The sequence below is a fragment of the Monodelphis domestica genome, chromosome 6 (assembly GCF_027887165.1).
Source record: "Monodelphis domestica isolate mMonDom1 chromosome 6, mMonDom1.pri, whole genome shotgun sequence".
NCBI lineage: Eukaryota > Metazoa > Chordata > Mammalia > Didelphimorphia > Didelphidae > Monodelphis > Monodelphis domestica.
The window spans coordinates 7,936,639-8,074,699 of NC_077232.1; the positions used below are offsets into that span (position 1 = coordinate 7,936,639).

General features: G+C 51.6%; 6 protein-coding genes and 1 long non-coding RNA gene across 10 annotated transcripts; 2 read left to right on the forward strand and 5 right to left on the reverse strand.

The window, feature by feature from the left end:
* Positions 1 to 2,442: 2,442 nt before the first annotated feature.
* Positions 2,443 to 13,678, reverse strand: LOC130454938 (FERM domain-containing protein 8-like). The gene is made up of 11 exons (XM_056801359.1): positions 13,571 to 13,678; positions 12,776 to 12,857; positions 11,322 to 11,489; positions 8,838 to 8,939; positions 8,464 to 8,522; positions 8,210 to 8,376; positions 7,499 to 7,717; positions 7,300 to 7,423; positions 6,773 to 6,916; positions 5,767 to 5,974; positions 2,443 to 3,941 (listed from the first exon to the last, which is right to left on the reverse strand). The coding sequence occupies exons 1-11, from the start codon at positions 13,655 to 13,657 to the stop codon at positions 3,823 to 3,825; spliced, it is 1,479 nt and encodes a 492-aa protein (XP_056657337.1). The 5' UTR covers positions 13,658 to 13,678; the 3' UTR covers positions 2,443 to 3,822.
* Positions 13,679 to 21,509: 7,831 nt separating this feature from the next.
* Positions 21,510 to 32,753, forward strand: LOC100030215 (solute carrier family 25 member 45). 2 transcript variants are annotated; one of them, XM_056801361.1, is made up of 6 exons: positions 21,510 to 21,855; positions 23,652 to 23,695; positions 23,925 to 23,996; positions 24,413 to 24,598; positions 31,312 to 31,570; positions 31,811 to 32,753. In XM_056801361.1, exons 1-6 carry the CDS (start codon positions 21,819 to 21,821, stop codon positions 32,077 to 32,079), a joined length of 867 nt encoding a protein of 288 aa, XP_056657339.1. In that variant the 5' UTR covers positions 21,510 to 21,818; the 3' UTR covers positions 32,080 to 32,753. The 2 variants fall into 2 exon arrangements, with proteins under 2 accessions (XP_056657339.1, XP_056657340.1); XM_056801362.1 differs by lacking the exon at positions 21,510 to 21,855 and adding an exon at positions 23,518 to 23,553.
* A 396-nt stretch (positions 32,754 to 33,149) lies between these two features.
* On the reverse strand, positions 33,150 to 36,822 carry LOC130454939 (tigger transposable element-derived protein 3-like). Its single transcript, XM_056801360.1, has one exon. It carries the CDS (start codon positions 36,820 to 36,822, stop codon positions 35,398 to 35,400), a length of 1,425 nt encoding a protein of 474 aa, XP_056657338.1. The 3' UTR covers positions 33,150 to 35,397.
* Positions 36,823 to 43,139: 6,317 nt separating this feature from the next.
* LOC130454940 (zinc finger protein ubi-d4) lies at positions 43,140 to 54,449 on the reverse strand. Of its 3 annotated transcripts, none has more exons than XM_056801364.1 (12): positions 54,313 to 54,449; positions 50,646 to 50,806; positions 50,227 to 50,334; positions 49,836 to 49,999; positions 49,357 to 49,449; positions 49,043 to 49,121; positions 48,585 to 48,626; positions 47,430 to 47,567; positions 47,117 to 47,245; positions 46,828 to 46,940; positions 46,556 to 46,637; positions 43,140 to 44,326 (listed from the first exon to the last, which is right to left on the reverse strand). In XM_056801364.1, exons 1-12 carry the CDS (start codon positions 54,342 to 54,344, stop codon positions 44,250 to 44,252), a joined length of 1,218 nt encoding a protein of 405 aa, XP_056657342.1. In that variant the 5' UTR covers positions 54,345 to 54,449; the 3' UTR covers positions 43,140 to 44,249. The 3 variants fall into 3 exon arrangements, with proteins under 3 accessions (XP_056657342.1, XP_056657344.1, XP_056657343.1); XM_056801366.1 differs by lacking the exon at positions 54,313 to 54,449 and adding an exon at positions 53,864 to 54,073; XM_056801365.1 differs by lacking the exon at positions 48,585 to 48,626.
* Positions 54,450 to 54,465: 16 nt separating this feature from the next.
* LOC130454941 (uncharacterized) lies at positions 54,466 to 57,909 on the forward strand. The gene is made up of 2 exons (XR_008912690.1): positions 54,466 to 54,756; positions 56,076 to 57,909. It is a non-coding gene; the product is annotated as an uncharacterized LOC130454941 (long non-coding RNA).
* A 4,078-nt stretch (positions 57,910 to 61,987) lies between these two features.
* LOC100017206 (cdc42 effector protein 2) lies at positions 61,988 to 64,941 on the reverse strand. The gene is made up of 2 exons (XM_001365889.4): positions 64,797 to 64,941; positions 61,988 to 63,123 (listed from the first exon to the last, which is right to left on the reverse strand). The coding sequence occupies exon 2, from the start codon at positions 63,052 to 63,054 to the stop codon at positions 62,401 to 62,403; it is 654 nt and encodes a 217-aa protein (XP_001365926.1). The 5' UTR covers positions 63,055 to 63,123; positions 64,797 to 64,941; the 3' UTR covers positions 61,988 to 62,400.
* Positions 64,942 to 77,798: 12,857 nt separating this feature from the next.
* On the reverse strand, positions 77,799 to 98,759 carry LOC100030274 (DNA polymerase alpha 2, accessory subunit). Its single transcript, XM_056801363.1, has 18 exons — positions 98,456 to 98,759; positions 95,458 to 95,582; positions 91,714 to 91,808; positions 91,546 to 91,603; positions 90,060 to 90,172; positions 86,226 to 86,419; positions 85,519 to 85,607; positions 84,912 to 85,067; positions 84,585 to 84,647; positions 84,239 to 84,281; positions 83,761 to 83,885; positions 83,079 to 83,117; positions 82,712 to 82,785; positions 80,077 to 80,185; positions 79,426 to 79,532; positions 78,928 to 78,987; positions 78,576 to 78,702; positions 77,799 to 78,049 (listed from the first exon to the last, which is right to left on the reverse strand). Exons 1-18 carry the CDS (start codon positions 98,550 to 98,552, stop codon positions 77,900 to 77,902), a joined length of 1,824 nt encoding a protein of 607 aa, XP_056657341.1. The 5' UTR covers positions 98,553 to 98,759; the 3' UTR covers positions 77,799 to 77,899.
* Positions 98,760 to 138,061: the final 39,302 nt, after the last annotated feature.

Sequence of the window (138,061 nt, forward strand, 5' to 3'; positions counted from 1 at the left end):
TGGCACCCATGATTTGCCTGACCTTGTCCGGGTTCTGGCTGCCAGAAGAGGGAAGCTGCCCGGTGGGGAATGGAGACGACTTGTGGCTAATGCTTTCTGCACCCACCAACCAGGCACCCAGGGCACCCAGGACCTGGAATATTGCCTCGGCTGGTCTTTGGTGGCTATAAGAAAGGCTCCTGAGCTCTCATCCCGGCCAGGCCTTGGTTACGGAGGAGCCCTGGACCCCGCTTAGCGGCCACTGCTACCCTGACTGATGGGCAGCTAGATGGCTCCATGGGCTGGAGTCAGGAAAACCCGAGTTCAAATCCAGCCTCAAACACGCATTCGCTGAGGGACCCTGGGCGAGCCACCTAACCCCATGCCACTCTGCCTTAGATAAATCTTTGCCGTTGACCTCACTCCCAGCAGCTCCCAGCCCCGTCTGGCCTGGGCCCCCAGGAAAGCCCTCTTCTCTCCCCTTCCCGAGAAGGGCAGGTGGAGGCAGAGGCCTTGGAAATAAGAAGGCCAGTCTGCTGGGGCCTCAGTGGGGGGCAAGGGGGGGGGGTCAGGACAACCAGGACAGAAGGGGGCTCCTGGGGCAGACAGCAAAGGCCCAAATAGGAGGCTCCTATGTGCCAGGCACTGTGCTGAGGCTCCTTTGACTCTCACAACAGCCCTGGAGGGAGGGGCTGTTGTTATCTTCATTTTACAGACAAAGAAACTGAGGCAAATGGAGGTCAGACGGCTAATATTGGAGGCAGGATTTGAACTCGAGTCTCCCTGGCTCCAGCCCTGGCACTCTATCTACTCCATCTGTCATCCAGCTACCTTGATTATTGGACTCCCTGTAGATCCCATCACCCGCTCTGCCTCTGCAAACCCCACAGGGAGTCTAGTGTCAGCTGGCAGGCCAAGAGAAGGCATTGGGTCTTTAGTCTGGGGCCCTGGATTCGAATCTTGACTTCTCCCTGGGTGACTGGGGACAGGTCCCTTTGCCCGGGTGGATGGCCTCCGAAGGTCCTTCCAGTGGCAGATCTCTGGAGTCAGTGAAGGGCAGGGAGGCCCTCTGGTCCCTCCATCAGAGGCTTCCAGCCTTCACGGGTGGCTCAATTCAGGGTGTGGGTTCAAATTACACCTCTGATGCTTACCCCCCACCCCAGGTCAGCCCCCTGGCCTGAGTTTCCCTTTCTGTCAAATGAGGAGAGAGGCCCCTCCCAGCTCGAGTCCTCTTGGGGGTCCTTGTCCCCCACTTTGCTGGCAGCAGACACTGGGTGGCCTGGGAAGGCCAGTGGGTCTCCTGCGCCATCTGCTGGCCAGATACAGCGTAACAGGTCCTGCCCGCCCAGCCCGGCATTTCCTGTGGGAGGCCTGGGCGCCCCCAAACTGGCCGTCTGCCTCAGAGAATCAGGAAGGGGCTCCCTGGGCCAGGCCTAAAACCTTCTCTCTGCGGCGTCTCTGGGTCTTCCATTTTAAACATTTACATACACAACTGGGGGGCGGAGGAGGTGGAAGGTGCCCCCCTCGGGAAGCCCAGGGCAGCTGGAATCTTGGGGGAGGAGAGGGCAGTGGTCAGCGTGGGAGCCCGCAGGGAGGCGCGAGTCATCTCTGCCGCCCTGTGGGCCGTCAGTCCTCGGGTCCCTGGAGCTTGGGGCAAAGGACCATCGTGGCTGGCTGCCCCAACCAGGATTTCTGAGCTCGGCCCCTCCCTGTTACGGAGGCCCCCCTGGGAGTCCCCCCTCCCCCGCGGCTTCTCACAGCATATTCCAGATGGGTGGAAGCTGGCTGTGAGCAGGCCGCCGCTGGACGGAAATTGGACGTTCTCATCCGCAGAATGGGCTCAAGACCAGCCTGGCTGGTGGCTTGGTAGGAGGGCTGTGCTAGGATTGAAAGTGGGCTGGGACTAAAGACCCCTCAGCCCCCTGGCATTGCCCGAGGGCTCCCACAGACCATCCAGCTTACTAGGAAGGAATCCCCCAGAGGCGCCCCAATCAGGGTTCTGGAGGGGGTGGCCCAGATTTGAGATGAGCCCTTCTCTCCCCTCTTGGAATCCATAGATGTAGTGGTCTGGTTCCAGGGCAGAAGAGCAGTAAAGGCTCTTCACCCATGCGGGGGAAGTGATGTGTCCGAGTCACCCAGCCAGGAAGTATCTGAGGCCAGATTGGAACTCAGGACCTTGTTTCTAGACCTGCCTGTCTCCCTGAGCCCCCAGGCCTCCGAAGCTAGGGCAGCATGCCATTGAAGCGGGAGTATCACTGTGAATAGGAAGGGCTGTGGAGGCTCGGGCTCTCCCTTGGGAGGGCCCTGAGGGGCAGCCCGGACTCCCCCCAGGCCTGAGCCCTTGCTAGCCCCAGCCATAGCCAACACCCCGATTTCTCAGTGGTCCGAGCGCCCCAACATCCACGGACGGTGGATTCCTGTGTAACAGGAAGCTCGGCTGGTCCGGGCCAAACCACTCCAGGAGATGCTAAAACCACTTTATTGTTAGTCGGCGGTTATTTATGGAATACAAAAATGAGTACCAACGTTGTAAAGGCGTGACGGGCATTAGTAAAAGAAACACCAGCTGCTGCTGGGAACGGGGCGAGGAGGATGGACGCAGGAAAGGCAGCTGCCCAGCCGCCCTGGCTCCCTCGGCGTCTGGGAGACCAAACCCTTCCCTTCTTAGGGTCTAGACTGGACGGCTTCCAGGGCAGAAGAGTGCCCAGGCCGGGCAATGGGTGGTGGAGGGCCCAGCGACTGGCCCAGGGTCCCCCAGCTGCGAGGTGTCTGAGGACCTCCCATTTCTGAGCCTGGCTCTCAGTTCACTGAGCCTCCAGCTGCCTCCATTTTTAAAATGGACATTTCCATTCAAACTGGGCTTGAGAACATTCATTTGGGGGGTTTGGTGGTCCCACCCTCAGGGGCCATCCAGGCGAGGACATGGGGACAGCCTGGCTCACGAGCCAGACCGGCTCCCCAGGCCTTCTCTCCGGAGCTTTCCCTCCAACCCAAGGGATGGCACTGTGCCAAAGCAGGGCATCCTTTCAGCCAGGAGCTGCTGGCTCGGCCCCCTCGCTGACAGGCTCTGGGGAAAGGCTGGCCCCCGAGTTCCCAGAAGCCTTTGCGGCACATGGGCCAAGAGTGAGTGGGCGGCCCGGGCGCCCAAGGCAAGCTCCGCTGTGGGAGAACAAGGCATCTGGGAGGGGATGAAGAGAGGATTGTTTCTTGGTCAACAGGAACTCGACTCCCGCCTGCCCCTGCCCCGCGCCAGGCTCAGCCCACTCGTGCTGCCTCCTGTCAGCAGAAACACAGGCGAGGCCAGGCGTCGGCATTCGGGATGAGCTGGGGGAGCGTCTGAGGCTCGGTGCCCCCCCCTTTGGGCCAAGCCCAGGAGAGGAGAGTGACAACGTGGTCAGCAGAAGGAATGTAGAAGCCCGCCGGGTCCAGGGCGGGTCTCGAGCACATCCGGCTCTTCTGAGCCCCGGGGGCTGCCCACTGGGACAGCAGCAGGCACGAGTGGGGAGGGAAACGCAGCCCTCGTCCAGGGGGAGAGCCCAAAGGCTCCCCACATCCAGTGCTCAGAGCCAGGGCCCAGGAGAGCAGATGACATGGGGAAGGGGCCGGGGACCCCGAGTCTGCCCGAGCCCGATCCAAGGCATCGAATGCCAAACCTCCAGGCACCAGTCCCAGCTACACACCAAAGGGAAGCACACACATAAATTAGAGGAACAACAGCAGAGCAGAGTCTGTGCGGGGTCTCTGCCATTTCCCGGCCGAGGGTGGGACAGACGGGGTCGAGGCCCCGGTACGGTGCTGGCTCCGGCTCAGGCAGGTGCCGCTTCCCGCAGAGCCCTCCGGCCTTCAGCCCTGCTCCAGACCGTCTGCGGGCTGGACCGCGGTGTACGTGGCTGGGCCCAGGGACAGCTGGCGACTGAAGAAGGAAGTTGTCCGCTTGGGCTTCACTCTCTTGATCTCCTTGCCTGGAATCGAGAGGGGGAAAGTTCTGGCTCGGTGGGCCCAGGACCGAGTGCTCCGGGCCGGAGAGGACACAAGCGGAAGCAGCGAGAGGGCTCAGCAGGGCGGCCAGGGGCTGAGGCAGCCCCAAAGCTCCGCTCCCCCGTCCCGTCTCCCCTTGGGGAGGGAGTCCACAAAGACCGGGAGGCCTCGGACCTTCCAAAGGGCAGGAGTCGGGGCCATCCCTGGACTCTGGGGTAGTCTTATGCCACCCAGCCAGAGCAGCCCATCGAGCCTGGGGGAAATCAGGCAGAAGCGTCCCCGGGGGGCCGGGTCTCCACCCTCCCTCCGTGGGGCTCACGGACGCCCAGGGGACAGCAGGAGGGCTCTGAAAGAGAGCTGGGACTTGAGGCCCCATTTCAGGGCAGGAAGAAGCAGGCGGCGAGTCCTACAAAGCCAAACAGACGTTTAGCATGAAAAGAGAGGAGGAGATGGGCCGTGACCTAGCCTGGGCGCAGGAAAAGCCCCTTCCCCGACGTTCCTGCCCCATGACCCTCTCCAAGCCCACAGCTGTCGGAGGGTCCCGGATCTGCTAAGATCTGGCTGCCCCCCCCCCCCCCCCCGCGTAAGGAAGATGAGCGCCAGCGCAGCCTCAGACAGCGGCTGGGTGACCCTGGCCATGTCACCTAAGCCCGCACCTGGGCCAGACCACTCTCCTGCCTTGGAGAGAAAAGCGGGTCCGGAAGTGTCTTGGGGGGACGTGGGGAGCTGCTACGCGCTCAGGAAAGGGCAGGCTCTGGCCAAGGAGAGCCGGCAGGCGCCTCAGGAGCAGCCAGGGGGCCCCAAGACTCAAGGGAAGGACAGTCGCCCAAACCACGAGCAGGCGCCTCTCCAAGGGCCTGTAAGTGGCCTCCGGGACCCAGCTGGGGAACCACAGTCCGAGCGGAGTAAAGCAGCGCCCTAGAGCCAGAGCCAGCCCGAGCCCGCACACTTCCCTGGCAGCTTTCTACACGCGTGTGTCCAGCCTCCTCCCGGGCCTGGAGGTTCTGTAAACGGGGTCAGAGGGGCGAAGGCCCAGAGAGAAGGAAGCGGAGGGCATCAAAGCCCAGATTTCAGTGGAGTCCGAAGGGGCAAGAAGAGGCTCCGGCGCAGGGGACGGAGACGAGGCAGGCAGGGCGGCCGAAGGCTCAGCGCGCTGCCAAGAAGGATCAGCAGAACAAACGGGAGATGCCCAAGACGAGGACGGCGGCTCTCGAGCTCAGATCCAAAAGGACTGGCCGCCGGGATGGCCAAGCAAGTCTGACCTAGGAGAGGCCCCCTAGAGGGGAGGCTTCCGTTCTGGGCGAGATGCTGGAATGCCTCTGAGGTGGGCATCCAGGAAGCCAGAGCCATGAGGAGCTGGCACGGATGGCATCGAGCCTAGGGCAGGCTGGGCCGGCAGCAAGATCACTAGATTGGCAGCTAACGACAGTGCAACAGAGACTCTGACCTCCAAGTCTTGTAATCGGGGGGCGTGGGGGGACAGACGGGAGTGGGAAGGGGCCGCGGCGTGCTGGGCTCATCTGGCAGAGAGGCAGCCACAAGGAGCGGAGGCGCCACCTCTGCAGCGGGCGCAAAGCTGGGAGGATGCCAGGCGGAAATCGAGGGCCTCCGAAGGCCAGAACTTTGGGCAGAATGGACTCAAAGGAAATGAAACGGGGGCTCAGGAGGACGGGCTGGAGGCTTGGAACGGGGGGGGGGGCCTCCCTGAAGTGCCCAACAAGGCAAATCTCGTCTCTCCTCCCCGGGCCCGAGGCTGTGGCGCCCCCTCTCGCCCCCCTCGGGCCTCCCCTCCGGGCTGGGGCCACTCACCGTCGTCCACGTAGTCGATGGTGGCCAGGTGCTGAATCCGGCTGCACACCACGCTGCTCTGCCTTCGAAGCTTGTGGCGCTGGGAGGCGGCGGGAGGCGGCGGGCCGGGGGCGGCCGAGGGGCTCACCTTGGTCTCGGGGGGCGGCGGGGGCTCCTTGGCGAGGCCCAGCTCGATGCAGTACTCGATGAGGCCGCTCATGAGCTCCGCCTGGGACAGGAGGGGAGGGGAGGGCCGGGGCCGGGCTCAGAAGTGCCCGTCCCTGCCTGCTCGCCGCGCGAGCCTGGATGCGGGGCGGCTGCTTCCCAGTTATTTTGGTTTCTTAAACCGAGACCTTCCGTCTTGGAATCAATGCCGTGTGTGGTTCTAGGGCAGAAGAGCGCTCAGGGCTGGGCCTGGGCTGACGTGACCTGCCTGGGGCTGCCCAGCTAGGGAGGGTCTGAGGCCAGACTGGAGCCCAGGACCCCCGTCTCCCCATTCCGAGCTGCCCCGCTGCCCCCTGCTTCCTGCTTTGTGACAGCAGCCAAGTCATCTCGCATCCCTGGGTCTTGGTTTACTTTTATGTAAAATGGGCACAATCCTCTTTTCGCTGCCGGGGGCGCAGGGCTAAAAGCTACGCCATCTTGACTGTCAAGTCAAGCGTGAACAAGTCTGATCACCACTTTTACAGGGAGGGCAACTGAGGACAAACAGGGCCACAAAAGGATGGAAAAACAAACACATCCCGCCACCCCCCCCCCCACCCCCCGGCTTCCTTCCCATCCCAGTGGAGGAGCCACTGAGAGGCTGGAGGAAGCCCCGAGCATCGGAAGCCCAGGGGGGCCAGCAGGGGGGCCCCAGAGCACCTTTCGTTCCCAGGGAGGCTGCGATGAAAGGACCAGGGCTGCTCCTGCTCCTGCTCCTGCCCCTCCCGGGCCGCCACGAAGCCTCAGGAGGGGGACGTGCCAGTCAGCCCCCCCCAGCCTGCCCCCCCCCAGGGCCCGGCCCGACTGCTCTGGAGACGGCTACCTGCTTGGAGTAGACCTTTAGCAGCTTGTTGACAGGCGTGCCCTCACTCTCCCCATCGAACTCCAGCCACAGGACGTGCTCGTCCTCGCCTGAGCACGTGTAGTCCCAGGACAGCTCCTGGAAGCGCAGGCCCAGGAGGACGTGCTGGCCACAAGAGGATGAAGGTCAGAGGGCAGAGCTGGGGCACGGTGCGGCCCCACCTCGGACCCTCCTGGGGCCCAGAGGACCCCTCAGAAGCTCCCGAGAGACTCTGCTGGACTCCCCCAAGCCTGAGGAAAGTGTGGGCTGGGGGGAGGGGACAAGACATGAAGCAAGAGACCCCCCCTACACCCCATGGGAAAGTCGTGAGAAGCAGGAAGAGCCAAGGATGGCAGAGGGGGTTCGGTGTGGCCTCCCCTCAGGTCGGGTCCCCCTGCTACAAAAGAGGACCCCGAGGCTCTAGGAGGAACGTCCCAGGCTGAGGGGTTACAGCACAGGGACCCCGAGCCACGACTCCCTCTCAGAGCCACTCTGACACCCCAGAACACCTTCTCCTTCGTGTCGATGACGTGGACGCCCTCCAGGTTGATGGCGACGGTCACGGTCTTGCGCCCACCGCGGTGCAGAAAGCCCTGGGCCGGCTTGTCCACCTCGCCGCAGAAGAAGGCACACCTGGGGAGCAGGAGAGGCTTGGTCAGGCTCGGAGCCAGCCGGAAGGAGAGGCCCCCCCGGAACCCGTGGACTCACCCGTAGTAGGGCAGCTCGTGGCACTTGTGCAGGTAGGCCCGGTAATGCCTGGCCAGCAGCTCGGCCTCCGGGCCCGACGCCTCCTCCTTCACCTCCTGGTAGGCGCTCAACAGGCCCTGCTCCCCCGGGACCAGCCGGGGACCCCGACTCCGGAAGGCCGTGAAGAGGCCGTGAGGCCTCTTGCAGAGATGGGCGGGCAGGAAGGAGTCGAGCTTCTCTCTGCAGGGCACAGAGAGGCGCCGTGAGGGGGCGAGGAGACCCCGAGGAAGTCAGGTCAAGCAGCATCCCCTGCGTCACAGAGGACCACCACCCTCGAGGCGGGCACCTCTCCTGGTACCCCACCCAGGGACGTGAGGCGCGACGGCTCCTCAGAGGGGGCGAGCAGAGGCGGGCTGCCAGGGCTGGGTTCTGCCTCGAAGGCCCATCGAGGCCATGATTGATCCCCACCTCTCAGAAGTCCAGGGTTTAGGCCCGGCGTTTTATCTAAACCAGCTCTGTGGTGGTGCAGTGCCCAGGGTCACCACTGACGGAAGTGTGCGAGGCCGCCTTTGAACCCAGGACCCCCCTTTCTAGGCGTGGCTCTCGATCCTCGAGCTGAGCCACCTCGCTGGCCCTTCCTCACGAGGCTGCCGACTGCTCCAAGGGCCAGCTGGAAGCGAGGGGAGGGGAAGGATCCCCCTGGGAGCTCGGGGGGTGCGAGGCGGGCCTTACTTCACGGCACAGGCCGTCTGCTGGCCCTGGCGGTACGGGCCCAGCTTCAGGCGGCACACCAGCGCCCCGAGCTTCTCGCAGTCCTCGGCGTCACAGGGGTAGCGCACCTCCAGCACGTTGAACTTGGCCTCTTCGTAGAGCAGCCTCAAGACGTCCTCACTGCTGACCTGGGGAGCAGAGAGCCCTCAGGCGGAGGCCGGCTCGGGAGGCCCAGCGGGAAGGGTGGGGGGAGACAGGAACCCCGGCAGCCTCACCTGCAGCTCCCTCCGCTTTGGGAAGAAGACGTTCCTTCGGAACTGCAGGGAAGGCTCATCTGGGGACACAGAGAGTCACTGGCCTCAGTCCGTCCTCAGCTCGGGGCTCCATGCAGCCCCTCCTGGCTCCCAGCCCCCATTCTGGCCTCTTCCCCAGGCAGACGGGGAGGGGGCCGGCCCCCCGGAAGGGGCTTCCACCATCTCAGGGGAGCCAAGCAGAGGCTGGCTGTGGACGTGGGCTTAGACTCCGCCGTGTTGGAGGGCCGAAAGCCGAGGTCCTCGCCTGAGCCCGGGGGCAGAGACCTGGACTTATTTAAAGGGGATGCTGCCCCCCCCCCCATGAGGAAGGGGCCTGGGCCGGGGCCGATACACACCCACGGCAATGTCGTCCTCGGGGGCGTCCGTGAAGCGGAACAGCAGGTCTGACCACTGCCGGCACACCTTGTAGGGCTGGTGTTTGGGTTTCAGCTGCACCTCTGCCAGGGGATAAGAAGGAGCCCTTTAGGGGGGTCGAGGCAGGCCACCCCCACCCTCTCCCTGCAGCTTCCTGTTCTGGCTCCTTGGGGACACCCCCAGAAGGCCAGGCTGCAGGCAGGATGGAAAGGGCTGGACCTGCCAACTCCCTCCCTCCGAGAAGCCAAAGGGCTTTGGACCCAAGCCCAGAACCTTCCTCCCCGGGGGTCGCGGCGGACACTCAGTCCTTAAAGCTTTACAAAGTCATTTTGTTCTCCAGAATGTGGCTCCAGTGAAAAGGGCCCTGGGTTTGGGATCGGAGGAATGCCGGGGTTCAGGGCCCCCCGCTGCCTCTTCCCTGCACAGCCTTCCTGTGGATCCTCAGGGTCCCCGGCTGTGAGTCTGCCCGCAGAACTCCACAGACTCCTCAGTAACTCTCGGGGTGCTCACCCTGTCCCCCAGCATTCCTGACTCCTCGTCCACCCCCACGCTCAGGCCTCGCCATCTCCCCCAGCCCCCTCCTTTCCCCCAGAAGCCCCTAGGGTTGAGCCCCCAGCCCTGAGCCCCAGACCCACTGGCCTCTCCTGTAGAGGATGCGCTCCCTGGGGGCACAGCTCTGCACAAAGTGGGTCCCTGGTGGCATCAATACTGCTGGCACTGAGTCGGGGGGACACCTGGGTCCTCCCCGGCTGCCCAGCAGGAAGGGTGGCAGGCCAGTGCACCCCAACACCTCAGTGTCCTTAAGCCTTTAGTCCCTCAGGGGCCAGGAATTCTTTTTTCCCCCCATCCCCATGGTATGGAGCTGGCAGGGGCTGGCACCCCGAGGAGAACCCCAGTCGGATGCCGGTGCCACCCTGGGCAGAAAGGCTGGCTCGTGACTTGTTGGGGCCACAGAGAAGCCTCTTCCCAACTCCCTGTGCGGCTCCCACTCTCTCTGGTATGCCCTGGGTCCGGGTGGCAAAGGAACCCAGGTGGGAGCCGTCCCCATGCCAGCGTGCCTCAGGCCAGACGAGTGCTTGATTCCCACTGAGCTGGAGACTCAGGAATGTGCCGAGAGGGGAAGAAGGTGGGGCGGGCAGCGCCAGCTGTCAGGACGGGGCGCCCACATTTCCCTACATGGCTCATTTATGTGGGGGCAAGTTGGAGAGGGCAAGGGAGCGGGGGCTGGCAGGAGGGTCTCGCCACCCGCCTGCTCCAGGGCTGGAGCATCCTTCCCAAACTGGCCAGAGAAGGCCTGGGGCCTGGAGGACTCGGGCAAGCCACGGGGCAGGCAGCTGATGGCAGCTGGGGCCAAGAGGCCGGTGGGTGGGTTAGAAGAAGGTGGGCAAGCCCCAAAGGAGGGAGCGTGGGGAGAGTGGGGTCTGCCCCCCGCGAGGGGCCGGCTCCCCTTTCTCATTTCCACGCACGTCTTTGGGGCAGCAGCCGTCGGCACCAAAGTCAGCAGAGGGTCTAGGCTCCAGTTCAGGGGCCGCCACAGCCCCATTTGCCCAATACGCCCGCCATGAAATAAATGGCTGGATTATGCCCGCTCTTGGCACTCCCTTACGGGCAGTGAAGGTCCCAGCCCCAAACACACGGGTACGCTGTTGGGGTGCCACCGGACCCCCCAGGAGGGACGATGCGAGGAGCGCCATTTCAGGAAATCAAAGGGTTTAGAGATGGTGGGAACCTTCGAGAGCGTCCGGTCCCATCTGGGTTAGGATGAAGAATGGGCAGGACCCAAACAACAAGAAACGAGGGGCCTCCCTGACAGACCTGGACGAAGGAGCTCTCGTCACCCCTTTGTAAGGACGAGGAAACGGAGGCAGGCCGAGTTTAAGGGCACCCTCAGTGGCGAGGGGATCGGCCCCCCTCCGGCCAGGATTTCAAATGAGGAGGGGCCTGGGGAAGGTGTGCCTCACCTGGGACATGGCGATAATCATCCCTGCACAGCCTCCCCAGCCTGTTGGGAGGCCAGGAGACAGGAGTCCATAAAGGGCTCCGCCATCCCTCAGGGGCCCCGTGGGTGACAATTCCCACCTAGGCAATACCCAGAGCAAGTCCATTCCTGGGAGTTCTCCACCCCAGGGCCTTGCGCCCCCTTTTCCTCCCTCCCTACTGGGCCGAGGAGAGCCTCAGACTTCCACTCTCTCTCTCCGTCTCGCTCTCAGAGCCCCCAAGGATGGAAATGATGATGTTCTCGGCCACCTCGGCTTTGTTTCTGGGTGCAAAGCTGTCCCCTCCCCCCCCCGAGGGTCCTGGAAGCAGGTGGCCTCCCCAGGAAAGGCCGCCCCCCTCTGCTCATTTGCCAAGTGAGCGCCTTCCAGGCACAGACTTTATTTCCCCAAATAGCCCTGGTTTGAGGGTGGGGGACCCCAGGGGCCAGGAGGGGACGTGGGAGCCCCGTCCGTGCCCGCAGGCCTTACCAAGCAAAGGCGAGATGAGCCAGAGGGCAAAGGCCTCCATGGCCACGTCGGGCAGCTGCAGGGCCTCGCGGATGGAGCGGTGAAGGTCCTGGGCTGTGATGGAGGCCACGTTCTCCACGGCCAGGGGCACCACGGTGTCGTCCATGAGGTACACCAGCACGTCGGCCACTACAACAAAGGCAGAGGCTGATCAGGTGTTGCCTCTCCCCCTCCCCCACCTCTGGTTCTCAGAGGGAGGCAGGGGAGGGTCCCAGAGCTCCCCTCAGCCCAGAAGGGCCACCAGGGAGACAGGCACACTTGGGGGCACCCTTCTGGCCTCAGGCTGGTCTGCCCCATCCTGGAAGAGAGCTAAACCCTGCCCAGGAACCCCAGAATACAAGAGCCCTGCAGTCAGACCTGGCAGGACCCCCCTCTCCCCAGGGTCACAGTGGGTGGGACGAGGACGAGGAAGGAGACCGAGGATGGAGGCAGCAGCGATGCAGGCCCAGAGGGGCGCCATGAGAGCCTGGCCAGGTAGACCTCCTGCCCCAACCAGAGCTGCCTTCTGGTGGCTCTGGGGTGCTGTCTGGGCCCCCAGCCAGGCCAGCACCCCCTCGTCTCTGCCTTTGGCTTCTCTGGACCCTTCACAACTCAGAACAAGAATGTCTTTCTTTTTAACTCCTTCCCTTCCATCTCAGAATCAATATTAAGTATTGGTTCTAAGGCAGAAGAGCAATGGGAGGTAAGTGACTTGCCCAAGGTCATTCAGCTAGGAAATGTCTTGTCTCCAGAACTGGCTCTTTATCCATTGAGCCCTCTTGGCTGCCCCCAGCTAGGAATCTAAGCAAGATGTAAATTTGCGTTCATTATCAAAAATAAGCACCTACTAGGAGACATCTGTGGTTCAGTGGTTAAGAGTGCTGGAGTCCAAAGACCTGAGTTCAAATTCAGATTCAGACGCTTCCTATCTGGGTGACTTTGAACAAGTCATTTGGCCTCTATGTGCCTAGGAGGCAGCTAAGTAAGCACCCCAAGGGATAGAGAGCTGAGTGACCCTGGGTAAGTCACTTAATGTCTGACAAGCCTAGTGCTGAGCCTGGCTGGGCTCCTGGCCCCTTGTCTCACCCTGGGCAAACAACTCAAATTTCTCTGTCCGACCCACTGAGCTTGGGCACCTGTGCCCACCCCAATTCAGCCCTGTCTTCTCCTTCAACAGTGCCAGGCCTGCCTGGCCCCCCAGACCTCCACACTCTTGTTTGACATTCAAAGTCCTCCCCATGGGGCTGAGTGGCACCGATGGGCCCCTCCAGGACTGCCCCCATCTTGAGTCTGGGGGCACAGGGCAGCTCCTTGGCCTTGGTCCTGGAGCAGGAGGGGGTAAGACCGTCCCTAGGCTGTTCTCAGTGTGCAGGTCCTGGACGTCCCATAGTAGGTGCCCCTCTGCCCTGTGCCAGCCACCCCCACCCAGGACCCACCTCGGGTTCCCACGGAGGACACGCTGCTGCGCTGGGACCGCTCGGCGGGGCCTGATCCAGGGCCCCCCTCACCTCCTTCCATCTACACGAGGAGAGAGGCCGAGTTAACAGTGAAGGCCAAACACCCCACCCCATTTACAGACCTGTCTAAAGTCGAATTAGAACCCAGGACCTCCCAGCCCAGGCAGAGGTCTGACCACTGGGAAGCCTGGCTACTCTAAGAGGATCTGGGGCTGGAACAGGGCATCCTGGCAGCCGGGCTAGGAAGGGCTCCGGGGAACAGGGGGGTCCCCAAACTGGGGATGTGTAGTCAGAAGACATGGGGGGGAACCAGTCAGGCTGGGGGGGGGTGGCAGGGAGGTGGCCATGGAAGGAGCCGAGAGGTTGGGGGGGTCAGGGGGCACTATGGGAGGGCGGGACCGTGTACAAGCTGGGGGGAGGGGAGAAGGGTCAATGCTAGGCTGGGGGGGCAGAGGGGCACTATGGTGGAGGGGGTGGAAACCAGAGAAACGCCCAGAACGATACGGGGAAGGTAATGGGCGTGGGGGCCAGAACGAGGCTGGGGGGGGGGGAAGAGGTGGGCGGGGGAGGGAGAAGAGGTGGGCGGGGGGGAGGGAGAAGAGGTGGGCGTGGGGAAACCAGAGCGAGGCTAGGGGCGGGGAGGCTGAGGCGGCCCCGGTAGGGAGGAGCCGGCTCTGCCACAGAGCGGCCGAAGACTGACAGCTGAGTTGAGCTTAGCCTGAGATCGGGGGCTCCCAGCGAAGCACGGCCACCCCACTGGCCCCAGAGTCTCACCTCTCGCTGGACCGGGCGGCTCCCAGTACACGGAAGGGAGTAGAGCAGGAAGCGCCCGGCCCCGCGGAGCCCGCCCCCACGGCCCATGGGCGCCAATAGGCGCCAATGAGAGGCCGGCGGCGTGGCGCATGCGCGTCTCTGTGGCGCCTTCGCTGTTTGGGCCCCACCCCGGATCCCTCTCTCGTGGTTTTGGTCGTTGGGCCCCCTGGAGGTTTTGAAGGCTGACTATTTGGGAGATTATTCCCTGAGGCTCTGGAGTGCGGGAGTTTGGAGTTGGCGCGGGGGCGGGGGGGGGGAGGTGAAGCTGAGCGCGGGGCGGAGGCGGGGGGGGGGGGGGGGGGGGAGGAATACCAAGACTAATTAAGTTCAAATTTGGCTTCAGACACTAGTTTTGTGACCCTGAGCAAGTCACTTAACTCCAGTTTCCCAACGCCAAGGAAATGGCAAACCCTTGCAGTGTCTGCCAAGTAGGGTCAGGTGTGCCCACCCTGGGGGTGGGGCTGGTGGGAGCTACCCTTTCCCGTGGCCCCAGGCAGCCAAGGGTACCATTTTGTGGGACCTGTGAGTGGGGACAAAGGACAAAACCGAATATTGGTTCGGGGATTTTAATATTGGAAAAGAGAAAATGGCCATCCCTGCCCTCTCTGACATTACCTTCGGGTGAGCCCGGTTGTTCGCTCACAGTTACTCTCAGAGAGTGCCCAAGTTGTGGCTCAGGCTCTCTCTCCCTCTTCCCCCTTCTGGCCTTTCTCTTGCTCTGACACAAGGCATAGGAAAAAGGGAGAAGTGAAATCAGGCAGCAGTTGTCTGGGTTTCCAGGTCATGTTACTATTTTTATAGTAGTTTGCTGTAACCTTTCCTTCCCCCAGAGGTGCTTCTCTTGTTCTACTGTGGAGCATTGGATGGTCAACCACTTTGGCCGACTGTGGGCACCACTCAGCTTGCTGTCCTCCCTTTGCAACAACTGACAGGAATTCAACACTTTTTCTTTTTAAATATCACAGTATTCAGCCAGTGTTACGGTATGTCTGCAAGTCTTGTCAGGCTAGTCTCTCAGGACCTAAAAATGAATATCATTTAGGAGACAAGAGACAGAGTGGGCAGGCTGCAATGCATAATAAACAACAAGGCCAAGCCAGAGTCCTGATCTCCCTGAAGAAGCATATCACCTTCAAGACAGATGAGTTAAGTAACAAGAGTGAGGGAAGACCAAAGGACTCCACCAGGATCCTTTTGAGGTCAAATGAAGCCCCTTGCCCCAACAACATTGGGTAGACCCCTTGTGTTAAACTAATTGAAGGACATGGACAAGCTGGTGTAGATGGGTGATGGTTTGAAACAAGCTAAAAGGAACATCTACATTGATGAGACTATTTTGACTACAGTGGGTATATCACCTTGAGCAGCTGAGTGACTTCAAGCTGGGTGTCTTGAAAATATACTGCAAGTAAGGAATGAGCTAGGTCCAGAACTGAAGGAGAGGGAGGGAGGAGAGTCTGCATTGTTTTTCCAAAATTGTGCAGAGCTTTCATGATTCCAAATGGCTTCCTACAAAAAAACTCACCTAATTTTAACGTGAGTAGTCTGGGAATTGGGGTATATGGGGTGCTCAGGGAGGGGTAGTATCTCTGGTATGGAGGGCTTGTCGTACCCTCTTAGGGCAGCTCTCCAGCCTCTGACCCTCACCTGACACCCAGCTCTCACTTGTGGCTCCTAGTAGCTGCTAGCATGCGGCAGCGGCCACACCCCAGGCAATGGCTTCGACAGGCCGGCTAAACCTTGTGAGGGTAGCCATCGGGTCGTAGACCCCTGGTGAACCAAGGCTTTGCTCACCCAGCATATGAAGACTGCTTCGGCTGAACAGGCAGAAGAAACCAATAAGAAGGTTCAATGGCTGAGATGGCGACGCAGCAAAGCACTGTGGAGTGCTTAGGGCATGTTGGAGTGCAAAGGACAACACGGCCATCCAATGCAGCTGAGGAAGTCTCCAGGTGTAACGATTTTTTGTGCCACTGGACCCAGGCTTCTAATGCCAAGAGAGTGGGACTGTCTCTGTGCATCGACTTTTCCACTTAAATCTCCTTCACACACAAGTGTCTTTGTGCACACTCATCTATACACCATAGATGAAAACACACAAAGACAATCCTCATCCTCGGTTACCGAGAGACTACTACTACTAGTTTGGGAATAGAAATCATGGAACATTTTGATCTTCAAGAATCTGAATTATGGGTGACCCAAAAGATACACGATTAGCACATGGCCATTGATACATTGCCAGGTGACTTAGGCACATGCTGTGGTTGATATAAAAGACATACATTCCCTGGTTGCTGGTCAGAAAAGGAGGCAAAATGATCATGACCCATGAGGGCAGAAGATAGAAGATAGACAGACACAAGATTCTAAAAGACCTAGAGAGAGACTTCCAATGTGTTGAGTCGGAAAATTTATGAAAGGATATGGGCAAGAATCATGAAGGATTAAAAAAAGAAACATGGATGGGAGCAAAGCGATAAAAAGGCAAAGAGGATGAATGGTTTTCAAAAGAATGGCACACCATTAACCACCAGATGGAAGAACTCTAAGACAGTAATGAAAGAGATTCAAGTTAAAACAACACTGAAGTTTTATTTCATACCCTTCATGATAGAATAGGTGATCAAAGATGCTAGTAGTCAAAGCTAAACTACCTGTAGGAAGAGATACATGAATACATTGCATAAGTATCATCAAGAGATAATTTTAATTTTAGTATCCTTTAACCCAGTGTTGACACAGGGCCTGGGTCATAGTAAATACTCAATAAATGTTTATCAATTGGGGAGGCAGATAGGTGGTTTCATGAATTGAGAGCCAGGCCTAGAGATTGGGTTCAAATTAGGCCTCAGGTGCTCTGATTACATGTCCCTGGGCAAGTCATTTAACCCTCATTGCCAAGTTCTTACCACTCTTCTGACTTGGAACAAATACACAATATTAATTCTAAGATGGAAGGTAAGAGTTTTTTTAATTTTTAAATTTTTCTTAGTATTAATTGATTACTACTGGACTGAAGGAGTTCAGACAGTCCCCATGTGCACTAAGATTTTCAGAACAGTCCTTTTTGTGGTAGCAAAAAGCAAGCAAGAAAGTGCGTGTCCATTGTTTGGGGAATGGCGAGCAGGTAAGCCCATGTCATTTCTGTTACTGTTTCTGTTTCTCCATAAGCCATAGAAGAACATCTCTTAGCTGTTAAGGAAGGAGCTCTGAATCGTTCCATCATGTTGATAGTCAAAAAAACTGGAGTCTTGGAGACTCAGGACAAGAGACGGTAGGAGTCGCTCCTACATGGAAACGAATGGCTGGACTAGATGAACCTTTGTCCTCTGGCCATTCCTTTCAGCACTACACAGTACAAGGCATTCTATTCTTTCTCCTAGCCTCCCCTAGTGGATAGGCATTGAGGAACCGCCCAAGGGTAGGAGGACCTTTTTTTTTTCATTCTCAGCTCTATTGAGGGTTTCACCCCTCTCTACAAGAAAGGTCTAAGTCCCTGAGCTGACTCTTCGAACAAGCCATGAGGTGGGTGGTAGGATGAAGTCAACTGACCCCAAGGGAAGCCAATCATGGGAAAGTCGGATATCGGTCTTCAGCTAAGAGGAGGCAGCTCAGGCAGTGTGAATAAAACACAGTAGGGGACCAGTGGATAGAGAGCCAGGCTTGGAAACAGGAGGTCCTGAGTTCAAAAGTGACCTCAGATGTTTTCTAGCTGTGTGACTAGGCAATTCATTTTACCTCAGTTGCCTAGTCATTATATGGTTTACCAATACCTAGTATCGGATTCTAAGGCAGAACGTAAAAGAAAAAAAAATGGACAGAACCCTTGGGATGGGGATTAGGAGAAGACTTGGGAGTGAGCTAATGCCTCTATCAATGAATGTGTGGAGGAGGGTTTAGGTCCACTCACTGACCTTCCCTAAGGGGAGTATGTTGGGGTGGGAGACTGGTGAGGAAGAGGCTGGATGGTAGGATTTGAAACTGTAGAGGTGCTAGGGACCATCCAGTCCAAGTGTTTGTAACCTTTGTGTCATGGACTCCTTTGGCCAATTTGCTTGGTGAAGCTTGGGGACCCTTTCTCAGAATCTAGGTAGGGTTGTTTTTTTAGTAAATAAATCCATTTATTATTTTCATTAGCTTGGTTATAAAACTTATATCTGCATAGAACAGATTTTGTATTTTTTCTTTTGTTCATTCTGACTCTTCATGACCCCACGGACCATAGTGCTCCAGGCCCTTCTATCCTCCACTTTCTCTCAGAGTTTGTCCAAGCTCATGTCTGTTGCTTGTATGACCCTTTCTCTTTGACTTCTATCCTCTGATGTCCTCTTCTCCTTCTGCCTTCCATCTCCCATCCCAACACCAGGGTGTTTTCCAGTGAATCCTGTCTTCTTGTGGCCAAAGTATTTAAGCTTCAGCTTCAGAATCTGACCTTCCAGTGAAGGGGCTGAATTAATTTCTGAAGTATAGGCTGATTTGATCTCCTCGCTATCCAAGGGAATCTCAAAAATCTTCTCCAGCCCCACAAATTGAAAGTATCCATTCTGCCAGTGTTCAGCTTTCCTAAAGTTCAATTCTCACAGCCACATCTAACTCCTGGAAATACCATAGCTTTGGCCGCACAGCCTTTTGTGGGCAAGGCGATGTCTCCGCTTTTGAGTATACTGTCCTGATTGGCCAAAGCTCTCCTTCCGAGGCTCAAGCATCTTTTAATCTCATGGCTGCCAGCACTGCCTGCCCAGGAATATGAAATCTGATGCTGCTTCTATTTCTGACAGTTTGTATTGAGGGAAAACCCAATATACCTGCATGATGCATCTTAGCTCTTGGCCTGACTAGCAGTTGAGATTGTTACTGTTTTGTGTGGCTAAAAAGAGCCAGTGAGGCTGAAATGTGAAATTCAATCTTCAGTGCTAGAAGCCATTAGGTTTTGTCTTTTTTAAACCTTTACCTTCTGTCCTCGAATCAATCCTGTGAGTTGGTCCCAAGGCAGAAGAGCAGGAAGGGCTAAAGCAGTGGGGGTTGAGTGACTTGCCCAGGGTCACACAGCTAGGAAGGGACTGAGATCAGATTTGAACCCAGGACCTCCCTTCTCCAGGCCTGGCGTTCTATCTACTAAGCCACCTCGTTCCCTCTAGCCTTTAGTTTGTAATAGCTAACATGGGTGGGGATGGGCAGTCATCCAGCACTGAAAAACAAGCTTTGTAACAACAGATAACCTTTAAACTAGCTTTCTGAAGCCCCCAGCAAATACTGGCATTTCCTTTAGCCAGGGGTTGCAATCCTACCATGTTACTTGGGCCCTGGGCCTTTCTTCAGAGACTGAAACCCTTGCCATTTCTGGCTGCTGCATTGTCCATCCTTCCTTTCTGCGGTGGCGCTGCCATTGCTTCTTAAGTTCACTTTGTTCACCTGTAAGAAGGTCTCCCCATTCTTCTCCGCCTCTCTCATGCTCCTTAAGAATGGCTCATACCACTGTTTGACTGTCTTCTATCCGGGGCTCTGAACCATTCTGGCTTTTTCTGCATCCCACTGTGGAGATAATGGTAGGAGCTGTTGAGGAAGTTCCTGGTTGAGTTTTGGCCTTCATTCCTGCTGGGTTTTCCAGACATGCTCAATTTTCTGATTCCTAGTTTTAAGAGAAGCAGTAGAAGGCATTTTAAATGCTTCCTCTTAAAAAAAACCACACACACCTTCATCTTCTGTCTTATAATTGATGGCAAGTATTGTTTGCAAGGCAGAAGAGCTGTAAGAGGTAGGCAGTGGGGGTTAAGTGACTTGCCCAGGGTCACACAGCTAGGAAGTGTCTGAGGCCAGGTTTGAACCCAGGCCTGCCTCTCAATCCATGGAGCCACCTAGCCACCCCCCAGTTGCTCCCTCTTTGCAAGAATAACCTTGTTAACATGATCTTTCTGGCACATTCTGGACATCCCCACCTCCCATCGCTTCTGCTGCTGCTCCCTGAGGAATGACTGTAGAAAGTCTTTCCCCCCTTATTGTCAGTTCCTGAAGTCTCACCTTCCCTGGCATTTTCCTCAGACCTTGCAGATCTTTCTCATCTTCTTTGCGCTCCCTAAGCTCAGCTCACCTGAGTTTCATTGCTGATTTCCCAGATTTTCCTACATATTTTTTTCCCCCTGAAAAGGCCATCATTAAGCAAAAAGAGAATGTGAGCTCTGGGAGGGCAGGGACCTCCGTAGGGTTTGTCTTTGTGCTCCCAGGAGCGCAGCCAGAACCCTGAGCCGGAGCTAGAAGACGAATGACCAAGAATCATGTTTTTAAATGCATAAAATAAAGCCACTTTTCCAGAGTTTCCGGAGCTCATGTCAGTCTCCTAAGGCTCCCGAGAGGTAGGTACTGCAGGTCAACCATTCATTCTCTCTTTATATTTCAGGAAACTGAGGTTCTGAGTGCGACCTGAGCACGATCACACAGTAAATGTCAGGCAGATTGCCGACGCAGGTCCCCCAGAATGCTAGTCTAGGACTGCATCCCCTCATGGCCACTTCATTCGGTTCCTCATCATCTGTCCCTACTCAGACCATTGCACTAACTTCCTAGTTGGTCTCCCAGTCTCCAGCTTCTGTCCTCTCTACTTGACCCTCTGCGCAGTGGCCCAGGTGCTCTACCTAAGGCACAGGCCTGCTCGGCTCACTCCCCTGCTCAAGAAGCTTCAGTGGCCCCCTCTTGCCTCGGGATAAAATATAAGGTGTTTGACTTTCAACTCCCTGATCCCACGTGGCTCTCTTTCACCCCTCTCTGTTCAGGCCCAATTGGCCTTTTTGCTAGTCTTCATTCCTGCATTCCCTCCCTCTCTTGTCTCCAAGCCTTCGCACAGGCTACCCCTCTGTTTGGGAAGGCATCCCTCCGCCCTCACGGCTCCCTCACAGAACCTTGTCTTCCTCCCGTGGAAGCTAATCTCGACCCTCTTGGCACTAATGCCCTCCCCATGACGCACCTATTTTGTATTTACTTTGGTAAGTACCGCTGTACGAAGAACACGTGCACCCCTGCAACCAATGAGGACCCCCCAAGAATGGCACTCAAAGATGTCATCCCAAAATTGGGTCTCAGAAAAAAAGTCATGGAAGGCCTGGTTTGGCCCCTGACTGCCTGTGTGTCTTTGGATAAGTCTCTTAGCCTTTCTGGACCTCAGTTTCCCCATCTGTAAAATTAGGGGGTTCAACCCATGGCCCTGTCACCAGCTTTCAAGCTATGATCTTACGGTGAGGAAGAGCATCCAGGTAGTATTGGCAGAGATGCCCATCAAACAGCGTCAGGGCTCCAAGTTCAAGGTCCTGCTCTCAGGGAAGCATGGAGAAGCAGCCAGGTATCAGGGTATCATGGGCAAAAGACCTCTAGGCTTTGAGTCCAAGGCTTTGGGGAGAGGTCCCCCAGTTATCTTAGAGCATGGCCCTTGGCAGCGTTTCCTCCTTGTACTCCCCGGCCTCCCCAGGGCCCTTCCCTCTGGGGTGGTGGTATACAAAGGTCATTTGGGAGGCTCAGCCTCCACACAAGGCCCTCCCCACTTCCAGAGCCTCCTCCTCTGTACAAGGTCTATGAAACAGATGGGAGTCTGACTCATGGAAATGAAGATTGAGTCACTGGGACAGAGGAGGCATAAACAGCCCCCTCCAGCCCTGGGGTGCCCTGCCGGGCCCTGCTCTGTGGCCTACGGTGGGCTGGCATTGCCATCTAGTGGCCCTTAGCCCTCTCAACGGCTCTGGCCAGTCCCAGGAATGAATTTCTGTAGAGCTGCTGACACAAGAAGTAGGGAGCCTGGCGGTGTGAAGGGGGCAGGAGAGCTGCAGCTCGCAGGGGCCACCTTCCATGCCAGGCGCATGGCTGACTCCGGAAAGATTTCCTAGGCTGGGAGTCCGGATGCTGGGCTCACGCTTCAGACATCCAGCATGCCCACGAGGAGGGGAGCTCCTTCTGTCACGGGGCTGACGAGATCTCCCTGTCCCCGTCTCCCGGAACATTTCGGTTTCTCCTTCTTCCTTTCTTGCACCTTATCCAGGCTCTGTCCCTCCCTCCAAGGTCCTTGGGCCTGGGCACTGAGCCACTTCTCACCCCCTCCACCTAGGTTTAAACATTAGTGAGAGGCTATCAGCTCAGGACTGGGGGAGGAGCTGGATTACACTTGGTGTCAACATCTCCCCCTTTGCCAGAGCCCCCTGGTTCCTGGCTCTGGGTGCCCTGGACGATGCCTGTGGAAGAGTTTGTGGCAGGATGGATCTCTGGTGAGAAGTTTTTCTTTCTGGTGTGTCAGAGCACCCGGCAATAGTGCATCCCTGTGCGGGGTGTGTGAGAGAGGCAGGCAGAGGAAGGGGGAGAAAAAGAGAGAAAGGGAGCAAGCGAGAAAGAGAGGAAGGGAGAGAGAGAAAGCAAGGGAGAAGGATGAGAGAGCGAGAGAGCGAAAGAGGAGAGAGAAATAGAGGGAGAGCAAGAGGGAGAGACAAAGGGAGGGGAAGAGACAGAGGAGAGAGATGAGAGAGGAGAGAAAGGATGAAAGAAAGAGAATGAGAGGAGAGATAGAGGCAGGAGAGAGAATGAGAGGAGAAAGGAGGAAGGAGGGAGAGAGAAGGGGAGAGTAAATGAGAGGAGACAGAGGCAGGAGAGAGACAAAGGGAGGGGAAGAGACAGAGATGAGAGAGACAAGAGAGGAGAGAAAGGATGAAAGAAAGAGAATGAGAGGAGAGATAGAGGCAGGAGAGAGAATGAGAGGAAGAGAGGAGAAAGGGAGAGAGAGAGGAAGGGAGGAAGAGAAATGAGAGAGCAGAGTAAGGGTAAGAGAGAAAGAGAGAATAAGAGGAAAGAGGCAGGAGAGAGAAAGTGAGGGGTAGAGAGAGATCACTGAGGGCTATGACCAAGGCCAGACCTAGGATAACAAGACATGGTGAGGGCACGGTGCCCGATGAACTCCCTGTGTGGCGCCATTTTAACTATAAACCTCCATTAGAGAAAGGGCAGCCCCTCCTCTGAGCCCGACTCCCTTCCACCTCCCCAGCCACCCCATGGCGCTGCCTGACGATGGCACACCCGAGGCCTTCTGGACAGGTGCCCTTGTTGGAGCGTGACCTTGGATCTCTTTATCTGTGCCAGGGCCGTGGCTCCGGGGATAAGAGGGGAGGCGGCTGCTCTCCCAGTTCTGAACGATCCTCCTCGTGGCCCAGGTGGCCTTTCTGGCCATCCGTATCCCCAGTACCTGGTACTGACTGCGTAGGGCCCAGCCCCCAGCGCTTCTCCCACCGCTCTGGAAGCCATTTATGTGGACTCCAGGAACTGGGGAAGACAGCTTGAACCTTGGACTTATGGCAGGCGCCTCAGCCTCTGCCCCTAGAGCTCCAGGCCATGGCCAGTACGGCCAAAGCCCTCCGCCCACTTTCCCTGTCCGCTCTTAGTCCTCCAGACAAACAAAGGGAGTCTTTCTTTCCCTCAAACCTCCTCCCCAGAGTCCTAAAGTCAAAGAGCTTTCAAAATCAGACTCCATCTACCCACACAGTAACTCTTCCCTTCTGTCTTGTGTATTGGTTCCATGGCAAAGGCGAGGCAGTGGTGGGTAAGTGACTTGTCCAGGGTCACCCAGCTAGGAAGCACGGAGGACGCCCAGTCTCTAGGCCTGGCTCTCCCTCCCTCGCCGCCCTGGCTCCCTGTGTGTTTGTAGGGCTTTCCTCCCCATCGTCTCCCTCCCTAAAAGAGTAGCCTCCGGCAATGTTTGCCCCAAGTCCTGCAGAAGTAGCCACTGGTGAGGATGGGGGGGGGCTGGATGGGAAAGAAGGCGACGTTGGCAAGCGGAGCCCTTGTCATTCCCTCCTCTCACGCCTGATCAGGGATCCTTTGAGAAGAAATCCCAGCTCAGGGTGCTGGTCAGAGGAGTGCCCTGGTCCTCCCCGGCCCGGCCAAGAGGGAGAGCTGGATTCTGGGGGAGGAGGAAGCAGGTCAGAGCGGGGTTCTCCCCTTCTCCCCTCCGGGCTGATACTCCCTTTCGGGGTCTGGCCCCACGGCCCGGGTCCCAGCTCTTTCTCCTTGTCTACAGGAGTTCTGGGCTTGATGCTAGGACACCCCATAGACACAGTGAAGGTGAGCCTGGGAAAAGTGGGGAGGGGTGGGTGGGGAGGAAAGCTGCGGCCAGGGCTTGGACGGCCATTCCCTCTGCCCCCAAAGCAGCAACTCTCAAAGCTGGGGGGCTCTTGGGGAGCAGAACACAAGCCTGAGGGGGCACCCATTAAGCTGCAGGCCCCCGGCTCACCCCCTCTTTCCTTGGCCACCTCCTGATGTGATGCGAGTTCAGCGTCTCCTCCGCCTCCAGGTTCGGCTGCAGACCCAGAACACATACCGGGGCATCGTGGACTGTGTGATCAAGACGTACCGCCGGGAGTCAGTAAGGGCTCCGTTCTCGGGGGGCTGGTGGTGAGGGGGGACGACGCGGCCAGGGGCCGATCTCCCTGTCCCAGCCCTGACGGGGGAGGAACAGGGCAGCTGGCAGTGTGGAGAGGCAAGATGGAAAGACCTAGCCTAGGAGGCCGGAAATGCGGGGTCTTGTCCCAGCTTTGCCGCCGTGGGCCTGGGGGGCCGATCTCCTCCTCTTCCTCTCCCCGGCTCATCTTTCAAGGCCCTTCGAGGCCCCAGACGAGGACGCCGAGGCTCCCGGAGCTCAGGAATTTGAAGTCTCGAGTTCTGGGGCGCCTCTGTGAGCCTTTAGGGCAGGCGGGAGCCACTCGGAGGCCTTTCGGCGCCTGTAGGTGCCGGGGAGGCCCGCGGGCTCGGAGAGTGAGCGCCGCCTGTCTCTGACAACAGGTCCTGGGCTTCTTTAAGGGGATGAGCTTCCCCATCGGCAGCGTGGCCGTGGTCAACTCTGTCCTCTTTGGCACCTACAGCAACTCCCTGCTTCTGCTCAGCTCCACGCCCCACCAGGACCGCCGGGCTCAGCCCCCCAGCTATGGCCACGTCTTCGTGGCCGGCAGCCTTGCGGGCTTTGTGCAGGTAAGGCCGGGCCTCCTCCCTCCCAGGGGCACCCGTGCTCAGCCGTCTCCAGGCTGCCATCCGTCTCTGACCCGCGAAGGCTCCTTCCCTGGCAGATGAGGTCGCTCTTCTCTGTAGAACCCTGAGCCCAAGACCCCCTCCTTCAGAAGAGCCCAAAGCCTCCCCCCGGGGAGCCTCACTCCCAGCCTCTGGAGGCCCAGTGGACAGGCTGCAGAGGCCCGAGGTGAGGGGAAGCAGGGCGGGAGAAGCCCCATAGTGAAGGGACTTGAGAGCGAGAACTGCAGAGGGGCCCTGCTGACCAGAGAGAGGAAGCAAATCTTTGTTTGTAAAGCTTTTACCTTCTGTCTTAGAGTCAGTACCGTGTCTGGGTTCCAAGGCAGAAGAGCGCTCAGGGCTAGGCATTGGGGGTCAAGTGACTTGCCCAGGGTCACGGAGTTGGGAAGTGCTGAGGGCAGATTTGAACCCAGGGCCGGCTCTAGGCCTGGCTCTCTATCCACGGAGCCACCCAGCGGCCCCTATTTGATCTTTTAATTCCAGAAATAGACATCTTTTCTTTTTTAAAGTTAAAATAAGAAAAAAGTTAAAGTTTGTGAAAGAATGCGAAGGCTGGCAGAAGATACACCAAGGCGAGACACGTAGGGCTATCGTGACCCGCGTAGAGCCCAGGACCATATTTTACAAGAAGGTACCAGAACAAGAAACACTCCAGGCTCTTTGGTCAGAGGAGGGCCAACAAGTTTCCCGTGGAGTTTCCAGGTGGGGGGGCGGGGGCGCCCCTCACCCCGCCCCCCCCATGTGGGACGGACGCCCACCCGTCAGCTCTTGGCAGGCTGGGAAGCATTTTTCACTTTTGTTTTTTATCCTCAGCCCTTAGCATAGTCTCTGCCGGGTGCTATATGTATATGTATTTAAATGGAATTGTCTAGGAGAGCTAGGGAGCCCAAGAAGAGAGCCAGGCCTCAGCTACTGCCTTAGCTGTATGACCCTGGGCAAGTCATTGAATTCCCATTGGCCATCCTCTGCTATTTAGCCTCCGTTCTAAGACAGAAGATAGCTTGAGAGAACTTGAGGGTGTAAATAAAACACGGAACGTCACGCTGGACCCTAAAGGATTATTCTGCCCAAGGCTATGCCGCATTATACAGCTAACTTCCTGTCACCCTCGCCCAGCACCCAGGCTGGTCTGCCGACCTCCGCACTCTGGCCCCAGCAGCCCTGGCGCCGTAACTCTGCCCGCCGCCTCCCTTATCCAGTTGGTTCCGCAGAGACCGCAGTGTATTAATCATGAAGTCCCGGTGGTCTGGTCTTGGTCCTCCCCTTTATCTCCTGAGCCCTTTGGGGGTGGGGCTCTAGGGGGAGCTTTGGGCCTCCAGTGGTCAGTCAATCATTGTTTACTAAGCGCCCCTCTGGGTGATGGAGCAGAGCGGAAGAGCCGGAAGTCAGACCGAAGTCGCTAGTGACGACGATTTCCCTGTGTGACAGAGTAGCAAGTGGAGGCTCGAGCTAGCAGGGTCTTCTGCCCCGCCCCCTTCGGGGCATCTTCCGGCTCAGCCCCCCACAGCCCCTTGACGCCTCATTTCTCATGTCCTAATGAGTATCACAGTCCAAAGGGAAGTCAAAGGGTTGGATGGTTTGCTGAAGGTAATGATTTACAGTTTCCCCAAAGGCTCGAGTTCTTATTGGGTCCTCGCCTGGCCCGAGGCTCGAGTCCACATTCCCCAAAGGCTCCAGAGGAGCATCCTCCAAAGCAAGGCTGAGATCCTAGAGCGGGGCTGAGCTTAGAGCTGGTCCTGCTCCTGAGTCGTCATTCTAGGCTCACTTGTAGCCCGCAGGCTGCGTCCCAGGAAAACTCTGATCTCAAGTCACTCCATGGTTCTTTGGCTCTTTGTCCCAAGCCTGGCCTAGACCTGCCCTTAATTCTAAGGAACAGAATCTGGAGACTTTTATTTTTCAGGGAGAGGTTGAATGAGGACAGGATAGAGAAGGGAAAGGAGGAGATGGGGAAGGACTCTTTGGTCGTCCTAGAAAAGGGCTGGTCAGCCAACCAAGCTCCTACCTTGGGCCAGCCATTGGGCTGAAGGCTGGAGTTACAAAAAGAAGCAAAAGACAGTGTCCGGCCTTCCGGAGCTTCCAGGCTAACGGAAGAGACAAGCAGCAGACCAGTGAGGACAAACACACCATCTACAGTGGGAAATGGGAGAGGAAGAGGAGGGCCTAGAGTTAAGAGGCGTCGGGGAAGGCTCCCTGCAGAAGGTGGGATGCTAGTTGGGCCTCGAAGGAAGCAGGCGGCAGAGATGAGGAGGGAGGAGATGACCAGGAACAGTGCCCAGGGCAGAGAGGTGGAGGGCACAGCCAGGAGGCCAGCACCACTGGATCAAAGGGGGGAAGATTGGAGAGCTGGAGGGGGCTCAAAGGGACTCCACCAGGCCAGGCGAGCTTCCCCCCTTCCCCACTTTCACGGGCACTTCCTTAAGAAAACGAGGAAAATAACACGAAGGCCCGGAGAGACCCAGAGGGATCCTGGGCAGGGAGGCTGCCGGGGAAGGATGGGGCAGGGAGGCCCTCGAACAGGCACAGCTGGGGACCAGGCGAGAGGTTCCTCTCTGAAAGGGGGAATCCTGCTTGTCTGCCAAGGATCGATGATGAGCATCATGGGTACTGTCAGGGGAGCATCAGCCGGGGTGGGGGGTGCATGCGGAGGGGCTATTTTCCTGACAGCAGTTGCTGGCTTGCCTTCCTCTGCTCAGAGAATGAGGTTTTCAAGATTTTTGCAAAAATCAAGTCAACCCCCAACCTCCACCTTCCTAACCTCCATCCCAGGTCTGATCCTTGTCTCCACCTCAACGTTGGCTCAGGCCCACACCTGTGAGCCCCCCTCCTTTGTTTAACCCCTTAAACTGCTGTCTTAGAATCAGCCCTATGTATCGGTTCCAAGGCAGAAGAGCGGTCAGGGCTGGGCAATGGGGGTTAAGGGACTTGTCCAGGGTCACCCAGCTAGGAAGAGTGAGGCCAAATTGGAACTCAGGACCTCCCAAAGCTGGGCCTGACTCTATCCACTGAGTCACCCAGCCACCTTCCACCTCACTAGGGCCTGCCTAGAGCCTCCTGGGGCCTCTCTGAGGACAGCTGGCAGAAAAATGGAGTCGAGGGCCCAGGCAGGAGTTTTGTGTGACAAGAACATGCGAATAAGGAGGGCCCCAGTGAGGCTCAAGTGCTCTAGCAGTGAGGCTTTGGGATCACTTATAGAATGAATGAAACCCAAAGCCTTCCTAGTCAAGGTCTGTCCTCACCTGGCCCAGAATCTCCCTTTTCTAGAGCAGGACGACCAGCCTCTGCCCCGCGCCTGGCCTGGCGGGAGTCGCCCTTCAAACCTCTTTGCCAGATGGTCAGTTGGCACCTGCTTCTGGGCCCCTGGTGAGGGATGACCCACCAGCGCGTGCAGATGCAGCCCAGTTGGCATCCGCTTGGGCAGCTTCTACACTTCCCCAACATCAGATTTGAATTGGTCTCTTCAGTGCCACCCCTCAAGTTCCGGGGTTGGCAGAACGAGTCCAGTTTCCCTGGGAGATCTGAAGGCAGCTGTGCCGCTGTCCCCTGCCCCGTGCCAAAGGGCCTTTTACCATCCTGCTTCATCCTCCTCAGCTCCCATGTCCCACCCGCAGACAAGGCCCATTGGCTTCACTTCCCTCCAAGCCATCTGCCATTCAGCCCCCAAAGTGATTTGCTAAAGCTCAGGTCTGACCACGTCACCCGCCTGCTCAGTCACTCCAGGGGCTCCCTCTGGCCTCTGGGATCCAACACAAAACGTGGCTGGCATTCAAAGCCCTTATCGCCTGCCCCCTCCCACCTTCCTGTTACTTTCCCCAAGTACTCTTGCATCCAAAGACCCCAGCCTCCGGGTTGTTCCACAAACTAGACCTTCCATCTGGCTGCTCTCCGTGCCTCCAATGCCCTCCCTCCTCATCTCTGCCTGCTGGCTTCCCTGGCTTTCTTTGGGGTCCCACTAACACCCCACCTTCCACAAGAAGCCTTCCCCACCCCCTTTTATTCTGGGCCTCCTCCCTGTTCATTATTTCCCTTTTATGCTGCTTCTCCATAGATATGTATCTTCCCTCGGTACTGGGGGCTCCTTGAAGGTAGTGCCTCTTTTTGTATTTCCATTGTTTAGCAGAGCACTTGGCACACAGCAGGTGCTTAATAAATGTTTATTGCCTCCCCCTTCAGACACTCTTCAGCTTATCAATATAGCCGTGGTGTCTCGGTGAGGTCAGAGGAAGGCAGAGGGCTGTGGGCTGCTCCCCTCCCTTTCCTCCGCTCCTGCCCAATAGCCTTTTTGGCTGACATACTGAGGTTGCTGTTCACCCTAAGATAGGCCTATCCCATCCTGCACTTGTGAAGCTGATTTTCCTGTATCCAAGCAGAACACGTTTTGTCTGTTGAATCCCATCTTGCCAGAGCCTAATGATCTGGCCTGTCCGTATCTTTTTGGATCCTGATTTTGCTATCAAAGATGTCACCTGCAACTTGGATGAACAAGCCTGTGATTTATATAGATCACGGATAAAAATGGTACCCAAGCCAGGGCCAAGGGCAGGGAGCCCCGGGCATGCCCCTAGAGACCTCTTCTAAGGTGACAATGATCCAAAGAGGATCACACTCCGTGCAAATGCTCATTTGGCCAATTAATAATTCATCAAATTGTGCTGTCGGGCACCTACATCACTCCATCCTTCCCCCAAGTATATTTCGAGATACTTTATCAAATGCATTGCTAGCATCTAAGTTTTCTTCTGTCAAAAAAAAAAAAAGGAAATCGGGTGATCTGTATAATGTGTCCTTGAGGAAGGCAGGCTGGTTCTGCATAAACATGGTTTCCCTTTCTCAGTGTTGGCCATGATCTCTTTAACGATCTCTCGTTTCCCCAGGAATTCAAGTCAAGCTTATTTGGCCTCCGGCTTTCGGCTATTTGCTTCTTCCCTTTTTTGAACATTGGGGCATTGGCTCTTCTTCCCTCTTGTGCTCTCATCCCCATTTCCCGAGTCTTTTCACATCCAAGGCTGCTGGCGCCCTCTTACTATTTCCTTTCTTACCTTTGCTATCGTCTTTGTTAACCATTTCCGTTCTGACATTTGTGTAGGAAGGTCATTTCCCTCAGCGAAGAAAAGCTCTCTTTGGGCAGTTCATTCATCCTGTCTCTTCTTAGGTTTCCCTCTTCCCCAGGACAGCATTCCTCACTTTCTAGCCTCCTCTCTAGTGTCCTTCCCTTCCCTCTCCAGTCTCAGCTGCTTCTAAGCTTCAGCATTCTTGAAGCTAATTTTATTGGATTGTTCCAAACTCACACATCCGTCTTGAGACCTGCCCTTGTTTCTGTCTTCTGGACTGCTAGGTGACACGGTAGGCGCCCCATAGTAGCCATCAGGGGGGAAAAAAGAGTATCTCAAGTGAATCTCAGACACTAGCTGTGTGATCCTGGGCAAGTCAGTCCACCTCGGGTCTAACAGTAAAGGGTTGCGCTGAAGATGAAGTGAGATGTAGACGGTGCTTTGTCAACCTTAAAGCGCCATCAGTATTGGGTTTAGGCTGGGTGGGGTTCTTTGGGCATCTGCATTGGTCTCCTCAGATAAGCTCCCACATTTCCTCCTCCTTGGGATTGCTTCCCATCATCTTGAGTATTTCCTCTTCCTGCTCCCACCGTAGAATGGGATCTGGAATATTCTCCCCTTGTCGTGGCTCCCGCTCCATTACCCGAGCTTTCCTCAAAGCTGGGGGGTGTCCTACTGTTTCTGGGGGTTCTTTCCTCTATCACAAACTCTGGGAGGAAGAAGGCACTTCCCACTAAGGTTCCCATCATTTCCACCTTGGGAACCAGATTTTCCATGAGCAAGAACCAGATCGAACATCTGGTTTCTCCTTGGGGACTCCTTCACCTTTTGAAGGATGGGATTCTCATGGAGGAAAATCAGGACGTTATCAGTTGTCCTGTCTGCCGGCATAGTACCCTGGTGTAGTTCTGAACCAGAGAAGTTTCCCCATTGCTATTTTTTAAAAAACAAAACCCTTACCTTCTTAGAACCAATACTGTGTATCCATTCCAAGGCAGAAGAGGGGTAAGGGCTAGGCAATGGGGGTTAAGTGACTTGGCCAGAGTCACCCAGCTAGGAAGTATCAGAAGCTAGATTTGAACCCATGATCTCCTGGCTCTCTATCCACCTCACCCTCCATCACTTTTATATCACATTTTTGTGCCGGGCTCATGAGGTTCCCACATTCTAAGCTAAATCATTCCGGTCTATGTGCTTCCCTCTAATTCAGCCTCATAGGTGCCATTTCTAGTCCCTCCTAACTGCTGACTTTCACTTACTTGCCACATTCAGAAGTGTGGAGCTTTGAGCAGGAAGGTTTCCAGGGGAGGCTGTTGAAGCCCGTTGGGCTTGGAGATTACTGAGGAAAGAAGGGCCCAGAGGCACATAATGGGGAGCTCCTGGGACTCCTACAGCTCCTGGACAGCCCAATGCAAGGTGAGGCTGGGGATCAAGAGCTCAACCCCTGAGGGGTCCAGACTCAGCCCTGATTGGTGAGTAACCTTAGGGCAGGCCCTCCCAGTCTGTCATCTTCCTGGTGTAGCTCCTGCACTTTCTGGCCCTCTCTACTTGGGTCTCCCTTGTACGGCCAACTGCCTTCCCTCCCAACCGGTCTCCATCGCTTCCCTCCAGGCCTACTGCTTGGCTCCATTTGACCTCATCAAAGTTCGACTGCAGAACCAGACAGAGCCTCGGACTCGGCTGGGAGTGGCTCCACCCCAGTATAGGGGTCCCCTGCACTGTGCCAGGACCATCCTCCGGGAGGAGGGGGCCCGGGGCTTGTTTCGGGGTGCTTGGGCTCTGGTGCTGAGGGATACTCCTACTCTGGGCCTCTATTTCCTCACTTATGAGGGTCTCAGTCGGTGGCTCACTTCAGACAGTAAGAATCCTGGTGAGTAAAGGGGAGGCTCAGCAGAAGAGGGAGGAGGAGGGCAGGACACTTAATTTGTTCACAGCTGGAAGATGTGTGCATGTGTGTCTGTGTGTGTTTATGATGTGCTGGAGCTCATGGAGAAAATGGCAGGATGCTCTGGTCCCATGGGGGGTGGGGAGGTCGGAGGCCCTGGTTCCAAGATGGCGGAGCCTGGGGAGGAAACACATAGGCTCTGAGGTCTCTGTTTCTTAATTGCAGGCTCAGCTACAATGCTGGTGGCTGGGGGCTTTGCAGGGATAATGTCCTGGACCACAGCCACTCCTATGGATGTAGTCAAGTCACGGATGCAAATGGACGGGCTCAAGCAGCGCCAGTACCGGGGGCTGTTGCACTGCATGGTGAGCAGTGCTCGGCGGGAAGGACCAGGGGTCTTCTTCAGGGGCCTGACCCTCAATGGTGCCCGGGCCTTTCCTGTCAATGCTGTGACTTTCTTCAGTTATGAGCACCTCCTCTTGCTCCTGGGCTGAGCCTTCTGGGTGTCAGCTGCTCCTGCAGCAAAGTCTAACCCCGAGAGACTAAATCCCAATTTGGTAGCCACAGTTTGGCGTCAATGGTGGAGGGCCAGCCAATCCGCCTCCTCTGATTCCCTCCGTCTCCACGTGCAAATCCATGTTTTCCTTGAGCGTCCTGGATCAAAGCGATGCATCAAGAACAGGATGGTGGTGGATGCACCCTGACATAAAGAACAAGAACAGACCACTCTGGGCCTCAGTTTCCTTATCTGTACAATAAGCAGATTGGCCTGGATGGTTTTGGAGGTTCCCCATAGCTCTAGACAGAGGATCCTGAGGCGATGGGTGGGATGTGCGGACTTACCCACATGGTTTAGTCTGACCGCTGCCTCTGATCCCATCTGCCCCCTGATCTTCCTGCCTCAGGGCTTAACAGAACGTCCTCAAACGTTGTAAGTGGCTAAGCAACTCCTCCTTCTGCAGCCAACCAGGGGAAAGGCCTGTCTGGGTGCAGCTGGCCCATCCCTGAGCTCCCACTGGAAGCCTTTCTATCCTGGTAGGACCTGCTACAGCCCATGCACCACTCTTGAGAGCTCGAGGACCCTCTTCCTGCCCGGAGGAGAACTTTGGTGAAGCTCGGCAGAAGCAGTGGGGGCAGGTCACTATTAAATCTCATTCCTTTTCTCTTCCCTTCTCCTCCTGAGGTTTTAGTGGACCAGACGCTGAAGGAGGCAGCATCTTTGCCATTACTCGAAGAGCTCTTCCTTTCATTCAACGTGGCCTTGGTCAAGCCGTGTTTGAGTAACTTGGGTTTCTCCATTGTAATGGTGGTAAAGAAATCAAAGGGTTGGAAACGTGGGCCCTTGGTGGAAAGACGAGCCCTATGGAGGCTCTTTACTTTGGAAAAGACAGTGACTCTATAGCCGTCGTCAGAATCGGGAGGCGTCATCCTGAGCCTAGAATATTAAGCTCATTGTTAACGAGCACAAAAAGGGAGGCCAGAGTTAACAGCTCAGGAAGAGGTTAAGATTCAATTGAAGGAAGAACCATATGCCTGTAAGAAAACTCCACACTGGAAAAGGCTCCCAAGGGAGGAAGTTGAATCTTTATTCCGAAAGACCTTTTAAAAGTAGAAATCCATTCATCACTGGCCTCCCTAGAGGTAGGGGCCAGAGGAGGAGACCTAGAGACCCCTCCCAGCTCCAGAATTCTAGGGGAAAGATGACTGACTCTTACTACCTAGAGGGCACTAGATATAGGGTCAGAAGACTAGGGTTCAGATCTTGGCTTGGCTAATTACTAGACCTGCTACTTCCTACCTATGTTACCTCAGGTAAGTCACTGCTAAGCCTTCCTTGATGGACCCAAAGATTCCACACTTGGTTCAGAAGGCTTTGTCAAAGGTGTTCTTGCTTCAGTGGCTGTGATTTTTCTTCGAGTTCTTTCTCTCCTTGAGCCCTGAGCCCTTTGACAAAGAGGGTCAGTGGTGTGGGACAGGTGCCTACATTGCCTACCCTGAGTAAAAAGCCTGAAATGGAAACTTCAAGGGGTTTTGGAGTGGTTTCTTTCTTTTTTGTCATTCAGTCATTTTTCAATTGTATCTGACTCTTTGGGATCCCATTTGGAGTTTTCTTGGTAAAGAAACTGGAATGGTTTGCCATTTCCTTCTCCAGCCCATCTGACAAGTGAGGAAACTGAGGCAAACAGAGCAGTGACTTGCCCAGGGTCATATAGCTAGGCAGTATCTGAGGCTGGATTTGAACTCGGGTCTTCCTGACTCCAGATCCAGCGCTCTATTCATTGTGCCACTTAGCTGCCCTGCAGGCATTTCTGACAATAGAGGAGGGATAATAAGGAAAATCATACCTGTGAGGAGGGCAGTTAGATCCCAAAGTACCCTGGAATAAGGGACTTTCCCTCCTCCCCCTAGTCCAGCTGGATTATACATTTGTAGAAGGTTGTTAATGACTCCTAAGTTTGCTTTTGGCTTTAAAAAAACTGATGAGCAGACAGCCACTCGCACAGCCAAGTGCCATATTGAGGGTAAAATAAGTGCCGGGGCAGGCTTTTCCCAGCCACCCGCAATGTGGGCGACGGGCCCAGCTGGGGCCTGTGGCCAGGTCAGAGGAGCTCTACCAACCACAGGGCGCGTCTTCCACCCACACTCTGGACCTTGATTTTCTGTCGTTCGGTATCAAGGGGATTCAGCAAGAAAAACCCTCCCAGACCCTTGCAATCACAGGCTTTAGACAGAATCTCCTCAGGCGCTGGGTTTGGGGTGGCCTTAGAAACACTGACTGTCAGAGCTCCAAGCCACTCAGTCTGGGGGGCAGAGAAGTGATTTACCCCACGTGGTGCCCCTGGCAGGCCTCTCCCAACATCAGACGGACTCTGTGGCTTCCTGTGTGAACACACTTCCTGTACAGGTACTAGTGCACCCCTCGGCCTTTCTGGTAGCTCTTTATCTGACCCACAGTGACCGCAGAGACCTGGGCCGATGTCCAAGGTCTCAGTTTCCCTGGTGACCGATTTCCACTCGGCTTTAGAAGAGAGTAACAGGACTGGCCGGATGTCCTCATCAGGTGCTCAGGCTCCTTGGGAAGGAGAGGTCTTCCCAAAGCCAAGTAGGAGTCAAGAGCAGGAACCTTAATCAGAAACAGTAGGGTCCTGGCCTTGAGAAGCCAAAGCACCTCTCTCTTGTTTCCTCATTGGGATGCTCTTCCCCTTGGCTCCTTCCCAGTTATTTCTTGGCTAATGCAGCTCCTCTTTCTCTTGAGGTCTGCTGGGGCCCCCCCTGAAAGGAAATTCCTTTTACTCCCTCTGCCTGGAAGCCTGAGCTGCAGCACCGATCACCATGATCGGAGGGGCCTGGGACACAGGAAGTGTCCGTGAGGCACCCTCTGCCCCCTGTCCAACTCCCTTGAGTCTTGCGGAAGTGACGCCCAGGCTCCTTTTGTTTCCAAACTTGATTGCCGTCAGCAGAATTGGTTATTAACACAGAATTCATGGAGTTCTCACGCTGGTTAGAAAGTCTGGATTCCCTGTATCCAAGCTCCCAGAGGCCCTGTTGATGGCTTCTCTTCTAATACCCTGGAATTTCCAAGTGGGTTGAAGTATCCCTAGGCAATATATTCGGAATTCTTGGCCCCATCAGTGGCCTCAGTTCAAAGCCCCTCTGCTCAAGGATAAAGAAGCCGTCCTAGCCTGGCCTTGGATATCCCAACTTCTCTCGTATCTCGTCATATTTCCACTGGAAAGAAATCCCCAAAGTGCCCTCTGTTGGCGTTTCCATGGGAAACAGGAAGGTGCGGGACTCGCCTGGCCTGGGGGCCCTCACTGGTAGCACAGGCGTTCTACCTCCTCTTCACAGTCATAAAACTTCCCAAAGAGTTCAGGGGAAGCCCCGTTGCACTCAAACCATCGCCGCAAGGTGCTCAGGGCCCGCAAGGCATCTGCTTTGGTAGGCAAAGGCTCGAAGCCATCGTCCCCGTCATTCCCCTCCTCACCTTCACTGGTCGCTTCTTCCTTGCACCCTCCCGTGTCCATCTCCTCACCCTCCAGGTCCACAAAGTGGGAAAACTCTTCGGGTCTCAGCCCGCCAGGTAGTGGCGGCATCTTGGGCACTTCTTTTGCAGATGGTGGAGTTCTGCTGGGCCACAGGCCAGCGAGAGCAAAGCTGCTCCTGATGAAGCTGGCAGGTACTTTGTCCCAAGCAGCTGCCATCATATGCAGGGCATCGAGCACTGTGATGCCTGCCCCAGCAGCACCCAGAGACGTGCCACCTGTTTCCCCTTGGAGAGCCGCCAGCTTACTCAGGAGGCGGTGCCGGTAGCGGGTCTTGAAGTCTCTCACTATAGGAGGGGGTAAGCAGGGTATGGTACCACCAGTGGGCAGAGGCAGCAGTCTCACATGCTGAAGCTCAGGCAGCTCCTCAGTCCCCCTGGTTGGGTGGGCAGTCAGCAGCAAGGCCACATGGCGACCTTGCTGTCCCATGTCCTGATCCAACTGGGCCAGCCAGTCTGCCCATGGGATGTGTGGGCCCGGGCAGTAGAGGACAGGCAGAGCCTCACTGCTGACCCCAAAAAAGCACCGCGGAGAAGGCCGACGGCCCCCTGTGACCACCAGCCGACGCTTCTCTGTCCCTCCGCTGTTGGCACACAATAACACCTGTAACCGATCCCCTGATGCCACCCCACCTGGGACTGCTCGATACAACAAGGGCACTGTGGTGCAGCCAAAGATATCCTCTGGGGAAAAGTCTTTCAGGGCAATGGGCGTGTGGGGGCCAGTGCCCAAGGGAGCGGGCTCTGGGGAAGCCGGAGGAGGAGGAGGAGGGAGGACATGGCGAGCCCCTAAACCCACGTTGTTGCGGCGCTTCCAGCGCACCAGCCAGCCAATGCTGGGCACGAAGGCCTGGCCCAGGAGGTCTGCCAGCTCCTTGGCTTTGTGTAGCAGCATGGGGCCCGTGACATCCCAGGCCTTGGCCCGTGCAATGTGATACCAGCACAGCAGCGCCTCGTCGATGCTGCTGTACTTGGACTCCCGCTTGCGCTTGCGCTCCCGGTTGGCTGTGCCGCTGCACCAATCTGCCAGAAGTTTTTCCTTATTCTTGCAGATTCGGGAGATCTGAGGCTGAGAGACCTGAAAGCGCCGGGCCACCTCCGACTGGGACATCTTGGACTCATCCAGGAGCTCAAGCACCTGGATCTTCTCTGCCAAGGACAGGGCATGAAGCTTCTTCTTGCCACCGAGTTCCATGGCTTCTTGGGGGGCACCTGGAAATGGGGGGGCATGTAAGATAGGTGGGCAGGGCCAAGGGAAGCAAAGAGGGAGGGGATGAATGGAGAAGGGCCAATGTGGGGAAGCAAAGGGAAGAGGAGGCAGACAAGGTGGGAGGAGCAGGTGGGCGAGACAAGGGATGAGTAGATGGTGTGACAGGGGCTGGCACTTAAGAAAAGTGCCAGGCTGAGGAATGTGTGAAACTGATCACTTCATTGGGGGGGGGTCCCAGGAGAGTGGGAGTCTGGAGGAGGAGAAGATTCTGGCTGGGAGAGGAGTTGCTCTGTCAGTCAGGAGAGGCCAAAGGGAGAAGGTAGATTAAGACTTTCTCCTGAGGGTGACCCACTTTTTCCTGCTTGAGACTGGAAATCTTTCCCCCCAACATTTCCCAATTGAAGGGACTTCTGAAGAGAAACCTGAGCAGACTTTACCTCAGCTCCTGTCGCTCTGAGTCTGAACTGTGGCCAAGGTGCCAAACCCAGGGTGAGTCAACTTGACTTTCTCTCAGGGGGTTCAGGCTTCCAAGGCCTGAGTTCCCCCCACTCGAGGAGGGATAGAGACAGGGACCCCCTTTACCCACTACCCTTTCTCATTCTTTCCCTGCCAGTTATTCCTTTGTATTATCCTGATTGAGTTGACATTAAAATAGTTATCTTTTCCCCAAGCTGTGAATCAAGTGTGAGTGAACAGATCAAGGGGAGACCCTTTGATCTCGAGTAGTGGAGGGGGTACAAGAGAGACAGAAGAATCTGGGAGAGCAGCCTTAGCTAAGGAGGGAAGGCAGAAGGGGGGAAATCTTCAAACCCCCTCTCCTCTCTCTGAGCCAACCTTAAACATCAGCTGTCTCCCCTGAATCCTGCTTTTGAGAAGGGAGGTTCTCCTCTCTTTCCCTCTCAATACTGAAAGACCTTAACCCCTCAAATACAAACAAACTACCTCTCCGATACAATGGTAAGGGAGGGATGGGTGGGTGGGGAGTTGGAAGAATGGAGAAAGGCCAATGTGGGGAAGTGAAGAGGAGAGGAATGAGACAAAGCAGAAGGAGCAGACAGGTGAGAGGAGGGACAAGTAGGTGGGGAGGGAGGGAAGGAAGGAGAGGGGGATGGTTGGATGGGTGGATGGATGGACAGAAGGATGGAGAAAGGCCAGTGTGGGGTAGCAAAGGGGAGACCAGGCGGGTGAGAGGAGGGATAAGGAGATGGACAGATGTGAGGAGGAGGGAAGAATGAAACAGGTGGGAGAGATGGAGATGGAAGGGACCTTCCTGGGGGGCCTTTATAGGAAGTCCTTCTTAGTAATGCTGTTTTGACTAAGCACTTTACTTGGTGCTAACATCAGTTATGAACAGGATCCCATTTGAACAACAACCTAGTCCAACATTTTACAGATGGGGAAACTGAGGCCCAGGGGAGGAGAAATGATTTCCTTAAAGTCACCTGTATACTAAGTGACAAAGCTTGCAAGGAACTGGACTAGGGCTGGAGGAAGAAGGATGAAGAGGCCCAAGATAGGGTAAGGAGACAAGCCAGGAGTGATGGGAGGAAGAAGGGACCCTGGAGGTGAGAGGACAGATGGTGGAGACCCCTGGCAGGAAGGACATGAAGGAGGAAAGAAGGGGGAGACAGGAGCAGGGGCCAGAGCAGCTCAGGGCTAGCTGGGGACACAAAGGGAGCAGATGTGGAGGCCACTGAGTGGGGGAGGGGAGATGGACAAGGAAAGAGGAGATCGAAGGGAGACCCTGGGGGGAGGGGGCACTGGAGTGAGGAAGGAGAGGCCCGAGAGGGTCAAGAATAGGGGAAGGAGAGGGCAAGCCTAGAGGGGAAGAGGGACAGGAGTGGGGGGAACAAAAGCAGGGGGGCCAAGAGCGGGGAGGGGAAAAGAGTGGGTGAAGAAGGGAAGGGGGACAAGAGAGGGAGAGGATGGGGGACAAGGGTGGAGACAGGGGTCAAAGGTCAGGAAGGGCGGGGGGGGGAGTCGGGGCACGGGAGTCTCCCTAGTACCCCCCAACAATCCCCATCACCCACCTCCCGGGCGCGCTCCGGTTCCCCTGGGCCCGGTCCCTGCGGCGTTGGACTGAGGGGACGTGGCGACGGGCGGGCGAGACGCCGACCTCGGCCCCGGCCCGGCCCCGACCCCGGCCCCGCTCGGCCCTGCCTGGCCCGGCCTGGTTCTTTCTGATCCCCGCTCCGGGTTTTCCCGGGCTCCGGGACGAGGGGAGGGACAACCACTCCGGTACCCAGAAGCCACAGGGCCCTTCCCTCCAGAACGAGATGATTGGCTCTCAGCGTGGTCCGGTCCCGCCCTAAGCTGTTCTCCATTGGCCACTAAGAAAGGGGCGGTTTAGTCCATGCCACAGCTCGGCCGTGTCGGTAAGAGACCGGTATCAGCCCCGCCCCCTAGAGGCGGGACCTATCACTGGGGGAAAAGCAGGTGGTGGGGCGGGGCCTACGGGTGATGGGCGGAGCCTGGGGCGAGGAGAAAGGCTGGCGCTGAGGGGCGGTTCTTTGTGGTGATGAACAGGACTGAGGAAAAAAGGGAAAGGCAGGTGCCAGGGGCGGGACTTTGAGGCCGAACGAGGGGGCGAGGCTGATGAGTTATGGACAAGGAGCCAGGCTGGCGGAGGAGGGGCCCCAGGTGTATGGGGGCGGGGCAGAAGCCAGACCCTCTCGCTGTGGGGGGGGGGGGGGGGGCGGGCACATCCGGAAGGTTTTAACCGGGAAGGCTGAATGCTTAGGCCAAGCAGACAGTTCCGGGCGAAGACGCGTTCGGAGGAGGCCCAACCTTTCTCTCTTGGCCGGGGCGCAGTCTTGGGCCTGGGGTCACACACCGCCTCCCCACGGCGGAAAGGAATAGGTTGCCTGGGGGAGGAGGTGGGGGTGAGTTCTTCACGCTGAGCATGATGGAACGTTGAGCAGAGGGAGGGCTGCCGAGTGTGAGGGAGTGAGGCAAAGGGCAGAGCTGAATGAAGAGTGGGCTGCACTCAAACCTAGAGTAACTAGTGTGGGGCAGCCAGCGCCTTCTCCAGGGAGCCGCATCCAAGTGGGAGCCCTTACTCCTAAGGTCGCTGCCCCTCTTCTGGGTGATGGCAGCCTTGTCTGGAGCCCGAGCCTTTCGCCTGTGCTCCCTGAGCTACGTGCCACCTACCTGGCTGTAACCTTCTCCATCCCGGCCAACACTTCACGGGAGTGGCTACTGACTTCTCCGTGCATGAGGAATATATAAGCCTAGCAACAACTCTGAGTCTGAGGGCTCATTGGATAATTGGAAGAGAAAAATACTTGCTCCCAGGGAGCCAATCAGAGGATGGCTACTTAGGCTGCATCCCCTCTCCAGAGAATAGAATGTGGGACCTGGGGAGTCAGGAGGATCTGGGTTCAGATCTCACACTCTTCTGTGTGAGATCTGTGCAAGTCACTTCACCCTTTTTTGCCTCAGTTTTCTCATCTGTAAAGGGAGCTGGAGATAGAAATGGCAAACTACTCCAGTATCCTTGCCAAGAAAACCCCAGATGGGGTCATGAAGAGTGAGATGCAAAAAAAGATGGAACAAAGACTCCAAACCCAGGATAGATTGTGTATTTGCATTCACAGCAAAAGTCCTTGGGATGATGCACATGAAAACCACCCAAAATCTGAACCGTCTGATCAAGACTAGGGACATGAGCTGGACAGAGGTTGGCTGCTCCATTTCAAGTTTTGCTCAAGTGTTTCCTTGGCTGTGAGAAAAAGCCCAGTGACTCGAGGCCTTGGAGACATTTATCTGCTCGCTCTGTTTCTGAGGTCTTCTGGTTGTCCTGTATTGCTTATGACTGGGGGAATGGAAGAGGGAGTTCAGAGAAAGACCATCAAGTCCATCCTTCCTATGTCAACACTAGATGCTGTTCCCAAGATGAACATACACAGAATCCGACCAAGACTAGCATGGGTTTTGGTGCCAGTGGGCACCATCTCATCTAGCAGGTTGTCAATGGGTACTATCCCTGAGAAATCTCTTCCCCTCCCCTGCCCCCCAGAGGAAGTTAAGAACCTTCTTAAATTAACTGCATTTTTACGCCCGGTGGGTACCTATTCAGGCAGGTTCTCTGGTGCTAGAAAAACTTGGAATATAGTCCTGGAGCCATGTTGGTAAAGATGTGGCACACATGCCTTGGCAGCACTGCTCCTTCCCCCTTTCCAAAGCACCCGAGGACATTTTTTGCATGCCCTCCCTGTCTGTTCAGCAGCTGAATGCAAATACTTCCTCCTTCTGAGCTGGGATAGTTGGGGGGGTGGGGCTCACAGGCAGCTTGAAGGTGTAATTTGGGCATGCAATCTCTAAAAGGTTTGCCATCACTAACCTAGTCTCCATAAGGTCTAGGCTAACAAGGTACATACGGATAGGCTTATCAATTCCACTCAATATTTCAGGGGCTCTTATCCCCATCCCCTCTTCTGAAATTGGATTCTGGATCCCTTTCTAGGATTATTCCATATTATTCCTTTTCATATACCAAGTCTGTTTCCCCATCCTTCTGAGGCCTAGGACCCAGATTTCCCTCACTTCTGGCTCTCAGAATTTTTTTTTTTAACCCTTACCTTCTATCTTGAAATCAATACTGTGTATTGGTCCCAAGGCAGAAGAGTAGTGAGTGGTAAGGGCTAGGCAATGGGGGATTAAGTGATTTGCCCAGGGTCACACAGCTGGGAAATGTCTGAGGCCGTATTTGAACCCAGGACCTCCTGTCTCTGGGCCTGGCTCTCAATCCACTGAGCTACCCAGCTGCCCCCTGGCTCTCAGAATTCTTAATAAATCAAAGGTGGTCTTTTAACATTTGCTGATTTCTGAGGTCTAAATAAATGCTCAAATAATTGAAATATTAAGAGCTGGCTCCAAGGAGCCTTGTATTTTGTACCTGTTTATGTCCACCTTGATAGGACAGAAGTCCTTTGAGAGCAAGGAATGATTCATTTTGTCTTCGGAGCCTGGCGCACAGTAGGCATTTTACACTTGGTGGATGATCTGGAGGTTGATCACTAGATAATGAATTTCTTATTTGGGCCAATCCAGGCAACCGAAGAAAAATATAGAATGTCCCGTCAGTGCTTCTGCAGGAGCTGGCAGAGTGCTCCAGGTAAAATGTTTTCAATGCTACCCTGGTTCTGCCCCCTGGCATGAACTCTTTCATAGGACAGACCTCCTGAATCTTGAAGACAGTCCAGTCCTTCTGAGGCTTCTGTTCTTCCTACTTCTTCCTTCACCTGATCTCACATGGCTTTACTTTCTGACCATTTCCTGGGCCATGTTCCACCATAGGCCTCATGCTCGGTACAGGCAAAGAGGGTCATCAGGATAATTGCAGCTCAGTGCCAAGGGGCAACTTCCTAGGGTGCTTGGGACCAAATCATCAGACATTTGTGCTTGGTAACGTTAATGGGCAGGTGGAATCAAGGGGGCGCAAAAGCTTTAGACGGTGTATGCTTTGCCAGCATTTTAAAATTGCTGCTCCCAACAAAATGCAAAACATTGTAGCCATCTCTGGATATACTTCCTTCCACTGGACTCTCCCTTGTAAGGAATAAAACCGTCAGACAAAATCGAGAGGCTGGATGGGATAAGCAATACTGTGAGCAGCTCCCCCACCTCTATCCACAATGCACAGGTTATGAAAGGGATGGTCGGTCCTGAGAAGAGACAACCAAGGCATCAGCTCAATATGGAGGAACCTAGGACAATTTAGACCCACCGAGGAATGCAGTCATAAAAACATGCTGATACGTTTGGCTGGGATTTAATGGCAAGGCCAAATCTTGTAGCTGCAAAGTGTCGTTTGGCTGAAACTCAGATAAGAAGCCTTCCTCCCCAGATGGTCATAAAACCTTGAGCTGTTCCATATTTTGAAGACCAAAAAAGCCTTTGTAATGTCATGACCAAATGACCTAGACTTTCCTTTCCGTTTCCAGTAAACCCCCAGTTACAAAATTAGACCAACTGTCCCTCTTCCTCTGTTGCTTGAGTAAACTATAAAATGTAAGACTACACTGAATAAACAGAGGCCATAGCTCTCAATTATAGTGCTGCGTTTCTCGCTTGGATCCTCATTTTCAGTCACAGCTCCTGCTTTTCTTTTCTCTTTCTCTCACTCTAACTCAGAGCTGGCCTCCTCATAAGCTGATTCTCTCACCACAGCTGTAATGGTGGGTTGGCCCCGACACCTGGCCCTCACAGCCAATCATTCATCACTTGGGCTGGAAGATTCAGATTCCCAGCAGCCTCTGGGTGCAGCCCACCCTTCATCAAGTCAACAAAGCAGCAGAGGCTCCGTGTAAAAATGTTTATTGTACTAATGTCTGGAATACAGTAACTAAAAAATGACACCTCAACTCCCAAGTGACAGTGAGAGGGGCCCAGCCTTAAGGCCAAGCAGGGGGCACTGCCATGGCCTGTGCCTCTCTCACACCACTATCAGCCTCGCCTGGCAGAAGCCTGAGGAGCCAGGGGCATCAAGGCCTTACCAGCTGCTAGCAAACATGCGAGGAGAGGAGGGGATGTCCGAGGGGCTCTCCTGTGACCTAGGAGCTTGGGTGCATGAGCTGGGGCCGAGAGGCTCCCAACTCAATTGAGGGCAGAAGGCTGAAGGCCCAGGTAGGGAGGAGGAAGAACGGAAAGGGGATTTTGGAGGTAGGCTTGAAGTCGAGTTAAAAAAACAGGCACATTATCCAACATCTCCCTCTGGCCCCCACACCGCTCGATGGATGGCCCCCTGATGCTTCCCTTCTCCCCACAAAACAAAAGAAGGACAAGGAGAAGGGGAACTGAGGAAAGAGTGGATGCACAAGACCGAGAATCACTTTTGCCACTAGCAAGGGCTATGGAAGATGGGCCAGGAGGGAGGAGGCAGGCAGTACCAAGGGGCCAGGGTGACCAAGCGGCATGCCATGCTCCAGGTGCCCTTCTGCAGTGGGCAGAGTGCTGTGGGAGCCCTCCCCGCAGGGCAGGAGGGGAGGAAGGTGGGAGGAGCCAGAGCTCCAGGCTTGCCCAGCTCACTTGGCCCCTTGAAGGAGGGCAAACTCTAGAGGCAGAGTGGGCAGAGCCAGGAAAGAAGTGAGCTGCCCTCCTGTTTCAGCGTGGAGGGCACAGCTGAACCCTGTGAGAACCAGGGCCTGGGCCCAAGGCAGGCAGAGTGAATGCACTTTATGGAGAGCAAAGGAGCAAGGAGCAGCCAGGGCCCGTGTCTTCCTAGGGGCAGCCTGTCTCCCCTAACTTTAGGAGGGGCTGGGGCTGGACAGAGGGATAGTGTCCAAGCTGTTGCCCTCCCTGGGCCTGCCAAAGGGGAGGACGGGAGAGGAGAAACCGGAAAACAAGAGAGGTTCGAAAGACAAAGCCCCATACATGGGAGGGGCCCGAGGGTGCCTGGGCTCCTGGCCTCATCAAGAAGAGTGCTGGTTCTGGTAGATGGAAGCCTTCTCCTTCAGCAGGTCCAGACACAAATGGCAACTCCAGCTCCCTGCAGGGAAGGGCAACAGGCTTATTATTCACAAGCAGCTGGGGCAGGGCTGGGTGTAGGAGGCTAGGCCTCTGCTAAAGGCTACGAGACTGGGGTTCCACCCCTTGTTTTTCAGTCAGATCTCACTCTTCCTGACCCCAGTTTGAGGTTTTCTTGACAAGTACTGGAATGGTTTGCCATTTCCTGCTCTAGTTCATTTTATAGATGAGGGAATGGAAGCAAACAGGATGAAGTGACTTCTCCAGGCTCATAGAGTTGTGTCTAAGAGCAGATCTGAACTCGGGTCTTTCTGACTCCAGGCCTGGCACTCTGCACTGGAGCACCACCTAGCTTGCCCTTTCTGTACGCAGAGGATGAAAAGAAGGCCCCAGAGGTTTCCGGGTGGCAGCACCAGCATTTGCTCCCAGAGTCTCTCAGTCCCAGACCCCTACATGGAAGCCCAGCTGATCCCCACCTGTCATGGACCTCCTCTCAGAATCGGGTTTTTGATAGCAGATTACAAAGGGAAGCAATTAAATTACAATTGTTAGGAAAATATTAAAAACCATTCCCAGAGCCCAGGCTGCTGGTCCTGAAAGACAATCCTAGCTCAAAGTCCCACTGGACAGCCTTGTCATTGTGATATGGTGGAATAAGGGTCCTAATCTTCTAGGGTGGAATAACAATTTACCTTCTTAGTCTGTTCTGAGGCAGAAGAGTGGTCAGGGCGAGGCCCTGGGGATTAAGTGACTTGCCCAGAGTCATAGCTACAAAGCATCTGAAGCCAGATTGGAACCCAGGACTTCCCTCCAAGCCTGGCTCTGAATTCAGAGCCACCTACCTGTCTGCCATGAATGACTTCTTAAGGCCATACACAGCTAAGTGCCAGGAGCTGAGCACTTCCTAACCCTGAATCTGCTGAGAACAGTGCCAAGAACTTGACCTCGATGGAAGGACCCATTATGTCTTGTTTGGTCACAAATTATGCCTGACCAGTAAACTTTTCCCCATTTGTTTGTTGAAGGCGTCACCCTTCGAGCATCCACTTTGACTATATTCTGGTGTACGGTGTGAGATGTTAGTCTTTGCCCAGGTTCGGCCATGCCGTTTCCCAGTTTTCCTAGCAACGTTTGTCAAATAGCAAGTTCTTTCCCCAAAAGCTTAGATCATTAGGTTTATTGAACACGACATCAAGTGGAAGGACGTTCTCTTTCCTGTGGCTGCTGCCCGTTTCCTCAGGCAAGCCTTACCACTCCCTGGTGCTCATGTAAAGCTGGAAGGGATGGGCCCTGCTTTTACAGATGAGGGGATAGCCCAAGCTAAATGGCCGGGCCAAGACTCAAACCCAAGTCTCCAGCCTGCAGACCAAGCATTCTCTCTGCTCGAGATGCGAGATGGTTCCTCTTCTTCCGGCGTAGATTCCTAGCCAGTCCCCCTGCCCTCCCTGGTTCCTCTAGTCTGTTCCTTCCTTTCAGACGTGGTGTCTCTCCCTGCCTTTGCTGGCTGGTCTGCCTAATGCTTAACTGATGCTTGGTGTCTGGATCTCAAAATGCATTTGGGAAGCTGGTCTCTTCTTCCCCAGGTGGGCCAGGGGCCTCTCAAACCCCAAACCCCCACCCAAGGCTCTTCTGTTGGAGGCTGCATCCTCCTTGTCCCGGGGGTAGCTTCAGGGTCTCCCAATTTAACCCACAGGCCTCACTGGAGGCTCAGTTGGGCTCCCTGGGCTCTCCTAGTCTCCCTAACATTTGCCTTTGCCCTTCTGCCTCATCACAGAGCTGTGGGTCTGGGCCCACATAACTGCCCTGCCCAGCCGCCACAAAGCTGCCCAAGGGATGTCCTTAGAGCACTCTGTCTGACCATATCACTGCTCACGAAGTCCTTTCTAACCTTCCCAAATGGCCAGGCATAGTGTCTGCCCCTCCCCACTTCAGGCACAGTGTAGTCCAGCCCCCATCTCTTCCCTTCATGCAGCCCGTGCCCTCCTATCGGGAATGCCCTCCCTATCCACCTCCACTTCTCACAAGCACTCCTTTTAATTCCTGGAGAAGCCAGGAAGCCTTTCCTGCCCACATCCCCCAGCTAGTGGGGCCTCCTTCCCCCAAATTATCTCCTCCTGACTGTGTCTGTTTTGACGGGTGTGCTGCCCAGTCCCAGACTCCAAGGTCCTCACAGGCAGGGTCCATTCCTGCTTGTGTACGTGCATCAATGGGCCCTAGTCCAGAAGGGCTCAGACCCCCCCGGGACACTCACCTTCGGGTGGCTCCGACATCGAGGGGGTGAGGCAGTACATATGATAGCCACGGTCACAATCATCACAGAAGAGCAGCTGGTCCTAGTCAGAGGGAGGAGGAGAATGGGGCAGGGGAATTGGGGCCAACTCACGTGCCTGCTCAGGCCACGGGGGAAGGCATCAGTGGGATCAGGGTCAGGCAAGCCTGTGCCAGGAGCAGTGAGGCCCGGTGGGCAAGAGGGGACCTCGGGCCATCCTGCGGACAGGGAGGAAGAACCCAGGAGTCACTCACGTCGTTCTCTGAGGTGCCACAGATGTTACAGCATTTACACTCGATACACTGCCAGCGGTAGGTCTTCACAGCAGCCATCATGACAGGGGTGAACTGGAGGCAGGATGGGTGCCCTGGGGGAGGCACAGATAGAAGGGTCTGAGTTGAGGAAGAAGAGGGAAGCCGTGCCTGCCCTCCCCCCACCTTCCAGATGTCAGCGGCCCGAGCCAGAGCACACGTGCTATGGGAAGACTCTGAAAATCCAGGGCAGGAGGGTGGAAGGATTGCGATGGAGGCCCCGAGGCAGTACCTGAGCGGCCACAGTCTGAGCAGGATACCAGCTCCTCAGGCTGCCCCGTCTTCTTGTTGATCTTGGAGTCTCCCAAGCAGAAGTCACAGTAGTTGTTGGGCAGGGCCAGTCCGTCCGGTCCTTTCTTGGCTATGGGAACGAGAAAGCTGTGGGGTCAGTTCCCCGCCCCCAACCCCCACTTTACAGAAGGAGGGAAACGGGCTCGGGACGGCCCCTACTGAACAAAGGGTAGAGAAGGGAGGAAGAGTGAAGCGATCACAGAGGGTGGCTAGCGCAGGAGAGGCCCATTTCTCCACCCTGCAGATCTCCTTACATTTCTGCTCCTCAGACCTCTGGGACACGGGGGTGGGAGGCTGAGAGTCCTCCTTGTCTTCACCCTCCTCCTCAGCCAGGTGAGAGTGAGCGTAGTGGTAACTGAGGCCTGGTCGGTTCTTGTAACGCTTCCCACAGACTAGGGAGAAGATGGCAGAGAAAGGTGTGAGGACCCAAGCACCCTCTCCCCTCCCCAACCCCAACATCAGCTCGTGACTGAGGACGAAGAGGCTGGGCCAGGCCCGCCTGCTCCCTTCTTCTTCCTAATCCCACTCTCACTAGTGGTTCCCACTTATGCCCAACTGGCTGCTCTGAAACCTGGGCCTCTTGCTTTATCCTCACACAGCCCGAGGTGGGCTAGGCCAGGCAGCGGGGGAAGCCCTCTGGACAGGCTGAGCGGAGGGGAGGGAGGGAAGAGCTGGCTTCCCAGGCGTACCCCCGAACCCAGAGTTCACTGAACGGTCACGAAGCTGCCAAACTCCCCACCTAATGTGAATGGACCCACACGGTCCATTTGAAGCGACACAACTAGGAGAAGTTGCGGGAAACTGAATCATGGGGAGGAGGAGGGTCAGTGGGAGGAAGGCCAGCAAGGGTAGCTCACAGGTGGTGGGATCCAAGTGGGGGCCTGGGAAAGTCTGACCCAGCTAAGGGCCTCCTGGGGTTGCCTAAACAAGAGGCATACTATGTTGGGGGCAGATCAGGAACTACCCTGCCTTCTCCCATGCCCGCCCCAGGCCCTCAGCCCCCGGCCCACAAAGCTTGCCTTCCTTCTTGTGAGCAGCACTCTTAAGGTGGTGGGAGGAATGGGAAACAGGTTAAGATGGGCCAATGGAAAGGTGAGAAGGGAGACAGACACGAGGGTCCAGGAGGCCCCCTTCCACCCACGGTAGCCCCCAATCTAACTGGTTCCCTTCACTCTCATCAGAAGCCAGCCAATGCCAGGGCCCGAGTGCCAGGGGAATGAGTCTGTGCATGGCAAGTGGGGACAGAGGCAGGTGTCAGGGTCCGAGGGAGTGGGGCAGAGCAGACTCCCTCCCTGTGCCCCAGCCCTGCCATTCTATCGCTGTGGGAGAAGACAGAGGCAGGAAGAGCGTCGGAGGAAGGAGGCAAGGGAAAGGGGCACAAAGGCACAGAGCCAAGAGAGGGCGGCTACCTCTCTGGGGCGCTTTCGAGGTATGCTTTTGTTTGAAACTATCTGAAAGACAGAAAGAAAAGTCGTGAGGAAGGCACACACACACGCACACGCTTGAGCACACATGAGCACACACACATTGACACATGCACACGCACATAGTAGCACAAGAGCCCAACAAGGAGAGAAGCCTCCAAGGGTGGGGGTGCTCGGAGGGACAGAAAGTGGGTGGGGAAGGGCAAGAGAAAGAAAGAGAGAGGAAGAGAGAGAGGGAGAGAAAGAGAGAAAAGTGCATTAATAAAGCTCCTTTTGGGGCTCCGCAGTGCCCTGCCTGCCCACTGGATATGTGGGAGGCGGCCAGGGAGCTGATCAAGGGTGGACAGTGATGCCTTCTTCCCTCCCCCATCCCAACAGAGGGGAGCTGGGCCCTGGACAGGGGCTGCCTATCCTCCCCATGCCCAAGCCCCAGAGACACTCACTGTCACACGCATAGGGTTTGTCTCGGTCCTCCAGGATAGAAGCATCCAGCTTCTTACGGGCGCTGCTCACCCCTTTGCCCTGCCAATGGGAACAAGGAAGACACTTTACCCAGGACCTCAAGTCCAGGTCAGCTGAACTTCCCGGGGGCCCCGAGAATCTCTCCACATGCCGCTGGTCTCCATTCTCCCAGGCCAATGAGTATGTGGGGAATGCGTGTGCCCGTCTGCCCTGTCTACCTCCTCCCTCTCATTTTTCTCTGTGTTGGGGGAAGAGGCAGGTGGCAGTGGCCAGGGCAGCCCTTCTCCCAGCTCACCTTGGCTTTGCCTTTGCCCCGGCGCTTGGGGGTATCTTCCTCATAGTCCTCATCATCTAGGTCATCCAGGAAGTCTTCTGGCTCCAGGATCCGCTGAGAGAGGGGAAGGTTAGGGTAGGTGGGGAGAGGAGCAAGGGTGCTGGGGATGGCATTTGCCCACCTACCCTCTCTCAGCTAATCCCCTGCCAATGGGAGACAAAGCATAACCCAGGAGTTTCGAGCTCCTTTTCGGAGTCTATCCTCACAAAGCCAGAGGTTCCTACTGAGTTAAGGAGAGCTGGAAGCAAGAAGGAACACGCAGGAAGTGAGAGCTTCCATGTTTCCAGAGACTATTCAGGGAACGGAAGTGGCAAAGAATCACATTGGCCTGCCTCCCTTCTCCTCTGGAAGTCTATCTGGCTGGTTTAAGCCAGTTTCCTTCCTGTTATGGGACACTGGTCTTCTGTGAGGTCCCTCCAATTAGGGAGAGAAGCTGGTACCTTCCTTGCTCGGCTGTTGGTAACAGGGAATTCTCCCAAGCTCTCATCATCTGCTTGGGGATTGGGGGCCCCTCGCTTCTCAAGGGGGTCAGTGCGCAGTAGGGCCTCCAAGCTGCTTCCATCCTGAGAGATCAGTCCTTCCTTCTTCAGGGTCTGATCTGTGTCTGAAAGGAGAATAGGGGACAATGAGATATGAGGGGGTCCGGGGCAGACAATCCTGAAATTATGTTACCTTGGAAGTAAAGGGCCATCATTCACTTCTGCCCTCCAACTTCCAAGAACCAAGAGTCTCCAGGTTTCCTATTTATTCTTTTCATTCAGCCTCTCTCTCAGCCAGCAGACACTGACCATGGTACTGTCCTCCTGGCCCACAGAGGAATACTGCCCCTACCTGGCTTGATGGATGGGAAGGTCAGGCGGGGATCTTCAGGAGGGTGGGCTCGGCGTTTTTTCCGCCAACGCCGGGCAGGATAGGAGTACAACTGCCCTGAGGCCAACCCTGTGGGAGATGATGCGGGTCAGTAACGTGAGGATGCCTTCTGGACCAGTGGACTCCTTGCTCACTCTGAGGCAGGGGCAAATGGAATTGGGGGAAGGGAAGATTCCAGACAAAAGGTAGGATCACCAGGAATTGGGTGGGGAAAGAAGGATGAACAGGGGAGGAGGGAGAAGAAAGTGAAGTGGAATCAGGGCATGAAGGAAGCCAGACTAAATGTTTCTGCCCCATGGACACCCCCCCCCAAAGTGCCCATCGCCCCAAATGGCAGTCCCTAGCTAGAGGCTGTGGGTTTCATGGGCACCAGCCTTCACCTGGCCCCCGGTGCCGCTTTTCCATCCAGATGTAACAGTTGCTCTGGGCCACTCCAGTCTGGGAGTCCAGGAAGGGCAGGCGCACACTTCGTTCAGCGCACAGGCGAGCATTGTAATTGTGGCACTGCTCCATGGCGTCCCTGTAGTACTGCTCCCCTAGGCTGTGTTGGGAAACATGGGTGACAAGCTGCCCGCTGCAGGGCTTTCCCTTGTTCCCCGTCTTTTCAAGGGAAGGCTCCTGAGCTTGGGTCCCGTCCTTTGGACCTGTCTGCCTTCTTTCTGTTCTACCTTAAGAGGACACACCAAGGGATTGGATTCCAATGTCACAGGGAGAAATCTAGGCTACCCAAACCTGCTCCTTTAGTGCCTGAGTGGTGAAGGCCCAGAATGTGAATTGCGTTAAACCCTAAACAGTTCTCTTAGCAAGGAGGCGCAGACAACATTGTGGTGCTTGGAGCAACTGAAAAAAATCCCCAGCCCCCCCCAAACCAACCAAACAAAAAGGCAAGAGCAGAAAATCCAGCCTGGCTTAATTCAATGAGCTGTAATTACTGTAATTTGAGGTAGGCATCTTCTGGGGAGGAGGAGGGAACAGGGCCACATTAATTTGCTTTCAGAAATCGGCCTCCCTGTCCTCACCATCAGAGAAGAAAATTGGATAAACAAGGCTGAGTAGCGTAATGCTTTTGTTTCCACTGATGGGAATCGATAGTGACATTCTGAAGAGAAATGGAAGGAGTGCAGGGAGATCCTGGGCTGCCAAGTGAGAGGCAGCACACACAGACTAGGAGATGGCTCCCACAGCTTTTCAAAAGAACAATATGTATCTGGGAAATGGCAGAGAATGTGGCTCCTAATGGGTAGAGGTTGAGGAGGGGTGGGCAGTGGGAATGGAGAGAACTCTTAAAGAGTTCCTGGTACCTGGACAGAGAAAGCTTGTGTAAACAATGGACGCCCAGGGCTTGTTAACTAAACAACAGATCAATGGGGGTTCTGAGGTGTTGGATGCTCTTGGGCAGCTCCCTCACAAAAGCCCTGGAAAGGAGATTCCCTTTTCACATGTTATGTTGGGGAGGGAAAGCTCATGAAGCTCTTCAGAAGTGTCCTGTTCCTCAATCTAAGACTAAACTGTCAGATAACTAAACTCCATCCCCTGCCTCCTGGCCTGCTCCCCCTCCCTCCAACATAAACAGCCTGGTGATGGCACTGGAAGAAATAAAGACAGCAGCTGCTTCTCTGGGTGGGGATAAAGAATAGGAAAAAAGGTGGTGAAGTTCCCTTCCTTGGAAGAAAAGCCTGCCTAATGTCATCAGTAGCCCTCAATAGATGGCCTTGAGAAGGAAGTGGCTGGTTCCCCACTCCCCAAGAGAAACTCAGAACCCACTGAGCCCTACAGGGGAGATGGAGGAAGCAAGCTGTGTCTCAGAAAGATGACAAACTGGGCAGGAGGGACTTCACCAGCCCTCTCACATCACTTGAAGGGGCTTGTTCATACCCCAATGAGGGAAGGCTGGTTTCACCCAAGAAGCTTTCTTTTTCTAGCTTTTATTCCCTTTCTAACTTCTTTCCATGTCCCCCTAGAATCTAGAAAAGGCAGCTTTTCTTAAAACAGCAGGACTTTCCTACAAGTCAGTCTGAAATCTGTGAAACCTCTGACACCAGTGGGGTGATGGGGCACAAACACAAGGAAGACACTTGTGAGGGGAGCCTCAAGTGTCAGGAAGAACTAGCATGATCACCTCTAAACTGGGAGAAATGTCAGCCTGAAGAGTCTGGGGGAAAGGAGTGGGTAGATCAGAGAGAAAGATAATGATGTAGAAGGATGGGTAGGTGGCTGAGAGAAATATCAGGGAAAGAGCAGAAAGGAAGAATCCACCACCAACCCCAACCAACCCATGAGGGGGAGGCACTTGGTAAAATGACAGTGGAGTTGAGTTGAGAAGGCCTCTGTCCACTACAGAGGAAGGGCAGCCAGAGGACACACTTCTTCCTCTTTATCTTTTTTATCGAAAAACCCCATCTTCTGACCCACTGCACCCACTCAAAAAGAATGGTTGGAGGAGGCAGTAAGGTGGCTCAGTGGAGTGAGTCAGGCCCAGGGTCCTGGGTTCAAATCTGAACTCAGACACTTCCCAGCTGTGTGACCCTGGGCAAGTCACTTAACCCCCATTGCCTAGTCCTCACCACTCTTCTGCCTGTATTGGTTCCAAGACTGAAGATAAGGGTTTAAATAAAATAAAAGAATGGTTGGAAATCACCTAGCCTCTAGAGGAAAAAAGTTATGAGGACCCTCTCTTGAGTGAGCTGAAATGTATTCCGAGTCCCACCTGGTGCTAAGCTCACAGATAAGAGGCCAGGGACAAGCATCAGGGGGCCCTTCAGAGATGGCACTACCCAGGGTCAAGAGCACAGAGCCAGTTCTTTCTGATTCCAAGCCTCCAACATCAACTGGCCCCTGACAACAGACGGCCGCAGGCCTTACAGTCCAGCCCTGGTTCCTTTCTTCTCCAGGTCATGATGGGCTGGCCCCAAGAGTTTCCACTATCTCTGGGCCCCTTCCCACTTTTGCTACCTGGTTTCCTGAGGAAATTCATTCCAGACACCCAATTAGAGGGGAGGAGTCATATTCAAAACTCCCTTCCTTGGGTGAACAGCCTCCATCTGGGCCAGGCGACACTTTCCTTATCCGAAGGGTGGGCAATGGAACTAACAGACAGTGATGGGGATGGCAGCAATGGGTTCCAAGTGCCAGGCAGAGCCCCTGCACAAGCCCCTCTGGACATCATATCTACAGGAAGTCCTGTTCCCCATCAGGGATCTCTCATCTCCTAGGAATCTTTGTAGAACAGCAGGGCGCTGCCACTTACAACCAGAGAGGCCCTCTCCAAAGTGCCATCTAGGAGGCTAATCTGGACCAAGGCTGAGCCCCCTGGGATATGGTGGGAGGGAAGCTCCCCGAGGGCACAGCATGGGATTTTAATAGCATCAATGCGTGGTGAAATGACCCTGGGATCCCGGCAATATTTGGATCCTTCTTCCCCAACTCTGGCTAAAGGAAGCTCCCTACTACCACCCCAAAAAAACTGAGCAACACAAACATCCTAAGGATGCCCCTACCCCTGGAGTCCAGGACCCGAGTTCGAATTCTGACTCAGCTTCTGCCTGGCTGGGGGCCTTGGGCTAAGTCCCAGTAGTGCCCCGTGCCTCAGTTTCCCCACCTGTCTAACGAAGGGGTTAGATCAGAAGATTCCTAAGGCCTCTCCCAGGTGTGGGGTCTACAGCCTGAAGAACCCGACTCCCCGCTGCGACGTTGGCCAGGGTTCTCCCCCCAGGTGCCGCAGTTTACCCCCGCAATGAAAGTGGGAGGGGGCCTGGGCCGGATGGCCCCCGCTTTAGGCCTCTTTCCCGCTGTCGGGGCTTGGGCCTCAGTTTCCCTTCAGGGGCGCGCCTGACCGGGGCGCGTCCCCGGCGGAAGTCCTCGCGCCTGCGGCGGCCACGCGCCCCGCTCCGGGCGCTCAACGGCCTCTGTGGCCTCGGCCTGGCCCGGGCCATCCCGCGCCCGCCCCAGCGGCGCCCCCGTGCAGGCCGCCACCACGCCTCCCTCCGCGGCCCCGGGCCCGCCCCACCCCCGCCCCGGCTCGGAAGAGAGACGGCGGTCGCCACTCACAGCTTCACTACATTCTCCACCACGGCCGCCATCTTCCCTCCTCCTCTCCCTCAGCCCGGGAGCCCCCGGGGCCTCAGTGCGCAGGCGCTCAGTCTGGAGCGCGCGCCCGTGCCCCCTCGCCCCCGCTGCGGTCCCAGTGCGCAGGCGCACTATCCGGTGCGCGAGTCGGCTCCAGCGCCAACACGCAAGCGCCACTCTCGGAGAGGGCGCCCACTCCAACGCCCGCTCCGCAGCCGTAGTGCGCAGGCGCTGAGCTCGAAGTCCTCACCCGCACCCTCTCCCAAGACCCGAACAGAAGCTTTCTCCGCCTTCACTTCCTTTACATCAAAGCCCTTTCGCCATTCCCTGCCTCAATGCGCAGGCGCCAGAGATAGACCATCTTCTCCGTTTCCCTCCAACTCCCCGTCACCCCCAGCCCCAGACCAAGCACGCAAACGCAGCAAGGTAGGCCAGGAACCCACTCCTATTAGCAAGGGTCAAGTCCGTATACCGTAATAAGAGGCTATAGAGCTGAACGGCCGCGCCCGCGAAAGTATTTTGACGCAGGCGCACTGAAAGAGACCCTGGCCTCGGGACCCTTTCTTCTGCTGGGGTCTTCCTCCTTTGGGGTAGGCGTGGAGTCCAGGGGCGTTTCCCTGACACCTCCCTCGCCCCCCGGGGGCTTGTGGAAGAGAAGACCTAAATGGGGAAAACAATAAAAACCAGAACAGTCTTAATTTTTCCTTCAGCCGTGGATGGGGGCAGGGGCCTGAAGTAGTCTGCATCTATTAGTCGTCTGCTGTTTACCAGGCCCTGGTTCCTCCCCCTCCCGGGGATTTGCTGGGACCACACCCTCGTAGTTGGGGTGCGGCCCTTAAAAAGTTATATCTAGGGTCTCCAGCCCAGTTGCTCTGAATCTACCTGTGTGTATTTGGATCCAAGCGTGTTTGTCCTCTGGTTTTACATCATTTTTACATAAGATTTAACCGATCTGGGGGTGGGGGTGGGAGGACGGGATATGCACAAACACCAAAGACATTCATTATTTACTCTTTTAAAATCAAGGCAGTTAAGCGAAAGCAATAAATCGCACCCTAATTTGCAGAAATTTGTGATTTCTGAGGCACGAGTACACTCACACTGCATCCCTCTCCCTCCCTGCGCAGCCAGCCATCTCTTGTCAATAAAGAATTAAAAGGAAAGAGAAAAAAATGAAGAAAAAGTTATTCACAAAACCAAGCAGGCATCAGCTGTGTCTGACAAGATCTGCAACACTCCACACCCCTAGTCTGCCCCCCCCCCCCAAGAAGGGAGGGAAGGGCTTTTTCTGGGCTCTTCTCAGCTGGTCCTGAGAGTTTCTTTTGTAGTTCTTTCTGAATACATTGTAGTGTGTATGCTTTTTTCCTGCTTCTGCTTAATGCCATATCCATTAACCAATGACTTCTCATATATCTCTTGAATTCTTTGTTCTCTTTTCAAGACTATTTTTTTGTCTTTTCTTCTTAAAAGTCCATACCCTTTGTCTTAGAATCAATACTGTGTATTGGTTCCAAGGCAGAACAGGCGGAAGGACTAGGCAGTGGGGGTGAAGTGACTTGCCCAGGGTCACACATTTGAACCCAGGCAGGACCTTTGGGCCTGGCTCTCAATCCCACTGAGTCACCTACCTGCCTCCAAAGCTATCTTTTCTCTCAACCGTTACTCCTTACCCAATTCAAGCCCTCTGTTTTATAACTTTCAATTTAGGAGGAAAAAAACCTAAAAAAAGTTTTATTGCTTTTCAGTGAAAAGAACAATCTGAACTTGAAGTCAGAAGACGAGCTGAAATCCTAGAAATCATTTACCATCTGATAAACTTAGGCAAATCACTTAATGATGACTTCTCTGAGCCTCTGTTTCCTTAGGGGGTAAAATGAGGATCTGGGGAAAGATGATCTCTAAACGCCTTTCAGGTCTAGATGAGAATCTTCTGAACTCTTGCTAAATCTGACTCTTTGGAGCTCAGGCTGATTTGATTTAGTGTCCTCTGGACATCTTTCTGCCATGCTACTGGGGGCTACCTTCTGCCTCCTAGCCTCTGCTTCTGACCTTGGGCTCTGGCTAGGTAGATCACACAGGGAGGCAGCCTCAGCCCCATCAGGATTTATTCAGGGATCCCCCAAGCCGACTTGCCTCTTGCTGCACTAAAATCCCACCTTTTACGTGAAGCCTTTCTGGATTCCCTTTCATGCCAGTGCCTCGTTTCTATTAATTTTCTCCAGTTTCCCCTGTATATAATTTGTTCATTCATAGTTGTTTGCATGTGGTTTCTCCCATTAGACAGCAAATCCCTGGAGAGCAAGGACTGCCTTTTGCCTTCATGGGCATCCCTAGCACTTAGCGTAGTGCCTGGCACATAGCACAGAATGTGCTTTAAGATGTTTATTGATTGACTGCTCTAGAAACACTAATTAAAGTATGAGTTTGCCAGGATTGCAGCATGCCATCCCCATCCTCCAAGGAGATCTAGAAAGCATGACTGATCTAAATCCTGATGGAGAAATAAAAAAAAAAGTTACAGTTTTTTTGTCAGCTCAGTTTGGCCTAGAAAGACAGACAGATGTGTGGACACTGGAGAAAGGGTGGAGCCAGTGTTGTGTACCAAGAGAAAAGGAGATCCTAGACCCATCCCTGGCCCCAGGAAAGGAACAGGGGCCAACTAGCAGCTCAGTCACCTGTGACCCAAATTATAGCTCCAAGGCAGATGGAGGAGGGGACCTGCATCTAGGGAGAGCATTCTGGGGTAAGGGGCAGTTGGGGGCTGAGTCAGTGTACTTAGAAGAGAAGCAAGTTCAGATGCCAACAGCAGTGGTGTGGCTGGGATCCCAGGAGCTGATCAGGGTCTCAGTTCCAGCTTCTAGCTCAGCCTGCAAAAGAAGAACCAGGGCAGGAATCCCAGACTCAGACCTTGGTCAAGAACTTGCAGAAATCAGATGTGGGGTGGGGATGGAGTGCAGCAATTAGATTTTGCTTTGGAGTGCTGAAAGCTTTCAGTTCTCCAACTTGAATTGTCCTTGAGATCCTCGAATAACACAATATCCAGTGCTCTAAGAAAGCAGCCACAGGACCAGAACAGACCTCTCTATTAGGAAGGGAAGGCTCTTCAGAAGCAAATAGAACCTGGCCCAACACAAGCCTAAAGTCAGGAAATAGCCTGGAAAAATGAGTGAATTAACAAAACAAAACAAAACAAAAGAATCCCACTATAAAAAACTATTCTAGTGACAGGGATACTGTCACAAAGGCAGAAAAAAAAATTACCCCCAAACATCTTCAAGCAAAGCCTCAAAGAAAATCACAGCCTGGACACAAATTCCACTAGAATTCCTGGAAAAGTGGAGCAAGAGGTTTTTGTTTGTCTTTTTAAAAAGTTAAAAGTATTTTTATAAATGGAATGAGAGTGCTAGAAGAAAAAGCTGGAAAAGAAATGAGAGCCATGGAAGAAAGAATTGAAAATGGAATGAACAGCTTGGCAGAAGAGGCATGAAACCTGCCCAGGCAATAAACTCCTCTGAAAATGAGAAGGGACCAAATCCAGATAATTAAAAGTCATACCATAGTGGCCAGCCACTACAAAAAGTTCTTGTGTGGGTTTTAATCACTTGTGGAGGGAGGCTAAAGACTGGGAAAGCAATGGGTAAAGGCTGAGGACTAGAGAGGGAGAGACATGGGTTGAACAAACAGACAAGGAATACAGAGAAAGAACTTCAGCACTGTGTCCGCAGGTCAGCGCACAGAGAGGGTCTGACCCACTGCATTGTTTATTATAGGGTTTTTCAGCATTGGGGGCTTGGGGGATGTCAATCAAACAAGGGAACCAGTAAAAGTATTAACATAATATCAAGTCCAATGACAAGATAAAGGAAGGAGTAGCAACATAATTGCATAGCCGGGCGCCCAGGAAAGAAGCTCATTTGAAAGTCCTTCCTGCCCTTAGTCAAACCTAGCTTTCAGCCTGCAGATCACAGTAGAGGCTTGATTTTTATGTGCCACAAGATTTAAGTCCCATCCAATTTTTTTTTTAAACCCTCACCTTCCGTCTTGGAGTCAATACTGTGTATTGGCTCCAAGGCAGAAGAGTGGTAAGGGCGAGGCAATGGGGGTCAAGTGACTTGCCCAGGGTCACACAGCTGGGAAGTGTCTGAGGCCAGATTTGAACCTAGGACCTGTCTCTAGGCCTGGCTCTCCATCCACTGAGCTACCCAGCTGCCCCCTGGTCCCATCCAATTTAAGGATTCAGAGATTCAAATGTTTCCTTCGGCAGGATCAGTTTCCCTGGCTTCTTCCTGGGGCCCTTTACCACGTTGGTCACCTTCCCGTCTGAAACTCTGGCCTCAGAGCCGAACACATCTCTCAGCTAGGATCGGGCCAGCAGCACGTCCTTTTGACGCTTGGAATGCCTTGTTGCTGCTCTCTGCTCTTTCCACATCACCTGAATTCTCACTCGCCTCCCGGAGAACCGTCTCTAAAAATGACCCCAAATCCTTCCCTTAGGTTTCGCCATCAATTCTAAGTCAGAAGAGTGGCAAGGCTGGCAGTTGGGGTTCAGTGACTTGCCCAGGGTCACAGAGGAAGTGTCTGAGGTTTGAATTCAAGTTTTCCTGGACTCCAGGCCACTGAGCTGCCCTGAGAACCATCTCTTGTAATAAATAAAAAAAGAGGAAGAAAAGCCAAAATTGAACAGAAACTAGTCAGAGAAAGAGTAAAGACGCCCGTGCAGGGAAATGGTCAGAGCAGCCAAGAAACGGCCCCTGGATGGGTGCCCGCAAGCTGACCACACTGCAGAGCGATAGACACATGGAGAGGAACTTGTAAAGCTTGTAAAGAGAACCAATACAGAGGGAGCACCTGGGTGGCTCAGTGGACTGAGAGCTGGGCCCGGATACGGGAGGTCCTGGGTTCAAATGTGGCCTCAGACGCTTCCCAGCTGGGTGACCCTGGATGGCCCCCCACGGTACTGCTCCTCTGCCTGGGACCCATCCACAGGACTGATTCTGAGGGAAGGAGAGGGCTTAAAAAAGGAACCAACAGAGGGAACACAGGAAGCAGCATCAAGGAAGCTGGGAAGGAGAACACCCAAGACTTCTGGCTGGGTGCAGCGTGAGCTTCAGAGGCCCAGGACGGAGCAGTGGGACTCGGTCTCCAGGGAGCCAGGCGTCTGTGCGCGGCTGTCATTCGGATCATTCGCCGGGCAGGGAGGTACGTGAATATCCAGGGAGGCAGGCTCGCTGAGGCCCGGGAGGGAGGCCCAGGCAGAGCAGGCAGGGTGAGGCGGGCTCGCTGAGGCCCGGGAGGGAGGCCCAGGCAGAGCAGGCAGGGTGAGGCGGGCTCGCTGAGGCCCGGGAGGGAGGCCCAGGCAGAGCAGGCAGGGTGAGGCGGGCTCCCGCAGAGCAGGCAGGGTGAGGTGGGCTCGCTGAGGCCCGGGAGGGAGGCCCAGGCAGAGCAGGCAGGGTGAGGCGGGCTCCCGCAGAGCAGGCAGGGTGAGGTGGGCTCGCTGAGGCCCGGGAGGGAGGCCCAGGCAGAGCAGGCAGGGTGAGGCGGGCTCGCTGAGGCCCGGGAGGGAGGCCCAGGCAGAGCAGGCAGGGTGAGGCGGGCTCCCGCAGAGCAGGCAGGGTGAGGTGGGCTCGCTGAGGCCCGGGAGGGAGGCCCAGGCAGAGCAGGCAGGGTGAGGTGGGCTCGCTGAGGCCCGGGAGGGAGGCCCAGGCAGAGCAGGCAGGGTGAGGTGGGCTCGCTGAGGCCCGGGAGGGAGGCCCAGGCAGAGCAGGCAGGGTGAGGTGGGCTCGCTGAGGCCCGGGAGGGAGGCCCAGGCAGAGCAGGCAGGGTGAGGCGGGCTCCCGCAGAGCAGGCAGGGTGAGGTGGGCTCGCTGAGGCCCGGGAGGGAGGCCCAGGCAGAGCAGGCAGGGTGAGGTGGGCTCGCTGAGGCCCGGGAGGGAGGCCCAGGCAGAGCAGGCAGGGTGAGGTGGGCTCGCTGAGGCCCGGGAGGGAGGCCCAGGCAGAGCAGGCAGGGCCACGTCCTCGGCATCCCCATCGTGACAGTGAGCTGGAACGCTCCGATCGCCGGGCACTAGAGGGCACCAGGAGCCCCTGCTTGGTGCTATGGGCTCTGCCGGAAGCAAAGGAATCTTCCAGGTCTTTCTCTGGCCCAACCAGCTGATCTTTAGAGTGGAAATGGGCCCAGAGTGGCTGCTCCTATTCCGGGGCCCCAGCGGGGCTTCTGACTCCCAGGCCTTTAGGAGGCAGCTCCAGGAGACCCATGTTGTATCTCCTGCGAGCTCAGCCCCGCGGCTCTCATTGGGGCCTCTCCAGAAGGAGAAGCAGGCCCTTCCGCTCTTCTCCAGACCAATCTCTCTCCCCGCCTCCCCCTTGAAAAACTCTCCTCGTTCTGTCCTAGTCACAACTAGACAGCAGGGCAAGGGACTCACCCAGGGCCATCCAGCTAGAAAATGTATGAGGCTGGATTTGAACCCGGGTCCTCCTCACCGCAGGCCTGCAGGGCTCCCCTCCATCCCTCTGAAGGTGACTATCCTCCATTTATCATGTAGAAGAGCTTGTCTGTACATGTTTGCACGCTGGCTCTCCCCTAAGGGTTTCACAAAGGGCTGTTCGGTGATGGGCCCAGGCCCACTGCTGGTGTCTGAGGCTGGGTTTGAACTCGAGCCGCCCATCACGGTCCGGAGGCATTCTTCTCCTCCTCCAGGCTCCACAGCAAGCTCTGGCTGCTGCCCATGTCTCTATTTCCCCTAAACCCCGCCAGAGGATCACTGCTAAGAAGGACCCTCATTTCTGACAGGCGAGCGCTCGGGGGCGTCACAAGCCCCCAGAACCATGGACAGACAGACGGACCCATTGTGCTTGAACCCCGAGCCGAGGCCAGGATGGGGGCCTGGAAGAACAGGGCAAATCAGGATGGCTTGCGTTTAGGCCTTGGGTGGGGCTGTTAAAAACATGGGGAAAGTGGGGGCCGCTGGGTGGCTCAGTGGATGGAGCCGGGCCTAGAGACGGGAGGTCCCGGGTTCCAATCTGGCCTCAGACCCTTCCTCGCTGGGTGACCCTGGGCAGGTCCCTTCGTTCTGCCTTGGAGCCCATCCACGGTGGAGCCTGCGCTGGAAGGTCAGGCCAGCCCGTGTCTCTCCTCTCGCCTCTGCTGCTGCCAACGCAGACTCAAGCCTGGGTCCTGGCTCCGAGGCAGAAGGGTGCTCAGGGCTGGGCCGTGGGGGCCACCCAGCTCTCCATCCACGGAGCTGTCTAGCGCCCCTGGGACAGGCTTTGAGCCTGAGGAGCCGAGGGGGCTCCTGGCTCGCCCAAGGTCCCCAAGAGTCATCCAGGCCTTCTGATGTCCAGCGTGGGGTCCTTCCCCCGCATCTCCCCCGCCAGCTGGGCTCCCACAGTCTGCCCCGGCCCCGTTTCATTCATTCGGGGCCCGTGCATGTTAGGGGGTGCAGGGTAGGGCAGAGGCTCGCCCTCACAGCAGCCGGGGGCCTCGGCGTGTCACCGAAGAAGCCAGCGGCCCAACCCCCTCCCCCCACCCTGCCACCCGCAGCCACAGAGACCTGGGCCTCGGTTTCCCCACCTGTAGAAGGCAGCCCCGCCCGTGATGGAATCCAAGGGGTCGGCCCCAAAGCAAACCAGGGAGGAGGGGAGGGCAGGAGAGGCGGCGGCCGGTCCAGCACGGTTTATTGCAATCACAGCTCACTGTAAGGGGGGAGGGGACGGGCTGACACAGAGCCCAGAGGCCAAGCGGAGTCTAGAAGACAGCTGCCCGCCGGCCGGGGCTGGGGGATCCCTGCGGTCCGTTCTTGAACCGTCGGCACCGTCACCCACATCCTAGCCGAGGGAAGAGAGAACTGGCTCCCGCCAGCTGGGCCGCGAGAAGGGCGCTGAGCCCGCCTCGGCCCGGAGGGGCCCCTACTTGTCCCGAGGAGTGCAAAGTGCTTTTCTTCCGAGGCTCAAAACCTCGTCCTGTCCGTGGGACGAAGCGGGGGAAACTGAGGCACGAGTGAGAAGCGATCTGCCCCGCGATCGTCGGAGTGAAGGCGGCGCCCCCTCCCCGCCCTGCCCCGCTCCCAGGGTTTATGTGGGGGTCTCGACTCTGTCTGGGTCTTGGTGCTGGTCCATGATCTGCAGCACGTCGTCCAGGATGGAGGGTCCCAGGTCCACGTGCAGGGAAAGGAGGGAGCTGGCTTGGGACAGGAAGGGCTCCTCGCCGTCCCGCTCAGGCACGAAGCCGTTCCGGGGAGAGTCCGGCTCCCGAGTCCTCCAGGCTGCCGAGTCCTCGCTCTCCCCAGCGGCCGGGGCCGGGGGCTCCAGGTGCAGGCGGGGGGGCTTGGGGGGGGCCTGCGCGGAGGGCAGGGTGAGGGCCTGGGGGCCGCCGATGACCGGGAGGGAGATGGCATTCTTGAGCAGGGGGGAGTGCCCGTCGGAGAAGCCCAGCGGCTCGCGCCCGTACACCGTGGCGGTGCGGGCGAACTGGAAGGGGAGGTTGAAGGCGCCGTCGTCGTCGTCGTCGGGCCCCTCGCCCCCCGTGCCCGGGAGCAGGTGGAACTTGCCCTGGAGGAAGGAGATGTCGCCGAACATGTCCCCCTCGCCGCCGCTGCCGATGTGGATGGTGTGGCGGAAGTCGCCCAGCGGCGGGCTGATCATGTCCGACGACAGCAGGTCCCGCAGCTTCTCCTTCTTCCCCTTGCGGCTGCCCCGCTTCAGGTAGATGGGCACCTTGGCGGACATGGCACCATCGCCCGAGGGCGAGGCTGGCAGAGGGCGCCCGTCGGGCTGGGCGCCGGCGTCTCTGCCGCTCTGAAATCACAAGATCGAGGGCCGGGTCAGTGCTGGCTCCCCGTTCCCTGGCGGAGCCACCCTCCGGGCAGCCCCGGCAGGCAGGGGGCGCCGCAGGCGTCCCCCGGACGAGGAGAGGCCGAAGCCTGGACAGCCCCCTCACTGGCTCCTGCTCTGCCCACTTCACCTGCCTCCGCTTCCTGCAAGTCCCTCCAGGTTTTTCTGAACACGAGGGAGACCGTGGGGGTTCAGGGCCCCCCTCGTTTTTCAGAGGAGGAAACTGAGGCTCCAGGAGAGGCGCGGCACGTCTGTGGCAGAGCTGGACGGGAACCCGGGTCCTAATGCAAGCCCGTCCTCCTGGCTGTACAGGAGGAGCTCCCGGAGGGCTCCCCTAGTGCGGCCATCTAGGAACCCTCCCCCAAAGCGCTGCAGTCAGTCTGATCCTGGGACAAGATTAGATCAGCCCATGATAAGGCGCCAGCAGGGGGCCCAAAGTGGACATAGCCGGGAGGGGCTTCACTCTTAGGTGCCAATCCCGGTGTCCCCCAGGCAGAGGCCAGACCTTCCAGAGAGAGCTTGTTTCCACAGCAGCCTGTGTCCATGGGTGGGCAGCGTCCCTTGCCAGACAGCTGCCTGGGTCCGGGCCAGAGGTGCCCACCCATTTCCAGATGTGGGGCGGGATGGGAGACAGGAAGCCCCTCCCAGCTGTCCTGTCCTGTGGGGGCAAGCTCCAGGAAGCCAGGACAGCAGGCCCGCCCCCCCTCAGGATCCTCTCCTGGGGGGCCTCCCTGGGGCGGTTCCCCCTCCATCCCGGGCTGCTGCCCCCCCAAGGCTTTCTGAAAGAACACGGCAGCCCCGGGGCACAAGGTCAGCTTCCTGCCTCCAAGGCCCCTTCTAGCTCTGCCCCAGGACTTTCACAATGATCCGGAAGGCACCTCAGAGGCCCACGTCCTCTTTTTACAGAGGAGGAAACTGAGGCTCAGCGACCCCAATCCTCTGACCTCTCAGCCAGAGCTCCTTCATCGAGCTTCTGCACTCCCCGCCCCCTCCCCCCTCTCGCACACAGTCTTAACCTTTCACTTTCCCGAGTGGTCCCAGGACCACGGACATGGCCCCCACCTCCCCCAAGGTAGCGCCTCAGCTGAGGCGCTACCTCCAGGGGCCACTAGATGGCGTCCTGCGCCCCGGCTCGGACAGCTCCGGACTCGGGGACCGAAACCTGGAGTTCCGGCCGGTCCACGCGGGGTTCCAGTCGTGGGCGGGGGCGGGGATGGGGCCGCGGGGGCGAGCCTGCAGGCCGTTCGCGGGGGGCGGGGCCCGGCTCCTATCCCCTCAGCAGCCTTGCCTCGGGGGCCAGCCCGGAGCCCCAGATTGAGGCTCCCTCCTGAGGCAGCAGCATTTAGGTGGCTCATTCGTCGCACCCCGCGCCGGATCAGGGGCGCCCGGAGAGCAGGGAGGGTGAGCTTCGCTGCAGGGCTGACCCGGGGCTGGGAGAAGGGGTGCTTCGGCCCGGGAGGGTCAGGGGGAGGGGACGGGGGAGGGCTAGAGTGCAGGAAGGGGGACAGAAAAAACTGGAGGGAGGATCGGGGGTGCCCCTGGGTCGGGCCAGGTCCCTCTCCAGCCGGGGAGGTTCCGGAGTCGGGCGTGCCGGGCGTGGGGACCTCTCGGGGTCGGCTCAGACCCCGGGGACTTACCGTAGAGAGCTCGGAGCTTACGAGGAAGTCCGGGTCCGAGGAGTAATCTGGCCGGGCGCAGGACAGGGACTCACAGCAGCTGCGAGCGAACTGTTCCCAGGCCCCGGGCCAGCAGCTCCGCCTCCGCGGGCCCCGCCCAAGGGCCCCGATGGGCCAATGTCCGCTCTGGCTCCGGCCCGGCCCGGCCGGGCCCGCCCCGCCCCTCCAGCTGCTGCCCCAGCGCCGATCTCGGCCGGCCCGCCCGCAGCTGGGTGGGGTGGGAAGGAGGAGGGAAAAGCCGGGGGGACCCGGCCCAGCTAGGTCAATGTGGCAGGCCGTCCGTCCCCCGGGGGAGCCGGGATCGGGCCTGCCCTCCCCTTTCTCAAGCGCCTCCGGGGGCCAGCCTGGGGCTCAGCCGTCCTCGCACTTGGACGATCTGGCCGGGAAGGGCTCGCTTCCTAAGGCGGGTCCACCAGGGCCCGAGTAGTCTAATGCTGCCGAGACCGTAGAGGGCTAACACGGCCAGGCAGGTGGGATAGCTGCGGCCCCATTGGCGCTCTTGGCGAACTGGGGGGATTCGCGATCCTTTCCAAGAATGGAGAAGGGGGAGGCCCTGGGTTCCGGTCCAGCCGAAGACACTTTCTAGCCGGGTGACCCTGAGGAAGTCACTTAGCTCCATTTCCTAGCTGCTCTCTGGCTTAGGTAGGGGTTAACGACACGGTGTAAAAACATCCCGAGACCAATGGGTTTGAGGACTCCAGAGCCCAGAGAAGGGAAGGGACTTGGCCAGGGTCATGCAGCCCGTCTGAGAATCTCCCGGCTACTTGGGTTACCACAACCCTGCCAAGCTTCCAGGAAGGCCAGTTTGTCCCTCCTGCTCCCCCCCCCCCCCTTCCCAAGTGAGATGAGGTCAAGCGCTTGGCCAGGTGCCTGGCACTTAGTAGGTGCGCTAAGCTTAACCCCTTTGACCCCGCATTCTCTGGATTGTGAGGCACCAATGACATCTTTCCAGGGATGGGATGTGTGTCCGGAATCACCTCATGGGGGAGGGGGGCTTGAAGCCCCTTTTCTAATTCAGCTCCCCCCTCCCCAGCACTTGGCACCTCCTGGAGTAAACCCTTCCATTCATTCAGGTGGGAGGTGAGCTCTGATCTGAGGATTCCAGCAGCGCTTTCCAAACTAACCCGGGAAGGAGCTCGCATCCTTATTCCCATTTCACAGATAAGGCTGGCTCTTCAAGGTCGCAGCTAGTAGCGCTGACCAGGCTTTAGATAGGGGATCTGGGAGGGTTCTGCCTCCTAGATAAGGACTGAACGTGTCCTTCCTGGGGCAGTCACTGATTGAAAAATTAATTCATTTGGGACATTTCCCATATTCTTTCCCTCCCCCTCCGAGCTGAGGAGCAATTCCACCGGCGTGGTCATACGTGTATCACATTATTTTACATCAGGCAAATAGGTGGCAATTCACATGGACACAAAGCATAAACCAGAAACTACCTCGTGGTTCCCAGGAAGCAAGAGGAAGGGCAAAGGTTGTCCCTCTTCCTCCTTCGGGAGTTTATTGTAGTTGAAAAGCTCGGAGCCCCCACTTAGGAAAATCCCACCATCCAGCAGAGGTTAGGCTTGCTGCCCACCTGGTGCCTTCCTGGGTCTCTCTAGTTAACTCCTGGTGCCTTGGGGCGAATTATTCCACTTATTGGAATCCTTTGGGGGAAATCAAATAGCAGATTCCGCCTTGTTTGTGGATAACTGGATCCCGGAGGAGCAGCAGAACCAGAAACATTCCTCCTCGGAATCTCAGGCTGCCCTCCCCCACCAACACACGCATTCCGAGATCTTCCTTCCAAGATAAGAGCCCGCCCTCCCTCCCTCTCACACAAATTGCTGTGGGTCCTTCCAGCCTTTCACTGGGGGTTTGGGTGGATTCCGAAAGATCCGGTTCTTATTCAGTTCTGATTTGGGGGTTTAATCGAGAAGTATCCTCCCCTGGCAAAGCACCAGACTGCAGCGGAATGGTTTTTCCACCACACCCTCACACTAGGGCTATTTTTTCAATGGGGGTGGGGAGGTGAGAGGGAAAGGAAATGCTGGGATTGGGTTTCTCCCCTCCTCCCTCCCCCCCACCAAAACGAGAAGAAACCCAAAGGCCAGAAGGAATCCCAGGCAGGCAAACTTTACATAACAGAGATCTGCACTTTACTGGTCCTGAGGTATTCTGGGAGGACACCTTTTTTTTTTAACCTTTACTTGTGTTAGAATCAATACTGTATATCAGTGGTTCTGAGGCAGAAGAGCAGTAAGGGCTAGGCAATGGGGTTAAGTGACTTGCCCAGGGTCACCCAGCTAGGAAGTGTCTGAAGGCAGATTTGAATCCAGGACCTCCTGTCTCTAAGCCTGACTCTCCATCCACTGGACTACTCAGCTGCCCCACGACACTCATTTTTATTTTCTAAGTCCAGAATTTTTTAATAAAGTGGGACCCCCCCCCACTTTGTAGTTTCTCATTTGACATATTTTCTGCATGTAGTCAAGTCAATAAACATTTCATAAATGCCTACTGTGTGCCAGGCAGCATGCTGAGCATCATTCATTCTTCTTTTGGGAAGAGAATGGCCCGAATTAAGAGGGAATTGGATTTAAGTAAGGCAGAGTTGGGCAAAGTGCCAGCCTCACTCTCCTCCGGTCACTGAAGTCCAGTAAGAAGACAGTAGTCAGGCCTGGGGGGCTTTTTCCATCTCCAACATGCCTGGCCCACTTCAGCCACCTCCAAGGTGGCCCAGACAAAGTGTTTTCATTTGCCCATTCAGCCCGGGGGAAGCCAACTCCACTTTAGGTGTGTACAGAAAGGCAGAAACATAGTCACGGCCCTCTCATGGGGCAGGAGGCAGCGAGGTGGCCCCATTTAGAGCAGGCGGGCCTGGATTCAAATGTGGCCTAGCTGGGTGACCTTGGATAAATCACTCGCCCTCATTTGCCTCCCTCTTTCCCCTTCTGGCTTGGAGTCGTTGGGAAGGCAAAAAGTCAGGGTTATTAGATTAAAAAAGAGGTCAGAAGGGAAGACAATCCCCCCAGCGCTCTGAGTCCTTTGCTTTTTAGGTGCGTGCTGTTCCATTACGTACTAGGCTCCACCTCGGGAGGCCTCGCCTTCCATTCACTTTCCCAGGACCACAGTGGTTTTTTCTCCCTGTCCATCGAGGTCAGTCCTTTGCCCTTTGCCGCCTTCCCTCTCAAGGCCCACGAGGCCCTGGCCAGCCTGGGCCATCCTCTGCCCCTCCCATCCCGCTCCAAACAAGGGCTGCTCTTGTTTCCCTCCCGCTCCCTCCGCTGCCTCCTTGGACCTTGCCCTGGCGCCGTTCGCCCGCACCTTTCTTCCACCCTGTTTTGTCTTATCCTGGTTCTCTGAGTCGTGTCTTCCCCTCCCGGGCCAGCCCCCGGGAGGGGAAAGCCCAGAACCCTCTTCTGGGGCCGAGTGAGTTCTTGGCAGAGCTGAACTTCCCCTAAAATCCCAGGCGCCGTGATGAGAGAGGAAGCTGACGATTCAGCCCTGAACTCGTTGTCACGGCTTCCAGGATGTGACAGCGTCCGCCTGTCCCCCAGGGGCTATCCGGGAAGCCGCAGCTCCGTCCTGCCCTCTTTCCTGGGGGGGGGCTCTCTCACCGAGCACTGGAGCGCTTCATTTTAAGGGTGACTTAATCCAGTGAACGAGGATCACGACTCATCATTACAGCTGCAAAGCTTTCACGTGGGTCGTCTCCTCGGAGGGTCAACAATCCTGGCCCATATGACAGAAGGGGAAACAAAGGCTCAGAGGGGCGTGTGTGACTTGTCCATGGCAGGGAGGGTCAGGACAGGACACTCTTCCAGGGAGGAAGGCGAGGTCAGGCGGGAAAGTGACCCAACCAGGGTCACCAAGTGTCCAAGGCAGCGTTGGAACCCACATCCTCCTGATCAGTCCATCCCTGCCCCATGTACAGGTAGGGATATCCCCATTTTGCATTTCTCTGCCCAAGGTCACACAGTTCAATACATGTCAAAGCCAGGATTTGAACGCAGATCCCTGGACTTGCCCATCCTCTCCAAGATGCCGTATCAGCCCCACCTTTAGTCCCACTGACTCAGAGGCATTTCCTTGGAGTTTCCTGGTAGCTAGGGAGTGTGGGCCTGCAGAGGCTCCCCCTTCCCAGGCCTTGGCCTCCTCTCCCATCTCCCTCCAGGCTGGTCCTGCCTCACCCATCCATCTGCCCCCCTGGCCTGGGCTTGCTTCTTCCTTCCTCTCAGGGCCTCCTCCTTCCTCTGGAAGGGAAGGCAGAGAGGGACGACCAGGCGGCTTCCTCGCCTCTGCAGGACCCGGCCCAGAGCCAGGCCCGGTGCCAGGGGAGAGGGCGGACCCAGGGCCAGGCCCGGTGCCAGGGGAGAGGGCAGACCCAGGGCCAGGCCCGGTGCCAGGGGAGAGGGCAGACCCAGGGCCAGGCTCTGCGGGAGGCCTCTCCAGCCTCAGTTTCCCCATGGGTAAAAGGAGAGCCCCTCGCCGGGGCCTCAGGTCACTGAGCCACTGACTGCTCCGCTTCCTCCTCCGCCCTGTCGGGTGCTCCTGCCTCCCGGGGCCACAAGCCGCAGAGCCGGGATCAGCCTGGGCCTCCCATGCCAGCGCCCGCCCTCGGGGAGGCCTCTGTGGCCCCGGAGCCGCGGGGATTCGGGGAGGACTTCCGGGCCCTCTCTGGGGCTCTGGTCTTTGCCGGTCAGTGGGCAGGTGCAGGGAATGCCAAGGCTGCTCTCTCCAGGAGGAGAGAGGGCACTGGGGGGGCAGAGAAGAGGGCAGGGGCTCCCGCGCTCCCCACAAAGCCCTTCTCCCCCTGCTCTGGCCTCCAGGGATCCCCGCGGCCTCGAGTGCCCCCCATGGCTTCTTCCTTGGCTTGTTTCTTACTTCCTTCCTGGCCCTGCCAAGGCCCGGCCCTGCCGTCTTCCCCATCTCTTCCTTCCCTTTTGCGGGTCACTCTGGGCCTCGGCAAGGCTCCTGGGCAGCATCCAGGAGGAAGCCAGCTCAGAGGGAAGCCACAGGGCCCAAAGCAGTGTGTCTGGCTGCTTCTTCCCATCTGGGGGGCCCTCCTGGAGGCAGCGTGGGGCCTCCTCCCTCTCCCCCCCAGCCCGTCCTTCTAGAGCTCGGGCCACCCCAGAGTCACCCCGAGTCCCCACTGTCCCGCCTTCCTTTCCTCCCTGACCGCAGCTCTTCTACGGCTGCCTTCTCTTTCCTCGCACCCAGTGCAGACTGTCAACTCATTACCCGGATCATCGCCCGGGACTCTCCTCGTCTCCAGCCCCTCTTCCTGCTTCTCTCGGGTCCTTCCTCCACACAGCAGCCAGAACAACATTCCTAAAGGAGCCGGTCATGCCGTGCTCCTCAAGAAGCATTGGGGGCAGCTCGATGGCTCCTGGGATGGAGAGCCAGGCCTGGACAAGGGGGTCTTGGGTTCAAATTTGAACTCAGACACGCCCTGGCTGGGTGACCCTGGGCCTAGTCCTCACTAAGACAAAAGTGCTTCCTTCCTTCCAGACTCATCTCAAAGCCACCTCCTTCAGGCTGCCCACTCTGATTTCCTCAGGCTATGATAGGACCCTCTCACCTCCACTCCCTCCCATCACTTTGTATTGACTTTCTCTGGATTCGAATTATTTGTGGGTTTGTTCCTCCCAGAGACTGTGAGCCCCTTGAGGGCAGGGCTGGTAGGGCTGGGCTATTGGTTTGCTTGTTTGTTGGTTTGTCCCTGGCACCCACCCAGTGCTTGGCATACAGACCAGACCACTGAGTGACTGCAGGAAGGAGCCACCACCTCAGTCTGGGGGCTCCTGGGGGGAGGTGATTTTCCAAATTGTGAAAGTGTTGTCCTCCGGAGGGAGAGAGGAGGCAGCCTTCCCTAACCCTTAGGGCCTCCAGAACCGAGGCTGCAAGTTCCTGGCCTTTCTAATATCCTGCCTCAGACCTAGGAAGTCCTGAGTTCAAAGTCTACCTCTGGCACTGGCGGGTGATCCTGAGACAAGTCTTGGAGCATCTCAGTGTCCCCAGCCAAACTGTCAAGAGGACTAATTGCAAAACACGTCTGGCATCCCTTTCCAAACCAGTTCATCCTCTGGTGCCAAGGACTGTGCTGACCCCTGGAGATAAGAAAACCTGGGGGTCCAGTCCTTGCCCTCAAGGAGCTTACACGCCAGGAGGAAGTCAGCGTGGGGATCACGAGGTGCTTCCAGAGCTCTGAGGGGTGTGCAGAGGAGTATAGGAAAGGGATTCAGTGGAAGATGGTGGTGGTATTCCATTAGGGCTGTCCACACTGGAAAAGCCAAGCAGGTCACATCTATGGAGAAGGGAAGAAAACAAGAGACAGAACAAGATGTAAAAGGAATAATTTTAATTATATTAAATGAAAAAGTTTTTGTTTTGTTTTTTTTTTTTAACAAACAAAACCAATGCAACCAAGAGTAGAAGGAAAGCAACAAACTAGGAAAAAACTTTGTAACAAATTTCTCTGATCAAGGTTTCATTTCTCAAATGTATAAAGAACTAAGTCAAATTCATAAGAATCCAAGGCATTCCCCAATAGATAAATGGACAAAGGATATGAATAGGCAGTTTTCAGATGAAGAAACCAAAGATATCAATAATCATATGAAAAAAATGTTCTATATCCCTCATGATTAGAGAAATGTAAATGAAAACAACGCTGAGGTACCTAGCCGACTGGCCAATATGGCAGCAAAAGAAAATAAAAAATGTTGGAGGGGATGCGGCAAAATTGGGACACTAATGCATTGTTGGTGCATTGAATTGATGCAACTATTCTGGAGGACAATTTGGAATGATGCTCCAAGGGCTACAAAAGAATGCATGTCCTTTTATCCAGCCATACCTCTACTAGATCTATATCCCAAAGAGATAACAAAAAAACCAGAAAGGACTTGTTTGTACAAAAATATTCATAGTTGCGCACTTTGTGATGGCAAAAAATTGGAAAATGAGGGGATGCCTTCCAATTGGGGAATGGCTGAACACATTGTGGTGTCTGATGGTGACAGAATACTCTTGTGCTGAAAGAAATGAACTGGAGGGACTCCACGTGAACTGGGAAGACCTCTAGGAACTGATGTGGAGTGAAATAAGCAGAACCAGGAAACACTGTACACAGTAACAGCAGTACTGTGGAATGATCAAATGGGAGAGATTTCTCCATCCTCAGCAGTTCAACGATCCAGGACAATTCTGAGGACTTAACGAGAAAGAATCTTTGGAGTGGGAACACATGAAAACATGATTTATCGCTTGCTTATTTGGGTATACGTTTGGGTTTTAAAGGATGATTCACTTACAAAAATGAAATCTATGGAAATGGGTTTTGTGTGATAATCCATGTCGAACCCAGTGGAATTGCTTGTCAGCTCTGGGAGCGGGATGGAGACAACAAGAATCGTATAACTTTGGAAAACTTAGGTGGAAATTTATTAAAATAAAATAAAGATAAAACAAACAAACAAACAAAAAAGCCAAGCAGAGGAAGAATGCCTATTGTTCTCATTATGTAAGCCTTTGTGGCAACAATGGAGGAAGCTCAGACAGATGTGGCCAGCAGCCAGTGAGCTGAGGTCAGAACAGAGAGTTGGGTCAGCCAATGCGCATGAATTCAGGGCTTCGGATGTGCCAGGCACCCTGGGAGAACAGGAGTCAGAGGGCAGAAGGGCCTGAGTTTTTTGAATCGGTCCAAGCTTCTTCTTGGAACAAGGGCCCGACTTGTTAAGATGGTACTCAATGACTAATGGCAATGGCCCCCAGCCACGGAATGCCACATTCTGGAAAGAACTGGAGTTGTAAGTTGTCCAAAGGGCACTAGAGGTCCATGGAGGGCAGGATCCAACCGTGGGATGTCCCCGAGCCAGAATTACATAAGAGAAGTGGGGCAAAGGATGCCACTGGAGGGAGGTAAGATGGAAAAGGAAGACTAGTGCTGGCTGGTAGTGGGCCGTTGGCATGCGCCAATGGTCCCTGGAGTGGCAGCATGGGGTGCCGCTCATAGAGAGGGACACTCCAGAACAGGGGGTGGAAGCCCACTGGAGAAATTAAGGAGCGATTTGAGGAGAGGGTGTAAATGGTTTTGGATTGTATTACTTCCACTACTCAATAAATTGCACTGGCTCCCTATTTCCCCTAAGATCAAACCCAAACTCTCCACAGCCTGAGCCTAACCAAGGGCTCACCTTGCTCTCTTGGGATCAGGTGAACTGACCTTCTGGCCATCTTGTGCCATGTGCCTCCCTCTGCTGTCTCTCTGCCTTGGCCCAGGGTGTCCTCAATGCTTGTTCTCCCTCACTTCAGTCCCCCTCAAAACCATGGTCACCTTCTGCTGTTTGAGGCCCCCATTACCTCGTACTTATGATTTGTTTTCTCTCTGTCTGCACATGGGCACGTTGTTGCCCCCATTAGAAGGGAAGCTTCTTGGAGGCAGGGATTATTTTGTTTTGTTCCGGAGCGTTGCAGCCTCAGCCCCTAGCACGTTGCCTGGCACAGAGTAGACTCTTAAAGATGTCCAGGAGCTCATGGATCCATGGCACATAGAAGGCTCCTCCCAGGAATCAAGAACTGTCCTAGAGATTCAGCCCTTCACTGGAGCCCACGGCAGCCATTTAACACAGTCTTGTTTAACACATGAAGGAAAGCCAGGAGATGTGTAATTATAAAATACATTAAAGTTGGCAGAAGAGCTTTCCTCCCAGCAGTCAGCCACAGTTGGCTCTGTAATTATACCCATTTTACAGATGGGGAACCTGAGGCTTGGAGGACCAGATATGGAGTCAGGTGAGGTAGTTTGAATTAGACCTCTGATAATTACTAGTTGTTTGGCTTCAGAAAAACTGCTTTGGAGCCTCAGTTTCCTCATCTATAAAATAGGGCTAAGGATGCCTGTTGTATTTAATTTAGAGGGTTGTGGCGAGTATCACCTTGGATCTTCTTCCTTCTTTTCTTTGCTTCCTTCCATCTTTCTCTCTTCCCTTCCTATTTCCTTTTCTTCCTTCCTTTGTCTTTCTTTTCTTCCTCCCTTCCTAGTTCCTTTTTTCCATTTTCTTTTCTTCTTCCCTTCCTATTTCCTTTTCTTCCTTCCTTTCTTTGTCTTTTTCTTCTTGTCTTTCTCCCTTTTTAAACTTTTCTTTCCTTTTTACTTTCCTCTCCATCTGTCTGTCTTCCTTCCTTCTTTTTTGTCTGCTCTTAGGCGTTACTGATTTAGTAAATACATTTATTCGGTCGTTTCCTTTAGCTAATCCCGAGAAGGGGAAAGCGCGTGCTCCTGTTTCAGACCGCCAGTGTTCAGTGAGTCTGTGTATGAGGAGTTGGATCCGTACATTGGCCAGGTTGATGGGCCGGGAGGCCGGTAAAGGGGTTGTAGGTGCTTCCCGTTACACGCTGGGCCTCCTCTCGCTCACCAGCCCTCCTCTGGGGGATTCCCAGACTTCTTTGCTCCAAATTGAACCTCAGCCCCAAGGAGGGACGTGACAGCCGGCCTTGGGGACAGAAAGGACAAGGCCGGGCAGTGGATCCTCCTTCAGTGCCCAGATGGTCCCGGAGGACACGGGGCTCTGGGAAGGCCTCGTTCTTCTTGCCTTCCTCCCTGCCCAGCTCCAGTCTGGCTCAGTGACCTCAAACAGACGTTTCTCAAGGGCTTCCAGGCCGCGTCCTCCTAGGAAAGGAAGGCCAAACCACAGCATGTGGGGGTGCTGAGCCCCAGCCCAACAGGCCCCCCTGCAGGTGCTGGAAGAAGAGCCCAGAGAGCAAACATGAGGCCACCAGCAGGGAGGGAGAATGGGAAAGAAGCCTGCGGGAGGGGCAGCTGGGGGGCTCAGGGGAGAGAGACGGGGGTCCTGGGTTCCAATCTGGCCTCAGACCCTTCTAGCTGGGTGACCCTGGGTGAGTCACTCAACCCCCATTACTTAAGGATCCACAGTCTGGAGTCTAAGCCGGAAGATCAGGGTTTAAAAACAAAAGCCTGCGGAGAGGAGCTGCTCCGGCACCCAGGAGGCTCCCGGCTTGGTGGGGCGACTGGTCAGAGCTGCTTCTCTGAGTCCATGCTGGGCACCGGCTCCAGGGAAGAGGAGCGGGCAGGGCTGGGCAGTGGGGACTTGGCCAGGGCCTGACTGGAACCCAGGACCCCCGCCGCCCTCCAGGGCTCCCTCTGGCAGCTGGGGGGATCGGAGAAGTCTGGAGGGGGCTTCCGCGAGGGGTCACTGCGATGGTCCAGAGGCGGGTGAGCGTCTGAGCCGGTGGGGAGGGCAGACGGGCGTCCGGACCCCTGCGGGGTGCCACGTTTCGGGGTTCCCTCCTTGGAAGAGTCACGGCATGGAGGGCGAGACAGCGAGTCCGGACGCTTGGCCCGGGACCACCTCTCGGGCATGGCTCAGCCTGGAGGCCAACAGCTGGGCTTGCTGGCCGGTCAGTGGTCAGCCACGGCCTGGCAGGCCCGGCCCTCCCCGCCCTGGAGGTGCCACGTGGGTTCTCGTCCAGCCCAGGGTCGGGGGCAGGCAGGGCCCAACAGGGCCGGGAGGACCCGCCGTTTCTGGCCCCGGCCTCGGCCCGTCCTCTGGAAAACCTGGGAGAGAAAAGTCCCCAAAGGGAAGAAATGGGGAACACTAGAGACCGGCGGGGGGGGCTCTCCCTGCTGCCCCCCACAGAGAGGGAGGGTAAGTCTGTCTGTCCTTCCCCTCCGCCTCCCGGAGAGCAGGAAGTCCGAAGCCCGTTGGCGAGACTCGAACTCACGAGCCCCCACGGTGGGCTTCCCTCCGGCTTAAAGCGAAGGCATTGAATGAGGCAGCACAGCGAGGAGGAGGCCGGACGCCTGCTGCTTCCGGCACAGAGCGGGGCGTCCCCGGCCCCAGGACGACGACACACCGCGGGGCACACGTGTGCGCTTGTGCAAGGGCACACGCGTGTGCACGGAGCTCGAGAGGGCGCACATCGCAGCCCTTCTCTGCGCGTGTCCGTGTGGCCCCTTCACAGCCTGTGAGCTTCTTGGGGGCGCAAATCATCTCGTCTTGGTGTTCTCGGCGCCAGGATGGCGGCCACAGCGGGACCCAACAAGGGGTTGTGGATGGATGGAAGCCCTGAAACCACCTTTATTCAGCTCCTCCTCTGAGAACCTCCTTCCTTTGGTGGTCTCAAGGGCTACCTCTTACAGGAAGTCTTCCTGGATTGCCCCAGCTGCCAGGGCCTTCGTCTATCTATGCAGATATGTAATCAGCTAATGACATCTGCATCTGTCACCCTCCCCCCCCCCCCTCCGTCTGTCTGTCTGTCTGTCTGTCAGGGGCCCTGCTGGCCTGTAAGCTCCCCGACATCAGCGCCGCAGCGAGCACCCGGCGGGGCCTAATAAAGGCTGATTGAGTCCAGCAGAGCCAAAGAACAGCTCCTCATCTTCTCCCCCAGCGAAACCCTCCGCTGTGCCTGTGGCTCGGAACCGTCCTTGCCTACAGATGGGAAACTGAGGCTCAGGTAAGGAAGAGCCTTGATTAAGGTCTCCTAGGAGGAGGGGCAGATCCTGGGCTCCTGTCTGAGGCTGACCCGACCTCCACCAGGCCCCCGGCCTCCCGGGGCAGGAAGCCTTCCATATTGCCAAGGATGGCCGGCGGCGCTCCGATGGAGCCTGGGGAGTTGGGAAGGCCCTGGGTTCCAATCCTGCCTCGGCTCTTCCTCCCGGACCTTGAACGAGGGGTCAGGACTCTAGATCTGTGTCTGGTTCCCGTCTGCCTCCAGCAGCTGGCAGAGGCGGGGACGGCCTCCCCCAGCGGGCATTTATCTCCGGGGGATCCTCGGCCGGGCACCTGCTTGGGAGGGAGAGCGGACGGTGACGTCCTGCATCTCCGAGGCCTCACGGGGGCACCGAGGTGACCCGGAGCCCTCCATCTGGAGGCTCGGGACAGAGCCAGGAGGTTCTGGGGGCCCACAGGCCTCACCCTTTCTGGCCGCATGACCCTAGGCCGGCCCTGGAGGCCTTTCTGCCTCAGCAATGGCCCAGAGGGGTTAGGGACGGGCTTAGAAATCGGGGCTCAGAGCTCTCCTGGAGTCACCGAGGGGCATGGGGGGGGGCAGGGAAATGGAGGCTTGAGGTCAAGTTCCCAGCTGTTGGGGTGTCCTAGGCGGAAGGGCCACCCCAGGAGGCGTCCCGTCCAAAGCCTTTTTTTTATGGCTGAGGAAACAGATCTTGGATTCAGCCACTTGCCCAAGGGCACAGCCCAGGTGGCATTCGAACCCAGGGCCGCAGCCCCCCAAGCCTCGTGGGCCCGTTGGCGTCCCCTCTGGGGCAGACACCCTGCAGCCCTGCCGCCTCCTCCTCACACTGCAGCAGGTTCAGAGGCGTCCCGCCCCGGGGCCGGCACCGGGCCTGCAGGTCAGGGGAGAGGAAACGGGGCGCCCAGGCCGGCCCCCTGATGTCCAGCCGCCGCCCCAGCCCTTTCTTCTTGTGCAGGAATGCCAGGCTCCCGCGTGTGCCCCCGCCCGGGGCCCTGACAAGGGGCAGGAGGAAGGGGAGCCGTCTCGGGGTCCTCCTCCCTGCCCGGGCCTAGCCGGGGTGGTCAATTGGCCGGCCGAACCCTCTGAGTTCTGGCCCTCGGAGGGCTCGTGTCCTCGAGTTCCACAAGGAGCCTCCAGCTCCTGCCCGGCTTCCCTGTGTGGCCCCACGCCCCGGTGGCAGCAGGGGCCGCCCTGTTCACCCTTTTTACAGCCGGACGGAGGCCCAGGCACCCAGGCCGGGGCAGGGGGCTCCGGACTCGGCCTGCACATCTGCACGATGGGCCTGCCGTCTCGAGCAGGAGCTGCCACGATGTCATGGTGGGGGCTGGGGAAGAGGAGGGGCCCCCACCCCAAGCACCAAAGTGGGGGGTGGGGGGCCCCTGGGTGCTGGCCCTGTGGGAGACCCCAGCCCGGCTTCCCTGGCCCGCCAGCTCAGGGCCTCGGAGGGCCTCCCACGGGGCGATGGAGGAAGCTCACAGCCACACGGAGGATGGAAGCAGCTTTAATTCTTGTAGGAAACGCCCCGATGGCGGGGACGGCCGCCGCCGGGGGGGGGGGGGGGGGGGCACAGGGGCCTGGGAAAGGCGTCAGATCCTGACCACCTGGGCCGCCGTGCACGGGCTCTTCCTCGTGTCGCCGCCCGCGGGCTGCCGGCTGATGTACAGGCGGCCGAAGGTGCCCCCCACCTGGCCCTTGGTCAGGCGGCCGGGGTTCACGCACACACAGCCCAGGATGTCCTGCAAAGGAAGGAGAACGTGCGGCCTTCAGGGGCTGCCCTCGGAGCTGGAGGAGGCCGAGGCCCCGGATTCCGATCCTGCCTCTGCCCAGCGGGAGCGGCGTGGCCCCCTTGGCTGGGATACGAAGGGGCTGCCTGGCCCGGGCAGGGTCTGAGGATCCACCCCACCAGGGCCAACAGTTATTAAGCACCTGCTATATGCCGGGCACGAGCGCCCTGGGAGGGGGCTGCTGTCACAGTCCAGAAAACAGAGGCAAATGACCTGCCCAGGGTCACCCGGCCAGGCCAATCCGAGGCAGGGTCGGAACCTCGGCCTCCCTGACTCCGGCCTTTGCCCTGCAGGGTTTCCGGCCTCTCAGATTCTCTTCCAAGTGGATCTGGCGCTCGGCGAGGGGCCCATTCTCTAGCTGAGGAGACTGAGGCCGGAGGGGGCCACCTCAAACAAGTCCCGGCCCAACCGTGGGCGTGTGTGGGGGCAGGGAGGAGAAGGGCGACAGCTTGGCCCCCCACGCCGACCCCAGACGCACCTTCACGAAGTAGCGCAGCTCCGAGGGCACGATGAACACGTCCGGCGTGACCGGCAGCTGGGCGTACGAGTAGAAGTGCTCAAAGTCGATGCTCATCTCCTCAAAGGGGGGGTACAGGGGATAGTAGCTACGAAGGCAGAGCCAAGACGGGTCAGGCCGACACGGAGCCTCTCCCCCTTTGGACTCAGTCACAGATGGGGAAACTGAGGCAGAGTGGCGGGGCCTGCCCCAAGCAGGCGAGAGTAGGGAGTGGCGAGGGCCCTCTGGTCCAGGTGAGGAGGAAATCCCTTAACTGAAATGGGGGAACGTTGGACAAAAGGACCCCCCTTGTAGGCCCCCCACATGGCCTCACCTCCTCTGGGTCAGGATGTGCTTGAGGATGCGGCTGAACCTGTCCGAGGTGCTGGACGAGCTGGGGAAGGAAGGGACAGAGCCCGGCGGTGGGCAGTGAGGGTGCAGCTGGGGGCGGGAGGCATCCCGCGCAGACCCTCCGGAGCCTGGCGTCCCAGCCCACACCTGCCTCACGCATTCCTTCCCCTCCGTGACCCCCGGAGGCCTCAAACATTTGGCTGGGGTCGCCCTGTTTTCCCTCCAGAGCCGCCTTTGCAGCAAAAGCAGCCCCCCAGCCCCCGTTGAGAGCAGAAGGAACTCGGGCACTGCCGCCCCCTCCCCTCCCCTGGTCCTGGCTTGGAGGGTGGACAGAGGGGTCTGGGGGTGGGAGTCCGGCTGGCTTGATTGGGGACACCCCCGGCCAGAGCGGGAGCAAAAGGCTCTCGGGGGCGGCCACGGAGAGCACGGCACGGGCTCGTCGGGCGTCCCCGAAGGCTGGCCGCGGCCAGCGGCCTCCTACCTGCTGATCTCCTCGGCCCCCATGTGAAAGAGCAGGTCCGTCGAGGTCAAGCCCAAGACGACGCCGTTTACGGAGAGGGTGCAGGGGTCAGACACGAAGTGGACGCGCTGGCGGGAGAGGACGGGCCTTCAAGGCACCCACTGGGCTCGTGGTGACCCAGAGAAGGGAGGCCAAGCCCAGGCCACGGGAAGCGCGGGCCTGGGCGGCTGTGCGGGGTCTCTGCCCGTCTCCCCCCCACGACCTGTCTGCCCAGGAACCCTCCCGAGCATCGGCAGGCCCAGCTCCCCCGGGATACCGACTGACCACGCTTCGGGGTCTCTGCAGCTCGGGCCCCGTCGAGGCCACACCGCACAGAGCGGCCCTTCCTCCCACACCCTCGGGCCTGGGCATCCCGCCCGTCTGCAGAGAGCCAGATGGTGGGTGAACCCCGGGCGGCCTTTGCTCCAGAGGCGGGACGGGCAGGGCAGACCCCAGGGGTGTCCCTTCATTCCCAGAAGCCAGGCGGGCCTCCCCTCAGCTGGCACCCTCGTTTTTGAACGCCAACACAAGGCCGCACATGCATCCCCCCTTCCTCTTCTCAGACTGAGCCCAACAGCCTAAGCTGTCAAGCTCGGGACAAGATTCAGCCGGGCCTCGGGGGGTGACCAGTACCTGCTTGTCCTCTTTGGGGAGCTCCGGGTAGCTGAAGGGCGGCTGGGGGTACACAGGCTGATGGTGCACGTCTCGCAGGGACGGCACGAACACAAGGTGGGTGCCCGAACTATGCATCAGAGAACAGAGAGGCCCATCACTGCGGAGCAGCCTGAGGGAGGAGGCAGGCCCCGTCCTTCCTGGGGAGGCCCATTTCCCTGTGGGACAGTCTCCCCCCAAGGGCCTCAGGGAAGGAATCGTCACCGAGGATCACAGGACCGATCGGAAGTGCAGAGACACATTTTTAGCCACAAACGATACACGAGTTTGTTCTGCTGGACTGGACTTGGGAAAAGGAGAATTTGGGGGGCAGAGGCTAGGGGGACCCCGGGGTGTCTGTGGTAAGCAGTGACGCCAAAAAAGAGCAACAAATAAACCGGATCTGTGACCCGCCACGCCATCATTCCTGTTCTTTGTTTATGGAACGTTCATGTTGTTTGTGAAGTTCCCAATAAAGCCGTCCAGCACGGGGAGGTCAGAGTTCAGACTGTGGCTCTCCCAGTACAAACATCAACCTTCTCCTCAGGCCCTGGGCCTCGCCTGGGGCATCCCTGTCTGTGCCGCGGCTCTCCCCAATCCTTTAGGACATTACACGGGGAGGCATTGGGGGGAATGAGTGGATGTGGAGGGTCTGAATGCCGCCTCCGGCTCTGCTCCTTCTCTGGACGGCTCTGGGCCTCCAGGTTGTCCGGTGTCAAAAACGAGGGGGACTCGAGGAGATCAGTGCCAGGGCCCTTCCCTTTCGGGGTTTGGTCTTGTGAGTGCTTATCCCTAAAACTTCCCGCCTCAGCAGAGCACCCTCCAGACAGGGATGCAGCAGCCGCGGAAAAGAGGCAGAGAACCTCCGCTTGAGACCCGACCCAGGACCGACTTCGCAAGGTGGCCGCAGGGCCTCCCGCCGCTCCTGGGAACAAGCAGGCAGCCTCGGCCTGTCGCCCTTCAGTCCTGAGGCCGGGAACAGGCACAAAAGCTCGCATCTAACCTATCTCAGGCTATTTACCACCGCGGGGCGGGTGGGACAGACTCAGAACAGCAAAATGCCAGAAAACGAGTGTCAAAAGTGGTTTCTATGGGAAAATGAGGAAAAAAATTCAACAAAAAGAACAGATGCAGGAAAAAAATAAAGCTGGACCCTGGAGGGTGTCTGTAGGGGGAAAAGCCAAACAAGGTCCCTTTTCCGGTCTTTAGACCAACAAAAGCCCCTCCGCCACCACAGGCGCCTTTGAGACGCCTCCACAGCCCTCCTGAAAACGAGCCCTGCTTCTAACAAGGGCCCAGCCTTATTTAGGGTGATGGGGCTCCTTGAGGGGAAAAACAGCCAAGCTGCTCGGGGTTCCACTGTTAGCTTTCTTGGGCCCCACACAAGGGGCAGGAGAAAAACAGCCGGGGAGCCGTGTTTGGTGCGCTGCCTCTGGTAGGAGGGCCAGGCTGGGGGCGCCACTCCCCGCAGCTCATCCTTCCCTCCCTCCTGCTCCCCCAGTCCGTGGCAGGGGGGATGCTCCCCGCTCTCTGGACCTCCCTGGAGCTCTGTACTCAGAGCACATGGCTCCTGTTCTGCTCCACACTCCAGGGTCCCGGGATGGCCCCGGCAGAACCACTAGGCTTCCCCGCTCCGCCGTCCCGGTGGGGCTGACAAAGGCCTGTGCACAGCCGGGGTCTGTGTGTTGTCAGGAGGACGCCCAAGGCGCAGCCCCTTGAAGGCCCTGCTCCCAGGGCCAGGGTCCGCGGGCTCACCCGGCTGCCAACAGAGGCGGTCAGAGAGCTTTTGTTCGAGAGGAAACGCAGCCGGCTGCTTGTGGCTGGGAACCAGCTGTGGGGGGAGGATCGGGAGGAAAATTCCAGCTATGCAGCTGGATTGCACAACTTCATCCACGGTGGTGGGAGGGTTCCCACAGCCTCTCCCTCAGTCCCGGCCAGCCTGGGAACTAGGGAGCCCCGAGGGGCAGGAGCCGCCTCCCGGCTTCCTGCACTGCTCCATGGGCTCAGGGCTTGCTTGGTGGCTAGGACAGCTCGCCTCCTCTCTGAACTCCTGCCACCCAGGGAGGGTCCGCGTCATTTGGGAGCCCCCCTCCCCGGAGTCCCTGGCAGCAGATGAAAGGGCCTGGTGGTGCCGCGTACGGCTCCGGGAACAATGACCGCTCTGTTCTTTGTTTTGTCCCTCGGTACCACGTGGAGGTGGGAGGCCAAAACCAGGACCCCCCCTCCCGCCCCCACAATGCCCTGGGGAGCCAAGGACAGAGGGGTCTCGGCCCTGCCCCGGCCCCACCTCCCACCAGGTCAGAAGCCTCCTCGGACGTATCACCTCTGGGATCGTTCTCACGCCGGAGAGGCCGAAGGCGGCCTTCTCGGGGCGCAGACGGCTCGTTTGGGGAATATCTGAACTTCCTGCTCTCGGACAGCAGCGACAGGCCCATCAGCGGGCTGCCCTCTCTCCGGGGCCGGGGGCTCGCTCTCTCCTCCAACAGTCTCTTCCCCCCTTTATAGGAAGTTACAAAAACTCTCCGAATCCAGGCCTGCAGGGGGCTACTTGCCACAGCCACAAGGGGGCGTGAGGGGGCAGGGGCAGGGGCAGGCTGCTCCCGGCGCTCGTCCTTACCTTCTCGTGCCCTCGATAATTGACCACAGACACTTCTTGAACACTTCTTCGAAGGAGATGGTCAGCTGACAGTTCTGGAAGAGAGGGAAGGGACGGTCTGGAGGCAGCAGGACCCTGGCTGAGAGGAACCCCGCGAAGGGCCCTTTGTCCAAGAGCCCCAGGAGCCGGGTGGGACGTGCCCCAGAGCGCCTCGCTGGGGGGCAGAAGGTGTTTGGGCACCCACAGATTGAGGCTCCACAACACCGAAGGCCTGGCCCCGCTGGAAGGGACGGAGGGAACCCTGGGCCGGCTGTATGCTCCAGAGACCGAGCCCCTGGGGTGACCCTGTCCTGGCCCGGGGAGAAGCAGCGCCAGTGGGATTTCTTACCTCCACCTGCTCGTGTTTGGCGTCTAGGAAGGGGCCCAGCTGCAGAGACAGGAGGAGAAACAGAGGCGGCGGTCAGCAGGGCGCCCCAGAACGGTGGCGAGCCAAGCAGCCGGCGTGCTCTGCCCCTGCGATGGGCTCCAGGCCTGGAGGGGGTTGTCGCCTTGTCTGTGCCCGATCCCTTGGACAGAACCAGGAAACCAGCCAAGTTCCTGGAGCCCAGCTTAAGCAGGGGATGCCCAGATGGGGGCCCCGCTAAGGTCCTCCCCAGCCCCGCCCCAAGGAAGGGGGCGCCGACTGCCAGGCCCACGAGACTCCGGTCGGAAGAGGCAGCTGGGTGACTCGGTGGATGGAGAGCCCAGGCTGGAGAGGGGAGGACCCTCCTGGTGGTGTGACCCTGCGCAAGTCCCTGAACCCCCCGGCCTACTCTGTGCTGTCCTTGTGCCTCGGAACGGCTTCTGGGCACGGATTCTCAGACGCGGTAAGTCAGGGTTTAAAGCCTCAAACCCACCCAGAGCGGCCACCCCGCTTGAGGACGCGGTCAGAGGAGGCGCCCCGGCCACACGCTTCACCCCCTCTCCTGGACACCCAGACAACACGTACCTCCCAACACGGCGGTCACGGGAGGCGAGGCCGAGAGCCGACCCCCAGGCGCCTCCGGCCGATGCTCCGGGGGGTCTCTTACCAGAATGCAGACATCCGGCTGGTCTCGGCTGATGACGCCGATCAGGTCCATCATGGGATCGTACGTGATGCTGTCAGACGTGGTGTAAGGCCCGCAGGCGACCAGGACCATTCGCTGGTCCGAATCTGTCAGGGACGGCGAGTCTCAGGGAGAGGCCGCTGTCAGACCGTGTAGGGGGGGGGGTGTCCGCCAGCCTCCCCCAAGGCGCCCCCTTGCCGCAGACATTCTTTCACGAGCCCCATCTGGCCGGGCTTTCAAACGATCCTCAGAAACACTCCAGGGCCAGGATTCGCATCAGGTCCCTCCCGTTGGCCTGACCCAAAGTGCTGCTTGCACCCCCTTTGCCGTCGTTGCTGCCACCCCGCAGCCAGGCTGCCCGCACACAGACCGGAGCACGCTCCAGGCCCAGACCCCGGTCACTCTGTCGGGTGGCAGCCCTGCCCGCCTGTCCAGACAGGCCCGCTTTACCCAGACTCACCTCCATCCTCTTCTGTGGGCTGGTAGAAAGGAAGGGGCGCCCCCTGAAAAACGAGAAGAAGCCTCGAAGGTGGCCAGGACAGTGCCAGAGTCTGCCCGCCCCCCGGCATTTACCGCCTGGCCTGGAGACGGGGGCTTGTGCGGCAAAAGCTCACACGAGGCGGGGAGGGCAGGAGCTTCCAAAGCGGCCGGGCTCGGGATGCCCGTGAGCACGCCCGCCACGGTCCTGGGCCAAAGGCCCCACACAGGTGCGGCAAAGGCCCTGTCGAGGCCCCTTTGGGGGTGGCCCGGAGGAGGTCCAGGAAGGGAGGAGCGACCCTGGGGGGCGCCGGGAGCAAGCTTGTTACCTCGTAGAGTTTAGTAGCGATGAATCTCTTTCCTGTTGAGTTGGTTCCATCCATGACGACCACCTGAAACACAAGGGCAGGACACTGGAAGCTGAAGGAGGCGAGGAGCCCCCCAACCCTGAAGCTGCTCCTCTCCACCCTTCTGCCCCCTCTAGCCAGACCTGAGCTACTCTGGTATCCCCACAGAGGAGCCAAGAAAGCGTCACCCCACTCTGTCCCAGACCTGGGGGTGGGGGGCCCCTCCTAGTGCCAGGAACTTGTTGGGGGGGTCAGGATACAAGAGGCAGCTCTGTGCCCTAGACCCCTGGGGGATGCCGGAAGCCTCACCTGGCCAGGAAACAGAGAATATTCCTTGAGCTCCGAGAGATCCACCGGGATCTGCACCCCCAGGGAATGCTCTCGGTCTCCTTCCAGAATCACTGATTTGGGGTTCAGCTTCCCGTTGCTATCACAACCAATCTGTCCCAGCACAGTGACCGGTTCCTGGGAAGAAAAGAGGCCACAACAGAGTGGCAGCCCAAGATGGACCCACGGGCCCATCGAAGCCACGGAGGGCAGCTCGGGGCTTAAAATGCCAGCAGGCAGAGCTCAGCCCAGAGTGGCCACGGTGGCCGGGGTGTGGGGCTCACTGCTCAATGAATGAGAGAAGAAGAGAGGGACGGAGGGACCCTGTCTGGTGTCTGCTCCAGGGCGGAGCTGGAAGGGCAGCCCGCCCCTGGACACTGGTCCTAGCAGGGCTCTGCTGCCGCTGGGCCATAGCCCTCAGGGCCGGCACGTTCCCCACAGCTTCCCCGCGGCAGAACGGGCAGTGAACCTGACCGTCATTTACAAGAATCTACCCCCAACGGGCCACAGGGGCTCAGGTTAGCCCAATGGGGGTGCTGAGGCGAGAGGGCTGAGAGGAAGGCGGGGGGCATCACCAGCACCCACTCACCTGGGCTGGCACCAGGATGGGACTAAAAGCCTCGATCTGGTGAAGCTCCTTCAGCTCGTAGCCAAGCTCTTCAATCTTGCAGGTGAGAACTGAAGTCGGAGAAAACCCAAGACAAGCCAGAGTTAAGGTTAAGAGAAGCAACTGGCCAAGGCGAGGAGAAGAGCCCCCGAGGGGAGAGCGTGGTGAGGCCAACACGGGTGGTGAGAGCTGACCGAGGCCCCCCCCCCCCCCCCACTCTACGGGGCAGCCTGCACCCATCCCAGGTCTGGGCAGAGTTTCTCCACCTGCCCCCACGCATCGAGGGAAGCAGCCAAATCAAAGAAAACCCAAGCTTTCGGTCCCAGGCTGCTCACAAAATCACCTGGGCCGGAGCCCCTTCCTAAGCCTCAGCTCCCCAAATAAAGCAGCGGCCCTGGGAGAGGGATGGGCACGGCTGGCTGGCCGCGATGGCAGCGGCGCTCACAGCATTCTCGAGTCCCAGGCCAGGAAACTGAGGACAAGGGTCACCAAGCTGCATGGCCTGCCCAGGGCGAGGCCCGACGCCTGAAGGGGCACACGCGGCGGAACAAGTGGCGTGACCAGCTCAGCCGCTGGCCGTGGTGGCGAGGCCCCGACATCCCGCTGGCCAGGACAGCCAAAGGCCGGGGACCACTGAAGTCCCGCCAGAGGTCTCTGCATCCGCGAGCATCGCCGGGGATGGAAATCACCTTCTCGGACATCCGTGAGCTTCTGGAACATGGATTTGTAGCTCCCAGAGAGGGATCTGGCAGCGTCCAAGACCTTCACGGCGAGGCGGCCTCCTCCTCCTCTCCCAGACCAGGACTTCCCTTGGGTGGAGCCGAACGAGGTCACGACTTCTCCCCGGCTGCTCCTGGAGCTGTACTTCTGAGAGGGAGTGGCGCTGGGCAGGGAAAAAACAGGCCTCGCTGGGCGCCATGTTGGCCATGAGGCGGGAGCTCCCATCACTCAGAGAAGTATGGAAAATGCTGGAGGGTCTGGATACGGGAATGTATTTTAGGGTGCCACTGTTCCCCCATATAAAACCAAGCACCCCCTGAACTACGGGGAGCTCCTGGGGAAGGCCGGGCTGCCTGGGGAGTTGTACCCCCCCAAACGTGTCTGAATCGCCATCCAGATGTTGGGGCCTCCCTGAGCAGTGCCGGAGGAGTCTGCGATCCCCACTGAGAGCAACTGCTCTGGGATCAGGAACACAACCACCCCATAGCACCACTCTGCTTCTGGCCCCCCAACTTGGATCAGCCTGCCCGAGCCCCAGCTCGCCTCATCTTTGTGCCCGTCTCCAAGCCGGGGAAAACAGCAGGCGAAGGGGGAAGCTGGGGGTCCCCCAGACGTGGCCCGGCCAGGGCACAATTCAGCAGGCCCCGCACCTCCCCAACTTAAACATGTTTATGTGTTTTGGGGTCTGCTCCACAGCTGTTTGACAGAACAAAGAACTTAAGGGAGGAAAGTTCATTAACGCTAATCCAGGCGGAGGCGGCAGAGGCTGAGGATCCGCTTTGGCACTCAGTTCAAGAAAACAAAAACAACCCTCTGAATTGCTCCCAAATCACGCCTCAGATGCCATCTTATTTTTAGCCCCCGGCGAGGGATCTTTGATGTCTGAGCCTGAGGCTGACAGTTTCTGTGCCTGTCCAGGGTCGGCAGTGTGTGTGGACAATGTAGAGAAGGGCAACGAAGCAGGTTTTCTATTCATGGCGGTTCAAAGGTGGCCTCAGCCACTCACTAGCCCCACGACCCTGGGCAAGTCACTTAACTTCTGCCATACTTCACTGATGAAGGAAATGGCAAACCGCCACAGGCAGGATCTTTGCCAAGAAAACCCAGGCCAGTCCCGGGGGCCAAGCACCAGCAGCCCCACACTCAACGGGTCCAGTTACGTGCCATGCCATGGCCATCGCTCACACCCGGCTGTTCCCCGGCCCTGTTTTAGACAGCAGTAAGCTCTGTCTGAAAAAGCTCTGCGGCTGTGCCCAGAGAACCCGTATGAAGCGCCGGGGCTTTTGGCCACCCCCAGGATCAAACAGAAAGTTCCCCGTGGGGCACTCGAGGCTCCTCCCACCTTCCCAGGCCCCTCGCCACTCGGCCTCCATCTCTCGGCTCTCTGCCCCCGGCCCCCCTCCCCCAAGGCTTCTTCGCTCCAGCGCCCTCCCTCTGTTCATCAGGCCTCATCTGCCCAGCCCAGAGGCCGTCCTGCACAGCCTTAGCTTGGTGACGTGCCTGGGAAACGCTGGCGTCTGATGGCCCTCTGAGCGCGGGGTGAGCTGCCCACGGCTAGTGGCGCTCAGGGCACAGCATCCCTCCCTAGCCTCTCTCTGTCCTCTGCAGGCCTCGCAGGCGGGTGGAGTGGCCTGTTTGGGAGGGTTTGAAGCCTGGCCCTGGGACGACAGACCTGGTGGGTTTGGGACCCTCTCCCAGGCTGGGTGGCCGAGTCTCAAACCGAGCCAGGCAGAGCAGGGTATTTGAATGTCTTCCCGCTGCTAAGTCACTTAGAAACCATTTCAAAGTCACGAAACCCTTTGGTGACTTGGCCTGATCCGCCGGGGCCTCAGGAACGGCCACGACAGCACCCGTGGGCTTCTCCTCCTGCCTCTCCCTTCCTGTGGCCCACGTGTCTCATGGTGAAAGAACATCCCTCCTGGACAGGGCCCCGGGGAGCAGCCTTGGGTCACCCCTTAAAGTTCTGGGGAGCCCATTCACGAGGGCAGGAAGGGAGCCGCCCGCCTCCAGGGAGGGGCCCAGCCCGGCCCTCCCATCCCAAGGTGGCACGGGTCTGCATTGCAAGCTTTAACTTCTGGAGAGGCAAAAAGAAATGTTGGTGAACTGCCAGGCACGTCCCCCACGGCAGCCAAAGCAAGAAGAAAGCCTCGAAATGTGTCAGGATAGTTAGGGCACGGGGGCGGAAACAAGGCAGGTGCCTGTGGCCCGGGGAAATGCCAACCCAACTCTGCCATCTGAATGTAAGGGGCATCCCCGGGCCACGAGCACCGTGACTGAGGCCTGGAAGGACTGTAGAAGACGCCCTCAGCCAAGGGAGCGAAGGGTAAGAACAAAAGGGCTGACGCCCTGCTGAAGAACGACCCAGCGCACGCAGTTTCTGGGGAAGAGGAGACAACGTGGCTCGTCCCACTGGGGAGAATGCCTTCTGTCCCCTCCGTGCTGGCCACTTTTGCTGACCTGCTTTCTTTCTCTCTTCTTTAGGTACTTATTTGCTTGTCTACTCATCCATCCATTTTTGGTTACAAACGATGCCTCTCTGGGTAGGGAAGGGGAAGGCATATATTTGGAATTGGAAAGATATCAATAATGTTCCCAAAGAACCAAAAAATGTTAAGACCGTTGTTCCACCAAAAGTGTTTTCTGCCTCAGGCCTCGAAGGTCATGGCAGGGAAACACTGGAGAAAACGTTGAAGCTGAGCTGTACCCCTACAGGGTTGTCATTCACCCCCCTAAAGGATTCGTAAAAAAAAAATTAAATTTCATAACCTTCACCTTCTGTCCTCAAATCAATCCTATGTAGCAGTTCTGAGGCAGAAGAGTGGTGAGGGCTGGGCAATGGGGGTGAAGTGACTTGCCCAGGGTCATGCAGCTAGGCCATGTTTGAGGCCAGATTTGAACTCAGGACTTCCTGTCTCTAGGCCTAGCTCTTTATCTACTGAGATGCCCAGCTGCTCCTCCTCTACATGAGTTTTGCTTTTCCTCACCTGATCCCTGATTTTAGGGAGTCTAGGAGTTATGGTTTATACATTTGTTGTTTCAGTTGTGTCCGACTCTTTATGACCTCATTTGGGGTTTTCTTGGCAAAGATATTGGAGCGGTCTGCTGTTTCCTTTGTCCATATGAGGAAATGGAGATGAACAGGGTGAAGTGACTTGCCCAGGGTCACACAGCTAGGAAATAAGACAGTGAGGCTGGATTTGAACTCAAGCCTTCCTGACTCCAGGTCTGGTGCTCTCTCCACTGTGCCACTTGGCTGCCCCCATGGTTTCCACACAAGAAATGCTTGTTTGTGGATTTCCAAGATTCCAAGAAATAAGGCCGAGGCCCCTAACTTCTCCGGAGTGGCCGTGCTGCCTTGGCAAAGGAAGAGAAAAGAGCTGTTCATTAAGCCCTGTGTAACTTGAGTGAGGGACAAGAAGTGGGTTATGTAACAGCCAATAAGGGTCAGGTTCCCCGAAAAAATGTACAAAACAACAACTCCTAACAGTTTAGCCATGAAAACCACCCAACAACAAACAGGCAGATTGGATCCTATTTGAAACAGCTGGCAAGACGCTATCAGCAGCTCCTTATCAAGGAAACAAGGCCTTGAAAACTGGGCGCAATCCAAATTTCCTCAATGACTAGAGATACAGTAATTTTCCACAAAGAAAGGAAGAGCCAGAGGATGCAGCGTGAGCAGAGGCCGGTCCGCCAGGCTTACACCGGGAGGGAGCCCTGGCCGAGGCACCAGCACCCCCTCTTCTCGGGCTCGTGATAACCAAGACCGGCTCTGCCTCCAAAAACCGAATCGTGCTCCATACCTTGGAGAGAAGCTGGATGGGGAGAAAAGCAGACGGGGGCTGCGTGCCACGGCCGACACATTCCGTTTCGACTGGGGAGTCTCAGGGGTGCTGACGCTTCGCTTTTGAGAACCCTGGAAACAGAGACAAATCGGGGCCGATTCAAGCCGTTGGACAAGGCAAGGTCTCTTGAGAAGAAAAGGGAGAGTCCACAGTCAGAAAGAGTTGGACTACGTGAGCTCTTTGGACTCACAAAATTCCAGGGAAGCCTGCCCAGAATTAGAATCCAACCCCATCTCCAAACGCACACTCCAATACGTAAACTCAATCACTTAAAATTTCATAAAAAGATCTAGTCTGATGGCTCGGCAGCCATGGCAAGCCCTCCTAAGCCCCCCACTCTGACGGTCCAGGACACGGGTGGAAGTGTGTCCCTCTTCAACGAGGGCCTTTTTAGCTAGTCTTTAGCGGTCCGACAGTAGGCTGGCTACTGGGGGATTGATTCTGGGCCACAGCAACTCTCCAAAGGCCTCTGGTAAGCCACGGGGGGACTGAAATCTGCTTTAGTGCCTGCGGTCTCCACACTGATAAAATCCCAAAGCCTGAAGTCTTAAAAAAAAAAAGAGTACAAGGCAGGAAAGCCTCTTCTAGGGACTTCTGGGTGACCAGAAGGCCACCTTCTGCTCTCCCATCCCCCAGGAGACCCTGAGCAGCCCCACAACACAAGCCATTTTGACCTGATATTTCCCCGAGATGGCTTAGCGCCAAGCCCCTGCTCATTCTTTGGTGTCCAGTTATTTGAGAAAATGGCCCGCCTCTGGCCAGACGGCATATCTGAGTTCATGCCTGGAGAGAACACGACCCACAGCTAGCTTCGTTCACCTCATCTATCACAAAAGCCCCAGGAGGTGCCTGGTTCTGCGATGAAAACTCACGGGCTTTGGACGGCTGGGAATCCATTTTCTCTAATCTTTTTTGTCATACTGTAGACAAGAGGAAAAAACGGGGCTCTGCTATCCCGGAGGAAGGCCACCAGGGGAATAACTTGGCCGAAAAGGAGGAATGATGAAAAAAAACCCCAAACCAAAAAAGCCCTGCCTGGAACGCCAGGCAGGCAGAGGCTGCCTTCGGGCTCCCCCTAGAGGCTCGACAGGCCAGGCTAGTTAGGAAGGGACGCTCAGCAATGACTGATTTCAAGACTGTAAGTAAGAGGGGGTGGTCCGGCCTGCCAAAGGAGCTCCCCGTCTGCTGCCTGCCGGGCATCCTTGTGGAGCCGCCCTGTGCCCATCAGCCTGGGGGCTCCTGGGGCCGGATGGTCCTCGTACAGTCTTTTCATCCTTCAGACTCGGTCACCCTTGTCTGACCCCGAAGGGGGACAGGGACAAGCTCGGTCTCAGCACCTGGAACCACCGTGACGTGTCAGACCGTCCTTCCTTTCCTTGGACACAACTGGGAGCTGGGAATACCGTGTTCAGAGACTCGACTTTCCCCGGAATCGGGCACTCACCTTGGACGGTGTCGCGTACGAGTTCAAAAGGGTCTCCTCTTTGGCCTCCACCTCGATTCTGACATCTTAGTTAGGGGAAACAAGCGCGCGCCAGGAACCCACCCCAGGTCGAGGGGCCGGGCCTGCGGACGAGCTCCTGGCGCCGGCGTCCTCGCTGGAAAAGGATACAGCTCTTGGATGGAGACGATGTCCCAGGTTCCTGGGAGCCCGCTGTCTTTCTTGGTGGCGCCCTGGCGGGACCTGGAGATTCTTTTGGTCAGAAACTGTGGAAGAAAGAAGGCGGTAACTGAGGATGGGCCGAAGCCCTGAAGCTGTCACTTCTGTTCAATAAACAGAGACCAAGGGCTGGAGGAGAATATGGTGCCAGGGAAGAAAGACCCAGTGACCCTCCCCGGAGGGCTTTCAGGCTAAGAGGGGGATGAGACGCGGACGGAAAGAACATGTGTTTGTGAGGATTTCCTGCAGGGGAGCCAGGAAACAGGGGGCCTGTGGAGGACCCTGATGTCAGCTGAAATCTTTAGTGGGAAAACTGGAACCACTGCCGACTTCTGAGCTTCTCTGGAGTGTGACAGAGGAGGAGGCAGGGAGAGAGTGACCATCACTGTCCAGGGTGTGTCCCAGAACACCAGGGATACTAACAGCTGCCATCCATGGGCCTTGAGAGTCCACCGTGGAGGTGAGAGACAAATGTGGGAGATGATGATGGCCAGGAATAACTCAGAAGAAACAGCAAACAGTGCACACAGGGCATCAGTTGGCTGAGTTTGAGGATTAGTGGAATTTCCAGGGACTGCTGTCTGGGCCTGAGGTCCAGCCTGGGTGGGGGCTCATGGGCCAGAGCTGTGACACCATGGAAGAACATGAGGGACAGAAGGCCTGGGAAGAGAGCAGGGAGCCAAGAGAAGCAAGAGAAGATTAGAAGGGAATGAATGGGATCCGAGGAGCCGAGAAAGAGAAGAGAAATTCATAGGAAGGGTGGTCAGTGCACAGACAGCTGCAGAAAGCACAAGGAAGATCGGTTAGAGCCTCAGGCACTTGGGAGATCCCTGCGGAGCACAGGGAGTACTGTCAGGAGGATGAGGGCCATGAGGGAGCCAATCATGGACAAAGCACCACTTTCTCCCCTCAAAGCAAAATAGAGGCTGAACGAAATGGGGGTAGGGAAGAGATTGTTCCAGAAGTTCACCGTGAAAGGGAAGGAGATGGGATAGCTGGGTTGCTCAGTGGATAGAGCAGGCCTGGGGACAGGAGGTCCTGGGTTCCAATCTGGTTTCAAACACTTCCTAGTTGGGTGATCCTAGGCAAGTCACTTAACCCCAAGAGTCTAGCCCTCACTGCTCTTCTGCTTTAGAACCAATATACAGTACTGATTCTAAGAAGGGAAAGGTTAAAAAAAAATAAAGGGAGAATGCCTTACTTTTCTTTGACTCATGTAAAGAGCCTTTCTCCTTTGCCCTTCTTAAAAGTTGCTTCTAAGACAGAAAGGGTTTAAAAAAAAAAAGGAAACTCAAATATTATCTTATTTTATCCTCACACTCATACTGGGATGTCAGGGTTTTTATTATCCTCCTCATTTTATGGCTGAAGAAATGGTGGCAGACTTACTTGCTAACTTGCTGAGGGTCACATGGTTAGTGAGTGCCTGAGGCTGGATTTGAACTCAAGCTTACCTGACTTCAGGCCCAGGCTGTGGTCAAGCAAGAATTGGACTCCCTAAATTGACACAACTCAGGTTAAAAAAAGCCCTTCAGTTGCAGGCCTTGCATGTTCCTGGGATTTGAACTCAATGATGGACACTGGGCATCTGCCTGGGAGATGGTTTCCAGGTCTCAGAAACATAAAGGAGACCATCCACTTCTTTAAACACTGCTCTTAACTACTTTTCTTTCTTTCTTTCTCTTTAAGAAATTAAATTAAGAATATTTTTCCACAGTTACATGATTTATGTTCTTTTCTTCCTCTCTTCCCTCCCCCTCCCCTGAGCTGACGAGCAATTCCACTGGGCTATATGTTGTGAACTTGGAAATTACTCCACCCTAATTAGACATACTTTAGGGGAAGATAAAGTTGTAAACTCCTGATTGAACTTGTTGAACAATGAAGGTACTTAACTCATACCTTATAGTGAAGCTAAAACTTAAGCTAAGTCTTTTTTAGATCTAATACAAAAGGGTGTTAAGTACCTATAAAGGTTAAATTAATCACAAAAAGGTCAAGTAACTCACAAAAGGTAAGCTTAACAAAGAAGTGTGAAGTACCTCAGAAGATATAATCTAACCAGAGAAGGTGAGAACTAAAGAGTGGACAGGACTGGAGAAAATCTAATCAAAGAAGGTGAGAACTAAAGAATAGGCAGTCCTGGAAAAAGCATCTACTGTGATTGGTAGATGTGAAAATTTAGGGGAGGTGACATAAGAGAAAATTTCATTAAAAGGAGGCTAAAAAGTCAGTTCAGGCAAATTGAATTCAGTTCGGAGTGCAATTGGATTTGCAGTTCAGTTCAGGACTGGGGCTCAGCCTGGAGGATCTCACTCAGACAGCTTCCTTGGAGAGGGTCTCGTGGTGAGTGATAAGACTGACTCCCTTTCCCTTAGGCTCAGGGAGGCCACTTTGGCTAAGGCCTTTAACTACGGCCTGGCTCAGCCTGAGCCAAAGCAGTTTAAATTAATTCTTCTCTCTTTCTCTCTCTCTCTCTCTCCCCCTTAATTCCTTCTCTCTATATTAATTAAAGTCACCATAATTCCCAGCTGACTTGGGTATTTTATTATTTGGGAATTTTCCCTGGTGACCAATTATTTAGATTTCAAGACACAAAGCTAAAATCATCTTTACAATGTATATGTTCAAAACCCATTTCCATGTTCATATTTGCAGTAGTGAGCATTTAAAGCCAAAATCCGCAGACATATCCCCATCAAACCATGTGATGTTTGCCCTCTGCATTTCTGCTCCCACAGGTCTTTCTCAGGATATGGATAGTGTTCTTTCTGTTAAGTCCCTCAGGATTGTCCTGGGTCATTGCATTGCTGCTAGTAGCAGTCAGTTACATTCGATTGTAGCACAGTGTATCACTTTCTGTGTACAATGTTCTCTTGGTTCTGCTCCTCTCACTCTGCATCGCTTCCTGGAGGGCGTTCCAGTTCACATGGAATTCCTCCAGTTCATTACTCCTTTCAGCACAATAGTATTCCATCACCAACATGGACCACAATGTGTTCAGTCATTCCCCAATTGAGGGGCATCCCCTCATTTTCCAGCTTTTTGCCACCACAAAGAGCGCAGCTATGAATATTCTTGTACAAGTCTTTTTCCTTATTATCTCTTTGGGGTACAAACCCAGCAGTGCTATGGCAGACAGTCTTTTAAAGCCCTTTGCACATAATTCCAAATTGCCCTCCAGAATGGTTGGTTCGATTCACAATGCATTAGTGTCACAATTTTACCACATCCCCTCCAACATTTATTATTTTCCTTTACTGTCATATTGGCCAATGTGCTAGGTGTGAGGTGGTACCTTAAAGTTGTTTTGATTTGTATTTCTCTAATTAGGAGAGGTTTAGAACACTTTTTCATGTACTTATTAATAGTTTTGATTTCTTTATCTGAAAATTGCCTATTCATGTCCCTTGCCCATTTATCAATTGGGGAATGGCCTGATTTTTTTGTACAATTGACTTAGCTCCTTATAAGTTTGAGAAATTAGACCTTTGTCAGGTTTTAGTTATAAAGATTACCCCCCAATTTGTTGCTTCCCTTCTAATTTTGCTTGCACAAAACTTTTTAAATTTAATGTAATCAAAATTATTCATTTTACATTGTGTAATATTCTCTATCTCTTGCTAGGTCTTAGATCCTTTCCTTTCCTACAGATCTGACAGGTATACTATTCTATGTTCACCTAATTTATCTTACCTCATTTTCAAAGGAGCTGAGGTTCTCCAAGGTAAGGAACACCTTGCCAGTGTTGGTGCTAAAGGCTACTAGTGCGGCCACCAGCTCATCTTCTGATTCCCAATAAAGAGGACACAGCTCTGCCACTATAGGGACAAAGAAACAACAAACAGCTGAGTCCTCAACCTGCTTGAAAGGTTTTACATCTCAAGATAAAATTGAAAACCACCTCCAGAGCCCACCTTTTTTCAATTCTTTAAAAACGATTTTCAGTTTATGAAAAAAATCAAAGCAGTCCCTTTCTGATACAGTTAGAAACTTCCCTAGAAGGGATCTATGCCTCTCAGCTTGGAGATTTAGAATTTCCCATCATTCTAAGAGTCCTAATGGTGTTTTTGGTCACATTGCATTCCATACAGGCAGGACCTTCTGAGTGAGGCTGTTTTATTTCCAGGAGCCTCTTTGAAAAACAGGGCCGAGAATTTAAGGAAATGTTTAATATTGTACTAGAAGGGTTCACTATAGCACTAAGAGAAGAAAAGGAAATTGAAGGAATTAGAATTGGCAATGAAGAAACAAAAAACTATTTCTTTTGGCAGATGAGAATCCCAGAGAATCAATTTAAAAATTTGTTGAAACAATGAGCAACTTTAAGCAAAGTTGCAGAATAGAAAATACACCTACACAAATCATCAGCATCCCTTTATATTACCAACAAAGCCTAGCAACAAGAGACAGAAAAAGAAATCCCATTGATAATATAAATCAAATATGCAAAAATAATATTTTATAAAAATAATAAAAAATATATCATACAAACAAATAATACAACATAGGAATATTACCATAGATAATATAAAATACTTGGGAGGCTACCTGCCCAGACAAACCCAGGAACTAAACGCACTCAATAACAAAACACTTTTCACACAAAGTCAGATCTAACCTGGGAAAAATATTAATTGTTCATGGGTGGGCAGAGAAATATGATAAAAAGGACAATTCTACTTAAATTTATCTAGGTATTTGGTGCCATTCCAAACTGTCTAAAAAATACTTTATAGAGTTAGAAAAAAGAACAAAATGTCAAGAATATTGGGGAATCAAAGAAAAAAAAGTGAAGGAAGATGGCCTGGCTGTACCAGCTCTCAAACTGTAGTACAAAGTGGCAATCATCAGAGGAAACTGGTACTGCCTAAGAAAACAGTGGTGGCTCAGTGGACTAATTTAGGTACATAAAACCTAGTAATAAATGACCAAAAGACCCCAGCTTTTGGGACAAGAACTCACCACCTGACAAAAACTGTTGGGGAAACTGGAAAATGGTACAGCAGAGACTGGGGGATACCCCAACATCTCCCACCACATCCCAAGATAAGGTCAACATGGGTACATGATCTGGACATAAAGGGTAATTAAATAAAGCAAATTAAGGGGGAATGGAAAAGTTTACTTGTCTAGGTTCATGGATAAAGAATTTATGATCAAATACAGGATGTAAAATGGATAATTTTGTTATATTAAATGAAAAAGTTCTTGTGTAAACAAAACCAATGCAACCAAGAAGGAAAGCAGAAAGCTGGGGGAAACATTTCTCTGATAAAGGCCTCATTTCTCAAATATATAGAGAACCAAGTCAAATTTATAGGAATACAAATCATTTGCTTGTAATCCTAGGCAAGTCGCTGATCCCCCATTGCCCAGCCTTTACTGCTCTTCTGCCTTAGAACCAAAAAGAAAGAAAACACAAGTCATGTCAAAAGATAAGAGGCAATTTTCAGAAGACGACATCAAAGTCATCTACAGTCTAAGAAAAAATGCTCCAAATTCCTCTTGATTAAAACTTAAACAACTCACATCGACTGGATTGACCAATATGAAAGAAGAGGAAAACGATAAATGCTGCAGGGGACGTGCCACTTTTAGGTCCCAATCCCAAAAAGATCAAAGAAAAGGGAAAAGGAAGTGACAGCAGTTCTCTCTGTGGTGGCAAAGACTGGGAGCTGAGGGGATGCCATCCATTGGGAAGGGCTGCGATGACTACTCGAAGCTGAATGCCCAGCAACAGGACTTGGGAAAAGCCTAGAGACAACCACATGAACTGATGTGGGGTAAAGAGTGTGGAGCTGGGCAGCCCATCCATGCCCAGTGACAGCAGCGTGAGGCCAAACCGTGAGAACACAGAGACTGGAGATGAGAAAAGCTTCCCAAGAAGTGTCTCCTTCACTCTCTTCCCCTTCAAGATCTCCCCCCCCTCCCACTCGCCAGGGAGTACACTGGCACCTGGGCATCTCTGGCCCACACTCACTGCCCTGGGCAGGGAGCAGTTGGCTTTCTGCATTTTAGAAAGATGGAAGCATAAACTACCTTTACATGTAATTGGGGGAAAATAAAATGTGATTAAACAAGAGAAAGGCGGAGGCCAGGCATTGGTGGGCAGAGTGGAAAGGACACTCTGTGCCCAAAAAGGGCACTGGAGATGGAGAAGTCATGCCCTGGGACGTGGGCAGAGCAGAGGGCAATCTGTGCTCAAGAAAGATGCAGGTGCTAGAGGGAGAAGTGATGGTGGGCATCGGCGGGCACTGGGTGGAGAGGACACATTGTGCCCAAGAAAGGCGCAGGGAAGCCGAGTCCAGAGGCAGGTAAGGGGGGTGGGACCTCCTCCAGCCTGGTCCGCTAGAAAGGTCTAAAGAGGGCACCGGGAGCCTCCCGACTCAGCCCCTCGCATACAGTAGGCGCTTAATGAAAACGTCCTTGCTCTCTGGTAAGTGCACGGGTACCAGGTCGGACTCCGGCTCTGCGGAAAGATCACACTCTTCTGGGGCAGAGGATGGGGGCACCAACGTGGGGTCCACGCGCGCTCGCGGACACTCAAGCACTCAGTGCTCCGGGGTCGGGGTAAGCTTCTAGCAGAACCAGTGGGGCTTGAGGAGGAGGGCATCCTGGGTGAGGGGCATATCCAAGGCAAAGGTTCGGCGGGGCACCAGGTGGGGTACTCGCTCCCCCGCCCCGCACTCACGCTTCTCGTAGGCCGCCGGCTCACAGTCCAGACCGAATATTTGCAGCTCGCCGGCTAGACGCTCGGCTGACGTGGTATTGCGGTCTTTGGGTCCCATCTTGCCGGCCAGTTCGCCGGGAACCCAGAGGAGAGACACGGAAAGAAAGATAAAAACCCGCCAAACTCCTTCGCGCGCAGGAACTGTGCCTCCACAAGCTCCGTTCAGTTCCGCCCACCGGGCCTCCGCGCGCAGGCGCACCGCCTGCACCTAGTAACGCCACCTTCTCCCAGCGTCTCAACCCCTTCTCCCCAGTCCGGCCATGCGCACGCGCGTTGGGGCCAGCCAGCGGGCATGGGGAGATGCGCACGCGTAGAGCGCGAGAAGGAATAGGGGGCGGAACGCCAAAGGTCCGCCTCCTCCCATAATTAAAAGCCAGGCCCTCAGGATGGCCGGCACGCCGGACCCTCCTCGCCTGTGTCATTAGCGATTGCTGGGACCGCGGTTCTCCTAGCTTACGGATATCTTAGGCAGGAAGCCTTTCCCTTTCCCTCAGTGCTAGTGCCTCCTCCCATGACCTTTTTTTCTTTTAAAGGTTTTTATTCTTTCCCCCAGACTGCATGTTGGTACAATTGTAATCATCGTTTTCTGGCATTTTGCACCCACCATTCTCTACCTCCTTCCCATCTCAAGATGGTGGGGACGTGCTGTGGCTTATAGCCCTGCCTGCCATCGTCAATCCGGACTTCCACGTTCCTCATGTTGTGAAAGAAGTCACATCTGGCTTCCACTGGAGACACTTTCGTGGAGGGGCGGCTTCCTTCGGCATTCAGCCTCCATCTGCTCCTTCCAAGGCAGCACAGAGCCTTTGCCCCCAGGAGCCCCTTGGACTTGGATCCTTGCCTTGTTGATCATTATTATTATTTTTGTAAACCCTCACAAGGCAGAGGAGTGGTACAGGGCTAGGCAGTGGGGGTTAAATGACTTGCCCAGGGTCACACAGCTGGGAAGATAGGACCTTCCATCTCTGGGTCTGGTTCTCAATCCACTGAGACACCCAGCTGCCCCACACAGTATTGATTCTAAGATGGAAGAGAAGAGTTAAAAAAAAAAAAAAGATGTTTGTGGTGTAGAAACATAGAGCATCTGGTAGTGACTAAAGGTAACAGGGAGCCCCTGGAGGTTATTGAAAGGGAGAGTTTTTCAAGCTCTTCATGACCTGGCCCCTTAGCTTTTCAGTCCCTCTGTTTCAAATATACTTTCTCTTCATTTCTGCCCCCTGGCTTCCTTCAAGTCTTGGCTAAAATCCCACCTTCTACAAGAAATCTTTCCTGCCCTCCCTTAATGTTAGTGCTTTCTCTCAAGATCACCAGCCTGTCCTGTTTGGAGCTTGTTTGTACACAATTATTTTCATGTTGGCTCACTTATCAGACTGGGTTCTCCTTTAGGGCAGCAGCAGTCTTTTGCCTTTTTATGTGTCCCCAGAGATGATTATTATTATTTTAAACCTTTGCCTTCTGCCTTAGAATCGATAATACACATTGGATTAGAATTGATTAGCATTAGAATTATTGGACAGTATTAGAATTGATAGTATCACTGAGCCACCTTGCTGCTCCTCCCCTGAGATTCCAACAAGTAGGTATTTAAAAATGCTTCTTGACTTGGCTTGGCTTGAGGGATATTTACTGAGAAGATAGGCATGATCCAAATACAAAAATCTCTGAGTCGAGGAGCCCCACAGTTGTTTCTCACCCTGGTTCCTGGGAAATATGGCCTCAAACTTAAAGTAGATGCTGGTAAAGATTCCCTCCATCAAGTTCACCTCTGTGTGTGCCAGAGCGAGTTGATGAGTTGTTCCCTTGGTGTTCCAGTTCTGGATCAACAGGCTCCTCCTCAGAGCTAGTTCCTTACCAAGTTCAGCTGCTGTGGCCATGGAGAGCTGAGCTCTGCTCTTTACTTAAGTTGCTCAATTTGTGATGGTTCTTCTGACTTTTGGAAACTTATGAAGTAAGGGTTTTAAAAAATTGGGATCATTAATATTAAGAATATAAACTACATCTTGTCTAGTAAACAAAAAAACTAGTTTAGGACAAATTTTTCGGAGGGGGGTGTAGCATGGTGCCATCTTTGAGTCCCCCATTGGGATGGAGGAGGGGCCAGGGAAGTCAGTCTTAACCAGATTTTTTCATCTAGATCAGCAAGGATATTGGAATGTGATTTTCCCATCATCCTGAGGGGGATCAGGGAGGGCCTGGAAAATATTAGCCCATCTCCTTATTAGTGTCCTTCAATTAGAGATGTCTAAGGCAGGGCTGAATAATGAGCTTCCAAAATTGTACTTAAAGACTCAAGATGCTGAATGATTTTGTCTTTGATCACCAAGAAATCACTGACCAGTTAATTAATTTATTGACTATTGCTTTCTTGATCGTTAAATGGATTTTTCCTCCCCACAACCCAGTCTCTTGGAATTTTTAATCCTCACAGGGATGAGAAGAGAACCCAGAAAGAACAGTGTGATGAAGACCTGGAGAAGATACAAATATTTTGGAGGCAATGGTGATTACCCAGAGTCCTTTTCTTTAGAGAGGACAAGAAAGGAGAAGATTAAGGGAACCCCCCCCCACACACACACATTTATTGGACATTGAAATGATCATTGATAACTTTGGACAAAGCAATTTCAGGTGAATAATGAGGCCAGAAGCCAGACTGGAAAGTTATGAAAGTGAGAAGAAAGGAATTGGAGGTACCAATTATAGATAATAGCCTTTTTGGGGAATTTGGATGAAGTCAATCTGGAGTCACTAATGTTTATTAAGTGGCTTTTCTAGGCCAGCCCCTGTGTTAAGCACTGGGGATAAAAAAGAAGCCAAAGACAGCCCCCACTGCCCTTAAGAGACTCACAATCTAATGGAGACAAGGAAACAAATAGATACACACAAGCTATAACAGGTCAAAGAGGGGTAATGAACAGGAGGAAGTCCCAAGAATTAAGTTGGCAAAGGCTTCCTACAGAAGATGAGGAAGACAAGAGGAGAGGAGAGATTGAGCATGAGAAGTAGTGGGGATGGTCAGATAAAGTGAGGTTTTAAAAAAGATAGTGGAGAGGTTTAGTGGCTAGAGAGGCAGGCCTGGAGATGGGAGGTCTTGGGTTCAAATATGACCTCAGGCACTTCCTAGCGGTGTCATCCTGCTCAAGTCACTTAAACCCGTTGCCTAGCCCTGACCACTCTTCTGCTTTGGAACCCGGACACGGTACTGATTCTAAAACGGAAGGTAAGGATTAAAGAAAAAAAAGAGTAGAGAAATGACCATATTTGTAGATATCAGGGAAGTAACCATAGACAGAAAGAAATGGAAGGTTAGAGAGACAATGGGGATAAGAGAGTGAGGGTAAAAGGGATGATATCAAAGGCATTTGTAGAGGGGTTGGCTTTTGCAAGGTGAAGAGTTGTCTCTTCACTGAAATAGAAAGGAGATAATTGGAAAAAATGCCCAAATATTGTGAGATGTGGAGAGGAAGATGGAGTTTTGTGAATGCCTGCGCTCTCTCTCTCTCTCTTCCTCTCTCCCTCCTCTCTCTCTTCCTTTCTCTCTCTCTCTCCCTCTCTCTCCTCCCCTCTCTCTCTCTCTGTCTCTGTCTCTTTCTTTCTTTCTCCCTCTCTATCTCTTTCCTTCTGTCTCTGTCTCTCTCTCCGTCTCTCTCCCTTTCTCCCGCTCTGTCTCTGTCTGTCTGTCTCTCTATCTTTGTCTTTCTGTCTCTCTGTCTTTGTCTCTCTGTCTCTCTCTCCCTCTCTCTGTCTGTCTATCTGTCTGTCTGTCTGTCTGTCTCTCTCTCTTGCATGCAGCTAGAACGTCTGCAGAGAGAATGGGATGGGGAGTAGGGGGAAGGGGTGCTGTGGGTGTTTTCAGGAGTCCAGTGAACAAGCATTTATGAAGTGCTCACTGTGTGCTCCACACTGTACTAAACCAGGGGTATCAATACAAAGGAAGAGAAAAGACAGTTCTTGCCCTCAAGGAGCTTCTAGTCTATTGGGGGAGACAAGGTGCAAACAACTAGGAACCAACAAGATATAGACAGGAGAAACTGGAGGATTTCACTCAAGGGAGGTTCTAGCATTGAAGGGGATTAAGTGTAATAGATAATATTGGAGGGGGTATATTTGATGAATACTAGATAACTAATAGATCAGGCAGTTATCTTCCTTTTTGCCTACCCTCCTGTCTCTATACCTTCCTTACGCAGGAGTTCCATGGCGGATGAGATCTTGCAGAATGCAGGGGTTCCTCAGGCATGATTGGTACCTCTACTAAGGAAATAGTCTATTGTTTGGTCTCCCCTGCCTCAAGTCTCTCCCCACTGCTGTCCATGCTCCACTCCATTGCCAAAGTGATTTTCTTATTTTTTTCTTAAAACCTTTACCTTCTGTCTGAGAATCAATACTGTGTATTGGTTTCAAGATAGAACAATGGTAAGGGCTAGTCAATGGGGGTCAAGTGACTTGCTCAGGGTCACACAGCTAGGAAGGGTCTGAGGTCAGATTTGAACCCATGACCTTCCATCTCTAGATCTGGCTGTCAATCCACTGAGCCACCTCACTGCCCCACCAAAATGATTTTCCTAAAGCACAGATGAGGCCACCTCTCAATAAACTCCAATCTCTCCCTATTGTTAGTTCCAGAATCAAATGTAACTAATGAGGGGCTGTCCCAATCTTTAGGTATGTAGGTTAACAATTCATATCCAGAATACTCCAAGTATTATATTTAGTCAGATTTATTAATAAGCAAAAAGTAATTAATTGAAGCAAAAAGGAAAATAAAAGACTAGAGAAAAGAGGGAGCTACCAGCCTCGCACGTGGGGGGAAAGAGAGAGGAAGGAGTTACATACAGCTTAAAAATAATAATGTAAGGATGCTAATGAGAATGAAGGGAAAAGGATTCTTGGGACAAGAAAAGAATTCTGGGAGACAGAGTCCAAGGGTTCAAGATTTTCTAATTACACATAGATCAAGAACAGTACATTCTGCCTCTTAGTAGTCTGAATGGAGGCTTGGTGAGTCTGTTTCTGGAAATGAGAGACGGTACAAAATGGGTACCCAAGTAGGATTTTGCTCCAATTCAAATCGTGAGCAAATATTCTATGACTGTTTCCTATTGACTGACTGCAAAATTCTCTCACTTGGCTGCTAAGCCAGAATTAAGTGAACATTCCAAAGGCACAAAAAGACAATAGCTCTCTCTGGCTTCCTGGGCAAGTCACTTTACCCTGTTTGCCTCAGTTTCCTCATCTATAAAATGAGTTGGAGAAAGAAATGACTAACAGCTCCAACATCTCTGTCAAGAAAGCCCCAAAGTGGATCATAAGGAATTGGCTGTGCCAGAAATGACTGAACAACAAAACAAAGGACCTAGAAGGAAGGTGCTAGCCACCTCCAGAAAAAGAATTGAGATATGGAATGTGTATATCTGGGTCAAATGCTGGTCTTCTCTAGCATGGGGCCAGGAGGGAGGGAGGGAAGCGGATTGGAACTCAGATGTAACCCCCAAACCCATGTTATTGTTTTTTTAATACTCTTCCCTTCTGTCTTAGTATTAGTTCTAAGACAGAAGAGTGGCAAGGGCTAGGCAGTTGGGGTTAAGTGACTTTCTTAAGGTTACACAGCTAGGAAGTATCCATGGTCAAATTTGAATCCAGGTCCTTGATTCCAGATCTGCCATGCTATCCACAATGGTACCTAGTGGCATTCCCCCCTCCCCCAGCTTAAAAAAGTAGCCTATGAGCCATTGAGTTTAAGTTCTGCCTTTGACACCTTTTCGCTGAGTGACCCTGGGCTGGTCCCTTACCTTCTTAGTGTTCCAGGCAGCTTTTGCAGGCTCTGAGTTCTAGAGAAGTGACTCTCGTGAGTGGAGGGAGCTTGTGCTCCAGGAGGCCCGAGTAATGGTATAATGAGAGGTGCAATCCAATGCAGGACAAAGAAAAGGGAAGCACACCCCCTGGATCCCTCAGTGGGAGCTTGATAATCTGGTTAGTTTTCTTGAGATCACTGGAGTTTTTGCTAATGCAGAGATGGTCCTCCTGGATGGCCACCCTTAGTCTAATGGGTCCTCCCTGGGTCCTTGGCCTGGATCGCTGGATGCTAGGATTCAGGGTGGAAGCAGAAGTGGGGGATGGCCCATCCAAGGCCCTCCTCTCTCCCCTCTCCAGAGTTCTAGCCAGCTTCTCTGGCTCCAGGTAGCCTGCATCCACGCTCCAGGATGATGGCCATACCTGGAGCCCCTCTCTGAGGTCCCATCGTGCCCCTGATTTTGTCTGTGCTGAGTGGAAGCCGCCCTGTGCTCTCCTCCTCCTCCCACTTGGCCTCCAGGCTACTTCCTTCCGAGCTGCAAAGCTCTTCTCTCTCTGGGATTTATCTGTCTCCTTTTCCTGAGGCAGCTTTCTTTGCCTCCTCCTCATTCCTGTTCAAGGGCTCTTTCCCCTGGCCTTGAGTCCCGGATGCTTATGAAATGCTTTGGAAATTAGAGCTGTCTGTACATCCCCAAAGTCTCTGCTGCTTCTCACGGCAGCGAGACCTTCATGGAGTCCCAAGAATTTAGACAAACAGGACCTCTGGCTCTTCAGAAGAAGCCTGCAAGTCCAGGCTTCCTGGACCTCCTACCTAACCTCCAGGAACAAAAAGAAAGGAGTGAGGAAGAGCGAGTTTAAATCTGGCCTCAGACACGTAAAAGGTGTGTGACCCTGGGCAAGTCACTTCACCTCTGTTTGCCTCAGTTTCCTTGACTGGAAAGAGGGGATAACGGTAGCCATCACCTCCCTGGGTTGTGTCAGGATCAAAGGGGATAGTATTGTTACAGCCCGTAGCACCATGCCACATGTGGTAGGTGCCATAGAAATGCTCATCCCACCCCCCACCTAGCTCCAGCCCCCACCCTCAGTGAAAGAACACGAAGGAAGAGGGAAAAAGGAAAACCTGATCACATCTCCTACACGCTCCCTCTTCGTTTTGTGGCACTTGTCCTGCTCCAGGCTCTCTTCTGATCCTTGGGAACCAGCCTCACACGGATGAGGATCAGGAGCTGCCTTTGGCGTGACGTCTGCTTACGTGGCAAGAACTCAGTTAATATTCGTGCCTTGCCTTGATTTCCAAAGTCAGCCCAGACACTTCCTGCCTATATACCTGGGAAAATCACCTTTCTTTTCTCCATCGACTTAAAAAAAAAGAAAACGAAAACATTTACCTTCTGTCTAAGAAGGCAGAAGAGTAGTCAGGACTAGACGATTGGAGTTAAGTGACTTTCTCAGGGTCACACCGCTGGGCAGTGTCTGAGGCCTCATTTGAACCCGGGACCTCCTGTCTCCAGACTGAGCTACCAAGCTGCCCTTCTCTGTTCACTTTCTTCTCTGTTAAATCAAACAATTGATTTCTCCAAAAGTATTTAAGCACCCACTTAGTGCCAAGTCAAGAAACATTTTTAAAAATGTATTCAAGTACTTCTCCATGGTTACCTGATTTACGCTCTTTCCCTCCCATCTGCCCAGAGCAGCTCCACTGGGTTATACATGTACTGCCACGAAATACCTATTTCAGTATTAAATTAAGAAGCATTTATTACATGCCCACCAGTCGAATAGTCTCTGCCCTTGAGGAGCTCCCAGTCGAAGGGGGAGACAACCCAGGAACAACCATGTACCGCCAAGCGACAGACAAGACCCGGAAGTCTTGAGTGAGGCATTATATTGAAAGAAGGCTGCTGGGAAAGACTTCTTGTAGAGGCTGGACTAAGGATTGGCTAAGACTTCCGAGAAGCTGGAAGCTTGACATATGGAGAGAAGGCCTGGGGATGGCCACCGAAGACGGCTGGAGTTGGCCATGGATTGCCCTCTTTGGGAGACAGAAAGGAGGCCAGTGCCACTGGATTGTGAAAGAGTGACGGAAGTGTAAGAAGACCGGAAAAGAACTTGTATCTTGGAAGCCTATATAAACTGCTCCCTAATGTCGAACCTGCGCAGTTTTCCATTAGGGAATTCTGCCCCAGCTGGTAGATTCTTGATTTCTCTCTTTTATGAATAAATTACGGTTCCAATAATTGAAATTCTAGGTGTTTGGACTCATTTGTGAAGGGTCCCACTTCACTAAAACTGGTCTAAGGCCACTGGATGCTGCCACGAGCTTCTGTTCAAGACAATATTATCAAAGTAGAGAAGATGGAAGTCCCTTTCCTCCCCCAGCCCCAAACTGCCTTGCTGCCCTCTGCAAGACGCCCCAGTTGTCTGGCCATTCAGGAAACTCTTCTCTACCTGCCTCCATGCTGGGGAAACCAGCTTTATTATAAGCGAATATGGGAAGAGAGTAGCCAGTATAGTAAGCAATTGAGATAAGGAGGTGTGGGAGGTAAGAGAAGGTAGTGAGAGAGTAAGGAGCGAGTGGAGGGGTTTTCAGGAAAGCTCTTTATCTGCATGTAAGGAAGGCGTCATGGGTTTGGGCAGTTTCTCTGAGTCTCCAGGGAAGTGACGTCTCCTTTCCCACTTTAGTCTATATGGCTTTACCCATGGTCCACTCTCTTTGCCTGGGGGTGCATGCCACAGAATAAATGAGATGCTAATGCTATGTTACATACCTTTGGGTAACTTTAGGTCGCTTTTCTGGGCAGACTCTAAGGAAACAATGAGTGTGGAAGTTGAGCCTTGCTTGAACCTAGTCCTGTGGGACTGTAAAATGGAAACCCCCCCCCCCCCCCCAAGGACCTAAGCCTTGTCTCAGAATTGATGTGAGCAGTTTTCTCATAATTGTGAATCTAAGCAACTCATATGACTAATCAACTGGTTTCTATGTCCTTTGTTTTATTTTTAAAAATTAATGAATTAATTAAAATTATTTTTCCTTGTTTACATGATTCATTTTCTTTCCTTCCCTTTTTCTTTCCCCCTCCCAGAGCCAACAAGCAATTCCACTGGGTTGTTCAAATATTGTCACTTGATATCTATTTCCATATTATTCATTTGTGCTTTAGAGTAATTTTTTTAAGGCCTAAACCCCAAATCACATACCCATATAGACATGTGATAAGTGATGTCATGTTTTGCTTTTGCATTTCTACTCTCATAGTTCTTTCTCTCAATGGGGATCACATTCTTTTTTTTTTTTAAATTTTATAATATTTTATTTGATCATTTCCAAGCATTATTCATTAAAGACAAAGATCATTTTCTTTTCCTCCCCCCACCCCCCATAGCCAAAGCGTGATTCCACTGGGTATCACGTGTGTTCTTGATTCGAACCCATTTCCATGTTGTTAATATTTGCATTAGAGTTTCGTTTAGAGTCTCTCCTCTGTCATGTCCCCTCAACCGCTGTAGTCAGGCAGTTCCTTTACCTCGGTGTTTTTACTCCCACAGTTTGTCCTCTGCTTGTGGATAGTGTTTTTTAGATCCCTGCAGATTGTTCAGGGACGTTGCATTGACACTAATGGAGATTCGTTCAACATTACGTTCGATTGTATTACAGTGTATCAGTCTCTGTGTACAATGTTCTCCTGGTTCTGCTCCTCTCGCTCTGCATCACTTCCTGGAGGTTGTTCCAGTCTCCATGGAATTCCTCCACTTTATTATTCCTTTTAGCACAATAGTATTCCATCACCAACATATACCACAATTTGTTCAGCCATTCCCCAATTGAAGGGCATCCCCTTGTTTTCCAATTTTTGGCCACCACAAAGAGCGCAGCTATGAATATTCTTGTACAAGTCTTTTTCCTTATTATCTCTTTGGGGTACAAACCCAGCAGTGCTATGGCTGGATCAAAGGGCAGACAGTCTTTTGTCGCCCTTTGGGCATAGTTCCAAATTGCCCCCCAGAATGGTTGGATCAGTTCACAACTCCACCAGCAATGAATTAATGTCCCTACTTTGCCACATCCCCTCCAGCATTCATTACTTTCCTTTGCTATCATGCTAGCCAATCTGCTAGGTGTGAGGTGACACCTCAGAGTTGTTTTGATTTGCATTTCTCTGATTATAAGAGATTTAGAACACTTCTTCATGTGCTTATTAATAGTTTTGATTTCTTTATCTGAAAACTGCCTATCCTTGTCCCTTACCCATTTATCAATTGGAGAAAGGCTTGCTTTTTTGTACAGTTGATTTAGCTCTTTATAAATTTGAGTAATTAAACCTTTGTCAGAGGTTTCTATGAAGATTTTCCCCCAATTTGTTGTTTCCCTTCTGATTTTAGTTACATTGGTTTTGTTTGTACAAAAGCTTTTTAATTTGATGTAGTCGAAATTATTTATTTTACATTTTGTGGTTCTTTCTATGTCTTGCTTGGTTTTAAAGTCTTTCCCCTCCCAAAGGTCTGACATGTATACTATTCTGTGTTTACCCAATTTACTTATGGTTTCCTTCTTTATGTTTAAGTCATTCACCCATTTTGAATTTATCTTGGTGTAAGGTGTGAGGTATTGATCCAAACCTAATCTCTCCCACACTGTCTTCCAATTTTCCCAGCAGTTTTTATCGAATAGTGGATTTTTGTCCCCCAAAGCTGGGATCTTTGGGTTTATCGTATACTGTCTTGCTGAGGTCGCTTGCCCCCCAGTCTATTCCACTGATCCTCCTTTCTGTCTCTTAGCCAGTACCAAATTGTTTTGATGACTGCTGCTTTGTAATATAGTCTGAGATCTGGGACTGCAAGACCCCCTTCCTTTGTATTTTTTTCATTATTTCCCTGGATATCCTTGATCTTTTGTTATTCCAAATGAACTTTGTTATGGTTTTTTCTAAATCAGTAAAGAAATTTTTTGGGAGTTCAATGGGTATGGCACTAAATAGACAAATAAGTTTGGGTAGGATGGTCATTTTTATTATATTGGCTCGTCCTATCCATGAGCCAATATCCAATGTTTTTTCAATTGCTCAAGTCTAGTTTTAGTTGTGTGGAGAGTGTTTTGTAGTTGTGTTCATATAGTTCCTGTGTTTGTCTCGGGAGATAGATTCCTAGGTATTTTATTTTGTCTAAGGTGATTTTGAATGGGATTTCTCTTTCTAGTTCTTGCTGCTGAGCTGTGTTGGAGATATATAGAAATGCTGATGACTTATGTGGGTTTATTTTGTATCCTGCAACTTTGCTAAAGTTGTTGATTATTTCAATTAGCTTTTTGGTTGAATCTCTAGGATTCTTTAAGTAGACCATCATGTCATCTGCAAAGAGTGATAACTTGGTCTCCTCCTTGCCTATTTTGATGCCTTCAATTTCTTTTTCTTCTCTAATTGCTACTGCTAGTGTTTCTAGTACAATGTCAAATAGTAGAGGAGATAATGGGCATCCTTGTTTCACTCCTGATCTTATTGGGAATCCATCTAGTTTATCCCCATTGCAGATGATATTAGCTGATGGTTTTAGATATATACTGTTTATTATTTTTAGGAACGACCCTTTTATTCAGATGCTTTCTAGTGTTTTTAGTAGGAATGGGTGTTGTATTTTATCAAAGGCTTTTTCTGCGTCTATTGAGATAATCATGTGGTTCTTGTTGGTTTGCTTGTTGATGTGATCAATTATGTGGATGGTTTTCCTAATACTGAACCAGCCCTGCATCCCTGGTATAAATCTTACTTGATCATGGTGGATGACCCTTCTGATCACTTGCTGGAGTCTTTTTGCTAGTATCCTATTTAAGATTTTTGCATCTATATTCATTAGGGAGATTGGTCTATAGTTTTCTTTCTCTGTTTTTGACCTGCCTGGTTTTGGAATCAGTGCCATGTTTGTGTCATAAAAGGAGTTTGATAGAACTCCTGCTTTGCTTATTATGTCAAATAGTTTGTATAGTATTGGGATTAACTGTTCTCTGAATGTTTGATAGAATTCACTGGTGAATCCATCAGGCCCTGGGGATTTTTTCTTAGGAAGTTCTTTGATGGCTTGTTGGATTTCATTTTCTGATATGGGATTATTTAAGAATTCTAGTTCTTCTTCTGTTAGTCTAGGCAGTTTGTATTTTTGTATATATTCATCCATATCGCCTAGATTGGTATATTTATTGCCATATAATTGGGCAAAGTAATTTTTAATGATTGCCTTAATTTCCTCTTCATCGGAGGTGCTGTCCCCCTTTTCATCTTTGATGCTGTTAATTTGCTTTTTTTCCTTCCTTTTTTAAATTAGATTGACCAGTACTTTGTCTATTTTGTTTGTTTTTTCAAAGTACCAGCTTCTTGTCTTTTTTATTAAATCAATAGTTCTAGCACTATCGATTTTATTAATTTCTCCCTTAATTTTTAGGATTTCTAGTTTGGTTTTCTGCTGGGGGGTTTTAATTTGATCGCTTTTGAGTTTTTTAATTTGTATTTCCAATTGATTGATCTCTGCTCTCCCTAGTTTGTTAATATATGCACTCAGGGATATGAATTTACCTCTGATTACCACTTTGGCTGCATCCCAAAAGGTTTGAAAGGATGTCTCGCCATTGTAATTTTCCTCGATGAAATTATTAATTGTTTCTATGATTTCTTCTCTAACTAAACAATTTTGGCATATCATATTGTTTAATTTCCAATTAGTTTTTGATTTGGTTTTCCATGTACCATTGCTGATCATTATTTTTATTGCCTTGTGATCTGAAAAGGCTGCATTCATTATTTCTGCTTTTCTGCATTTGTGTGCTATATTTCTGTGACCTAATGTATGGTCAATCTTTGTGAATGTGTCATGTGCTGCTGAAAAGAAGGTGTATTCCTTTTTATCCCTATTTATTTTTCTCCATATATCTATTAATTCTAATTTTTCTAAGATTTCATCCACTTCTTTTACCTCTTTCTTATTTATTTTTTGATTTGATTTATCTAAATTTGATAATGTTTGGTTTAAGTCTCCCACTAATATGGTTTTACTGTCTATTTCTTCCTTCAGTTCTCCTAGTTTCTCCATTAGAAATTTGAGTGCTATATTATTTGGTGCATACATGTTGATTAGTGATATTTCCTCATTATCTACAGTCCCTTTTAACATAATATAATTACCTTCCCTATCCCTTTTGATCAGGTCTATTTTTGCTTTGGCTTTATCAGATATCATGATTACCACTCCTGCCTTCTTTCTGTCAGTTGAGGCCCAGAAGGTCTTACTCCATCCTTTAATTCTGACCTTGTGGGTGTCAACCCGCCTCATGTGTGTTTCTTGAAGACAACATATGGTAGGGTTTTGGATTCTAATCCATTCTGCTATTCGTCTACGTTTTATGCGTGAGTTCATCCCATTCACATTCAAAGTTATGACTGTCACTTGTGGACTCCCTGGCATTTTGATATCCTTCCGTAATTCTAACCTTTCTTCTTCAGCTCTACCTTTTAGTCCAGTGATTTACTTTGAATCAGTCCCCCTTGTCCCCTCCCTTGATGTTTCCCTTTCTAGTCCCTCCATTTTTGTTCCCTCCCCCTCCCCCCTCTTCTTCCCTCCCTTTTTTGTGTTCCCTTCCCCCTCCCCCTTGGTTTCCCCTTCTCCCTTCCCTCGTTGGATAAGATAGAATTCAGGATCCCAATGGATCTGGATGTTCTTCCCTCTCAGAGTTGATTTCCCTGAGAGTAAGGTTTAAGTAAAAACTCTCTTCCTCTCCTTCTTATAGGAGTTTTCTTCCCCTCCCCTTCCCGTGTGAATCTTTGTGTGAGAAAGATTATTCTATTTGGTCTTTCTTTTCCCCCTATTTACACATTACATTTTCCCCACATGTTAGTATACATTGATTGATATAAATGTAGTCCTTATAGATGAGAGTTTGAGCAAAAGAAAAAGATAACATTTTTCTCCTTTTCCCTTTCCTTCATATTTACCTTTTCAGGTATTCCATGCTCTTTGTTTTTCGATATCAAACTTTCCACAGAGCTCTGGTCTTTTCTTTGCAAAAACTTGGAAATCTTCTGTTTTGTTGAATGCCCATACTTTCCCTTGGAAGTATATAGTCAGTTTTGCTGGATAGCTGATTCTTGGTTGAAGGTCCAGCTCTCTTACCTTTCTGAAAATCATGTTCCATGCCTTACGGTCATTCAGAGTAGAACTTGCAAGGTCTTGTGTGACCCTGATTGGCATTCCTTTATATCTAAATTGTCTTTTTCTGGCTTCTTGTAAGATTTTTTCTTTTGCTTGAAAGCTTTGGAATTTGGCAATTACATTCCTGGGAGTTGTCTTTTGGGGTTTTAGTGTAGAGGGTGTTCTGTGAACTCTTTCAATGCCTGTATTGCCCTCTTGTTCTAGGATCTCTGGGCAATTTTCTTTGATTATATCTTGTATTACGATGTTGAGTTTGCTGTTTATTTCTGGATTTTCTGGTAGTCCAATTATTCTTAAATTGTCTCTTCTCTCTCTATTTTCCAAGTCTGTCACCTTGTCATTGAGATATTTTATGTTCTCTTCTAATTTCTTGGTCTTTTGGCTTTGCTTTATTAGTTCTTACTCGTTGTCTTCCAGTTGCCTAATTCTGACCTTTAAAGCCTGGTTTTCCTTTTCACTTTGGTCAAACTGGTTTTGTAGATGCGTGAATTTCTTTTGCATTATTTCCCACTTTTCCTCCCAGAAGGCTTCCATATTTTTGATCCTTTCCGAATCAAATTTTTCATGGGTTTGTGGAGAGTTTCCATTTCCTTTGGAAGGTTTCGGAGCATTTGCTTGTGTTTCCTATTTTATCTCCTCTGTATTTTGTATTTTTGCTCCATAAAATGTGTCCAAAGTCTCCCGCTTCTTCTTGTTTTTCTTGGAATTTTGGGGCTTTTGTGCTTCTGTGGAGTTTGCCATCTCTATCTGAGTGGGGAGGACTAGCTTTTTTTATCTCTTCCTGGTGTTCAGAGGTTTTAGCCCCAGGCAGATTGTCTGTTCTATGCAGTTGTTGTTCTGTCTTCCCGGGGAAGCCAGGAATTGCTGGTGTTTCCATGTTACTGCCCTCCTCAGTTCCCTCCCGATGCTTCTCCGTTGCTTTACTTCCACGATCTGAGCCTGGCTTGGTGCTTTCTGCGGGGTGTTTGTTTCTGTGCCTTGGCCAGCCAGAAGAGCCAGCACTCCGAGGGGGAGGGGCCGCAGCTTCCAGGAGCTCCCAGGGCTCCTGATAGGATTAGCTTTCCCTGGGTTGAACTGAGTATGCCCTGAGGCAGGGACCTTCTGTGAGACTGGGATGGAAGTATCCAGCCAGGGGGTTACAAGCTCCCCCCATCTCTCTCTGTTTCCCTGCTGTCTGGGTGCCCCTTGGCTGCTGCCTTGGACTCGGCGCTCTGGGTTGGGGGGGGATGGGTCCTGGGACCTTCCTTCTGCCTACCCCTTAGGTCTGAGTGATCTCGGGTTCTGGCTTTTGGGGGGGGGCGTACCTTTTGATCCAGGTCCAGGAGGAGGATTCCTGGGGTCTATGCTGTTGTTCGTTTTGAATTTCGGTGCCCTAGGAGCATATAGTTTGAGTTTGGTAGGGAAGGGTTTCCGGAGATCTGAACTTTAGCTTTCTCTAAGCTGCCATCTTCGCCCTTTTAGTTTTTAAGTACTCAACTGGCCAGTCTATAAAGTACTCCAAGACACCTTTCTCTACTGGGTCTCACTGCTGAAAAAATTGTGTGCAAAAAGTGGTTTAACTATGTGCAATAAAATTTAGATCTCTAGAAATGGAATGCTTTGCATTGTATATGAAATGTGTATGCCTACTGATTGGAAATCCTGGCTCGTTTCAGTTAGAAAATAACTGAATCCAACTGAAAATTATGGCTCTTGCAGCAATTTTTAAAACATACCAAATTCAAAACAATGTTCTAATTCCTTTCAAATTAAGCCCCAAAGTTCTAGACTTTGAAATAAACTGCAAAATCATTAGCTGATAACTGTATGTCTGTTTTAAACAAGATAGAGAACCAAGCCAATATGTTCAAATTAAACTTTTAAAAAGCTGACATATTGGAGTGTGCAAGTACTGTAGATAATAAAGTAGAAACCAATTTGCAATAATTTTAAAATAATCAAATACTATGTTAAAATTAAAAAAAAATTTAAACCCTTACCTTCTGTCTTGGAGTCAATACTGTGTATTGGCTCCAAGGCAGAAGAGTGGTAAGGGCTAGGCAATGGGGGTCAAGTGACTTTCCCAGGGTCACACAGCTGGGAAGTGTCTGAGGCCAGATGTGAACCTAGGACCTCCCATCTCTAGGCCTGGCTCTCCATCCACTGAGCTACCCAGCTGCCCCTACTATGTTAAATTTAAAGCTTTAATATAGACAAACTCAGTATTAGTGTCCCCCCCCCCCCACAAAGTTTTAGTTGGCCTTAAAATTTGTATCTTCTTTAATTTAATCACATTAACTTTAAATTCAATATGGATTTTAATCATTTGGCTCTTTCCTGTAGCATAGAATAACTTGATCAGCTTGGGAAAAAATTTTTTTTTTATGTATTTAACATTTCAAAATGTAAGGAGAAATCATTCACTGCTGAAATTTACTAAATGATTTAAAATTTTTAGTCAATCAATCTGGTGCAAGAATAATATTAACAAAGTAAAAATCAAGTAGAAATATAAACTGTTATAAATTTCAAAGGATCATGAATGTCTCCTATATTTCTGTAAGAGCTAATATTATTCCCCAAAGTGGATATATTTCTACCTATCGGGCACAAACCAATGTTTCTGAAAGAGTAAATAACTTTTTACTCAACAAATTCATTAAGTAATAGACATCTTCTCTGTCTTGTTTTTGTTTTTAAAAAATGAATCATATGGATGTCCAAATTGGGGGGGGGAAGTATAGGGTATTTTGGAGGGAATGTTAGGAGAGGTTGGGAGATGATTTTCTTGATATGTCACTAATAAGAATACACAGATTTAACCTACTTGTATGAAATTTCAAGCATTATAGAAAACGCAAAGACTAAATTGGGTGATGCTAATTAAGTGCTGATTGGAAATTCAATGTTCTAAAACTGAAACGCTAGCATGTTTTTTTAGATTTAGGTTGAAAAGAATAGAAATAATTCTTTTAGTTTGTCTTGCTGAAAATTAACAAGTAAGAGGTACTGTTATTTTTAAATAATTTTTTTCTGAACATTTCACATTAATATGCAATGATTTCAGTTCTCTGGTACTAAAAACTGGATTAAAAAAAAAACTGGTCTTGTGGGGGCAGCTGGGTAGCTCAGTGGATTGAGAGCCAGGCCTAGAGACAGGAGGTCCTAGGTTTAAATTTGGCCTCAGCCACTTCCTAGCTATGTGACCCTGGGCAAGTCACTTGACCCTCATTGCCTAGCCCTTACCACTACACAGTATTGACTCCAAGATGGAAGGTAAGGGTTTTAAAAAAAAAAAGGCTGGTCTTGTAATACTTAGTATTACCAGGAATATATTTTCCCCAGTAGTGGCTTCAGTTTCAGCTGGACCCCTAATTAGTCTTCTAATTCCTCTTTTTTCTGTAGGACCTTTTGGTTTAGCAAACTCTGCTTATGTGCATGTTGTTTTGGATGTATTTCTTCATAAAGGAAGTCTGTAGTTAATTCATCTCCATTATCTATTTCAATCTTTCTAATTATGTCCATTTGTAGTTTTCTTTCTACAATTTCTAGCAGAGTACTTTTGCAGCTAGAATAAAGCATCCATTCTTTTATTTTTATTTATTTTTATTAATTTTTTTAAACCCTTACCTTCCGTTTTGGAGTCAATACTGTGTATTAGCTCCAAGGCAGAAGAGTGGTAAGGGCTAGGCAATGGGGGTCAAGTGACTTGCCCAGGGTCACACAGCTGGGAAGTGTCTGAGGCCAGATTTGAACCCAGGACCTCTCATCTCTAGGCCTGGCTCTCAATCCACTGAGCTACCCAGCTGCCCCCAAAACATTGTTTTTTTTTTTAACTGATCGCATTTTGAGAATTGATTGCAGACCTTTAACAAACTCTACCTTAAAGAGCTTTTGTCATTTTAACCACATCGACCTGATATCAGATATTACATGGGCTATAGAATAGCAGATAGCAGATATCACAAACTTTATCTTTGGTTTCCAACTAAAACCTTAATTTGTACATTTTTAGAATTTAAAATAACTTTCCAATTAAAGTTTCAGTTTTAGAAGCCAGAAGGAAAAGCTTTGTTTCTCTGACTTAAAAACAAAACATTTTCACTTTGGCTAAAAGTGAGGTCCGCAGGGGGCAGCTGGATAGCTCAGTGGATGGAGAGCCAGGCCTAGAGATGGGAGGTCCTAGGTTCAAATCTGGCCTCAGATACCTCCCAGCCGGGTGACCCTGGGCAAGTCACTTGACCCCCATTGCCTAGCCCTTACCACTCTTCTGCCTTGGAGCCAATACACAGTATTGACTCCAAGACAGAAGGTAAGGGTTTTAAGAAAAAAAAGTGAGATTCCTTATTCCTTATTCCTGGCTAATTCCTTAGCATCTCTCATTCCTCCCACACACAGACCATCAGCTACCGGCATTGTAGATTCCTCACTGTCCTCTGACAATTTCACACCCATTCCCAGCTCCATGACTTTGCTCATGGAACATACCTTTGCCCATCTTCCTACCATTCCCCCGTCCCCTCCCCACCGAACTGTCTAAATCCCACCCAGTTGAAGACTGACATTGCTTTTTATAGATGTGGTCGTAATCATTCTTCAGTGTATTGAAGAGCTCATAGGATCTCAGAGGTGGAAGGGACCTCAATGGCCATCTAGCAACAAAAATCCCCAATAAATTCCCTTTACAACTTGCTCAATAAACGAGAGGGTTCCTGTTCCCTAAGGAGGACTGTTTAAACTTCTTTGTTTGGAAGCCCTCTTTCTCCTTGCTTATCTGCTGATGTCCCACCCATGAACAATGCAGATATTATCCAAGTGACTAGTCAAATTCGATTGGGAGTGGTTGGGGTGGGGGTTCAGGCCTCAGAAGACCACCTACCGGATACTGATTTTTCTTTTCTTTTTTTTTTTAAACCCTTACCTTCCGTCTCGGAGTCAATACTGTGTATTGGCTCCAAGACAGAAGAGTGGTAAGGGCTAGGCAATGGGGGTCAAGTGACTTGCCCAGGGTCACACAGCTGGGAAGTGTCTGAGGCCAGATTTGAACCTAGGACCTCCTGTCTCTAGGCCTGGCTCTCAATCCACTGAGCTACCCAGCTTCCCCCTACTGATTTTTCTAATAGCAAAGTTGTCTACTAAGATGCATGTGTATGAGGATATGAGGAGGATCACAATGCATGTTCATGGAGGGAGCATTGCCAGTGACAAAAATCATGGTTCATTTGTATTTTGTGTTATATATGTATAGAGAGAGCATACATATGTGTATATGCATGATGCCACTTAAATAGACACATATGTATACATACAAGGAAACACATCCCTGATCTCCCCTGAACTCGAGTCCCACATCACCAATTCCTATTGGACATTTCCAACTGGATGTCCTGTACACATCTCAAACTCAATATGCCCAAAGCAGAATCCATGATCTCCAAACCTTCCTTCTTCCAAACTTCTCTACTATCTCAGGTACCGCAATCCGTCCAGGCTCCCAGGTTTGCAGTCTGGGGTCTTCCTGGACTCTTTGCTTTCACCCACCCCATATATCCATCCAGTTGCCAGATTTTGCCATCTCTACCTCAGCCTCTCTAGCAAATTTTTCCTTCTCTTTCTTCATACAGCCCCACCCTAATTCAGGCCCTCCATCTTATAGTTGCCTTCTATTTGGTTCCCCTTTTTGTCAAGCATCTTTCTATTCTAGTCCATCCTCCAAGTAGCTGTCAGAGTGATTTTCCCAAAACACAGGTCTGATCATGTTACTTCTTCCCCTCAATAAATTTCAGTGGTTCCGTTAAAAAAAAAAAAGAAAAAGAAAAGAAAAGAAAAAGAAAAGAAAGGAGGTAAAAGTAGGACCTGGGCAAAAACTGAGGGAAAAAAGGAAAGAAATCTATCTTTGAGATCTATAATCCTCCCTTTTCTCCTCCTGTATGGCTAGGACCATGAGATTTACTAGTTAGATGGGAGATCATTATTTAACACGGATTGAGGCTGAGTCATATGCCCATGGAGAATTGTTATAGGGTATTAAAATATAGGGGTTTCACTTAAATCAATAGCATTTCTATATATTACCAACAAAGTTCCACACAAGTGATAGAACAAGAAATTCCCATCAAATAACCAGACAATACAAAATGCTTGGGAATCTACTTGCCAAGATGAACACAGGAATTATATGAATATAGTTACAAAACACTTTTCACACAAATAATGTCAGATCTAAACAAAAAGAAAAAACATTAATTGTTCATGAATAGGCTGAGCTACTATAAAAAAATGACAATTTTACCTAAATTAATCACGTATTCACTGCCATTCAAATCAAACTACCAAAATTACTTTGCAGAACTAGAAAAAAATAATAAAATTCATCTGGAAAAGTAAAAGGTCAAGAATATCAAGGGAATTAATGAAAAAACATGTCAAAGAAGGTAGTCTAGTAGTACAAGATCTCAAACTGTATGGCAAAGCAGTAATCATCAAAAGAATCTGGTGCTGGCTAAGAAATAGTATGGTGGATCAATGGAATAAAGTCGACACATAACATACAGGAAATGACCTCAGCAATATCGTATTTGATAAAACCAAGGATCCCAGGTTTTGGGATAAGAACTTACCATCTGACAAAAATTTCTGGGAAAACTTGAAAATAGTATGGCAGAAAGTAGGTCTCACACTCTATGCAAAGATAAGGTTAAAATGAATGTACCATTTAGATATAAAGAGTGATACCACAAGTAATGTAGGGGAACATAAAATAGTTTACCTGGTAGATCTATGGATAAGGGAAGAATTTGTGCTCAAACAAGAGATAGAGAACACTATTAAGATGTAAAAGCAATGCCACTAACAAACTGGGAAAATGTTTTTATAGTAACATTTCTCTGATAAAGGTTAATTTCCCAAATTTATAGAGAACAAATTTATAAGAATACAAGCTATTCCCCAACTGACAAATGGTCAAATGTTATGAACAAATGAAGAAATCAAAGCTGTCAATAATCATATAAAATGTTCTAAATCTCTCTTGATTAAGCACAGATTAAAACAACTCTGAGGTACCAGCTCCCACCTATCAGATTGGTCAATGTGACAGTTAGGGAAAGTGATCAGTGTTGGAGAGCATGTGGCAAAATTGTGACACTAATGCATTGTTGGAGGAGTTGTGAACTAATTCAACCATTCTGGAGGGCAATTTGGAACTATGTCCAAAGGGTTATAAAAGTGTGCGTTCCCTTTGATCGAGTAATACCTTTACTGGGTCTGTTTCCAAAGAGATCATAAAAAGAGGGGAAAGGACATACTTGTACAAAAACATTTAATATAGCTCTTTTTTTGTGGTGGCAAATAATTGATAACTGAGGGGAAGTCCATCAATTGGGGAACAACTAAACAAATTGTGGTATATGATGGTAATGGAATATCATTGTGCTGTGAGAAACGATGAACAAGATGATTTCAGAAAAAGCTGGAAAGATCTACATGAACTGATGCAGAGTGAAATAGGCAGAAGTGGGAGAACACGGCACACTGTAAGAGCAATATTATGGAATGATGAACTGTGAAAGACTTAGCTAATCTTAGCAATACAATGATCTGGGACAGTTCTGAAGGACTTATGACAAAGAATGCTATCTATCTCTGGAGAAAGAACTGTTGGAGTTGGAAGATGATCAAAGACTACTATTTTCCATGTTAGCCTATTTATAATTTTATTTTGGGGTTTTGGGTTTATATGAGTATTCTCTTACAACAATGACCAATATGGAAGTACGTTTTGCATGATGATACATGTATAATGCAGATCATATTGCTTACCATATCTGGGAGGGGAGAGGAAAGGGAGGGAGGAAGACTGTTTGCATCTTATAATTTTGGAAAATGGCTGTTGAAAATTGTTTTTACATGCAATTGAGAATATAAAATGTCTTTGAATAAAGAAAAACATGTTAAAAATTTTGACAATGAAGAAAAATAGGGATTTAATAAATGGTGTTTTCTGTTCAGGGGACCCCAGATAAAAAAATTGATGGGGCAGCTAAGTCTGGGCACTTTCTCTCCTCAAAGTAATTATAGGGCACTGCCACCGCTTAGGGAAGCTGTCAAAAATAGCATCTCTCTTTTCCTCTAGTGAGAAAAGTGGCTTGCTGCTTTACTCACAGACACAAATTTTGCTTTATAAATGTTTTTACTTCTCCATGAAGACCTTATGGACTTAGAAGCTTCACCTTCCATATCCTGAAATTTCTTTGGAGTCTTTTTTAAAGACTAAATCTAATATCCCTCTCTCCAATCCCCCTTGCCTCAGGGCAAATTGTTTGCACCCTACTTAAAGTAATCAAATTGAACTCAGACTTACAGATACAAATACAGGAACACAGAAACATCACATTAGAGATCTCAAATGTCTCCATGAGCAAAAATAAGGCCAATGAAGATGGGACAAGCTCATTTCTGCTTAAAATATTTTTAAAAGTGATTTCTCCTTCAAAACATGTTTTTCTGACTTTTCAATTTGGCCATAGAGACTTACCATCTAATTCACACTGACCAGAATTTAAGCCACTAATTGACATGAAAAGCATGTATGAAATTCATAAACATGTATCCTACCCAGAGAATGTCTGATTGTCAGGAACAGGGAGTGAGGCCCACCATGCTCACAGATGATCTTATCAGAGAGCTTAATCCTAGTGGTCACTGATCTCTCTTTCAGTGATCAAATGAATGAATTTGTCTTTAATTGCTGAGGCATCTCTGACCAAGTAACTTACTGGTAATTGTTAGCTTGATCCATATATTGACTTTTCTTACCCAGAGCCCAGTCTCTCAGAATTTTCAATTGTCACAGCTGGCAAACCACGAAGGTTCTGCACTCCCAGGTCCCCCTCCCCCCCCCCCCAAATTTCTTATTAGACACCTTTCTCCAATTTTCATTTGGGTCCAAATGGAGATGAATGGTACAATCTCCCACAAAGTTGTTGGTCATTTCTGCTATGATCATATCAATGTGACTGACCTTATTTCTTAACATTATACTTTAAATTTTGGCAGCTGACTCAAGTAATTCAGGCTGAGTGTCGCTGTAAGGAACTGAGCATGTACGGCAAGTTCCATAATCTGATCTTTTGGTCTTTTGGTGGTGAGCCTGGAAAGCCTGCTTGATCTTCTCAAACAAGTAATAAGGAGCTGAGCAGAATTTCTGAATTGTAACAATTAGCGCAAGAGCCACCAACATTTCTCTTGAACAAGAGAGATTACACAATATAACCAAGGAGATGAGGGATGTCCATTGTCCCAACTATTATTAAATATGGATGGTCTGACTGACAGCAAAGCTGATTCCAGGAGGAGGCAGTAGAGGTGCAATCACAAACCTCTGAGAAGTTAGCCCTCTGTCACACTGTGTGTGGTGCTAGAGACCAATAAACTCAAGTAACCCCAGCAGAACCTGGCTCCCTCCTGGTGAGTTTTCTGCCTTTCATCAGCCAATGGCTGAGCAGTGCTTCCCTTCCAATAAGCCAGCTCTTACGCAGCCCAGAAGTCGTCCTGCTGCATTCCCTTGTTGTCAGTCACCTGTACCTTAGGATGTATGACTCCAGATGTTAACCACGTTGTCAGTTATGAACCTATTGGCTTTTGTTTAATCTCTCCATGCTTTCCAAAAACTTATTTGATTTGGAATTTTATCAGTCGTAGTCCTAAAATGCTAAACACTGACATGCAAACGCCGTCAGGATCCACAAAGCCCTGCTGCCCTTGTTCCCTGAGTTAATTCGCAGCCTTCAAACAGGTTCTCCTGGTATATTCATCTGACAAGTCATCCTCTATTGTACAAGTGGGGGGATCAGGAACCAAAGCTTGAAAGGGCTATGGGAGAGAGGGGACAGATGAAAAGAAACGCTACTTCCTCTCTTGGGTAGAGCTACACAAGGGAAGGCAAGAGTGAGAGATTTGATCAAGGTCCAAGGCTGAAAGGCAAGGAGGAAATGCCCTTCAGTCTCTGGTTTCTGGTTTCTTCCCTTGATAGCTATTATCCTGATCCCCTTAGTACATTAGATGAATAAGATGTTCAGTTTCTTCTGGATTAATAAGATCTATTTATTCTTTTTGGCATTTAGGAATGGAGGTTTAGGGTAGAGGAAAAATTAGGAAACTCCTAATTTCTACTTTAACTTAAATTCCCCTCAGGGGTCGAGGGCTCGGGTCTGGGGACCTGAGTCTCTGCTGACACTGTGGAGTCAGGCTGTTGTATTTTCCTGAGATAGAGAGATGTACAGTTATTGAAGAGATCAATTGAAAATCTTGGCTGGCTGGAAGAGAGAGGGGAGGGAGAGAGGAAGAGGCCGATAGAATAGACACATGGTCTACTGAGGACTGGTTGGCTAAATTGGATTTTCTTCAGATATATGAGGGAGCACAGGTTGAGTTCAGCAAGATGCTCCTCTCTCTTCAAGTTCAAAAAAAGAGAAGAACCCCCTCCCCAATTGCTGATCTCCTTTTCTTGGCTAGAGGTTCTAACCCCATTCCCCGCTGACAGGAAAATTCCATCCTCTTTCTTCCTGGTGTTTTTACAAACCAAGTCCTTGCAATGCAGTCTGTAATCCTCTCATCCACAGTTCCCCCCCTGTAGTACAGATTCAACCTGACATCTGTACCAAAGTCTAGTCCTTACTTTCTTAGTTATAAATGCTATTGTCAATTCTATAATATATACTACTCTAAATATTCTTCCTCCCCCCAAAATAACAAATCTTAACCTATCTTAAATCTACTACACTAGAGGCAGCTGGGTATCTCAGTGGATTGAGAGCCAGACCTAGAGACGGGAGGTCTTAGGTTCAAATCTGGCCTCAGACACTTCCCAGCTGTGTGACCCTGGGAAAGTCACTTGACCCCCATTGCCTAGCCCTTACCACTCTTCTGCCTTGGAGCCAATACACAGTATTGACTCCAAGACAGAAGGTAAGGGTTTAAGAAAAAAAAAATCTACTACACTGACTAATTCTATGTCTAAAATAAGGATTATAGGAAAATGGGAGGTAGGAAAGTATGTTAAATACATGGGTATTTTCAACACAGTAACAATATTCCAACAGTGTAACACTCACTGCAACAATCTAACATTTTCTTATCCCAGTGAACAATTACTAATTTATATCTATGAAATATTATGAACTTTTCTAACATCTATAGTATTAATAATTCTTTATTTTAAAAATAATATCATAAAATATGATATTAATCTGTCCCTAGTATAGCTCAATTCCAAACTTCCCTGATCTAATCTTTTCCTGTCTGTTAATGATTAATATATTAGTCTTCCTATTGTAAGGATAATTTTAGGGTTGTGACCTAATCTAAATTAATTTTGGCCGCCAGGGAATATCCCAAATAACATACCCAAGTCAGCTTGGAAATTTATGGTGGTTTAATTAATATAGAGGGAAGGAATTAGGGAGGAGAGAGAGAGAAAGGTATAGAATTTCTCCCGCCTGGCCTGTGCCAGGGGGAGTTCAAAATCCTCCCTACAAGGTCTTTGAAGATTAGAAGCTTTTTCTAAAAGGATAGTGTTTGGAAGGTAAAGGAGAAAAGAATCAGCCTAAACTCCGAGAGAGCTAAGAGAAGACGCCTCACCTAAACTAGGTTAGTAGGCTTCTTCCAATATGGTATCAAGGAAAACTCACTGCTAACCTGGACAATAGCTGCCGCCACTCCAAGATGCTGAAACACTCAGCATGCTGCCACCAGCCACCTCTCTGCCGCCAAAGAGGCCAGAGAGGAAGTGATGTGAAATATATAGATGGTTTTTACATCACTTTCCTGGATCTTACATGTACCAATGGTAGCTTAAGTTTGACTTAGGACAGCCCAGGGTTCTGTCAGTTGTTTCTGATTTGTCATTTTCTAGCACTTGTCTGTCATAGGCCATCCTCCTAAATACTTAATCCTCAAGTATGGTTGTACACATTCCTTTTTTTGTTAGACTAAGCAGGGTGGAGTAATCTAAAGTTCACAATCCCCCCCGATGATGATTGGGAGACTAGTCTCCCCAACTGATCACTAAACATAATCAACCTGCACCTCCAAATTTTCTAACTGAAGGTACATAAATAATTTCACTTTCTGAGAGGAAACTACAATAGTTAGATAGAAGAGGGAAACAGAAGAAAGACAGACAGCAAAACCAATGTTTGTTGGGTGCATTGACAAAAACCAATTAGGGGGCAGTCCCCTTTTGGCATAGGAGTATACATTCAAATAAATGTTCAATCAAACTTCAGTTCAATCAACCACACCCAAAGTTCATTCTGGATCTTCTTGATGTAGTGTAGGTTTTCTGGCATTTTTCTGCAACAGTTCATTCTCTGGATTTAGGAGTTAGCAAGCTTCCTCTTGAAGATCTTTTCTCTAGCTAAAATTCAAAATTTTGGAATTTTATTAAAATACCCCCCCCCCCTGAAGTGGGTGTTAAGAAACATCCAGTTCAGCTCATGCATGGTTGAGTTATGGGATTGTATGAGTCAATTATCAAAAGAAGAGAAAACACCTAAAAACATAAAGAAAAAAATAAAAGAAAGTTAAAGTTTTGGGAGAAAGAAAAAAAATTCAAAATCAGAATGAAAATATCAAAATATATGTATATAATACGTTGAGTAAACAAGAATAAATTCATAATAGGCCCTTGTACAGGTCCAATTTAAAGTAATTTCTATCCCACAAGTCTGTAGGACAGAATGTAGTAATATTTCATTTACCCATTTGCAGCCAAGACTACAGGAAGTTGCCATACTATAAGAAGAAAAAGAACTAGAATTTTATTTTGATAGGGAAGTGTCATTCCCTGGTCTGATTTTTGTCATTCTCAGGGATATGGGAAGCCAGGATGATAGTCAAACTTTGGTACTTGTCTGAGTACTTCACAAAGAGTGTGGATACAAGGAAGTCCTACAACTTAACATATGTCAAATGTTGCAACCTCGAGTCTCACACTAGTTTTTTTTTACTTGTGTGCTCTTTTTGGCACTATTCAGGTTAAGTCTGTGCTCCTTGTTTTTATTCCATTTCCTAGAATCAGACACAAATATTAATCAGTCCCATAACATTTTATCAATAAATGGTAGGTTCCCACAGTTTAAAGCTTTTGGGTATGCATTGATATTATAGCAAATAAATATATATATAGCAAAAATAATATTAATTTAGTACAAGAAATGAGAAAAAAGGAAAAAATCAAATATTCTAATCAAAATAAAATGAAAGCAATAATAAAAATAAGGGGGAAAAGAAAAAATCAGGAATTCAATGTGTTCTTGAAAAAACAGCATCCACTTGTCAATGGATTATTATCTCCAATGCATGTGATAGGATACAGTCAATCAGTCTCAACAGAAGATGCTCTCTTTACATGTGAGCAATGAATCCAAGAGTCCTTTTCTCCAATCTTTATAGATGTTGGAGTAGTTAACAATATTTGGAATGGCCCTTCCCAGGAAGGCTGAGTTGCTCCAGTACGCTGGAAATTCTTAATATACACCTTGTCTCCTGGGTTCAGTTCATGAAGTGAAAAGTCTAGTGGTCCAGCTTGTACTGCAGCTCCGGATTCATGGAGTTCACACAATTTGTGCTGTAATTCCTGTATATAGGAAGCAATAGTAGTATCTCCCCCTAATAGTGAGGTATATGCCGGGGAGAAAGGCTTAGTCTGTTTAGGTGGATGTCCAAAAAGCATCTCAAATGGTGAGATGTGTAAGTCTCCTCTAGGCCTGCTTCTAAGATAAAATAGGGACAGAAGGAGAATTTCAGGCTATTTTAAATGTGTCTCAGTGCATAATTTTCCAATCATAGTTTTAAGTTCTTTGTTCATTCTTTCAACTTGGCCTGAGCTCTGGGGATGATATGGTACATGAAATTTTGTAGTTATCCCAAAGCAAGAATATATCTGATTTAGTTGTACAAGAATATTCATAGCTGCACTGTTTGTGGTGGCAAACAAATTGGAAAACGAGGGGATGCCCTCCAATTGGGGAATGGCTGAACAAATTGTGGTATATGTTGGCGATGGAATACTATTGTGCTCAAAGGAATAATAAAGTGGAGGAATTCCATGGAGACTGGAACAACCTCCAGGAAGTGATGCAGAGCGAGAGGAGCAGAACCAGGAGAACATTGTACACAGAGACTGATACACTGTGGTTCAATTGAACCTAATGGACTTCTCCATTAATGGCTTTACAATGTCCTTGAACAATCTGCAGGGATCTATGAGAAAAAACAACTATCCTCAAGCAGAGGGCAAACTGAGGGAGTAAAAACACCGATGAAAAGCAACAGTTTGACTACAGGGGTGGAGGGGATATGATTGAGGAGAGACGCTAAATGAGCACCCTAATGCAAATACCAACAACAAGGAAATGGGTTTGGAGCAAGGATACATGTGATACCCAGTGGAATCGCGTGTTGGCTAGGGGAAGGGTGGTGGGAGGCGGGGGGGGGGGAGGAAAAGAAAATGATCTATGTTTCCAATGAATAATGTATGAAAATGACCAAATAAAATAATTTTTTTTAAAAAGAATACATCTGATTTAGGACAGAAAAAACAGATTGGCAAATTTGGTGATAGAAACTTCTAGGGAGCAGGGGTTTTCCTTCAGATGACACCCATACTTTATTAATCTGTTTTGCTTTGAATTTTTGCTTCCATTTTTCCACTTCCTTTTCATTTTAGGAAAGTGATAAATTTAAGTCATCAGTGGTTGTCAATGTTAAAATTAATTCAGGCCCTTCTATGGCTGCTAGCTTTGCAGCAGCATCTGCTCAATCATTTCCCCTAGAGACAAGGTCAGTGCCATCTGCATGGGCAGTGCAATGAACTACAGCTAGGGCTTCAGGCAGTTTGAGAGCATTAAGAACTTCATTAATACTTTCTGCATTAGCTATGGATTTTCCAGCTGAGTTTAAAAATCCTCTCTGGAGTCATAGCATCCCGACTGAGTGACAAATGCCAAAAGCATATCTAGAATCCATATAAATTGTTGCCTTTTTACCCTTTGCAATTATACAGTTGTGTTTCAGAGCTATGAATTCTGCACCTTGAGCGCTAATGTTAGAAGGTAGTGAAGCTGACCACTCAGTGTCAAATTCTGTGACTACAGCAGTTCCAGTGTAGCGTATGCCATCCCTTATAAAAGAGGAACCATCAGTAAATAATACCAGATGTGGATTGTCTAAGGGAGTGTCTAAGAGATTATCTCAAGGCTTTTCTGCCATGGACACTAGTGTTTCACAACTGTGTAATGGCTCTCCTGAAATTGATAAATCTGGAAGCAAGGTAGCAGGGTTAAGGGTTGTATATCATTTCAAGGTAATGTTTTCACTATTTAACAAGGTTATTTCATACCTTGTAATTCGCTGATCCGAGAATGCCTATGTTCTATGCCTTAGCAACAATGCTTCTACCTCATATGGGAACATAATTGTTAGTGGACATCCCAATACTAGATCAACAGTTTTTGTCACTAGTAAGGTTGTAGCAACTACTCCTCTAAGACATGGTTGTGTTCCTGATGCTACTGGGTCCAGTTGGGCAGAATAATAAACAATTGGGTACTGAGAAAGTCCCAAAGTCTGAGTTAAAACACCTGAAGCCACTCCTCTTCGCTAATGCACATACAAAGTAAATGGCTTGTTGTAATCTGGGATGCCTAGAGTAAAGGCAGACAGGATAGCCCGTTTTAGATCTGTTAGAGTTGACAGGTTTCTGGCTCTAATTTGAGGGGTTCAGGGACGGAATCCCTTGTTAGTGCTATAAAGGGTTTAGTAACTTCCCCATAGCAAGGAATCCATTGTCTACAAAACCCTGTTGCTCCTAAAATTGCTTTCAACTGTTTCTCAGTGGTAGGAGTGCTTAAATTTTGAATATTTTCAATTCATTTGGGAGAAATAGAGTAGGCACCCGTAGTCAGGATGAACCCCAAATATTCTACTTTAGGGAGATACCACTGAACTTTATTCTTCAAGGTCTTATGTCTTTTTTTATGTAGTTCAAAAAGAAGGTGTTTACTACCTTCCTGACATGCTTCTGCATCTGTTGAGGCCAAGAGTAGATCATCTGTGTATTTGATTAATTTAATGCTTTTAAATGTTATATTATCTGTGTCTTGGCTCAAAATGTGTGCAAATAAACTCGGGCTTTCCACGAACCCTAGTGGCAGACAACTCCATGTATTTAGAGACCTTCCAGGTGAAAGCAAAGATATGCCTGGAGTTCTCATGTATGGGTATGGAAAAGAAGGCTGAGCACAAGTCCACTACTAAGTATGTAGCTGTGCTAGCAATAGAGGAAGTAATCATATGTATGTTGGAAACTACAGAGTGTCTCTTTATAATGTGATTGTTCACAGCACTCAAATCTTGTACAAATCTATAGAGGTGTTTGCCATCGGGCCCTATTTTTGTTTTTTTAATGGGCAGGATGGGTGAATTGTATTCAGATTTACAAGGGATTATTATTCCTTGTGCAATTAATGAGCTTATTACTGGGGTTATACCCTCAATTGCCTCTTTTGAGAGGGGATACTGAGGAATGGAAGGAGGTGGGCTAGATTTAGTTTTTATCTGCACAGGAACAGCTGACTTAAGTAAGCCTACATCGGAAGAAGATGTGGCCCAAAGAGACTCCAGTATATCTTCAGGTATTACAAAGGTGGGATGCTCTTTCCCCTCCTGACTCTGAGAGAAGTATAGGGAGTAATTTTAAATATTCCTCAGGTACTTCCAAGGACATAGAGCCATCTGGGGTGCAAATTATTGTGGCTTGTAGTTTGCATAGTAAATCACTCCCCAGCACATTTGTGGGGGATCCAGGCATTAAAAGAATGTTCAGCAGTTAGGGGTCCCATGCATACCATGTGAGGAGAAAGTTTTGGGACCTTTAAAGGTGTTCCTGATATACCTACTACATTTAGAGAGCCAATAGAGCCACATTTTGCATCTGGTTTGTTTACCAAAACTGACCTAGATGCCCCAGTGTCCAAAAGACAATCATAGTATGAATTTCCCACCTTTAAAGTGACACGAGGTTCCTTACTATGTGTGTGTGTGTGAATGTATAGGGATTACTGGCATTAAAATATCAGGGTCTGGGAAAATCAAAGGTTTCACTCTTTGATTCCAATGCCCTCACCCCCCCCCCCTCCTTCACACCTTCATAAAGATGCTTGGGCAGTTTTCTGGGATCCCCCATGCTGATGGGGATTTTCACCCAGGGTATAGAGTGGACAAGCTCCATTTTTTATATATTGTTTTTGGGCATTGTTTGAGTATTATCATTTTCCTCATTTGGAGCACTGTCATTATTTTGATTGGCATTATGATTCCTTTAGTTATTATTTCTAAAGTTGCTATTATTTCTTTTTTCCCATAGCCAGCTCCTACAGACCATTATTACATGACCTCTCTTCCCACAGTAAAGGCATGTTAATGATTTATCTGTGGATTCCTGCAAAGGGGCTATGGTCTCTCCCTGATTTTTCCACTGTCCTTTTAACATTTCATTTTCTTTCTTTAAGTCTTCCACTGACATATTGTATTCCTCACATCTTTCTGCATGGCTCTTATAAACATAGGCTGCTACTCTCCTCAATTTTTCGAGGTCCATAAAGTCCCAATTAGGACAGCTACTTTTAAAGTAGTCTTTTACCACTGAACAACAATTCTCAACAAATTGCCTATGTATTTGCCTAATGTCCCTTTCTCCGGACAAATCAAGGTCCATATATGTATTCCCTATGTCAATAATTCTGTCCATAAATTGGGAGGGGGTCTCATCAATTACTTGTTGGGTTCATTCAAATTTTGACCATTTTCCAGGTCTATCAGAGCAAGTTCTCATGGCTATCAATAATCCTTCTCTGGCCTGGTTTAGTTTTGTATAATCTGGTTCAACATTTGGGTTCTAATGTGGATCTTCAGTTGGCCACTAATTTGTTCCTCTACCTCATTTCTGATTAGCCAGAGAGATGACATTATTTTTCTCTCTCTTTGTCTGAAACTTTTCTAATAAATTTTCAACATCCATCCAAGTAGGGTCAAAAGTTCTGAATTTGTTCTCCAATCTTTTTATAATTAATATTGTCTCTTCCTCAAATGAGGGTAGATCTTCCTTGTATTTATTGAAATATTCAGGGTTAAAAGGTGTATGATGTCTTATAGATACCAAGTTCCCATTTTTATTAAAAGTGGGTACTTCCCTTAACAGAAATAAGCTATCTGAATTATTTGGTGTACCTATTTCTAGGCAACTTGCTCCTTTTTTCAATGGGATAAGTAAGAGAAGTAGAAGGGGTGGGATGGTTAAAAGTTGGGCGGTTAAGGTAGTGTGGGTGGGGCAGGTAGCATGGGTGGGTGGGGTAGCCAGGGCAAGGGGGTTGGGGATGGAAGCATCATGGGTGGGGGGAGGAGCTAGGGCTGAGAGGGTGGGGCAGGAGGCATGGGTGGGGGGAGGGACTTGGGCTGAGGGGGTGGGGCAGGGGGCATGTGCAGGGGAAGGAGTGGGTGGCAAAACATTGGAAAATGAGGGGATGCCCTCCAATTGGGGAATGGCTGAACAAATTGTGGTATATGTTGGTGATGGAATACTATTGTGCTCAAAGGAATAATAAAGTGGAGAAATTCCATGGCAACTGGAACAACCTCCAGGAAGTGATGCAGAGCAAACGGGGCAGAACCAGGAGAGCAATGTACAGAGAGCCTGATACACTGTGGTACAATCAAATGTAATGGACTTCTCCATTAGTGGCAATGCAGTGTTCCTGAACAACTTGGAGGGATCTATGAGAAAGAACACTATCCACACTCAGAGGAAAAACTGGGAGTAGAAACACAGAAGAAAAACAACTACTTGAATACATGGGTCTAGGGGATATGGTTGGGGATGTAGACTCTAAATGAACATCCTAATGCAAACACCAACAACATGGAAATGGGTTCTCATCAAAGACATACCCAGTGGAATTACATGTTGGCTATGGGAGGGGAGGGAGGAATAGAAAATGATTTTTATAACCAAGGAATAATGTTTGAAATTGACCAAATAAAATTTAAAAAATTAACCTGTTGGTCAGTTCTCACAGTGTGGTCATCTTCCATCACAATCATATGCCACACCTTGCTTTATCATTTCCCAATTGATGGGCATTCCTTCATTGTCCACTTCTTTGCTACTACAAAGAGGGCTCCTCTAAATATTTTAGAACATAGAATTGTTTCCTTTTCCCATGCTCGCCTTTAAAGACCTCAAGATGTTTTCCTTTAATATGGTGGAGCTTTTCTTCTGGCTCTTGATAGAGCCTTGCCTCTTTGTCTGGTCTGTCCTTAGCTCCCAATAATGTTGTTGCCATTATATTATCTAGGGATGCTGCTAGAATGCCAGTAGAAGTTCCCTGAACCTCTGAAGTTTACAAGATCCTCTTCTTAAAATATTTTATTTACAAAAGAGTTGTAAAGAGTGAAAGCAGAGAAATACAAAAGGGTAGAGAAGACATTAGCTTATCTAACTAAATATTGCTTTGGTGCTTGACTCAGCCAGGACTTGTTTACCTTCAACTGGAATTAAACTCTCTCCAGAAGACAGGAAGGGAAAGCCAGCTATCCACTCACCCAAGTGCCCTCTAGAAGCAGGTCAAGGTGATGACTTAAGCCAAAGATGATTCTTAAGGCTGACTTTTTTCCTTTAGCTGACCTTCTTGAAGCTGACTTCCTTCTTTGGAGTTGGCCAGAAATTGAGGGCCTTTTTTATTGGCTTCTTGTCCCTTCCCCTTTTCAGAAGTGTTGATTTTGTATCAGGAACTGTGCTAAATGCAAGGGATACAAATACAAACACAATGAAAGAGAAGCCTTAGTCTCAAGGAGCTGACATTCTTTTTAAAAATTTCCTCTTAGCAATAAAATTTTCATTTGTAGAGTTCATTACAATTTTCTAAGTGTTTTTTTTCCCCTCGTGATCCTCACAACAATCACATGAGATGGACAAGGAGACTTATATCACCCCCATTTTACACATTGAAGAAGAGTTCAGGAATTCCCTTGGCTCACACATGGTCCATATTGTTAGCACAAGGTCTAAACCTATGTCTTTCTATTCTAAGTCCATTACTCTCTCCTCTCTGGTTTCCCTGTTTGTCTAAGCAGCTGGAAGGTTCATGACTGAATTCAGGGTTCAATTATTTAATTAATTCCTAATCCTTGGCATGTCTATTTCTTTACCTTTCAGTAATTGGGTTGTTTTCTTTTTCTCTTTCTTTGTACTATTCCAATTCATTTATGGAAGCAGAGTATAAATTATACATTAAAAATCCCCTTACCTTCCATTTTAGAAGTGATAATGTGTGTTTTTTCCCAGGCAGAAGAGTGGTAAGGGCTAGGCAATGGGGGTTAAGTGACTTACCCAGGGTCACAGAACTAGGAAGTGTCTGAGGCCAGACTTGATCCTAGGACCTCCCATTTATAGGCCTGGCTCAAGGAGATGACATTCTAATAGAGAAAAGTAAAATAGAAAAGGGAACTTCAAAGGAGGATGCAGGGGAAGAGACTGAGGTACTTGTAGCATACACGGCATGTTGGCATCTGGGAAGTATGATTGATGTATTGATATTGTACAACTGACACATGGTCAGAAATCTTGATGTTAAAGGGACAGTCCTAGGCACTAGCAAAGGATAGGCAAATTCATGGGCTGGGTCTGCACATTCATTAACATAGCGCGGGTTGAATTAGGGCATTGCTCTGTTCGGACTGCATTCATTTACAAAGCGCGGGATGGATTAAACTCCACCTCTTTTATCTCGTCATTGTCAATTCAACCAATGTTAAAAGCTATGTCATGTTATGTATATGTTCCTAAAACCCTCAATAAATACAAGCACGAAACTCCTCCCTTACTAATTCCTGTCTTGCTCTCTCTTACCAGCTCTCTCTGACTAGTTCTCTCGCCCTTCACTTCCTCTCTCCCTCTGTTCCCTCATCCCTGATTACTCTCTTGCTTCTCTGTATCTCTTTCCTAGCGACTCGGGTGCTCCCAGTGCCTTGGCACCAGGAGTTAAGACTCCACCTTTCCTAGCGACGTTGTAGCCTCCAAAGCAAACTCTCTTGTCTAGGAGTATCAAGGGGTTGATACTCCCCACCTATTCTCTTGTTCCTCTTACTTCCTTGGAGTTTGCATTACTCCCCATGTGTTTCTACTTTTGTCCTTGAGTCATTATTATTCTCCCACTTCCTTAGGCCCCTCTTTCCACCTCAGGTTATTTCCACAGATATATGTTATAGTACTCCCATGGGGGGTCACTATACCTCCCATCGGGATGCTATAGTACTTGTACTGGTGCCATGGGAGACAAAGTCCTGTGCAAAGCTCTGTAATGCAAGCTGGAGAGCAATCAAGAGTCTGAGCTCTCTGGAGGTCTCAATATGAGTCAACAATGTGATATCCAACCCAATCTCATAATCATTAAACTGGATATCCTAGAATTCAGAGGAGAGATTAACAATTATAAAAATGGGATGTTTGGTGTGGGGGTGGGGGAGGAAACAATGAAACTGATTAAACATTAATTAATTTGTTTAAAAAGAACGAAACCAAATTACTAATATAAAAAACCGAAAAGGGAATTCACAAAACATGAAGGAGATATAAAAATGTTATTAGAAATTATTTTGTTCAATAATATAGAAGTAAAACCAAACACTTAAGTAAAATGAATGAATAGTTTTTTTAAAAACATTATTTTATTTGGTCATTTTCATACATTATTCCTTGGAAACAGAGATCATTTTCTTTTCCTCCCCTCCCCCCACCAAATCCCACCCGTAGCCGATGCACAATTTGTCTGGGTATCACATGTGTCCTTGCTCTGAAACCATTTCCTTGTTGTTGGTATTTGCATTAGGGTGCTGATTTAGCATCTCTCCTCCATCATGTCCCCTCAACCTTTGTAGTCAAGCAGTTGCTTTTCATCGGTGTTTTTACTCCCTCAGTTTGCCCTCTGCTTGAGGATAGTTTTTTTTTCCCCTCATAGATCCCTGCAGATTGTTTAGGGACATTGTAAAGCCATTAATGGAGAAGTCCATTACGTTTAATTGTGCCACAGTGTATCAGTCTTTGTGTACAATGTTTTCCAGGTTCTGCTCCTCTCACTCTGCATCACTTCCTGGAGGTTGTTCCAGTTTCCATGGAATTCCTCCACTTTATTATTCCTTTTAGCACAATAGTATTCCATCACCAACATATACCACAGTTTGTTCAGCCATTCCCCAATTGATGGGCATCCCCTCGTTTTCCAATTTTTGGCCACCACAAAGAGCGCAGCTATGAATATTCTTGTACAAGTCTTTTTCCTTATTATCTCTTTGGGGTACAAACCCAGCAGTGCTATGGCTGGATCAAAGGGCAGACATTCTTTTATTGCCCTTTGGGCATAGTTCCAAATTGCCCTCCAGAATGGTTGGATCAATTCACAACTCCACCAGCAATGCATTAATGTCCCTACTTTGCCACATCCCTTCCAGCATTCATTACTTTCCTTTGCTGTCATGTTGGCCAATCTGCTAGCTGTGAGGTGATACCTCAGAGTTGTTTTGATTTGCATTTCTCTGATTATAAGAGATTTAGAACACTTTTTCATGTGCTTATTAATAGTTTTGATTTCTTTAACTGAAAATTGCCTATTCATGTCCCTTGCCCATTTTTCAGTTGGAGAATGGCTTGATTTTTTGTACAATTGGTTTAGCTCTTTATAAATTTAAGTAATTAGACCTTTGTCCGAGGTTTTTGTTATGAAGATTGTTTCCCAATTTGTTGCTTTCCTTCTAATTTTAGTTACATTGGTTTTGTTTGTACAAAAGCTTTTTAATTTGATGTAGTCAAAATTATTTATTTTGCATTTTGTGACTCTTTCTAAGTCTTGCTTAGTTTTAAAAATTTTCCCTTCCCAAAGGTCTGACATGTATACTATTCTGTGTTCACCTAATTTACTTATAGTTTCCTTCTTTATATTCAAGTCATTCACCCATTCTGAGTTTATCTTGATATAGGGTGTGAGGTGCTGATCCAAACCTAATCTCTCCCACACTGTCTTCTAATTTTCCCAGCAGTTTTTATCAAATAGTGGATTTTTGTCCCAAAGGCTGGGGTCTTTGGGTTTGTCATAGACTGTCTTGCTGAGGTCATTTACCCCAAGTCTATTCCACTGATCCTCCTTTCTGTTTCTTAGCCAGTACCAAATTGTTTTGATGACCACTACTTTGTAATATAGTTTGATATCTGGGACTGCAAGGCCACCATCCTTTGTATTTTTTTTTCATGATTTTCCTGGATATCCTTGATCCTTTGTTCTTCCAAATGAACTTTGTTATGGTTTTCTCTAATTCAGTAAAAAAGTTTTTTGGTAGTTCAATGGGTATGGCACTAAATAGATAGATAAGTTTGGGTAAGACGATCATTTTTATTATGTTAGCTCATCCCACCCATGAGCAGTTAATGTTTTTCCAATTGTTTAGATCTAGTTTTAATTGTATGGAGAGTGTTTTGTAGTTGTGTTCATATAGTTTCTGTGTTTGTCTTGGCAGATAGATTCCTAAGTATTTTATATTGTCTCAGGTGATTTTAAATGGAATTTCTCTTTCTAATTCTTGCTGCTGAACTGGGTTGGAGATATATAGAAATGCTGATGACTTATGTGGGTTTATTTTGTATCCTGCAACTTTGCTAAGTTTGTTGATTATTTTGACTAGCTTTTTGGTTGATTCCCTAGGATTCTTTAAGTAAATCATCATATTATCCGCAAAGAGTGACAGCTTGGTCTCCTCATTGCCAATTTTAATACCTTCAATTTTTTCTTCTTCTCTAATTGCTACTGCTAGTGTTTCTAGTATAATATTAAATAATAAAGGTGATAGTGGGCATCCTTGTTTGACTCCTGATCTTATTGGGAATGCTTTGAGTTTTTCCCCATTGCAGATGATGTTTACTGATGGTTTTAGGTATATACTGTTTATTATTTTTAGGAAAGGGCCTTCTATTCCTATACTTTCTAGGGTTTTCAATAGGAATGGGTGTTGTATTTTGTCAAAGGCTTTTTCTGCATCTATTGAGGTAATCATGGGATTTTTGTTGTTTTGCTTGTTTATATGGTCAATTATGTGGATGGTTTTCCTAATATTGAACCATCCTTTCATTCCTGGTATGAATCCTACCTGATCATAGTGGATAACCCTTGTGATGACTTGCTGGAATCTTTTTGCTAGTATCCTCTTTAAGATTTTTGCATCTATATTCGTTAGGGAGATTGGTCTATAGTTTTCTTTCTCTGTTTTTAACCTGACTGGCTTTGGGATCAGTATCATTTTTGTGTCGTAAAAAGACTTTGGTAGAATCCCTTCTTGGCTTATTCTGTCAAATAGTTTGTATAATATTGGGGTTAGCTGTTCTTTGAATGTTTGATAGAATTCATTTGTGAATCCTTCTGGATCTGGGGATTTTTTCTTAGGGAGTTCTTTGATGGCTTGTTCAATTTCTTTTTCTGATATGGGGTTGTTTAGGTAATTTATTTCTTCTTCTTTTAGTCTAGGCAATTTATATTTTTGTAAGTATTCATCCATATCACTTAGATTGCCATATTTGTTGCCATATAATTGGGCATAGTAGTTTTTAATTATTGCCTTGATTTCCTCTTCATTAGAGGTGAGGTCTCCCTTTTCATCTTGGATACTGTCAATTTTTTTTCTTTCCTTTTCTTAATTAGACTGACTAGTACTTTGTCAATTTTATTTGTTTTTTCAAAGTACCAGCTTCTAGTCTTATTCATTAAATCAATAGTTCTTTGACTTTCAATTTTATTAATTTCTCCTTTGATTTTTAGGATCTCTAATTTAGTCTTCATCTGAAGATTTTGAATTTGTTCACTTTCTAGTTTTTTAATTGGCATGCCCAATTCATTGACCTCTGCCTTTCTTAATTTGTTTATATATGACCTCAAGGATATAAATTTCCCCCTGAGTATTGCTTTGGCTGCATCCCAAAGGTTTTGAAAGGATGTCTCACCATTGTTATTTTCTTCAATGAAGTTATTAATTGTTTCTATGATTTGTTCTTTAACTAGCCGGTTTTGGAGAATCATATTGTTTAATTTCCAATTAATTTTTTATCTATCTCTCCATGTACCCTTACTAATTATTATTTTTATTGCATTGTGGTCTGAGAAGGTTGCATTTATTATTTCTGCCATTTTGCACTTGTTTGCAAAGATTTTGTGCCCTAATACATGTTCAATTTTTGTGAATGTACCATGTGCTGCTGAAAAGAAGGTGTATTCCCTTTTGTCCCTATTTATTTTCCTCCATATGTCTACTAACTCTAATTTTTCTAAGATTCCATTTACTTCTCTCACCTCTTTCTTATTTATTTTTTGATTTGATTTATCTAGTTTGGATAGGGGAAGATTCAGATCTCCCACTAGTATAGTTTTTCTATCTGTTTCATCCTTGAGCTCCTCTAATTTCTCCTTTAGAAATTTGGATGCTCTGCCATTTGGTGCATACATATTG

Excerpts from the sequence above, each read along its gene's own strand:
- LOC130454938 (XM_056801359.1), bottom strand. The coding sequence starts at position 13,657 with ATGGGCCGTGGGGGCGGGCTCCGCGGGGCCGGGCGCTTCCTGCTCTAC. Across the intron at positions 7,718-8,209 it reads CAGACGGCCTGTGCCGTGAA|AGAGAAGCTCGACTCCTTCC; the intron begins GTAAGGCCCGCC and ends TGTGCCCTGCAG. Across the intron at positions 6,917-7,299 it reads TCATCGACACGAAGGAGAAG|CACGTCCTCCTGGGCCTGCG; the intron begins GTGTTCTGGGGT and ends TCTTGTGGCCAG.
- LOC100030215 (XM_056801361.1), top strand. The coding sequence starts at position 21,819 with ATGCCTGTGGAAGAGTTTGTGGCAGGATGGATCTCTG. Across the intron at positions 23,696-23,924 it reads ACCCCATAGACACAGTGAAG|GTTCGGCTGCAGACCCAGAA; the intron begins GTGAGCCTGGGA and ends CTCCGCCTCCAG. Across the intron at positions 31,571-31,810 it reads TTCAGACAGTAAGAATCCTG|GCTCAGCTACAATGCTGGTG; the intron begins GTGAGTAAAGGG and ends TCTTAATTGCAG.
- LOC130454939 (XM_056801360.1), bottom strand. The coding sequence starts at position 36,822 with ATGGAACTCGGTGGCAAGAAGAAGCTTCATGCCCTGTCCTTGGCAGAG.
- LOC130454940 (XM_056801364.1), bottom strand. The coding sequence starts at position 54,344 with ATGGCGGCCGTGGTGGAGAATGTAGTGAAGCT. Across the intron at positions 50,000-50,226 it reads CTTCCCATCCATCAAGCCAG|ACACAGATCAGACCCTGAAG; the intron begins GTAGGGGCAGTA and ends TTCTCCTTTCAG. Across the intron at positions 47,246-47,429 it reads GAGGTCTGAGGAGCAGAAAT|CCAAGAAAGGACCGGACGGA; the intron begins GTAAGGAGATCT and ends TCGTTCCCATAG.
- LOC100017206 (XM_001365889.4), bottom strand. The coding sequence starts at position 63,054 with ATGTCCGCCAAGGTGCCCATCTACCTGAAGCGGGGCAGCCGCAAGGGG.
- LOC100030274 (XM_056801363.1), bottom strand. The coding sequence starts at position 98,552 with ATGGGACCCAAAGACCGCAATACCACGTCAGCCGAGCGTCTAGCCGGC. Across the intron at positions 91,604-91,713 it reads ATCGTCTCCATCCAAGAGCT|AATCGAGGTGGAGGCCAAAG; the intron begins GTATCCTTTTCC and ends CTAAGATGTCAG. Across the intron at positions 83,886-84,238 it reads GCCCACAGAAGAGGATGGAG|ATTCGGACCAGCGAATGGTC; the intron begins GTGAGTCTGGGT and ends CGTCCCTGACAG.